Raw genomic sequence first — 144,179 nt, 5'->3', positions numbered from 1 at the left:
CAAATAAACATGTGGCTGAGATAGCCGACCTCATACTTAACCATGAAATTGATGTAACCATTCTAACTGAAACATGGCTTTCTGATTCTTCGTCGCCCTGCCTAGACCTATTAGTCCCCCGAAACTACCAGATTTTGAGGCAGGATAGAAATATCAGAAAGGGTGGAGGCATTGCTTGTATTCATAGGTCTGACATTTCCACCACAAAAATACAGCTGATCCTTTAGACTCTTGTGAATATCTAGGCATTTCCTTAAGATCATCAGATGACCAGAACTGTAAACTCCATACACCATACCACCTCCCCGGGTACAAAGACCAAATTCATCGACCAGATGATAGAAATCATTACTACTAACTCTAATCTGCAGTCTAACGATATTTTCTTAGGAGACTTCAATATTCATTGGGAGGATCAAGATGACAATCAAATCACCATGTTTAAAACCTTCCTGGATGAGAAATCTTTAGTCCAAGGATGTCATCTCCCCACCCACTATAAAGGCTCCATCCTAGATTGGATCATAGCTAAAGAGAAATCAATTGAGAACATTGTAATCACACCCTGCGATTGGTTGGACCACCACATAATTACATTCGAAATTCCCCTCAGAAAGACAAAATCGTCTTCACAAGCTATTAAACCCAAAAAATGGACCAGGGACACTAGAGGAATTAATATGGAAAGCATAGCAGCGCGCTGCGAAATTGATTTGCAGCCACCCAAGAGCATGGTTGACGTCAATGACCTCACACTGCATTATAACAAATCAATATCCAGCATTATTGAGGTCATAGCCCCGCTAAAACTGAAAAGGATCTCGGTCAAAGACAAAAACCCCTGGTTCAATGGTGCCCTGAATGAAGAAAGAAGGTCACTGAGATTATCAGAACGTAAATGGCGACAACACCCTTCTTCGCCCCATCCAATCCTTCTGAGACAATCCAGGAAAGCATATAATAAAAGCATTATTAAATCAAAAAAAGAATTCTTCAGGAAAGAATTCGATAACGCAGTAAATAGACCTAGGAAATTATTTGATCTACTTATAGAACAATCAAATAAATTGGCTAAAGTGGCACCAGTCATTTCCAAATCAAGCTAAAATAGCAAAGATTTCTCAGTCTTCTTTACAGACAAAGCTAACTCATTGGAGGGGGAACTCAAAAAAGCTGCTGAAGACATTGAAATGGAGAAGGGTATGGGGGATGAAGTTCCAGATGAGCAAGAATTAGACAAACCTAAAAACAATGCCCGATGGTCAGGTTTTATACCGGTCAGTGAATTAGACATTTCAAAGATCATGTCGACCACTAAACCTAACAATCACTATAACGATCCATTACCGGCAAAGTGCTGGTCTTCCATAAACCACCTGCTAATCCCGTCTTGGACTAAGGTCATTAATGCCTCATTGTCACAAGGCCAAATACCGGCCTGCTTAAAAACAGGGCAAGTCATTCCTCTCCTTAAAAAACCAACAGAGAACCCCTCAGATCTGAACAATTTCCGACCGGTAACTAATATTCCCATGTTGGCCAAAATTCTAGAAAAATGTTTCCAACAACAACTGAGTCTACACATCTCTGATTTCAAGCTGTTAAATTATTGCCAATCCGGTTTCTGTCCAAACTACAGTACTGAAACTGCAATTCTGCACATAGTAGATTACGCTTTACTGGCTCTCGACCAGAACAAAAAATGCCTCTTAATCTTGTTGGACCTGTCGTCAGCTTTCGACACAGTGAACCATGCCAAAATACTTGATCGATTGAAAAACAGAATGGGAATTGAGGGTACAGTGCTAACCTGGTTTAGCTCCTTTCTTGAGAATAGTTCGCAAAAAGTCATTGTCAACCAAACCCTTTCAAGCGCAACCAACAATACTATAGAAGTTCCGCAAGGGTCAACGCTATCTCCGGCACTTTTCAATCTATACGTAGAACCTCTTACGGAAATACTATAAAAAGCTAACATTGCTTTCCACATGTATGCTGATGACACTCAGCTGTACATCAAGGTTGCTTCGACCGATGATATAAAGACAATGAACCTAGAGCTAACGAGAACACTTCTATGGCTAACCAAGAACTACCTAAAGCTAAATCCTCAGAAAACTGAATTCCTACTGATTACACCCCAGAAAAGCAAAATAATTATAGCAGAATAGTCCAACCTCATCACTGCTCTAAAGTGCACTCCGAAGATTGTTGATGCAACTAAATCACTTGGTATCATTCTGGACAAAAACCTGAACATGTCAGCACATATCAACACAATGGCAAAAAATGCCAAGTTCCTCTTAAGCTACTTGCGAAAACTAAAAACTTTTATAAATAAAGCTGACCTCAAAACAGCAGTTCAGGCACGGGTCATTTCAAGGATCGAATATGGTTGCACTACCTTAGCAGGGCTCCCTAAGATCTCAACAGCCGCATTGAAAGCATGTCTTAATGCAGCCACAAGACTTATAGCGGGATCCCAAAAATTCAACCATATCTCCCCTCACTTGAAAGCTTTCAACTGGCTACTCTACGAAGCACAAATTCATTTCAAGCTGGCATGCATCACTCATAAAGCAATTCACAACAAAACTCCAGTCTACCTTGCTCAGAAACTCACGCTTTCGGGAGGGACCCGATCCTCCAGGAGCAAAGCTGAACTACTACTGAAACCGGCTTGTTTCTGTAAGAAAAGAATTTATGACCGAGTGTTCTCAGGGGCAGCACCGGGAATTTGAAATGCCCTCCCCCCTTACATTAGAAGAATTCCCTCCATCGCAGCATTCAAAAAGGAAGCAAAGATTGGGGGCCGAGGCAAGATGGCGGCGGCGTCTTAGACCGCTGCGAGAGGCTCCACTGACCAGTACCTCGCGGTACTAAAATGCGCTGGATTATGCTCATATCTGGAGAAATAGGCGGCAGTGCAATTTATTAATCAATGCGGAGCTAAGGAGATCGGAAAGAAATAATGGTTTCTCTTTCACCGGCTACACTGTGAAAATGTTAAACACCGGCAACAAAGTAGCAACAAAGTAGCAACAAAGTAGCGCTTCAGGGCTTTCTCTATCGGCTGCTCTCGGCTACAGTTTAGAAGGCTGGACGGAGGAGCTCTGTTCTGCTCTGGCAACAAAGTAGCGATTCAGGACTTACTTTTTTATATCGCCTGCCTTTGGCTGCGGTGTTGAAGGCTGAATGGAAGGGTTTTGTGCTGGGAATCAGCGGAGTGCGGCGGACTCGGCTACAACCTTGGAGCTCCGTTCCCGCCTTACCCTCTTCTCCTCGCTGATTGGATTTGCTGTGATACGATTTCTAGGGCACACCCAAGGAACCGGAGGTACTGGAGACGCTGCAGCTCAGCACAGCGTGGGCTGCTTTCCTGACAGTCCTGTTGCACTGGCTGAACCTCGTTCCCACTTAGAGAGCAGCCCTTTCGCCCTGGTGGACACAAGAGAGATGGCTCCAAAGAACGCGGCTGCGGCGGCCGCTGCAGCCTCTAAAACTCGGGCAGCAAAACAGGCTCTCTGTGACAGGGAACTGGCAATGAAACGTACTGGCACACAAGGATTAGGCGGTACTCCGGGCTCTGGCCCTAGCCCTAGCCCTGAAAATATACAAAATTTGGCACCGTCAAAGCAAGCTAAATCTTTAAAGCAGCATCAAACTACACCCCGACCTGGCCCTTCAGTGGTTGACCTGTTAAGAAAAATACCAGCCCCGTCTACCCCGTCTACCCCTCACCTATCTACGACTACAGCGATGGATGATCCCTCCTTTCCAGGATTGGAAACTACAGGTGAGACGGGGAGCGGGACAGCAGATGGTGCTTGTGAACCTAGTCGGGAGGGGGAGAAGTCAAAACAAACGATTTCTGAACCTGTTAATAAACAACTGAAGCTTACAGAAGACAATAACCAACATACATCTCCCTGTGCCACCATTGCTCCCACAAACACTGAAGATACTGATGGGTCTTTGTCTCTAATAGACACTATGACTTTGACTGTGAGTAATGAGCAAGAGCCAGAGCTTGAGCACGATCGTGAGATAGAAACTGAAACTGACACTGCAAAATCGGCTATACATCAGGGGCAGGATGCAGGGGGGAAAAATAAACCTAAAGGAAGTGCAACAAAATCTTTAAAACCACATAAGGAGTGCAAGGACTATACTGTGTCCGATTCACTGGACACAGATAGAGATCCCTCTGATTTCTATTCCATATCTGAAGGGGCCGATGACCTGAGATGGTCACATGATTCAGAGGTGGAATCGGAGATCAATACAGGCACTGACACTGGCACTGACTCTGGTACTAGTGCGATAGAGAGTGACCACGACCCAGCTCGAAATGGCTCCAGAGAGGGCAAGAGGACAGTACGGAGGAAAAAAAAGGACCCACCATGGTGCTGCAGATCTACAGTGGGATTATTCTCCATCAACAGCGCCGGTTCTGAACTCACAAGAGCATGCTTCTACATCTCTAACTGAGCCAAGTATACCTAATGAACAACAAAATGCCACACTGAATACAGTAATGGATAAAGTTTTACAGGCAATTGCTTCCCATCGTGAGCAAACCTCGAGGGATGGTCGAAGAGCGCAATTAGCGCTACATAAGGTACAAGGTGTGGTTCGTAAACTATCAAAATCTGTTGCAGCATCGAACGCAAGGATGACGGAGATGGAGGATCGTATAGTAGCCAACGAAGCTAATGCCACAGCCACTCAAGAGCAAGTTGAATCCCATGAGGAAGAATTGAAAGACGTTAGATGGAAGCTGGAGGACATGGAGAATCGTCTTCGACGCAATAATCTCCGCGTCCTTGGGATTCCGGAAAAAAGTGAGGGAGAGGACATACGCTCCTTTATTATTCAACTATTCAAAGACACTTTACCGGAACTAGCCTCTTGGAACTGGGACTTGGAAGTGCAGCGAGTACACAGAGTTCCATCTAGGATGATGGCGTCTTCATTACAAGGAAAGTATCCCCGTGCAGTGTTGGTATACTTTGGTAACTTTCTCCTCCGTCAGGCCATTGCTGACAAAGCAAAACCCGAAGCCCGGCGAACTAGAAATGATATCTCTTATTTTGTCAGGCCTGATTTTTGCCACACTACCGTGGAGCGAAGATGGCGGCTTCGTCAAATGATTAAACCATTTATGGACAAAAACGCCCAAGTATATCTTAATAACCCTGCTAAATTGAAAGTTGTCTACAAAGGTCAGGCTAAATTCTTCACGTCTGAGATTAAAGCCAAAGAATATCTAGACAGTCTAACATAAGCCTAGAAAAACCTATATATTGTAGTCTCTTTTTATTTAGACATCGCGCTTAGCTTAGCTATATATTCTAATAATTTCTTGTTAGCTATGTAACAGGGCAGTAGATTCTAAAATAATCCTATTTCTCTAATTTTTATTTTATTTTTATTTTTTTTTTATACACTATTTGAGCACTCTTATTTTCTTGTGTACATGCTTTTCTAAGCTAATGGGTTTAACTATGCATGTATTGTTTACGGTTGCTTTTGGTACTGGTCAGAGACCATCTCACCATCACTATAGACTCTATCAGAGTCTAAATGCCTCATGGATTGCTGAGTGGGGGGAGGGGAGTTGAGGGTGGGGGTAGGGGGGGAGAAATAAAAAAAAATAGCAACTTCAGACAAATAAATCAATTTCAAACATACTTTTTGCCTAGAATACGAGATCATGTGATGGCTAAAGGAAGGAAAGTGACAAATCAGAATAGGAACATGTGGATTGAAACATGTGTCTATATATACCTTACCATGCGGTTAAGTCTAAGTTCAGAATTGCCATATTAAATGGGGAGATTAAAACTTTGTAAGTGGAATATTGCAGGCTTGAATGACAGGAAAAAAAGGGCACAGCTATATCAACTATTGAAGCAAGATCCAGTGGACATACTGTGCCTGCAAGAAACTCATATAGCAGATTCAGACAAAGATCTCTTGAAGATCCCAGGGTATAATGTGATCGTAGCCACTTCCCAAACAGCTAAAACCAGGGGGGTTGCAATTCTGGCCAAACCACTGCTTGGTAATCCTAGACGCAAATTAGCTGATAAACACGGAAGGTGGGCTATAGTACAATTAGAACAGGGTCTCACGATCTGTGCAATTTATGGGTCAAACTTAGATGACCCTACAACATTCAGGGATATGGATCTAGAACTAGCCTCCTGGCCTTCTCCTCTTATCCTCCGTGGAGATTTTAATATTTCAGTGGGGGGTTATGTTCCTAATCAATTGCCCCTGAACTACAATGGCCGTAAGCCTAAGGTATATAGGGCCATACGCCAATTAATGGATAACCATAATTTGCGAGATGTCTGGGACTTGAAAAAACACCATGACTCTGGTTTCACTTTCTTTTCATACCCTCACAACAAATATGTCCGAATCGATTACATCATGACCTCCTTGATGGATCCAGAAATATTAGATATAATCAAATCCCCAAGAACAATATCGGACCATAATGCACTTACCTTTATCATCAATCTGCCTAGTCATAATATACCCAAATCACAATGGACCTTTGACAGAAAGTTACTTGTCAATGCGGAATATATAACCCATATAACATCCTGGGCTCAGGGTTTTTTTGACTGTAATAGATTTAGTGCATCTAGATTAATTGTATGGGATTGCTTTAAAGCAGCACTAAGGGGTGAAACTATTTCTTTTGTTGCCAAAAGGAAAAAGAGGGAAGACATCAACAACTATGAGCTCAATCTGGAGTTGTCCAATCTCGAAGTTCAACATGCAACCCAGGTCCATCAAGGAAACCTAGCCTATGATATTCTTCATAAAAACTGAAAACTGAAATTAACAGCTCATTAATTAGGAAAGCCGCAGAAACATATGAATCAAACAAAAGAAGTCTATATGAGTCCGGGGAAAATGTTGGCAGGCAGTTAGCCTTACGTACACGCCAAAAACAATCATACAATAACATAAAAATGATTGAGTACGAGGGTCACCAATATACCTCCGCACAGGATATAATAGGAGTATTCCAGAGGTACTACCAAAAATTATATCAAAATGAAGATCAATACTCTAGCAAAGAATTAAAAACTTTTCTTAACAACTTGCTATTAGAGATAGGCCACAATCCACTGATTGATGAATCAATTAAAGAAGAATTGGATAGGAACATCTCGATTGTAGAACTGGAATGGGCGCTAGCAGAGCTCGCAAATGGCAAAGCTGCAGGTCCTGATAAAATTCCCTTGGACCTCTACAAAATATTAAATAAACAAATACTACCCTACATATTAGATCTTTTTCTAGGGGTCCAATGTAATTCAATACCACCAGAATCTTGGAAACATACCAATATAGCAATATTTGCTAAAAAAGGCAAACCCCCACATCTCCCATCATCATACAGACCCATTTCTCTTATAAACTCCGACTCCAAATTATATGCCAAGGTCTTGGCTAATCGGTTGAGTCGGGTCATCGAACGTCTTGTCTCCCCGTGGCAACATGGCTTTATCCCAGGGAAGGGTACCACAGATCATACCCGCAGAGCCATTGCCCTTTTTGACATCATGGGCGCCACGGGGGGTAGGATGTCGATGATCCTACTCGATGCCGAAAAGGCATTTGACCGTGTTTCCTGGCAATTTCTGTGGAACACACTGGCGTTGAACAACATCGGGTACAAATTCATCAATGCTATAAAAGCCCTATATGTTGGACCACTAGCTAAACTTAACATATGTGGGTCGCAGTCGGAGTTTATCGAGATACAAAGAGGTACAAGACAGGGCTGTCCCTGTTCCCCGTTATTATTTGCCCTTTATATAAACCCCCTTATTTTAAAACTTCTTTCCTCACCTCTTATTAAACCTGTTATGGTGGATCGATTCTCAACAAAAATTTTGGCCTACGCCGATGACGTGGCTGTTCTAACAACAAACCCAACTGAGGCAATTAGCGAAATTGAACTAATTACTTATACTTTTGGTATTTACTCAGGCTATTCCCTTAACAGGGATAAAACAATGGTCCTATGTACGAATAATACGATATTTGAAAGCCCTTATAAAGTTAAACAAGCCACATATTTAGGGGTCATTATATCCTCCAACGTGAGCGAAATTAATCACCTTAACTATACCCCCCTGAATAAGAAGATTAAAGAAGATCTTAGAAGAGTGGACAACTTACATCTGTCTATTATCGGAAGGGCCAACTACTTAAAAATGAACATCTTCCCAAAAATACTCTATCTATTTCGAACAATACCACTCTTGGCCGGAGGTAACTATATAAAGACTCTTGACTCCTCCATGTCTAAATTTATTTGGAGTTACGGTAAAATTAGAAGGGCTCTACCATACCTAACTCTACCTTTAGAAAGGGGGGGATTGGCTATCCCTAACTTAACATTATATTTATGGGCAACACTGATCCAACACATGGGCCCTCTGTTAAATTCACGTACTATACGTGATAATGAACATTACAGTATCCCTTCTATTTATGAGCTTAGCCTGGGGACTAAATGTCAGGGGTTATTTCTGAGGCAGATTGAACCATCTTATTTTAAAAAAATTAAGTTCAAAGTGGTTGTTGATGCCTGGAAGGTCTGGAAATTTACATCAAAACAACTGAAGATCCCTAAGTTTACTAAATATACTCCCTTGTGGGATAGTTCAATTATTCCGGCTTGCCTTAACGATAGTACCTCCCGGAGATGGGCGAATATAGGTATTCAGACAGTGGCAGATTTCTTAAATCCAGTTGGTATTACTACCTTTGAATGGCTTCAACAGAAATACACCATTCCAGCCACTGACTTTCTTAAATATTTTCAAATTTCTACATATATTCGTAACTGCACTCCCAAAATTGAACTAAACCACTTTCATTTTTTTTCTATTGTTGGGAAACAATCTAGCAGTATAGGCATCCCATATCAAATGCTTATGGAAAATGTTAAAGATGATTTGGAGCGAGTAGAGCAAGCCTGGGCTCTAAGGTTGACTAATCCAAATATAGACATTGATCTTTCATTAGCGTTATCATCAAAATTGTTTATCGCCTCCAACCTTAAAGCTCAATATTATAGAGTTATATATGACCTGTATTATACACCAGCCAAATTATTCTCATGGGGCCTACGAGCCGATGATCATTGCCCAAGATGTAAACAACCTCAAGCAAATTTAATCCATATGTTTGCCGAATGCCCCAAATTAGATCTATTAAAAACGATGATAATGAAATTTTGGGCCCAGGTTTTTGGTCGGAATTTAAAAGACTCAGTAACCCTCTATGTGATGGGCCATGATGATTCTCTGGGCCATAGCATCGAGGAGCAAAGATCCATGTTCTTAGCAACTGCAATCTTACGAATCATTCTTGCTGCCCGGTGGAAAGATCTGGAGCAACCCACATTTCAGATGTGGCTTGGTCGTTTCCTCGCCACATATAAACAAGAGATTTCAATTTATAATACTAGGGGTAAAAAAACTAGACTTGTCGGGAACCAGATTTGGGCCCCAATTTCTAACTGGTATTCTAATGTGAAGTCTCCTACTCTGATTACGATATCTTGATTTGTTAAGATAATATTGTAGAAAATACGGTATTGAGTATATAATCTTGGATATGTTGATTTTTCTGTTTTGTTTTTTTCTATTTTCTCCTAACAGCTGAAGTAGATATTGATTAATAGGCATTATTACCTTGTTCTGATTCTTAATATTTCTGAAATATGTTAAATATGTCGGTTAATTTTGTGTTACTATATTGTTTGACTGAATGTTGCTACAAAAATAAAAAAAACAAAAAAAACAAAAAACAAAAAGGAAGCAAAATCGTTTTATATGAGGAAATTTCTCCGCTAAATCCTTTGAGCTGAACATCTGTATATTAACCTGGCAGGTTGTTCTAAATTTCACGCAAGCAGCTCACTGTCCAATTTTGGACTTGTATATACGTTTTTCTGTGGTTATATAGTTCTAGAGGCTTTATGGTAATCTATCTGTTGACTACTATATATGTTTATATACTTTCCGGAAGTGTAAATGTCGTAAACCGGTAATGTCTTGTAATATGTAAGTTTCGGATTATTGAAATGCTCCTGTAAAGCGCTCTGACACCCTATGCAGGGTCATGTTCGCGCTATAGAAAACACAAAATAAAAAAAATAAAAATAAATATATATATATATAAATAAATAAATATCAGGTCAGAAGTACCGAAGACAGGCATGGTTTTGACTTTGATCAGTTCTGCTACATAAGAAATATGCATGCACTGTAAAAATGTTAGATATGTTGGTCTATCCCAGTACCTACACAGATAACAATCTTAATTACCTCTATTATTATTATTTTTTTAGAGCACTACTCATCCCAATGCAGCGTGTCAGAGCACTTTACATCACACATACACATTATACATTCACAATACCATAATTGTTGAAACCAAGCATGTGTTACATAAGAGAACGAGGGTTACAAGGTGTAGGAGCTACATGTCATTCATGGCTCACTGTGCTATATTAGAAGGGCTATGATTTATGAACTGTAATTACCAAAAGGATATCTAGGTTGAAAACAGGAACCCACTTACCTAGACACAACATAAAAATCGGTCATCTACATGTTACATCTTGTGCTTTGCAGGAGACACATTACCTCTCTATTCGACTTTGGTTCAGAACAGGTACAAGAAAACACTGATTTCTCCAGCAAATGCATTAACATCCAGAATTATTTTACCATTACTATTATTAACTGATATTTACGGGACATACAAAGATCTCTGCAGCAGATGATTTAACCCCATACAATTTTTTAAATGCAAACTTTGCAATCAATGGAGCAGAACAGATGTATTGAGTTTCTCCTTCTTGCCAATTTCTTTGTGGCAGAGTTTTTCAAGAATAAATGTATACGCTGAATGTACTCATGATAGGCATGATAAACATATGCATGAGTTATTGAGATCTGATGTCACTTCTTATGGTGACACTCCATGTGAGGTCATGAGTTGTGAAGTCACTTCCTTTGTTGGATGCGAAGTGCAATGCCGCAAACTTTGATGTCACTAGCCATGATGTCACTTGCATACTGCCTGACTTGGTAGGTTCCCCTACTTCTTTTTTTACGACTTGCACTCTGCACAGATATCAAATCACTCTTTCACACCCATGCATTCATGAATGCACCCACACACACCCATTCACAAGACTCACTCACAACAAATTCAAACATACATGTTTGCATGCCCCAAATATTATAAAACATAAACATTACCTTGTCACAGAGTGGTATGGGGACATTGAGACCGCTGACCAAACCCACTTTGTGATGAGGTCACACTCATTGACACTTGGCTCAGGTCACTTTAGAGCTTAAATCTGAAGTGCTCAGGTCCAGATTGGGAGGGTCTTGAGGCACTTTTGCCAGGCTAAGAAGGTCATGCCCATAGGGCTGTGCAATCCTCAGCCTGGCAAAGTTCAGTTCAGACAGCCAAGAGCCTGCCCACTTACATCATGTCTAGTTACTGGCTGCCTGACCTGAACAAGAGAATGATTGTCAGGCTAACCATTGCTCAGCCTGACAGAGACTCTTCATCTCCGGAAAAAGGTGAAGGGGGCTTGGTATTTGCCTCTAGATGGTTTTTCTTCTCTTTTAAATCCCTCTGCATTTTCAATGCTTTTTAAATGCTCTTCCTTTTTTTTATCGACTTACTGTTTTAACTATGATAGTAATATGCATTGCTTTTGTAAATGATTTTAGGTATTCATACATAAAAGTATTCATTCATTCATGAACTCATGAGCTTGGCCCCTTTGACCATATGGACGGACCGCGGCTGTCCCACACTAACCCTAATACTAAACTCATACCAAATCAAATCAGCTGCTCGTATAGGGCCAACATCTGAAGGGGTCTACACCCTTAAATGAACCCGAGAGAAAGTCTGAAAGTTATTCAAACGAATAGGTTTTCAATATTTTTCTGAATGGTAAAGGATGTTGATTTTGGACATGACCATCTGTAAGTGCGATCCATGCTGTATGTGCCACAGATGAAAATGACTTTGTTTGTGACACTCTTTGGGTAGATCAGATGATGTTTCCCAGAAGATCTGGGCAACATTATAGGACAGTAAAAAATACATTTTTGTTTTATATAGACAAGTTCTTTTCAAAATATGGACCTATGAACCCATAAAATGACTTTAAACTTAATCCTAATGGCAATACAACTTTCACCTTACCCCTAACTCATCTCTGAGCCTAACCTTTATCTTACTTTATCCACAAGTGTCATCCATTGTCCCTTTCATATAAAACATTGCTATTTTTTAACATACAAAATTCCACTAGTTTTCTCTCTTAATTATTTTTCTTCATTATTCCCACCCACAAACAAAATCACAATTTTGAATTGTGTTCATGCGTGTGTGTCATATCTATTTTTGTGTAAAACCTAGAACGGAATTGGAGCTCTTCTTGGCCATTCTTCTGTTGGAAGAGAATTAGGCAGCAGCTGTTTGCAGTTAGATCAGATTTTTGGCTGAGGTGCAGTCTTACCAGCCCTTGTGATACAGCTTCTTGTTTTTACAACTGAATAACTTTTTCCTGTGTAACATGCAGCATGTTACCTGTTTCCTGGTGAAAGTCTGATCTTTAGTTGCACCCATTCCAACTGGGTGCAACGAAGAGTAATATGAACGGGGAAAACATGTGATCAATGAGAAATATGTGCATAAATGTGGCGTGGTAAAACTGATTTCACACATTATTCCCCAGCTCTACTTGTAAACTCATAATCATGGGCATGATTCAATAATGATTTGCTAATGGTTTGCAACGCTGTTTTGGGATATATTAAATGTCCCAAAATAAGGAATCAGTAATTTTGCACAGCAGATCGAATGGCAGCCAAAATTGAGAATTTGTGGTAGCGACTCCCTATTTGCAATTCGCAGTTCTATGTCAGGATTATGCTTAACTCTCTTTGCTTTATTAACCTGCAGCTTATTTTAAAACAACACGTCTTCCAGCTTCCATATCAAGCAAAGAAAAACTAACTGTCCCAGAAGTCTCTGGGAATGACATCATAAAACCACCAATGAGAGTCCAACAGCAGTTCCCTTCATAGCCAATGAGGGTCCACATGAGGGTGTAACAGTCCTCTCTTTGCTCTGATCCTCCTCTTTCTTCGCTGCTCGCTTCCCCAGTTAAGTGCTTTTTCTATTTAATGTCCTTATGGGGCTTTGCAAGTGTTATTTATGTGCAGCTTGCTATTTTTGATTGATTCGTAGTTGATCTGTGTGAGTGTTGCTCGCCCTTTTGCAATGGTTTTTCTTGGTGCTGCGCCATGGTGCGGTCCTCCGCCGACTAGGTGGTGCCCGACTTCGGTGGGTTCTCGGCTCCTGTGATGCACAATTCCTGTCAGTTTCAACTGACAGGACCGAGCGCGCATGCGGAGCCTAGCACACCGCAAGCCTTTTGCCTGGGAGACTGATGCCCCTTCAAAGGGGTCTGTATGTTTAAAATTGAATGCCCTGGGATTAGGGTCAGTACTTTGGGTTTTTTGGCCAAAGGGGTCGGTTTTTGGCATAATGTATCTGTGACAGCAAGGGTCAATAGGGGAACACAGGTATCCAGGCTGAGATTATCCCCAACTAGAAGATTAGCACCAGGGGAGCAGTGTTCCTGGGGTAATACCCCGATTGTGCGGCTCAGCCCACCTAACATATTGAACTGAGACTCAATTGTGCAATATCAGCCTGTGGCTGTATCAAAAGCTTTTCCCTTCTGATAGAAAGGGCTCTTTTAGAGGCATTGATAGGGCAATAATAACTACCTGATCACCTTCCCTGCGAAAAGCAGCAAACAAATATGGAAGCCTCAGAAGAGGGTTATGGGGGCCCCTTGGATGGTTTCCCATGGGATGATGACTTCTAAGGTGCAGTAGAGCCAGTTGCCACTGACACTACACCAGCAAAATGCCCTAGAGAGGAAGGAGTGGACATGGACGCTTTTGAGCGCCTAAGGCATGCCTTTATGGCAAAGACCCTGCCTACTGTTACGCCCACAGAGCCAAAACCCCAGACAATTGACCCCCCACCATCCCCAGACTTTCAGGACAATGACCCCTTGGATGAGGAGGAGGTAGGCTCATCCAGGCCTTGGTGACCGTCCCTCACCCCTACTGAGGTATCAGTTGAGGCTACTCAATCTGATATGCTGGACTCTGACAAAGTTCGTCAAGGATCCGAAAAAAGGAATTGATCGATACTGGTGGGCTTGCCAGGATAAGCTTCTGGGTACGGTGGGACCCCTGACTAAAATCCTCGACATGGCAGAGGACACCAAGTCTTTGGCTGATTTGATTTCCCTAGAAGCTCTCTCGGGGTGGGCACAGAGGGCAATTATCCTTTTGGGTAGTGCCAACTGCGCACTATCCATGGAGCACAGATGGTCTCTGCTCCTTAGGGTGGACCTGACACTTGGAGACCTGGCCACCTCGAAGGCAGGGGCAGTGGCCCAGGAAGGACTGTTTGGGGAACCTTTTATCAAAGAGCTTAGCAAATTTGTCAATACTTTAACCTCCCTTGATAACACCCAGACCTCTATAAAAAAAATTTCTCCCGTCGGGTTTTCCAAGGGGCCGGCGTGACAGGGGCCGATTGGCCAGCCTGGGTATCTCCCAACCCTTCTCCAGAGGGCAAGGCTCCAGGCACGGTTGCGGCTACCAAGACCAAACACGCTTTACAATCTTCTATCCTACCAGAGGACAGCACTTCAGAGGAAGAGGCCAGAAGGGGCAATTAGCCAACAATAATGCCAGTGAGTGTACAACCTTCTTCTGGGGTTCAAGTGGGAGGACGGCTAGCTGGCTTCACCAGAGAATGGTGCAAATTAACCTCAGATGCCTGGGTCTTGCAGACCACACAAGGGTTCCAGATAGAATTTTAATGGAACTCCACACCAGAGGACCACGCCACGACCATCCCAATTCTATGCAGAGGAGACAAGTCTAATAGATGTGGAAATACAGAACTTACTATCCAAACGCGCAATTCAGCGCACTACCATTCATCTCCGTGGGTTTGTCAGCAATATCTTCCTAGTGGACAAGGCTGACAGGGGGTCGACGTTCAGTGATAAATCTAAAGGAATTCAACATCGCCATTTCAAAACGGAGGGAATCGACCTCCTTAGAGATGTCATACGCCCCCTCCGATTGGATGGCCCGTCTCGATCTCAAAGTCTAGTAATACCGATTTTTCCACCACATTGGTGCTTCCTGCAGTTCCTATGGTGCCACCATGCGTTCAAGTTTTTGAGTCTTTCCTTTGGATTATCCTAGGCTCCCTGGTGCTTCACCAAGGTTCTCAAACCCGCGGTGGGGAACCTTCCAGCGTGAGGCATCCGCCTTATTGTTTATCTGGACGACATGCTGATCATGGCTCTGTCCCCCACTCAACTGGTGGGCCTCTTAGAGAGCTTCGGCTTTGTAATAAATGAAAGGAAATCCCTTTCGGTTCCATCCCAATCAGCAACCTGCTTGGGGTTCACGATCAACTCGATAACTTCCACCCTTAGTCTACCGTCTTGGAAAATCAAAAAAATATTACACAAGCTACGCAGCACGTTGGCCATGCCTCGCACTTCACTGCGGCATATCGCTCGCCTCGTAGGCCTGCTATCTTTTTCTATCCAGGCCATATTTCCGGGGCCCTTACACTATCGAGCCCTGCAATGACTCAAGACGATTCATCTCCGGAGCGGCCTCACGTATTCCCAAGTGGTAGAGCTCACGGACGAGGTGAGAGATGAGATTTCATGGTGGCTCTCCCACATGGAAGCATGGAATGGAAGAGCAATCTTGGCTCTGCACCTGATCTTGTCATAGAATCGGATGCCAGCAGGTCCGGTAGGGGAGTTCGATGCGGTGATTTTTCCACAGGAGGATTGTGGTCTCCTCAGGAACAATTTTTACACATCACCTGTTTAGAGATCCTAGTGGGCTCTTTTGCTGTTTGATGTTTGACGAGAGACAGAGCACATTCTTGAGTGTGGCTCAAGATGGACAATGTATCGGCCGTCACATACATCAATCATCTCGGAGGTACACTCTCCAAAGTCCTCTCAGACCTTGCGACTGGTTTCTGTCAATACTGCCTAGAGCATCAAAATTACGTGACACCAGTAAAACTATGTGGCAGACTGGCACTCCCACCACCTGAGGGACTCCAGCTTGTGGAAACTGGACACTGAAGTGTTTGCGAGCATACATGCAAAATGGGGTCGGTTTTCTGTGGATCTCCTTGCACCTCTCCTGGGCCATCAGTGGCCCTGGTTCTTCAGCTGGAGACCAGATCTGCTGGTGGCCGCTACGGATGCCTTTTTGCAGGATTGGGCTCAGGAACAGGGAGACGCCTTCCCTCCATTTGCCATGATTACCAGGGCAGCGGCTCAAATCAGGCACCAGCAGGCGGAGGTGGTTTTGATCACCCTGAATGGGAAATCCAAATTGTGGTTTCCAGTTCTACTGGAACTTTCGTGGGATTATCCAATCCAACTCCCCCAGTTTCCTTATCTCCATCTAAATCTGGAAAAGGTTCCCCACCAGTTAGTCCTCAATGGCGCCCTAACGCTGATGGTGTGGCGGATTACAGGGGATGATGGTCAGTCCCGAGACTTTCAAGCTCGGCTCAGTCCTGGGCAGACAGCACGGTCAAGCGGTACAAGTCAGCGTGGACTTGATGGACACATTGGTGTCTGCGATGGGGTTCTGATCCCTTGGGCATCAAGGTAGTCCAGATAGCCAATTGTTTTGCGGAGCTAGCAATGGATGGACTGGCCTATTGATCCATTAATACTTTCCGCTCCACAATATCTGTTGGACAAAATCCGGTCGACGGGGTGACAGTGCGGAAACATGTTCTTGTGTGTAGGCTGCTTCGAGGAATCAGACTCTCTCTGCCACCGTCACCAAAGTATTCCACGCTGTGGGATGTGAACAGAGTTCTAAACCTATTCCTTTCTTGGCAACCAAATACGATGAGAGACAACTTCTAATTGCACTGAAGAAACCGCACTTGGTGGTCTCCTCGCCCACAATTGCAAGATGGGTTAGATGGCTCATGCAAGAGGCAGGCATTCAATTGACCATGTTCGGAGCCCATTCTACCAGGCAAGCAATGGCTTCTAAAGCCTCCTCCTTAGAGGCAAGATTAGAAGACAGATTGGTCGACAGACTCAACTTTTATACGGGCTCTACTTTAAGCCGGTTCTGGATATGGCTCATTTGGTGGTGAGCAACGTTTGAACCAGCATAATCCTCGCCTCCGGTCCTGACATACAATGAAAATTGTTCCTAATTGTTCCTAACTCTTGTGTAGGAAAGTTTCAATTCTATTAAGGATGCTGAGGTAAGGATTATCCCACCCAGCGAGAAGTAATTCTTCTCCAATGAAGCCCACCCTCAGAAGTAAGTAAGGCATTGTAGAAAGAGTTTTATGGGCCAAAATTAGATAAATGTAAGTGAGGACATTTTATACCTTGTTGTTTGAGACATGTTTTCCATTCTCAGAGTAGGCCTGATCTGTCTCTTGTATTCTCAGGTTCGGATGGATCAAAATCGGACCAGTAAGAACATCACTGTGGCATGACTCATGCAAAGAAAGAGGGATATCAGAGCAAAGAGAGGATTGTTACACCCTCATGTGGTCCCTGATTGGCTATGAAGGAAATTACTGTTGGACTCTCATTGGTGGTGTTATGATGTCATTCCCAGAGGCTTCTCGGACTGTTAGTTTTTCTTCGCTTCATGCGGAGTCTTGAAGAAGTGTTGTTTTAAAATAAGCTGCTGTTTAATAAAGCAAAGAGAGTTAAGCATAATCCTCACCTCCGCGTCCTTAATGGAATTGAAACTTTCCTACAAATCAAGCAGTCACAAATGGCATTTAGTCGCGGAATAACCTTTTTTCTGATGCAAATTACCACGAAGTGGAAACAGGAGGTAATCTGGTACGGCTAAAAAAAGAGGGCAGAATTCCACACAGTTTTTCAAAATAGCGTCCATGTTCATGAGAGTGAGGGGAATGAGCATTTTGTCAGACCAACGGACAAGAGGAGGAGAAATGACTGCATCTTCAGACAGCGACTTACATTGTTTAAAGAGGGAGAAGAAGATGGATCTGCTGAGGAACAGAGTTAGCTGGCAGGCCATATTAGACTTTATAGATGAATTGGACTCAGCTGTAAGTAAAACCACTGAACACAGCCATTCCATTCACACTCATAGAAAGGTGCTGCGCTGCCTAACTTATTAGGATTAGGCAGTCACCAGGGCATTGTAGCTGTTGCGAAAGAAATGTCATAAAGAGCACTTAGTAGAATTATTAGGTCTTTTCCAAAATTAGTTCACACAGCATGTCTACACATACAGGCAGAGTTGCTACAAACATTGTTGTTGTTTCATCACATAGTTAAGGGGCCGATTAGGATTGCGGATGGATCGCCACCGCCATGCAGGCGGTGGCAATCCGTCCGCCATCCGTGCCCGTCCGCCACCTATTTTCCCCGCCATATTACAATGGCGGGGGGACAGTGGCGGACGGGAAGATTGTCTGCTGCTTTTCCGGCGCGGTCGCCTTGGTGGCGGTGTCTATCAGACACCGCCAGCCATATCAGGATGTGCTGTGGGCAGTGCCTTTCCGTGGCGGCAATGCCGCCACAAAAAGGCATACAGTCTTTGCTTTGGGGGCCCGTTGCGGGTCCCCAGGGTGAAGGGGGGTGGGGGGTGCACATGGGGGGTACCTATGGTACCCCCCTGCATTTCAAAATACAACATGGCAGGCACGGCCCGGTGCCTATCATGTTGTGCATTGAAACGCACAACATGCATTTTTAGCATGTTAATATTGCGGGATGCACCCGCCACTGTGGCAGGTGCATCCTAATTCGAGGCACGGGACCTCCGCCCCTGTGGCGGATGGTCCCGTCCTCCTCCGACAAAGTCCGTCCGCCATCCTAATTGACCCCTTAGTTTCCACAGGTCATTGCCTATGTGGATGGAACCCATATCTTAATTTGATTACCTTCAGGCACCCATATGGGTACAATAATATGAAATCACAGCATGTTATGACATACCTAGTGGCACGCTATCCTAGCAAATCTATGACTCATATATTTTTAAACACCTTGAAACCTCTTCTTATCTATCAAGAGGAGATCTTGGTGATTGTTGGTTGATAGGCAAATATTTAAAAAAAGCTAACATTTTCCAAATCTAATTACAAATGTAACAATTTACATTTTAAATTCCTTTATTTTCTTTAGCTGATAGAATAAAGATTTTAACACGTTATGTGCAGCCACACAGATCAAGGGAGAAAAAATATAATACAGTCCACAGAATGAAATTCTCAGTTGTGGAGCACACATTTGGATTACTGAAAGTGAGATTTTGGATATTGCATAAAAGTGGAAGAGACCTTCAGTACTCTCCAGAAACATATATTAAGATAGTAGCATAGTGTGCTATATTCCACAATTTAGCAACAAGGAGGAGGCTACCAATGGACACAGATTAAGAAGACTTTGAAGATGAAGATGTACCACCTTGTCACCTCAATAAAGGTCCTGATGCTGCTAGAGCAGCTGAAGGAACACCATATCAAACAGATGTCTGAAACATTATTTTTAAGGTAAATTACTTATGAAAAAAACCACTGAATTTTGATTCAAACATTATTTATATTTTCTTACACAGGACATATTGAACATCAAAATATAACAAGGGAGAACATGTCTAAATTAATAAACTATAAAATAATGCCAAACATAATTTATGTTTCATCCCATGTGTTGCAGATAAAAATATTTTTAAAACATGCATTTTCTTTTGCCTATAGCTAATAAAGTGTGGCATCTATCCTCATCAACCAACTAACTTTGCTCTCGGTGCTTCTGCTCTTCATATGCTGAGACACAACTGAAGGTAGAAGCCTTATCACTTTCAGGAGCAGTTGTTTGTTCTGGAGTAGCTACACAATAGTCTTTGTATCTTCTATGCAGAGGCAACATGGGAAAGACCCTTTGCTACATCACCCATATAGTGGCCCTTCTCAATCTGGATATTTGCAGTGTACACAGATAATAAGTCGTTCAAATTGGCAAGCCTGCCTATCGATCTACTCGTTGAACCATTCTGTTAAATAAATACCTCTGTCATTTGTTGCTCAAAGATTCATCATGTAAGCATGCACAAATGTATGTGAAGGCCTCTGCCACTTTCTTTGACCTGCCAAATGACTTTTTTAATTTTAGATTAATTACTTAATTATTTTTTGCGATTAACTCTTTGTGGTCCACAATGATAAGATAAAGTGGGATTTGTGAAGATACTTCAAAACCAATCTTAAAGTTCTTTCAATGGGAAATATAATGGAAATAAAGAAACCTAATGCTGAAAAATTTCTGATGGAAGACATTCATTCCTAATTATGTTTTGGGTCAATCTCCATTTTTACTGTAAGTGAATTATCCAAAAGGTATATTGACTCTGGAGGTTACACTTATTCTGGTTATGCCTTAACTTAGAGACAATGTGTAAAGTATTTATGCAGCACACAAACAGTAATAAAGTGAAAACACAACACAAACAAATCCCCAACCAATATGGACAAATAGAGTACATTTTAAGAATTTATTTGACACCAAAGCAACAACAATAAAATTAGTAGAACCGGAGTTATGAATTTTTAAATTTAAGGTAAATCCTAATGCCTAAAAGATCAAAACGCCCACTTTAGTCAAGCGAGAATGGGTCAAAGTAAAAAAATATGGCCAACTTCAATGAAGCTCGAGTCGTATACTCGATATTACTTTGGACTTAGAAGTAATATCAAAGAAAAATTGTCTCCGAAGGTAAATTCAGTGGGGCAAGACCGTAGGTGGTGTCTGAGAAGGAAGTGTTGCCGGCGTAGGGAGAGGGCCACTGGACAAAGTTGTGGTGAAGATTTCTACATTTGGACTTAGGGCCAAATTTAGCAAAGAGTTGCGTTGCCCTTGCACCACGCAACGGGGTGCAAAAGGGATGCAACTCTTAAGTTAGATTTATCAAGCCATGCAAGGACACCTTGCGGGACCATGAGAGGCTTGATAAATCTAGAGTAAAGCAAGATAGCGAAAATCACTGTGTTGCATTACTCTTCCTCAAGGAGGTGTTCCCTGGGTGGAGCATGGGTGTTCCCACGCATCCACCCATGGATTGTGGCTCATTCCCAAATTTACCATTACTGGCAGACCTGAGAATGCATCAAAATGCTGTTCATCCCCAGGCGAGGCGTAACAGGGAGAATTATCTTCATTTCTCCTTGTGTTTTCTTCCTTCTATGTGTGCTGAATTCTGAAGTTCACTTAGAAGGAGGAAAATGACTCAGGGGATTGTTTTTGTGCATGAAGGTGTCCCTTCTTGCACAAAAACAATCCTGCTTACAATGCAGGCACCCTTGCACCATGGTGCAAGGGTGCCTGCATTGGTGCTAGGCAGCACATTGTGTGCCGTTATAGAAGGATAGAATGATAAACACTGCACATTCCTGCCCTTTCGCTATAGCGCAGAAAGGTGGCTTGCTGCGCTGTGTGATTTATTAATAACTATGCCCCTTAGTCTCTTCTTTGGAAGTCAAAAATCTGCAACAGGAAAAAGCTGGCGACAGTAGCTGACGAGAATTCCAGGAGGCTGGATAACACCATCCTGAAAGACTGCTGAACAGGACTTGCTGGTGTGGAGAAGAACAGAGCAGGAGCTGCCCTGAAGTCAGACCGGCTGGCGATGCATCTTGTGCGAATAGATAAGCAGGTAGGTCTCGATCTTCTCTTGGTTCTCAGAGCCGTTTTTTAGCCAAATGTTTTTTAAGGCTCAAGTTTTGAATTTTGGCTAACTGGGCACATTTACCCACAACCAAGGGTCTAGGACTGGAGGGACACCTCTTGAAGGTTTAGGATAACTCAGGATGGATCTAGGTGGAGGTTCAAGATGTTTGGAACCTCTATGCCCCTGAGGCACTGATCAGGAGGCCAGAAAACTAGCTCCTTGAGTCACCCTGGAAGGCCTGGGTTCAAGAAGTGAAGCAAGACTCAAGCAGCAGGGCAGGCCTCTGGGGGCTCAATGTAAACTTCAGGCACCAAAGCAGTCCTTCCAGGTGCAGCAAAGCAGTCTTGTGTAGTACACATAGAGCCACAGCAGCAGGTAATACTCTGAAAGTCCTTCCACAGGTCCAGAAATTAAATGGAAGAATCGGTCTGAGTGTCCCCTTTTTATACATGGTGCCTTCCTTGAAGTAGTGGAGGTTTCTAGAGAATTCCCTTTGAAGTGCTTGAAGTTTACTGACTTTCCTGCCCTGGCTCCAAGCTGACTGCATGAACAATGAAGGGTTGAGAAGTTCTTTGTGCGGAGGCATAGCACAGCCTATTCGCCTATTCAGTTGCAAGTGAGGCTGTGCCCAGCTCTGCCCCCGCATCCTGCCAATTGATGGCCCATCCTGGCATATCTAGTCCCTCTATTGTGTGGCTTTCTGGGAGTAAGTCCAACTGCCAGCTATACCCATGTCATGTGACCCAGGAGAGGTTGCACGCACCAAACAGTTTACCACAGGAAAAATCCCAACCTTTTAATAGTAGGATACAAAAAAGTGATGGATGAAATGCTCAAATTAATCTCATTCACTAATAATTATTCAGGGCTGCTTCTCAGTCCATCATTATTTTGCACACAATGCTACCTCAGTTTTGACCCAGCTATATGCAAATCTGTCTTGACCCTCCTCCAATTGGAAGAGTTTAGCCTGAACTGCCAAACCAAGTCCTCCCTGAACCGGAATGCAAGAAACCCAGGACCTGTTTCACCCTAGTTATGGACTCATCAGCCAGGTACTACTTGGTTCCAGTGACACAGTGTACATGGGACCCACATCTGTGCATATCTGTCCAGCTTAGGGTGACAAACAGTGGTATGCAAAAAAGTAATTGACACTGAGGTGGCTGAGTGTGAATCCACATCCGTAAAGGAGCAGGTCCGACCCTGACACATCCACGTGCACGAACAACCCCTGACGTCAACAACACATCTGCGGACAAACCATGCCCCAGACCCCCAACTCCGAGCAAGTGCCCAATGTACCCAAGTCTGCAACATCTCAGCACTGTATAAGCACAGAAGTCAAAGGGACACCAATGAAAGGGATAAGGGGCAGCAAAACAGAGCTGTAGGGGCGACTCTCCCACAAGACAGCACACACACAGAACATGCAGAGCACATCAACATTGATAACAATGTAGTGCAAACCGCAACATATTCACAACAGAACAGAGGACACAACTGGTTCAACTCTGTGAGTTGATAATGTACAAGCACAGAAACACATCCGTGATGTTGTCCAAATGTCCACTGTCCCGCATCAAATAGGCAGCTCCTCCCAAACAGTCACAATGTACCATGTCATGCAGTCTGTATGTAACCATATACAATGCATCAACATACATGTGAAGACAATTTTAAACTGCATATCCCCTTCACATTGCAGAGGGAAAACCAACATCTCCTGCAGAGCAGACCAAACCTCTCTTTGCTGATAACGAAGAGGACCTACACACCTTCGACACCGACGCGTTCCAAGAGTTCATTGGCAGCTACATCAACCGACCGCCAGGAGTAGGGCAGCCCAACTGCATTGATGAAACTCCACCCCCTGCACAGACCTCAAAGCAGGCAGCACCCACCACCACGGCTGCCTCCCAGGACCCCACGAACAAAACATGGCCTTCCAACGCCGTGTGTTGGGGTGCCAGGAGAATTTGGCTGAACAGGTGCAGGTGGGGTTTGACTGCATGGCAGCCATATGCGGGTGTCTAAGTTCCATCAGGGACCACTCAAGTCCCTAACGGACACCCACAGTCCACTCAATGCCCTCCAATGATCCATGGCTGACATCGCTGGAGTCCTGACTCTGAGACAGGAACAACTGTCTAGTCAGAGTGGCTCCAGCGATGTCACCCGGGAGTTGGGACACATACGGAGGTTCATGGAGAACATGGAGCGGGTGCAGGTGGAAAGAGCGGCTACCACAGCTGCACACCAGAGAGAGGTAGTTGGGTTCCTCAATGTCCTGCAGACCCTCCTCATGGCATTGCTGCCACAAGGCCTGGCGTGGATAAATGCCACTCCATCCACATCTCCGCCCCCTGAAGTGTCAGTGCCACACAGTCCGGCAGACATTCCACCTCTGGCCCCTGATGTGTCACTGCCACACAGTGCTGGAGACACAACACCACCACCCACATGTGAGACACATGAAAAGCTGAGGGCGAATATACGGATGATTCTGCCTTAGTGGTAAGAAGGACGTAGTAGCATTCGTGTCCCCCATATGGCCTGTATCTGCTTGGTTCTGCCCTCTGCATCATCACCTTCCACTGCCCCCCGATACACTCAGCAACACTCACCTTGGACCTTGACATGGACTGCCATATTCTGTTTGGTTGCCAATGACACAGCAATCAGACTGTGGACTGAACTCTTCCTCTTCCGATGAACTTGTCATTCCCTGAAGGACTCTGGCTGGCCCTCCACGGGCATGGACCTGTACTGCTCCAGCTACAACACACCACTGAATGTGCATTAAACATTCATTTTTACACAGATGTGTCATGTCTGTGATCATTAAAGTGTGGAGGTATGGATGAATGTAGGCTCAGTGATTCCCCCTTACAACCATGATGCTCATGTTGTGGGACTGGAGTCACAGGGTGCAACATTACCGATTGCGGTCCGGGAAGCGCCAACACTACAACAGAGACACACGCATTGGTTACTTCTTGTCCAGCCAAGGACGGAACCTCGCCCAGAGCCCCATGGTCATTGTTCACACCCCTATGCTGGACAGGCACACGCCAGGCCAGCCCACTCCACTTACGCTTACCGGGGACGTCGACAACGCTACATGTCCAGGTCTTTCTTGTAGTGATCTGCCGTTCACAGGCCTAGTTGTCGGCATGCCACAGCCACTCCCTCATGGCTGGTTTACACCCACACCACACCCATCCATCAAACGTGTCACAGGACATGTGACCCTGCCAATAAAAATGGTCGGGTGCATGTGCTCGAAGCCATCAGCACTCTCTACCTGGGTGTATATGTGTGGTTAATATTTATGCATGAGGGCCTATGGCCCTACCACAACACAATCCTCACTGCCGGAGGTGACATGATGGTGTTCGCATCACGGGGCTCAATCATAAAGGGTCTATGACTTGCGTTGCACAGAAGTGGTGGCACCGGATACACTGCGGCCGGCACGGTCCTACCGCCACAAAACAGTGACTTTCGGTGCACTGAGGTAGGGACACCTGAAGTGCTGAGAGGGTGTGCAGCCTGTGATGATGCACGGTCCTGGCCGTCTGGACTGGTATGGATTTGTGTGAGCCCTGCTGAACTGCAGTGTAGGCCTAAACCAACGGGCAGCGCGGGCCTACCACCACGTGGCGTTGCCTCGCAGTTCACAGAGTTAGTGGCACCTAAAGAGCTGAATGGGTGTGCAGCCTGCGATGATGCCATGTGCACTGATATGATCTCTGCCATAGTGAAATCAAGACCCAGAATCAAGTGTGTGACCTGGTGGCCCCTGGTGAGGGGCTGCGTGATGTGGAGGCTGGCATGGTCGAGGGCCCCGGGCTTGGAGCTTGCACCGGCACGTGGTTGGCCCTCTTGGAGACACGCTGGTGGCGGAAGGTGATATTGTAAGGTAATGTCCCAGTGGAGAGCAATTAAAACAGAAAAACAAGTGCAAGAGTTAATCTATTGTATCTAATCAAATTCAGGAACCACCATAGAGATCTTCCACCAATGGATGTGAATTAATTGCATCACAACATTGAAATGAATCAAATTATAAAGTACAAAACAATTCCTAAATTGATATTTTTAGAACAACAGGTGCACAAAAGGGTGAGGTGATACGTGCATGGGAGGGATTGTGAGAAAGGACAGTAGTGCGAATATATATACATCAGTAAATTAATAATGAACTATTCAGACAGTTTCCTGCCAAATGCATTAAATGTCAAATCATAACATAATTACAGATATACATTCTCTGTCATATATGTCTGACAATATAGTAAAGAAGTATCGACCTTTCGACCCCTAAACAGAACAGTAGATTTTGCGCATTGTGGGCAGGGTCTTCATCAGGACCAAGGTGAAGGTAGGGGAGTGGGCACAAGTAATAACAGCTATATTGCTTCTGACTGTTGATAAGAAAACTGGGCTGTGTAGGCTCTCAGATTTTTTTCATAGATGTTTGTGGTAATTGAAATAAAAGGCTCCGGTTGATCTGTAACCTGTGGTTGTGGGCTGTAGCAAGACCAGTGAACAGCTACCGTGGTGAGCAGTGAGACCTGGGTGCGCAGGGGCGGGCATTCACCGCTGGGCGGCGGGAGGGGGCTGGGGTGCAGCAGCCTGTGTGCGCAGGGGTTGGCAAGCACCAATGGAACCTGGTGGACTGCAGTGTATACCGGCACGTGGTTGGAGACACACCAGTGGCAGCACGTGAGCAGTGAGGCCTGGCTCCGCAGTGTCAGCACTCTCTCTCTTTCTCTTTCTCTCCCTCTCTTTCTCTCTCCTTCTCTCTCTCTTGTGTTCTCTCCCTCTCTCTCTATTCCCTCTCTCTCCCTCTCTTTCTCTCTCGCTTTCCCTCTCTCTCTCCCTCTCTTTCTCTCTCCTTCTCTCTGTCTCCCACTCTCTCCCTCTCTTTCTCTCTCTCTTTTTTTTTCTCCCTCTCTCTCTCTCCCTCTCTCTCTCTCTATCGCTCTCTCCTTCTCTATCTCTCTTTCTCTCTCTCTCTTTCTCTCTCTCTCTCTCTGTCCTTCGATGAGCGCATGCCACATCTTCTTATCTTGAATTTTGTCTTGCAGGCTGTGACTTACAGATTGTCCAGGGAATGACTCTTCATAATGGTGGTTTTGAATTTGATTTGAATAAAATGATTTGTTTGAAAATTCAAAGATGATTGAATGATTCTCCTTTCTCTGACCACACATGAATGTTGATTGTTGTAATTGTATGCGAAATCAGGCAGATTGTTTCGTTAATGATTTTGTAGAGTTGATGTAACATGTCTTTGTCCGGGGAGGGTACCCGGGGGGGAGGAGCGAGCCTGGGTGTTCTGGCCGTGGGTGTTGTGGCCCTCTTGGGTGTCCGACCTGTGTGATCAATAGCTCCATTGCATCTGTTGTTCTCCAGGTGTGGCTCTGGGCTGGAATCCCTTTTATGGTGCTGGTTGTCGTCCGACTCTACACCAGGTAAGAGCAGGTGTTAAATCCCTGCTGCTAAAGCGCCTTATTGCCTGTTTTGGGATCTTATAGCCGATCTGGCTGGCCATTGAGATTGTTGCGAAGTAGTGTTTTTGCTGCTTTTTGCATGGAAACGCCTACTCTGCATATCATTAGTGTTAGTTGCCAGGGTCATCTGTGGCAATATTTTTTGTGGCTATTACCGCAGGTAAATTGGTGATATTGGCTGCTAGTGATACATTTTTCGCCACTTTGGGTGAGATAAAGTGCTGCTAACTCAGCCATAAGTCTTTGAGAATATGCCCCCTAGTCTCTTGTTTCTATTGCTCACTAAACCTTTTACCTGCTGGCTGACATTGCAGTGCGAGAGGAGCAGGGGTGCACTTTAAATTCCCAATATTGCTGTGGTGGCTTCACTTCAGCAGGAACCACGGTGGCAACCTCATGCATGAACAGTGACGGCCTTAGGAAGCTGGTGAGGCAGGCCTCCAGACTCATCTTAGCAGGAGAGGCCTCTATGGCTGGGTGCACACTGGTGCTCCGGGACACCCATTACACCTTCTGGGTCAATTCATTTGCAAATATGTGTCTTTGGCAGTTGAATCTCCAGGTTGACTTTATGATTCAGCAGCTAAACACGTCTCTGCCCAATTTCAGCAGAAACAACACCAGTCCCTCTGGTTCATGGCAGATTGCCAATCAACACAGTGATGCTTGTTCGTGTCAAGTTTTGCTGTAGTTTTCACAGGACCCTTTCAGATAGACTGAGGAGCCCCTCACAGCATAGGTCGCTTCTGGCTTACCTCCTATAAATGTAAATTGATACTTGTATGTTTCAGGTCAATGTATGCTACAAGGGACTTAATTTAATGAGAAATGGATCTCAGTTAGGAGTTGTACAAATGTATCGCACTCCAGTGTATCAACAAGATATCACACTTGGAGATAATTGCTAGAACACATCAAGCAAAAGGAAGGATAGAAAACACGGAGGAAGTAAATCGTATTCAAAAAGGTTATTTTATATTGAATGACAAAGCATTAAATAATTAAACTGGGGAGGCAGATACACAGAAATCAAAATAAGCAAAACAGTTATGAACAGAGGTATAAATAACATCAACTCATCAGTTTATAACTAAACATCAACTCCTAGTAAATATCACAGACAACCAAATTCATAAATAAACTATGGTCGTGTGTTGGTGCCAATGCAACGCTTCTGGAGATGATGTAAGTGTCGACGTTTCGGTCTATTATGCAGTCGTCTAGAAGACCATCATCAGGACAAAATAGTTCGTTGCTGGGACAACCCCCTGAAATTTCCACATGAGCTTGCTTCTCGTATCAATACACGGCAAGAGATGTGGGACTGAGGATCCACTAAAATAGTTGGGATCTGTGGTATGGCATATGTAGGTTTGGTATTAGGACCACTAATCGTAAGGTACTGGGCGTAGTTGTAAGAGTATTCACAGCGTCTTAGTTGACTGGTAAAGTGTGACCTGCAAAACGGCGTATATCCGCTTGGATCTGGAGGCACTAGTCGTTAGGCACTTGGCGTAGTAAAACGTTTTGAAAAGGTCGCAGTCAGCAATGCAGCGTGCACCATCAGCATGCCCGGTCATCTAGCAATTATCTCCAAGTGTGATATCTTATTGATACACTGGAGTGCGATACATTTGTACAACTCCTAACTGAGATCCATTTTTCATTAAATTAAGTCCCTTGTAGCATACATTGACCTCAAACGTCCAGTGCCCAAGCCTACAAGGGTGTATTGAGTTTCCTGCAAGGGTCTCAAGGCGCTTGTACGAATTTGGCTGTGGAACCCGTCCTGGCTTTCCCTGTGAGGCGTCCACTCCTGGGCACCCCCAGGGTGAAGCCAGGCATCCTTAGCGTTGTGGGGGCCGTTGTGGAGATTAAGCAAGCTATTGCCCAGAGTTGCAGAGTGGGACTCTATGATTAGAATAGGCACCGTGGCGAAAATTATCAGGTCCGTGGAATTTTTGAGCCCAAGACCCGCCGAGGGGGGGAATTGAACCCTGGTCCCGGGCTGGACCTCTGCATCAGGTTCTGCCGCTCTAACTATTGAGCCACACTTCTTCTTCATAGTAGTCAGCTTTCTGTGGGTGCTCCCTTCTCTTGAAACACTCTAGGCTTCTTCTCCTGGACAGTTTGTCCTCTTGCAGGGCCAGGCACACTCCTTCACTTTCTCAGCAGGCTGTAAGACCTCTAAGCAGGTTAGGCAGTCCATCCAGCACGAGGTTTAGGCATTAGGTGATATTTCTTCACTTCTGGGAGACTAGCAGTAAGGCAGACACTCACCCTGGTCACACATCAGCTCTATGAGTGCTCTGTAAAGTTCTCCCTTACTTGGTAAAAAAAGAGCTGGGAACGGAAGCATAGTGATTTTCTTTAAGACACAATTAAACACATTTTTCAGAACGGGGCTGTGCATCAAACGTCCAAGGCTTCAGAATGGTTTGAGTTAGTTCTCTTCCAAATGTCATTTAATGGCTGTTCCTCAGACACAGCCTTTGTGCAAAGTGATGTCTCTCATGGCAGGTAGCAATAGAGCTGACTCCAAACAGGAGTATCCAAAACATGGGCAAGTGTGAGTTCTCTACACATGGCTGTTATAGCTTTCCTGGAGGAGATAATCAGAGGTAGACAAAAGGGCAGGAACATCCTCATCTTGATCAACAGAAAATACTATCTCACCTTTCACCCTACCATCTCTGATATAGCAGTGCTCATAAAAAATTAATCACCAGCCTTTTGCTAACAAGGCCCTCATTGAATGTTTGAGAGAAGCTATGTTTCCATCCTCCTTCACTACAGAATCTGAGCCCCACCCCTGCCCAAAGGAATGCAGGCATTATATTTCCACTATCTGAAGAAGCTGTTCTCATCTTCCTTCTTGTACCATGGATCCTACTGCCCCAGTACTCAAACTCATACCACAAACAAATTCCTGCTACTAAATGTGCTCCACATATGCTGCACACACACACAGACACACACATACACACACACACACACACACACACACTAAGGGGCAGATTGATGACGGACTTGCGCCACGTGTACGCCGCCGTTGCGTGACGCAACGGCGCGGAAACGTGGCGCATCCCTGCGACCTATTTACAACGTGACGCATCTAGACAGATGCATCACGTTGTAAAGCCCTGCGCCACATGAAACCTGCGTCAGGTTTCATGTGGGCGCTCTGTCGCAGGGTGGGCGTTCCCTCATAGGAAAGCCCCGTAAAACTGACGCAGTGAAATCTACAAGATTTCACTGAGTCAGTTTTACGAGGCTGCTGCGTCAATTCCTTACGCCTGCTTGAAGCAGGCGTGAGGAGTGACGCACCACGTTATGTATGGGTGGCCTCTGTACATTGCAGCAGTTGCGTCGCACTTGCGACGCTACTCCAGCAATGCGCCACCTGTACACCACAAGATGCGTCACGCATCTGCCCTTCCTTGCACCATGGTGCGCCGCATTGTAAATGCGGCGCATCTGTGGTGCCGCAAGGAGGGAATTGCGTGACGCATCAGTTCTGGCGCATCCCTGCTGATTTGCAAAGATGCGCCAGAACTCATAAATCTGCCCCTAAGTTTTATTTGGAATTCTAAGGGTAGAGACATTTAGAGAAATATACTCAAGTGACTATTCCTGAATTGAACTGCCTCTATATTATAATTGCTGGTATAATACATAGCTCAAAGAGCTTAGGTCTGACTACTCTAAACTGCAAGAGAGCGATTTGTTTTGTAGTGTAGTTCCTAGTTTCCCACTAGGCCCTGCGCATTGGAATAACATAAACAGTAGTATCGACGTGGAACTGCTTATATTCCAGGCCTCCACTGACTATGCTAAACTTAATTGGGTTGTGTTACCAACTAGCTCAGAGGTCACTGGAAACTTTCTTCTCTGCATAGGAAGTGATCAGCTTCCTTGGCACAGACAAGAAGGGATTCAGTTTTCCAACAACCGTGCAACATGACAACTTTGCTCCTCAGATCAAGAGTCAATCTCTAGGGTCGTGTGAAACAATAGACATAGATTTCACTCAGTCAGTCTAGTGCAGTTTACTTTCACAGTATGTAGAGAATAGAGAGACGGGCGTTTGTCAATAAAGGGTTAACATTTATTGAACAGTCTTTCTTCTCGTACAAGAGAAATGTATTTGCCACAATTGCAATAATTGTTATTATAAAAAGTACGTACAGTAAGATAAGTATTGCGAAATAGAACTGTAAAAGCATTGATATGGTTTCTTAGCCATACAATGGTTTAAAAGTAATAAAACATATATACAGTCATATATACATTAGGCTAACATACTCAACTGGTGCTTCTAACTAAGCCTACCCCAGTGTGCCTGACCTAAGCCTAACACGTGAGAAGGGGAGTAAGTAAGTAGCTTAAGTTAAGTTGGTTTTGCCAAGGTTTGTTTCAAGAATTCTCGTCTAAGGGTTTAGTCAACACCATACCTCTGAATAGAATGATGGAGGATTGGTATCTCCTTCAGGGGTCTCTCTCGATATCCCAGTCACCCGCGAGGGTAAACCGGAAGCGCCGGGACTGGATTTCTCTGCACGAGAAATGCAGCGGCTCTCTTCAGCGCGTCGAGGAAGGAGGGGTGACAGCGTCCGCGGGCAGCTGGAATCTGCTGGATGTCTTCGCAGAGGACGGCTGTTTCAGCTCCTTAAGCGTACTGCACCATAGTTCGCGCTGTAGCGGCGATAATGGTAATCAGCAGCTTCACCACCACAGGATAGCAGGCTGCAGCGACAGAGTGCTAGATTTACCAACACAGGGTCATGCAGGCATCTGGCATCAGCAACAGGCAACAAACTCACATTGCTTAAGGCAACGTTGGTAATATTTATACCTGACAGGTGCCGGGTTTGACGCAAGTTTGCTGGACATAAGACGTCAATTAAAGATGTCACTAGGAAGTGACAGTTATCAGTTGCTCATTAGAGTTCCATTACTAATCAAAACATAGCAAGCGGGGGTTTCCAGGTTTGCTAAGTTTTTATCTTGTTGAAGAACTCGGAGTGTTATCTAGGAATATCAGATAGTGACTACTGCTCTGTCATTGCACTAATTGGTCGCAAAGGAAGTAGCAGAGAGTCATGCTGGAATGTGGCTCTGTTCGTGTGAGGCCAGAGATGACTTTTCAGAAAATCGCACTTGAACGGTTATGCCAATATAGGGAATAAATGGATTTATAGCCGAATAGGGGCATAAGGTCACAGTATCGATCAGGAACCTAGATAAGCACGCAACAGTTTCACAGTGTTGTATAGTTTAAAAGAGCAGAACAACATAGTCACATCTGCTTGGAAAACTATACCTGTAAGTGCTACATAAAAATATGTTAATATTAATAATGCATAGCTTGCAGTTTTCATAACGTCGGCTGCTAGAAAATAGTGAATATTTGAATAATATTACAATTTGTAAATACTTTTATACACATGCAAACAAATTACACATGTTTTATTCACTAAATTGAATACCTTTCAGTATTACAATGTAAAAAAAGAAACAAAATATGTGCTCTAACTTCATAATAGGCATGAGCGCTCAAAAAAAAACACTTTGATGTTTGGATCATCCACACCGTGCTTTTCTAATACTACTTAAATAGCGTGTAGCCTTTTTAGAAGAATTAATTTACTTGCCAGCATAAACCATGTTTATATTTCTAGCTCCTAGACAGCTATATTATTGGTCAATTCGCTTTGTGTTGGTTAAGTGATCTGACCAATTCTATGGGTTGTGCCGAATTGTTGTCTCGATCCGGCGCAGAGCAAAGTGTCATGAGGCAGGTTTCCTTCTGTGACTGCATGGGATCAGGTGCAAATTCAGAGATGGAGGCTTGCGGGGACAATCTCTGCCTCCACCTCACAAATTGTCAACATTGAAACCCCTTTCACTTAAAGGGACATGGGTTGCCATGGGAACACTAGATGGACATTGTGAAAGGCATAGCATAGTTGTGGGGAACACATAGCATTCGATAGTATGCCCACTACTGTCACCTGCGCCAGCTCTCTAGCATGATAGGCCCAGGGGCAAAGAGCAATTCACCCAAGCCATTTAACTAATTATTATTTAGTGTACTTCACATCCATGATGGACAGCTGACCATGAAAATAGGTGTTTTTTCAGTTTTAAATAGGGTGAACGAGACCCAAAGGTATTGGAGTCCTTTAAATGAGCACCAGTTACATTACAGAATGACACATTCATTTTGGTAGGCACAGTGAGGCACAGTGAGATTAAGTGATTCGTCCAGAATCACAAGATGTTGAGGTGACCCCGAGACTCAAACCCAGTTTCCCAGCTCCAAAGTCGCCCTTAAACCACCTCATTTGTGGACACGAGTAGTCAGTAACTTTATAAGTCTTTCGGGTCAGACTGGCCTGTTGAGAAATCTGATAGTGTCAGGTCAGTGGGGGCTGGTTTTTGGCAGTGTGTGGGCCTGTTTTAGGGCCTGGTGGGTCAGTTTTTACTATTGATTTCCTTGCAGGCCGAAATGCAGCGGCTCTCTTCAGCGCGTCGAGGAAGGAGGGGTGACAGCGTCCGCGGGGAGCTGGAATCTGCTGGATGTCTTCGCAGAGGACGGCTGTTTCAGCTCCTTAAGCGTACTGCACCATAGTTCGCGCTGTAGCGGCGATAATGGTAATCAGCAGCTTCACCACCACAGGATAGCAGGCTGCAGCAACAGAGTGCTAGATTTACCAACACAGGGTCATGCAGGCAGCTGGCATCAGCAACAGGCAACGAACTCACATTGCTTAAGGCAACGTTGGTAATATTTATACCTGACAGGTGCCGGGTTTGACGCAAGTTTGCTGGACATAAGACGTCAATTAAAGATGTCACTAGGAAGTGACAGTTATCAGTTGCTCATTAGAGTTCCATTACTAATCAAAACATAGCAAGCGGGGATTTCCAAGTTTGCTAAGTTTTTATCTTGTTGAAGAACTCGGAGTGTTATCTAGGAATATCAGATAGTGACTACTGCTCTGTCATTGCACTAATTGGTCGCAAAGGAAGTAGCAGAGAGTCATGCTGGAATGTGGCTCTGTTCGTGTGAGGCCAGAGATGACTTTTCAGAAAATCGCACTTGAACGGTTATGCCAATATAGGGAATAAATGGATTTATAGCCGAATAGGGGCATAAGGTCACAGTATCGATCAGGAACCTAGATAAGCACGCAACACCCACTCCACGTTTTCATGTCCATCAAAATTACTAAAACTAAGCAATTAGATGCATGTGTAACATTGCCCACCCCAAAATACATAAAAGCATTCGAAATAGGCGTACTTGTAATACATGGAATTTAGGTACTGTACGTTTTTTTAAAGCATAGTAATCATTCAAAAAATTATTGCATATGAAATCAATGAACGATTATGCAAAAGGAATTACACATGAAGTATCTCTGACAGAAGAAATGCGAGATAAATCATCACATAAAAATGCATTGTAATAACATGTGTGCTAGAGGCTGGTGTTATGTTGTTATGTCTCTAGATGTGCTTAGAAATAGAAGTGTGAAGCTTCTGTTCTCTAAGAATAGTTTTTACGTTAAGCAAAGAATTGTTCGTGCCAAAAAGTGGGTCAATATTAGAAAAAATTGTCCAATTCAAAGAAAATAGATTTCCAAAGCTCTTGGCAGTTTTTGTTGATCAAAACTGAAGGCCGAATTCAGAGTTCATGGGAACGCTGTGTGTCGGAAAGCTTATTCAAAAGTTATTGTTTCTCTGTGGGTGAGAACATCGTATCAGACAGGCTCGCAAAGAATTGGTCTACAAAATCAGGTGATAGTTCAACCAAATTAGATAGCGCTGTAACTTGGCAGGTGTGAGAATGATTGCTGTCATCGAAGGCAGGACCAGCAATGCTCACAGAACGTTGTACCTGGATGATGTTGCTTTTGTCACTCGCTCCACTGTTACCACTTGGCTGTAGTACAGGAGTCTCCACGAATGCCGTCATCAGGATTGGTAGCCGCTGGGGACAACACAATGCGTGAGCCGTTATTGGACTGAGCAAAGTATCGACATCCATTGGTACTGCTGATGGAAGTGAAAGACAGATGTCCAACACGCATTCATCGCCGCAAAGCATACACCGTAGCACAGGTAAAATGCAATTTTGCCATATCGGTCTGAATGAAAGGAACCAGGTCATGTTTAGATCTCTCAGCCTGGCCAATCCGAGGACGTTAGTTATCCTGTCCCTGTAGCGCATTGCTAGGATTGTCTCTTCCATTTCCATGGGAGCTATGTCTGAGCCGAGGCTTGCCATAACGTAGCAGGAGGGTCAAAAATAGAATCCCTGCAACGAGTCCCAAAAATAGTGGTATGCCGCCAAAAATGGAGTGCACAAAATTAGGAAAGATTCCCAAAATTGCCTGGAAGGGTGTTAGCAGTCCTGTAAAGACTGTCTTAAATATGCCTGGGATGCTTGTTGCACTAGACATGTTAAGGAGTTGGCTGAACATTTCTACGAAATGCACGGGGCAATTTGTTGATAAAAGGTCATGAACTTCAGTAGCCGTCCTTGCGACTAGAAGATCATACGTCTCTTTAGATGACGTTATAGGCACGGTTGTCTGTAAAAGTACAGATTTCATTTTGCTTAATGTATCAATTCGTATAGAATAGAGATTCAGACGAGGCCAGATGGGAGTCACTATGTCTGGAGGCCCGCTCGGGAACAATGCTTGCATACAGCATTTGACCATGGACGTTACTTGTACTAGATAACTTTTCCCTGGCGCGAGGCCACAACACCTGTGATCCGTTCTAAGAATGCAACTCCCGTTCGCGAGTTGCATAAAGAAGGGCTCTATCTGAGTTGCAGGTGTGACTAGCTGGTGGCATGAAAGGTTGTTTGAATTTCCATCACATGCTCCGTGTAAATTAATACCCTGACACAAAAGTATACCGCTTAGTGAGTGTTTACAGTTGTTACCACTAAGAAATAAATTTTTGTCACTGTCACTATAGCAAGAATGAGTGTATGGTAATTTCCATTCGGATTTTACATATCCTTTACCCAATTGTTCATATTGGCCAGCAGGTATGTACTCAAGGCACTTTTTAAATCGGAAAGTTGTAATCGTAATTGTGATAATTCCGTGTATTATCCATTCAATGACAGGACTCTCTGACATTGTCAATGATAATCTCTCGAGTTTTTCGATGCTCAGGGTTGTATAGTCTGCTCCTTTCTGTGCCAAACTGATCTGTTTATCAGTAAGGTTAAAACTGGAAAATAATGACGTTGTGTTGATTAAACGCCAAGGCACATAGCCTGAACGAAGATTTTGCAGCGTCCAGCCTAATTCTATAATAGAGCGTAATTGAGACTGGCCCTGTTGTAACATAAGCAAATCTCTGTCTATCACATCAAAGGCAGAGGATACAATATTGTCCAACGAATATATTCTGGAAGACAGAGTCATTAACCCATTGTCTACCACAGAAAGTGATTTCTCCAAATTAATACGATCAATTTCTCGTATTTTTTCAGCAGTTTCAATTTGCTTTACTTTCCAAGCCTCGTTGTAAGCAGCATAGATGCTGGTCGCTATGAAACGCTTTTGACGCTGTTTGCGTGGTCCAAGAATGAAATCGCGCAAATCAGCACCATCTTTTAGTAAAGACAAGTGTTGCTTAATCTCAGCCAGTGTGGATGTAGTTAGCCATTCTAGGCAGAGTTTCCCTACACTGTATGTTGTTATAATCCCTGGATGTTGTCTCTGGGAATATCTTGAGTCTAATCTGGTCATTTTTAACCCCTGTGTTTTATTCAGGAACCTATCTTGACAGCTGTTTGTGTCTGTAGGCCAGATTAACCACTTTTTCCAATCAGGATGTGTTCTGTTGAAATGTAAAATTTGTGACACGTCTAATTCAATATCTGTGGTTGTATTCTCAGGTATTGGCTTTGGTATAGACGGTGTTTTAAGGTCTTTGTTCTTAGCTAGGCCAAGACAAGATGTTTGGTGTATTGTGTCATTTAAAAATAACATTTGTTCAGGTATCATGCAGGTTCTAAACAGTGCTTCAATGCCTTGCACCTGCCAATCTTTTGTACCCCAAATTGTTTTCGTTTCAATATTATTTTTCCAATAATCAAAACCAAATGCCATCATTTTGTCATAAAATGCTTCTGAATATATCAATTTAGAATTTGTCAGCATTGTTTTCATTCCTGTTTTATCTAACAGTTTATAATAAAACGTTTCTGCATCACTGGTGTTAAACCCTGAGAAGTATTTGAATTTCTCAAAAAATGCTTTAGAACTGCTTTTAGGTGGTGTAGAACAATGTTCCCATTGATTATACATAAAAACATTTCTAGGCTGTGCAGATTTATGCAAGTAATGATCCCCATAGTGGGTGTAACAGAATAACTGCTCATAACTAGATGAACCTTGTAAATAATCATGATCTGTGAATCTAGCTGACATTACTAAATCAGACATCATGTCATTAATACTGTTAAAGTCCCAATCATCAGAGAATGTACTTGGTGTCACAAAGTCACTTAAGGAAACCTTTAGTTGATGAGGATACTTCAGGATTTCGACCGGACCATAGATCTCATAGTCTGTTTTCTCCCATACTACCCCACCAGGTATTGGAATTGCTGTGACATTTACTGTTGACAGTTCTCTTTTCTTCACATGGGATGATCTGTGTGGTTTCAGGACTAGGTTGGTGTTCTGACTTGCTGTGTCCATTGTAATATATTTTCCTTCAATGAATTTTCCCAAACACAGTACCATGAGGAGCCAAAGCAGGAGGAAAAATACACCTAGACCGAACCAGAACTCTAGCCAAGGGGAAATTAGGTAGATTTCCTTCAATTGATGAAAGAGTTCCGTTGCTTTTTCTTTAAAAGACTTTTTTGTTTCTGGCATCACTTCGGGCTCGTTTTGATCTTCAGAGAAGTTGTCGAAGTTGATGAAATAACCAGAGGCAGTTCTGTCAATTGATGGGATTGTTCTTTCAATCTGTCTCTCGGTAGCACTTTCTGATGCCACATCATTGTAGACTGGTGTTGTTTCTTGATGAACTGTTTCAATCTGTGTTTCAAGAGGCACGAGTTCCATGGCATTATTGCATAGTCCTTCATTGTGCACTGCAGGCTGATCGAATGTGATTAGTCTTTCAGTTTGAACCTCTTGGATTGTTGCAAGTTTGGGTATTCTGTTGTTTCTTGGGAGTCCACTGGGCCTACTGTTGATTATAGGCCACATGTTTGTGGTTTTACCAGATCGATAGACACGACTCTGTTCTCCTTTTTACCAGCAAGGGGCGGTAGCACAACTGATCTTGTTCCGGTGACTGCCAAGACAGGTACTGCTTTTCTGTAAGAAGGCCCAAATTCCTTCTTCACCGCGATCTTTTCTCTGACTAGATCCCCAATCTTTGGAATCCAGACAGGCCTTGCTGCGGCTGTTGCGGGTGGTGCCTCGTCAGTGGTACTTGGCTGTTGCTTTAACTTTATGTTGCTTAATGATTTTCTTGTTTCATTCAGTTCCTGTAAAACAGCCAAACGATCTTTTACATCAAAGTGCGTTGTTTCTTCTTGTACCGCTGACATCTGACTATCGAGGTCCTGAACACTCATTCTAAATCCGAACAATAGTTCGTATGGGCTGAAACCTTTTAGAGAATTTCTTGGCATGTTGTTAAGACTAGTCTGGACACTTATTAAATGTTTGACCCACCCAGCGCCTGAACCTAATACCTTCGCTGTTATAGATTGCTTTATGTCACGGTTTTTTCTTTCTACCACACTATTCCCTTCCGGGTGCAACGGACAAGAATACCGCAACCCAATTCCCATGCTGGCCATGGCCTCCTTATAAGCTCGAGAGCTGAAAGCAGGACCCTGGTCAGAATGGAACGTGGTAATTGCGTGTATGCCGATATGGACTCGCAAATCTTTTATAACCGTTCTAGCGTCAGCCGAGCGCTGGTGGCCTCATTTTTAAGTGCTTTTCGTCTTAACTATTAACAGGACGCAGGATGGGGTGTAGGCAGCGTTACGCTCTTTCTGATTGGTAGCCGGTAGCAAGGTTCGCTACTGGGATCCCTATTACAGTTTTCACAGTTGTTTGCATATATTTGGTGTTCTACACTCATTCCCGGCCACCAGAATACTGATTGTAATTCAGTCAGTGATTCCTTGATCTCTCTGTGCCTTAGACCCAAACCCATATGTGCGTCTGCTATTAAAAATATTCTCCTGTTCATGTTTGGAATTACTCTGTCCCCCACTCCAGGGATTCGAGCAAAAGGAACGGAGTTTGCATCGATTATGTATGCATAATTGAGTGGATAGTTTACGGGTAGTGCTGCACAGTCGCCTTTTACGGTCGTTTTTACTGCCAGCATGGTTTCCCCGTCTATATACTTATCTGTACGCTTTTTTGTGGCTACGGAAGCCGGTTTAGTTACTTCCGCTATGGCTGTATTAGCCAATGAATTCCCTGCAACGTGAACGCCATCACGTTGAAGACTCTGTGCGTGAATCACGTGAGTCTTTTGTAGTTCTTTACTTAAAAGAGCTACCTCGTTCCAGAGCAATTTATGCTTTATTGTGGCACCTGTGTCATCTTTGTAGTCGTTTTCGATCCAACTCTGCAGTTTATTGTTGTAAGAGTTGACGCAAAAATGAGAATCGCACACGATAAGTGTGGGGAATTCGCGTTCTGCATTTTCGAGCGCCATCTTTAAACATCTGATTTCAGTTCTTTGAGCCGAACAGCACTTTACTGATTCAGTTTTTGTTATTTTCGGTTTGATTTTACCGCACAGCCAACGACATTTAATGATCGCACATGCTGCATCGTAGGATTTTCTCTCTACGTTGAAATGCTGTACAAAGCTATCTGTATAGATTATACAGGCATATTGTGGGAGAGGCAGAATTTCGATTGGCAGAGGATATTCTTCTTCATATTCTAAATCATTCAGTTCTTTGTATTGCGGGGCGAAATAGTATTTCACGTCTTCCGCTCCTAGAGAATCTATGCACTGTATCCATTTCGGATCCAGTGACACTGTAGGCAGGTTTACTGGGCTGAATAGCGCCTCGAAGGCGGATTCCGCTGTAAGGATATTAATCCGTTTGCCGTGTGCTAGTTCTCGTTCATTTGCTAATGCGATTTGCACTGCGTTCACAGTTCTTTCTGTGTGACTGAATGTTTTTTCTGCTTGTGTGTACAAGTGAGATTTAATTGAAATTGGTACCTTTTCTCCCTCATTAGAGGTTAGGTATGTGAATCCGCATCTTCCTGCGATGACTCGGATTACAAGATCGCGTGTGTTGTCACGTGTATCTAATTTTGTTTTTGCTAACATGTCTGTTTGCAGTGATCTCAAAATTTCTGTGTGTTTTTGAGTCCAATTGATTTGTTTAAAATGAGGTTTAATTAGTTCGTAGAGAGGTTTAACCCTCTCTGCGTAATTTAGAATGTAAGTTCTTCCGAAATTCAGAAAACCTAGAATGGATTGTAAATTCTTCAGCGTTTTTGGAGCTTGGAGTACAGCGCACTTCTCTAAGAAGTTGTCCGCTAGGCTTTTCCCTTCACTTGATAATTCGTACCCTAAAAATAGTACTGTCAGATGGGCAATTCGGGACTTTTTAAAGTTGAATTTGTAACCCTCTGCTGCGAACCCAAGTATAATGGTGTTCACTCTTTTCAAGTGAGTATCCAAGTCGTCGTCTGTGAGATAAATATCATCTTCGTAAGATAATGCTTCATCATCATAGATTTGTAGTAACTCTGTTACCCTAGCTGAGAATAGTCCTGGGCTGTTCTTGAACCCCTGTGGGAGTCGACAGAATTTTTTCTGTGACCCAAATGCAGAGAAAGCGGTCAAATATCTGCTTTCTGGTGCAATGTTTTGACAAAAGAAACCATTAGAAATGTCTAATGTCGTTTTATATTTTTTCCTAACTATGTTATTCATTAGGGCTGCACTATGCGAGTTTTGTACTGCAAAAGTTTTGCAACATGTATTAAGGTGTCTGTAGTCCAAAACTAGACGATATGAATTGTCTGGCTTGGAGACAGGAAACAAAGGATTGTTCATTTGAGAGGTGCATGTTTCAATCACCCCCTGGTACTCAAGTTGATCTAAGATCTCCCTGACCTGTTTTTTAGCTTCTTGCTTTATGGGATACTGCCGTTGGGCAGTTGGTTCACTTTTTAGTTGGATTTTGTGAGGCGGTGAATCCTCATCCCATCCTACATGATTTTTATATAATGCAGGTGCCTGGGCTACTGCCCATTTCCTTGCATATATATATTTTTTGTGAATCGGAATGTGATTCGAGAAGGCAGGCATAATCACGTCTTCGCCACGAGGGCACTCCCTGACAAACTCCGGGGGCCAATCTTTTTCAGCTAACAGAATATCATAGCCTTTTGAGAGCTTATCCCAAAATAGACCCTTAATTTTCCTAGTCTTATCACCCTCTATACGCAATGTTATTTCGTATATTTTATGGGGCTCGCTAAGTCTGGCGTTGGCAGTTTCAACCTGAATGAATTCATTCGTGTCCACTGTCTCCAGATGACTCATCAAGATCTTGCGCGCTATACTGATTTCTGCTGCACTGTCCAACATTGTCAATGCCCACTCCCCGCTTTTCAACTGTGTCCTCAGTATTCTCGGCATGGTTGATTACTCTAATACTGGCTACCTTCTTTTTCTGAAATTGAGATTTTTTATTTTGAGCAGGTTCCTTGTCTTTGGACTTGGTGTGCTCTCCTGGGTCTGACCGTCCTCTTCTTTCCGAATTCTGTGGAAAAGATCGAGAGGGACGTGTATCAATACTTTGATATCTATCAGGTTTTTTTAGATTATCCCTATTTCTAAGGTTATATCTTTTCTCAGAGGGCTCCCTCTGGGGAGACTGGCGTTCTCGAGTCGGAGTTCTTTCCCTCCGTCGAGGAGACCTTCCTCTGGACTGGAAAACTTTTTCCTTGGGAGTGGATTGTTTATTTCCATCCCAGCTCTTTTCAGGAGTGTTTAAATTATTTTTAATAAATAATTTTTCAGGATTTTCGAGCAGTTGGGGCTTAACTGGTTTTCCACCCAAGCTGTCTCTACCTAATTCTTCATAGCATTTTTCTATGATTTTTGCAAGCTCAACAGGATCTTTTATATCTGTTTCCCTCAACTTCTGGCGAATCGCCACAGATGTTGCTTCTCCCTTTACGTTGGCTAATAATATAGCCATGACCTGCTTGAAATCTTTCAGTAATTTCATACCTAGATTTAAAGCGGGTTCTGGACCGAATTCATTTTGAATCTGTTTTAGCACTTCTGGTATTACCGCCATAGACGGAACACCGTGTGTTTTTGTGTAAATGGAAGCAAAGACTGTACCCCAAGTGTCGCAGTCCTCCACGTGTGGTGCGATTCCCATAGGAAGGCAGATGGTCAAGATTCTGTGTTTCTCAATAGGGGTAGTATCAGGAAATACTGCCTCTATTTGAGTGATTTTCTGGGCTAACCAGAAAGGAATTTGTTCCCGTTTTACGGGTGTTTTACCAAGACATGACTGTATGTTCTGTGGTGTAATTTTATTTGTGTTCCCCTGATGAGGGGTCAGCTGTGGTGTATTAACAGCTGGCTGGACTGTTGCAGTCCGCATTACATATTGGACTAATTGCCTATGTATTTTTATTAATGTGTTGAGCTGTGCTAACAGCTCTTCTCTAGACATTTTTGCAATGTCAGGATGTGGTGTGTAGCTGGCTAGAACCGGCCACGTGGCTCCTGGTCTACCTAGTGGACCGAGCCTGGTAATGTGATCATTGTGTTTTAGGGCGCCATTAAACCAGAGCAGGTGCTCTTGAAATTTAAGTGGAATTTCAATCTCCTCGAAAGGAGCGTACTCTTCCGGAGGTTTCTCTATTTTGTAATAGTGAAACTCTTGTGTTATAGCGTTTACCGCTGGAAAGTTTATCCATGAATAGAATACCTCTGTCTGCCGATACTCGTGAGCCTCTATCACGAAAATTACTGTACCACCTTGAGGTGGCAGTCCGTTATCTATAAGTTTTAAAGTTATAGATCTTCTTAACTGGGCCGGGATGATAATAGCACCCGGGTCTGTGTATTCGGGACCTTGCTGAGTCGCATCTACTGCGGCCCCAGTGGTTCCGTTATTTTCTACTGACATTTTATAAATGCAGCTTTCGCAGAGTAGGTCTCCAAGGAGACAAAGATTAGATGCACAATATTTTGGAACACTGTATCCTTCAACGTTGAATAAACCAGAGCTTTACATAGGAATCTCTTCCTACTAAGGTCGGGCGGATTTTAACCTTTCACCCACTCCAGACGTCTATTGGAGTATTTACGGGAGAAAGGGGTGTGAAATATGCACGACTGAGTTACTCTACAAGTCTTGCGTTAGTTTATCGCCTTACCAAACGTTAGGGCGCCATGTAGTGTAGTTCCTAGTTTCCCACTAGGCCCTGCGCATTGGAATAACATAAACAGTAGTATCGACGTGGAACTGCTTATATTCCAGGCCTCCACTGACTATGCTAAACTTAATTGGGTTGTGTTACCAACTAGCTCAGAGGTCACTGGAAACTTTCTTCTCTGCATAGGAAGTGATCAGCTTCCTTGGCACAGACAAGAAGGGATTCAGTTTTCCAACAACCGTGCAACATGACAACTTTGCTCCTCAGATCAAGAGTCTCTAGGGTCGTGTGAAACAATAGACATAGATTTCACTCAGTCAGTCTAGTGCAGTTTACTTTCACAGTATGTAGAGAATAGAGAGACGGGCGTTTGTCAATAAAGGGTTAACATTTATTGAACAGTCTTTCTTCTCGTACAAGAGAAATGTATTTGCCACAATTGCAATAATTGTTATTATAAAAAGTACGTACAGTAAGATAAGTATTGCGAAATAGAACTGTAAAAGCATTGATATGGTTTCTTAGCCATACAATGGTTTAAAAGTAATAAAACATATATACAGTCATATATACATTAGGCTACCATACTCAACTGGTGCTTCTAACTAAGCCTACCCCAGTGTGCCTGACCTAAGCCTAACACGTGAGAAGGGGAGTAAGTAAGTAGCTTAAGTTAAGTTGGTTTTGCCAAGGTTTGTTTCAAGAATTCTCGTCTAAGGGTTTAGTCAACACCATACCTCTGAATAGAATGATGGAGGATTGGTATCTCCTTCAGGGGTCTCTCTCGATATCCCAGTCACCCGCGAGGGTAAACCGGAAGCGCCGGGACTGGATTTCTCTGCACGAGAAATGCAGCGGCTCTCTTCAGCGCGTCGAGGAAGGAGGGGTGACAGCGTCCGCGGGCAGCTGGAATCTGCTGGATGTCTTCGCAGAGGACGGCTGTTTCAGCTCCTTAAGCGTACTGCACCATAGTTCGCGCTGTAGCGGCGATAATGGTAATCAGCAGCTTCACCACCACAGGATAGCAGGCTGCAGCGACAGAGTGCTAGATTTACCAACACAGGGTCATGCAGGCAGCTGGCATCAGCAACAGGCAACGAACTCACATTGCTTAAGGCAACGTTGGTAATATTTATACCGGACAGGTGCCGGGTTTGACGCAAGTTTGCTGGACATAAGACGTCAATTAAAGATGTCACTAGGAAGTGACAGTTATCAGTTGCTCATTAGAGTTCCATTACTAATCAAAACATAGCAAGCGGGGATTTCCAGGTTTGCTAAGTTTTTATCTTGTTGAAGAACTCGGAGTGTTATCTAGGATTATCAGATAGTGACTACTGCTCTGTCATTGCACTAATTGGTCGCAAAGGAAGTAGCAGAGAGTCATGCTGGAATGTGGCTCTGTTCGTGTGAGGCCAGAGATGACTTTTCAGAAAATCGCACTTGAACGGTTATGCCAATATAGGGAATAAATGGATTTATAGCCGAATAGGGGCATAAGGTCACAGTATCGATCAGGAACCTAGATAAGCACGCAACAGTTTCACAGTGTTGTATAGTTTAAAAGAGCAGAACAACATAGTCACATCTGCTTGGAAAACTATACCTGTAAGTGCTACATAAAATAAGGTTAATATTAATAATGCATAGCTTGCAGTTTTCATAACGTCGGCTGCTAGAAAATAGTGAATATTTGAATAATATTACAATTTGTAAATACTTTTATACACATGCAAACAAATTACACATGTTTTATTCACTAAATTGAATACCTTTCAGTATTACAATGTAAAAAAAGAAACAAAATATGTGCTCTAACTTCATAATAGGCATGAGCGCATAAAAAAAAACACTTTGATGTTTGGATCATCCACACCGTGCTTTTCTAATACTACTTAAATAGCGTGTAGCCTTTTTAGAAGAATTAATTTACTTGCCAGCATAAACCATGTTTATATTTCTAGCTCCTAGACAGCTATATTATTGGTCAATTCGCTTTGTGTTGGTTAAGTGATCTGACCAATTCTATGGGTTGTGCCGAATTGTTGTCTCGATCCGGCGCAGAGCAAAGTTTCATGAGGCAGGTTTCCTTCTGTGACTGCATGGGATCAGGTGCAAATTCAGAGATGGAGGCTTGCGGGGACAATCTCTGCCTCCACCTCACAAATTGTCAACATTGAAACCCCTTTCACTTAAAGGGACATGGGTTGCCATGGGAACACTAGATGGACATTGTGAAAGGCATAGCATAGTTGTGGGGAACACATAGCATTCGATAGTATGCCCACTACTGTCACCTGCGCCAGCTCTCTAGCATGATAGGCCCAGGGGCAAAGAGCAATTCACCCAAGCCATTTAACTAATTATTATTTAGTGTACTTCACATCCATGATGGACAGCTGACCATGAAAATAGGTGTTTTTTCAGTTTTAAATAGGGTGAACGAGACCCAAAGGTATTGGAGTCCTTTAAATGAGCACCAGTTACATTACAGAATGACACATTCATTTTGGTAGGCACAGTGAGGCACAGTGAGATTAAGTGATTCGTCCAGAATCACAAGATGTTGAGGTGACCCCGAGACTCAAACCCAGTTTCCCAGCTCCAAAGTCGCCCTTAAACCACCTCATTTGTGGACACGAGTAGTCAGTAACTTTATAAGTCTTTCGGGTCAGACTGGCCTGTTGAGAAATCTGAAAGTGTCAGGTCAGTGGGGGCTGGTTTTTGGCAGTGTGTGGGCCTGTTTTAGGGCCTGGTGGGTCAGTTTTTACTATTGATTTCCTTGCAGGGCCGAACTGGCCATAGCGGGCACAGGCAATCCCCCTGTGGGCAGCAAGGGTAAGGGTCGGTTTTTGGCCCCAGGGGGACGTTTTTGTTACAGGGCCATTTTTGCAGCATGGCTGAAAAATCGGCTCTGTAACAAAACCGGCCAAAAACCGGCCCTGGAAAGAGCTCGGTCGCACCCCCAAACCCCCAGGGAGCGGACCGAGCACTGTGCCAGGGCCGGTTTTGGTTCCCAGTCTGGCCCTGTGATATTTCCACAAACATTGTCCGCAGCACGCAAAAATTCAAGCAGTTTTTGTACCTTTTAAAACCCCTATACGGTGTGTCTTTACACAAGTTTGAAACTCTCCAGATTTAGGAATTTGGGACACTTTTTTAGCTATTGTATTCACTAATGGGGCCACTTTTTTTGGTCCCTGGGCCTATTTTCTGCCTCTGTCGGACACTGAAGACTTAACAGGTGTGTCAGTTGTCAGACACAGAGGTTACTGGCCAAATCACTAATATGGGATGCGCAGTAATTTCATATATGAGATTAGTACACCTGGGGCCTGATTCACAAAGGACTGTCCTATCTTTTAAAGTGCAAAGACTCCGTAGTCATAAAGATACTACTAGTAAAATACCTTTGTGGATAGCAAACAATTGTAAACTTACACAAGAGTTGGCCTTTGTAAGTCAGGCCCCAAGTAAGTACACACATATTTATCAGGTATAATTTGGAAAATGTCCCTGAAAGTGGGATTTACATGAAGAATTGCTTAATTCTACATTCCATTTAAAAATTACTAATGGTGCAGTAATACTATACCAAGAAATAAACACACTCTACTGTACGGGAACTTCCGTCTGCAGTATTAATGCTTAGGGTATCTTTCAAAACTTGAATGAATGCCATTATGATTTGTCTTTTCACCCTCAAAAGGTCTGCCATTGTGTGCAATGCAAGGTGAATAGAGCCTGTGATTTATTACGCATACCCTAAATGGGTTAATATTTTATAATTAACTACTGGCAGTATGATATGTCTCTGGCATTTTCTAAAATGTACCTATATTCTGTTTACAACAGCTTTATGTTATCATTGCAACTTTCAACCAGAAGTTCATGCACAGAGATACAACTAACATAAATTACAGTACATAATTAATAGGGTAAATCACTTGGGTGAATTAATCTTTGCCCTTGGGCCTATCACGCTTTAGAGCTGGCTGCCAACTGAGACTGATCAATCTTTGTCATTGCCTGCTTCCAAAAGTCAAACACTGATCCTTATCCAATATATTCCTGAGCATATAAATAACACCTTGTCACTTGCAATTTTATGTCGCAACCTGTCACAACACTGACCTTGCTGACTGTGTCTGACATTGGTTTCTTTCTTGGCGATCCATACACAGAGCAATACTCACAAGTCACAGAATTTCAAAAAATCCCATCTGCTAATTTAGGTGTCAACATATTATAATGTCTAATTCTGGCAACAGTATTTTTTTTTAACTGTAGCATTGCAGATGCATATATTGAAGTGTGCACTTATGTATTATGAACTCCGGGAATGGAATTTGCTTGCTTTAGTATCCACCACCTCAGTAGGCATACTCTGTTGCTAACCATCACATAAATTTCCACTGTGACATAAATGAAGGATTTATGTACTTGTTTATTTTGCATTTTATGCAGGACATATTGTGCCGGGAGCCGTCAGGGCCCTTTATAGAACATAGCAGAAATATTAAGTACGAGCAAGGGGCATATGTAAATAGGGAGAGGACTAGATTTAGCGACTAAATCAAACAGAGGGATTAAAACAATGGAGAACAGTCACAGGGATGCATGGTTTCTGATAATCACAGCTAATGTAAAATCACGCTAGTATGCATCCCACCACAATTGGAGCTCCTGTACGCACCGAAAAAAGGAGCACGACTGGCAAATCTGTGGTTATAAACAGAAAGTATAATGTAAAAGAGCTGTGTGCCCTAAATATCAATGGAACAATATTATTTGTGCATATTATTGTGGTCAAAATATTTTGACTACAAAAATGCAATGGACAAAATTTTGAAAGCATGTGTCTCACTGTTACTGATATATAATAATTGTGAGGTTTGAAATATAGTTTACTGCAATATCATATTTACTAAGTTGTTTTATTGTATATTAATATATTTCATTATTTATGTTTATCAACATAATTTGTAGTTATTTTTAAATTACATTATAGTGATGCATAATTTTTTCAGTTTGTTGGGTTTATTGGTGGGACTGGATGGATGTATTAATTATGCTATTTTCTACATTCCTCTGTAGTGGCCATCCAAATTCTGCAACAATAAAACTTCACACAAGAACTCTCTTTTTTCTAAATGCTACACCACCTCCATCACCCCCCCATTCCCTCCCCTTGGAGGACGGAATTTCCCATTATTATGGGGGCAGGGTGGTTGAAAGATACTGTTTGTTTGAATTATTTATTTTATGAAAAGAATTAATAACTTTTGAGCAGTAGTAGTTCATATTGCTTTTGTTTTTTAAGATGTATTTTTAATTTAATTTAACTTATTTACTTTTTAATATATTTTTGCGCCATTTAGTTAAATTAATGACACTTTTTTAATGTTTCTGCTGAACCACTCCACCCCCAATAAAAATACTTACCTCAATGTCTGTTAGACTGGCGTTGGAATATTAAATTGGTCACCTACTTTACTCCTTGGTATTATGCACTTCGCCAATATTTGTTAAACTGGAGTCCGCATAGTAGCTATGACTCCCAAGGTATGCATTTTCTCCAATTAGAATATTAAATCTGACCCTCAATGTTTCCACTATGTTAGTTAGACTGGAGTTTGAATTTTAACCCTATACTCTACCCTATATGTGCACTTTTTCCATTCTTTTTTTAGACTGGAATTAAAATATTACATCTGATTTCCCAACCTCTTGCCCCAGTGCATGCACTTTCCTCAATTTTGTTGGTCTAGAGTTAGAATACTAATAGGACGATTATGAGTTTGGTGGTCTCACCGCCTACGGCCGCTGCAGCAGTCCCAAGAAGACCGTGGAGTAGGCGGTCTTCCACAAGGCCTATTACGCCTGCGACCCGGCGGACTGCAGTGTTGGTGATGCGCTCTCTATAGCCGTCACACCGGCAGGATCCCACTGAGTCTATCTATTATGAAAACACAATTGTACTGACGGTCCCATTGCGGCACTTTCCCACCAGCGGTAGTCCGTCGAGGTACGCTCTGAGAAAAGCACATAACCGTGGCCATTGGATGGGTACTAATACAACACACCTGATGTCCATTGGCCAAGTGGATACACCTGTACATCACACTATAAAACACACCCCATTTCAGACCATCATCCTTTGCCACTCCACTGCAGCAGAGCCCAAATTTTGGTGAGATAAGACAGCATTTTTTCCCCCCTTCCTTTTACCACTCTCCACACACTTTTATTGCACATTTTTCTCACATCCCTTGGTGTATTCTTTTTTTTAGTCACTTACTTTAATTTGTCGATATGTTACGCTAAAATAATCCATGTTTTTAGAGGCGGAATTGTCAGTCATGATAGAAGAAATCATAAAAGTAGAGCCACAGTTGTTTGGAGCCCAAGTCCAACATACTGCTCTCAGTAAGAAAAGGAAAATGTGGTCCAGAATAGTAGGCAGAGTGAATGCTGTAGGTACCACCCTGCGCACACATGAGGAAATTAGGAAGAGGTGGAATGACCTGAGGGGGAATGTGCATTCCCTGGCCTCCAAGCAGCAACTGGAGGCCAAGAGGACTGTTGTGTCCTCCCAGCACCCCAATACATCTGTTTCCCTGGGAGGATAGGGTCTTGGCCATCCTACATTATGACCGCTTGACAGAAACACCTGGAGGAGAGAAATCTGCAAGTTACACCTCACTAACTGTCACAATACCTAATTGTCCTGTTTGCTCTCAACATAGCTTTTGCCATTGTGTTGTGTACCTAGCTTCCTAGCAGGATGAAAGAAACACAGGGGCAGCCCGGAAAGCGGTTAATTGTTTATGATTGTGATGAATTATACATCAATGGGCGGCGTGGTACGCAATCTCTCCCGTGGCTGCTCAACATCTCAGTTGTCAAACAGCGACGGGAGAGCTTGCATACTGTGCCGCCCTTTGATGTGATTCATCACAATCATAGACAAACCTGTCTTGGTTTCTAATCACCAACACCAGAACCTCGCATGACTCATTACCTCCATGAATTTGACTAACAGTGGATCATACTTTGAAGACAGTCAAAATTACAATCAACCTCTTTCCGGGCTGTCCCTGTGTTCTTTTTGTCCTGAGGAAGACTCTCTGTGACTACTAGCATTCTGCACATTTTTTTGGGGTCGAAACTTCGATGGGCTAGTCACAATCCTGACCCTATTCTCTCTGCTCCATGTCAAAAGGAAATTCAACTCCCCAGCAGATCAGAGATTTATGCATCTAGGGCAGCGCTGGACTGGCCATAGCGGGCACCGGGCGTTTCCCCGATAGGCCGCTAGGGTGGGGGCCGGTTTTGGGCCCCTGGGGGGCCGTTTTTGTTACCGGGGGTTGGCAATGTCGTCTCTCGGTAACAAAATCGGCCGAAACCGGCCGTCGCAAACTGCTCACCTGCACTCCCCCTGACCCCAGGGGGGGCCAGCTGAGCAGTTTGCCAGGGCCGGTTTCTGTTCTCAGTCCGGCCCTGATCTAGGGATGGATGACATGTGAATTACCTTTTTAACCACCAATGCTGGTGTTTGCCAGTGGCCCGGTGGCAGTGGGCAGACCGGTTAACGCTTGGAGAGCCTTTCCATTATTTTATGCATCTCGCCCCGCTGATTACGAGCGGAGGCGCTACCATGCTGCTTATTGTATTTTTAAATTGTCACTAACCTCTTTTAAAATTATGCAGGTGTGGACTTGATTTTGTTCTTAGGGGTGAGCTGCCGGCTGGGGCTGATCGTGTTTGCGGGCTCCCAGCGGCAGCGGGCGCCATCTTAGGTTGGGTTGACTTCACTATCCCAGCCCTGCCACTCCCCCGCCGCTCCGCCCCTATTTAGGAGCGCGACTCCCTCTCCCTTCGTGTTTGCCAGTGGCCCGGTGGCAGTGGGCAGACCGGTTAACCCTTGGAGAGCCTTTCCATTATTTTATGCATCTCGCCCCGCTGATTACGAGCGGAGGCGCTACCACGCTGCTTATTGTATTTTTAAATTGTCACTAACCTCTTTTAAAATTATGCAGGTGTGGACTTGATTTTGTTCTTAGGGGTGAGCTGCCGGCTGGGGCTGATCGTGTTTGCGGGCTCCCAGCGGCAGCGGGCGCCATCTTAGGTTGGGTTGACTTCACTATCCCAGCCCTGCCACTCCCCCGCCGCTCCGCCCCTATTTAAACGGGCAGTATGAGGCAGCGCAGCGGACGAGCGCAGCGGGCGCGACGAAGGCGCGCCGGAGTTGCGCCTGAGTTAAGCCCGTCTGCGCCCGTCCGCGGCCGGCCGGGGCCAGGGGCATGAGATGCTGCCCGCCTAACCATGTACTCACCTTCTTTGCTTTGCTCGTATTGGGCCCCAGTCACCATTGACCCCTCAACAGCTACTCACTTGATGCATCTTGGTTTGTTTATCTCCCCTCCCCAACTACCCCCTGGGATTGTATCTCATCTAGCCTCGTTGCTCAATACACCCCTCCTTGCCCCCCTATTACCTTCAGTCCCCCTTGTTCCGGTATTTAGCACTTCGGCCACACTCCTAAACACTAGGTCTGCGGTCACCCATCAGTACGAACTTTTCGATTACATCGACTCCCATGAACCAGATCTCTTATTCCTGACAGAGACCTGGTTCAAGGCCGACTCCCTGCCCAATGTGCTAGCCGCTTTACCATCTACTTACTCCGCCATTCGGGCGGATCGTTTAGAAGGCAGGCGGGGCGGAGGAGTGGCCCTAATAGCTCGCACTGACTTCAGTTTTCAGATTCTTCCTTCCCCTCCTATCCCTGACGTAGACTACCTTCTAGCCCGTTCGACTTCTCACCAGGCACCCCTTACTTTTGTTCTAATTTACCGTCCTCCTCAACCTACTCCCTCTTTTCTCTCAAGCATCCAGACCCTCTTGGCTACCCTGGTGATTAACAACTCGTCAGTATTAGTCCTGGGGGACCTCAACTTTTGGCCCAATGACCCTGCCGAGAGCCCCCAATCCAAAGAGTTCACCAACCTCATGATCAGCTTAAACTTTTCATCGCTTGTTCACAGTTCTACTCATACACATGGCCACACGTTAGACCAAATCTGGGCATTAAATGTCCCGTCCACATCCCCCATAATAGCCCCTTGTTCTTGGTCAGATCATTCCATCATCACCTTTTCCCTTGCCTTAGCCCCTATGGCTAAATCTCAGCTCCCCAAGAACACTTGGGTCAGGAAATGGGGCAAAACCGACATGCCCTCTCTCTGCTCGATCTTGGCCAAAACCAGCCCGGACCTTTCTGGCCTTGCAGTCACTTCCCAGCTGGCCGCTATTAACAACTGGCTGACCCTGGCAGGTGACGAATTTGCTCCCCTAAGGCGGCTTACAGTCAAGCGGGCCCATGCAGCCAATCGCTGGTTTACTCCAGATTTAAAAGAAAAGAAACTAGCTGCACGGAGGGCCGAGCGAGCCTGGAGGAGAACTTATAGCCCCGAGCAAAAGACAACCTATCTGTCCGTTTTACAAATCTACAAAAAGGGCATTCTCGAGGCCAAAACTGAGTTTTATACGAGCAGGATAATGGCAGCAGAGTCCCATTCGAAGGAAATCTTCTCCACTGTCCACGAACTGGCATCATCCAGCAGAGCTACGGCCACCATCCCCCCTTCCCAGTCCCTCTGCAACTCGCTCATCGAGTTCTTTATTGATAAAGTTGCCAAAATTAAACTTAACATTCCCCTGCCCTCCCCTACATTTGTCAATCCCTCCCCACCCCCCACGGCCCTTAAATTGACCACCTTTCCGCTGTTAACCAATGATACACTTCTCCCGCTGCTTTGTCGGGTTAAATCAGGTTCCCCCCTGGATTTTGCCCCAGCCCATATCCTTAGGGAAATCTATTTGGCCTGCCCCACCCCGCCCTTGACCCTCCTTAATGACTCACTTACACACGGCACTGTCCCCAGCTCACATAAATCAGCGGTTGTCATTCCAATCATAAAAAAAACTGACGCCGACTCATCCTCCCCCTCCAATTACCGCCCCATGTCCCTCCTGCCCTATCTAGCAAAGGTCCTCGAGACTCATGTCACGACCACTTTGAGTACTCATGTAGAGGCAAATCATTGCCTCTCTCCCTGCCAAGCTGGCTTCCGTCCCCTGCACTCTACGGAGAAGGTGGTGATTTCAGTAATGGACAAGCTGCGTGAAGGTATTGACATCAACCTTCCGCAAGCCCTGATACTCCTGGATCTGTCCGCCGCTTTTGACACGGTGGACCACTCCATCCTCCGCAGCCGTGTGAGGGCGGCGGGCATAGAGGGCTTGGCCTTCTCGTGGCTTGAGTCCTTCCTAGCCGGGAGAGCTCAAGCGGTCCATTTGGCTGGCTTCACCGCGGCCTCCCGCAAGGTAGAGGGCGGGGTCCCCCAGGGTTCGTCACTTTCCCCTCTTTTGTTTAATTTATATATTTACCCCCTTATTTTTATGTTACAGCAGCTGGAGGTCACGGTATTTAATTACGCCAATGACCTCCAGCTAATCTTTAACCTTTCCCATTCACCTTCATCCGCCCAGAATGTCCAGTCAGTCATGACGTTCATTCAGGACTGGATGAACTGCAACCACCTCAAACTCAACCCGGACAAGACCGAGTTGGTCTTGACCGGAGGTGGTTGCAGTCCGTGGTCCCCCTCCTTCTGGCCCCCGTCACTTGGTGTCCCTCCACTCCCTGTACCTAAAGTTAAAACTCTAGGGATTCTCTTAAACTCACAACTTTCTGTTCATTCACAAGTTGGCTCAGTGGTCTCCTCTTGTTTTTTTTCCCTCAGAATAATTAGGAAAGTTTCTCGTTTCTTTTCCCCCTCTGCTTTAAAAATTATTGTGCTGGCCATGGTACTATCTCGCATAGATTATGGCAACATAATCTATAATGGGGCCCCTGCCTATGCGATCCACCGCTTGCAGCTGGTACAGAACCAGGCTGCCCGCCTGATTCACGGCCTACCTAAATACCATCGGGCCAGCCCACTGCTCAAAGCACTACACTGGCTGCCGGTGAGAGAGCGTGCCCTTTTCAAACTTGGCTGCTTCACTTTCCAGGCTAGGTCGGGTACTGCCCCTGAGTTCATATGCTCTGCCATCATGCCTTACCTTCCAGGCAGAGAGCTTCGCTCCTCTCATATGGCCCTTCTAGCTACTCCTCGTTTTAAAAAACAGAGGGCGGGTGGAGCGAAGTTTGCTGTCCTTGCTCCAGTTTTCTGGAACTCTCTTCCTGCTGCCCTCCGCACATCGCCTTCCTACCTACAGTTCCGGAAGGATCTTAAAACCCTCCTATTTGCGCAAGATTATACTGCCTAAACCTCTCCCAATTGCTGTCACCCACTGCATCACACATAGCGCCATGAAACCGCTGGGTAAAAGTGCGCTGAATAAATGTTTTTAAATTCAAATTCAAAATACTACACTGTATATATCTTGTTCACAACCAGCACTCGTTGGCACTTTTTCACTTCAGCACCTGCGCTGTTTTTTAGCTTATTACTTGTGACAGCCCCTTAGTGTTATTTGTACATTGTAATAAAGAAAAAAGGGATTATTTTCTTCAATACAATTCTTTGATTTATTCCTGATTGGTGTGTCTCTGTGTTGTTTTCTTCCCTATTTTCCGCATTAACTGCTGTGACACAAATATTTGAATAACTGTATCTTTCACTAATGTTTCTTATTTAATAAGAGAAAAAGCAATTCTATACCAAACAGAACCAACATTTCTCTTCATCACATACAACTACTATGCTGCTCAGTTAGGGACAGGGAGCCTGTGTCTCTTCTACCACCCGGCTGTGAAAGACAGCTGTGTTGGAGAAATGTAAGTGCACCGAGTAAGTAAAAAAAAAAAGATAATAAAATAGTTTTATTATCATTTTATTTTTCATAACGGAGGAGCAGCCCCTGGAAGAGAGGACTATTGTTCTTGCCTTCGGGCAAAAGTCCTTATCAACACGTGATCCCATTAATCTGAAAAATTGTGTGTGTGGGGGGGGGGGGGGGGGGGGGGGAGGAACTGAGGGCTTATGAGAAGTGTTGCATCGCTGCGACAAAGCAGCGCTACAACACTTCTCAGTGTGCCCTCCTTGTGACACCATAGATGCGTCATATTTACTGTGCTAGGAATGACAGATACATCAGTGTTGCTGACGTATCTGTCAGTGCAAAACTGGCGCATTGCTGGAGTTGTGTCGGAAGCGTGACGGAACTCCAGCAATGTGTCCATTCACATGATGCAAGCCTAATGTGAAAGGGCCTGCATCAGTCTTACGCCTGCCACAAGGCAGGCATAAGATATTTACGCAGTAGCGTCCTAGAAGTTGTGCACTGAAATCTTATAGATTTCCATGCACCGCTTCTACGAGGCTTTTTGCTGGGTAACGCCCACCATGCATACATTATACCTGGCGCAGGTATAATGTGGCGCAGAGGTTTACAAACTGACCCATCTGGCTAGATGCATCACTTTGTAAATAGGGCACTACGTGGCGCATTATTTACGCCGCAGGTGCGTCACAGAAAGTGCATAAGTGTTGCAAGGACTCATAAATAAGCCTCTAATTTTATATCTTCTAATAGTACCACACCTCAATTGCTAGTGTGAGTATACCGATATACAGGTTTACATTCACACAGTTGAATCGCTAGGGTGAATTTTCAGGCATATATTATGATACCTGTGCACCTAAGTGTTACCCAGAAGTGCAAATTTCTTCACAAATGGGGCCGAACAACAGGGTCCTATGACCTAAGGATAAATGTATAGATCAAAACAGTTCAGGGCCTTTAGTGACTTGCTGCTGCCAGCTAACTAGATTATACTTTTGATGGGTCTCTAGATACATGTGCCACTCTCTGAAAGCACAGTAGGTGATGTCCTGGGGATCTATGTTTATGTGTGATTAATAAAGGAATAGTACGTTATTGCTCCACCTTGTATTATATATAATTCGGCTTTGACGACCCTGCTCCCAACCATATTGGGGGATAACATCCCAGCCAGTATGTACTAAATTGTGAGTGACTTGCTCCAAACTTATTGTATTTCACTTTGGCTCCTGTGTTGTAAAGCCCTAATAAACGTTTATATTGTAATAAACAAAGCCATTTTTCTATCTCACTAATAACTAGTTTTATTTATGGAAAGTCGTGAAATACATTCATTTGTGTTACAGGCACTTTGGACAAATATCCAGAGGTTATTACTTATGATTTTTTTTACCGATTTGAATTTCATTATTTTAATCAGTTGCAAAACACAATCACATAATTTACACTAAACATGTAAATTATGTAACGTGTTCAGCTAAAAATGAGACCATTCTGGGATTTCTTGTTCGGTATTAGAAACAATAGAGTGAGGTTTCAAACCAAACTTCTCCCTGGTTAAATGTTTAGTAATGTATGTGTAATAAAATTATGCATAGCCGTACTGTCATTAAATTCACGTGGGTGTCTGTGTCATTCAAAAGTCTACAGTGTGATTTATAGGCTGTTTATATACCATAGCTGTATCTTTCCATATTAGTATCCCACATCTTATAAAGGAGAAGCTGAGTGCCTTCAGATTGGATTACACACCATAAAAACCTATAAACGGAAACTCCTTTGGGGTTTTGTTACTTCAGCTATAACGTATAATAAATTACATTTCAGTGCCAGGGGATGGTGCTGTTAAAAGAATGCACTTGGACAAATGCCGACTCTTTTAGTGGAACCTTGTGACACTTTCTTTTCACACAATGTTCGAATAAAACAACTCTGCAAAATATGGTTTGCGACTCGCTATTAGGAAAGGGCATGCCAAGAGCATCCCTTCCTAATAGTGAGTCTCACACCTATGTATGATTCTTTTGTGACCGCATTTGCGGTCGCAAAACACTCGCAGTTTACCACCCTTTTTAAAAGGGTAGTTAGTCATTCGCAAACACGAAGGGGTCCCCAGGGGACCCCTTCCCCTTTGTGAATGGGTGCGAAAATATTTTTTACGAGCAGGCAGTGGTGCCCTTAAGAAATGAAACTGAAAAGATTCATGTTTCTTTTTTAAATGCATCCCATTTTCCTTTAACCCGTTCCGAGCTGCGCACATTTTTGCGCTGTGCGGGCGTTTTATTGAGTGGGCGGAGTTCGGACGGCCCCCTGCCGTCCTCCGCACACACCCATCGTGATTTTGGACGGCCGCTGGCCATCCGAAGCACACCAGAGGTTAAGGAAAACGGGCTGCATTAAAAAAATGGTTTATTGAAAAAGCAATCACAGACATGGTGGTCTGCTGACCCCAGCAGGCCACGATCCCTGTGAGTGCTGGTCATTCCCAATGGGGTCGCAAATTGTGCTTCCCTCATGAATAATGATGAGGAATGCAATTTGCAGCCCTATTGGGAATCACAAACAGTGTCTGAGACACTTTTGTGCATTGCATTTAGCGAGTCGCAAATTGCGAGTCGCAATTTGACGCAATTTGCGACACTCTAAATGCAAGCGTGGTACATCTAGCCTTTTGTGTGTTCAAAACTTCTAGAGTCCCACCAATATGTGTATGTTTGCCACAGTTACAGCAGTAAATTTATTTTTGCAAAGATGAAAAGACAATATTTAGTTAGGGAAATAGCTACTTTCTCATAAAAATAGCCAGTGCACTGACAAAATACCAGATGGCAACAGTACTCATGGCGCTGATTATAAATGGGCTAGTAAATTCCAACTCTTCCACATATCTCTGTTTGTTCAGGAATCAAAATTATAAATTGGGATGAGTTTACCGCACAAATTAATTAGTGTGTGTGATAAACCCATCCCCCCTCCAATTTTCACTCCTTACATATTGGCTGCCCTTTCCTGCTGATACATCCCAAAGTAAAACGCTCACTGAACATCAGTGACATTACCTAATGCATGAATCAAAAATTATTTAAATCTCTGCTGGTTGTTCGAGATGATGCATATTTACAAAAGTATTTAGCTTTCCACCTAGATCATGGCACTAGGCAGATTATATTGTTACTTAGATTAGGGATACTACCACTAAATGCCTGTAAGAGCCGTTGTTATAATTCACCAGGATTGTGTAATTTGCATTGGGGAAGGATTCAAGATTTAAATCATGTACTTGGTATTTTCCCCGCAATCTCAGTAGCGCGTCATCAAAATATAACTCCTTTATATTTTAATTTTTATAATAGCAAGTACAGATGAAATGTTACATTTTATAAGGTTTCCACTAAATATATTTACATGTTATAATGTATTCAGTTAAAATAAATATCTTATTTGAAATTGTTTTAAACATTTTTTGTATCTGTACAAAATTGGATCCTTAGCATGATTGCAGTAACTATATTTTACATTGTTGGTTAATCCATGTTGGGGATCTTAATCAATAAAAACTTTTTGACTTTGACCTTTGCCCACTGAACATTAGTTCATTCAGATTTATCTGTCAAACCACTAAAATCTGCACGTTATGGCACACTTTGAAGGGCTAAACTCATAATAGTTGAAAAGATGTGCTCCAAAATAATACTGAACCTGCTGTATTGAATTGTATCAAGTGCAGTAATTATCTACAATCCCTCAAGGGCACTCACAATCCTGGCTATAATAGGAGAAACAGGAAAATTAGCATGAATGCATTCTGATTAGATAAAGGATACCTATGCTTATGCATCATATTCCCCATCCGAACCGTTCTTAAATAAGATGTCTTTTGGGTACCGTGTAATTTGTGCCAGCAGTGGGAATTGAGGTCTAATATAGCCTTATAGTCCACAGTAGCAGGCTATAACAGCCATTAAAGGCCCACCACCAATACCACCCCCAATACCAATACCATCACCACCAAGGCCGCCAATACCAATACCACCACCACCACCAATACCACCACCAATACCACCACCATTACCACCACTAATACCACCAATACCACCACCACCACCAATACCACCACCAATATCACCATAACCAATACCATCACCATCACTAATACCACCACAACCAACACCCCCACCACCAATATAACCACCACCACCAATACCATCACCACCCATACAACCACCACCAATGCCATCACCAACACCACCAATACCACTACCTCCAATACCACTACCACCAATACCACCACCACCACCAATACCACAACCACCACCACCAATACCACCACCACCAATACCACCATCACCACCACCACCGATACCACTGCCACCAATACCACCACAAATGCCACAACCAATACCACCATCACCATCAATACCACCACCTACCTCCACCACCACCAATATCACCACCAATACCACCACCACCTATACCACCAAAACCACCACCACCAATATCACCACCACCAATCTAATACCACCACCAAGACCAATACCACCACCAATACCACTGCAAACAATACCACCACCACCAATGCCACCACCACCACCAGCCACCACCATCAATGCCCCCACCTACCTCCACCAACACCAATACCACCGCCACCTATATCACCACCACCAATACCACCACCACCCCAATCCAATACCACCACCAACAAGACCGATACCACCACCAATACTGTCCACCAATACAACCACCAATACTACTAATACCACCGCCACCACAAATACCACCACCACTAATTCCACCGCAACCAATACCACCACCACCAATACCATTAATACCACAACCACCAATATCACTACCACTGATACAAATACCACCACCACCAATACCACCCTACCACCAGTACCACCACCAATACCACCACCACCACCAATATCACCACCACAAACACCACCAACATCAATACCACCACCTATATGACCACCACTAATACCACCACCACCAGTACCACCACACATACCACCACCAATACCACCACCACCAATACCACCACCACCAATACCACCAATACCACCACCACCAATACCACCACCCCCACCAATATCAATACAACCACCACCAGTACCAAAATCAATACCACCACCACCCCACCACCACCAAATCCATCCCCAATATCACAGCCAATACCACCACTACCACCAATACCACCACCACCAATACCACCACCAATACTGCCATCAATACCATCCCCACCAATACTACCACCACCAATACCAGAACCAGTGCCACCACCAATACCACCACCAATAGCAAAACCACCAATACCAATACCACCAATATCAATACAGCCACCACCAATAGCAGTAGCACCACCACCAATAGCAATACCACCAATACCAATACTACCACCACCACCAATACCATCACCACCAATACTGCCACCACCAATACTGCCACCACCAATACCACCACCACCACCAATACCACCACCCCCACCCCCACCAACATGACCACCACAAATATCACCATAACCAATACCACCACCAATACCAACATTACTAATACCACCAATAGCACCACCACCACCAATACCGCCACCACTAATACCACCACCAACACCAATACCACCAACACCAATACCACCATCACAACCAATACTACCAATACCACTACCACCACCAATGCCACCATCACCAATACCAATACAACTACCACCAGTACCAATACCAATACCACCACCAATGCCACCACCACCAATACCACCACCATCACGAATACCCTGCCAACAATACCACCACCAATACCTCCACCACCAATACTGCCACCACCAATACCACCACCAATACCCACAATACCACCACCACCACCAATACCACCAACTCAGTGCCACTCGCTCACTAGTAATAGCATGGGCACTGTACGAGGCCGGAGCTGCCGCCAAGACCATCCCTCCCTTCCTCCATGCCTGCCATAAAGCACAGCCCGCCCTGCACCAGGAGGTGAAGCCAGGGCTCTACTACACCTGGAGTGATTTTTATTAGGCCAAAGATAGCAATGACATTACGCAGTGCCACACTGCACACTCAAATCACGGAGAGGGCAGGAAATACTCCCCTCCTGCTCTTCCTCCTGACCTGCGACAGTGTAATCACAGAGCAAAAGGTGTTGAGCGCTTTGTTAGTGTTTATAGCTCTGATCATATGTAACTCTCACTTCACACTTTGTGTCTGTGTAATTTACAACACTTACACATCTTCTTTACTGCACTATTCATCACTACTTTGAAGACATCGCAGGCCAGTCTCTTCCTCTGATATTTATAATCTAACAAGCGGTTGAAGGACTGGGCTCTTGTGGACCCAGCGGTGCCAGGGCACAACACCTGAAACCTTCGTGGGTAACCTGCTCCGGCGTACAAGTCACAGAGACACGGGACACTTCCTTCGGCGTCAAAGAGTCAAGGTTTATTTACTGCAGGGAACACAGAAGTCACAGGAAGTACATCGAGTGTAGTTCGGGGAGACTGCTTCAAATTGGTTTTGTGGATCGCTCCTTTTATACAGTTTTTACCCATAAGATAACATGAGACACAATAGTTTACAACCCGGTTCCCACATGTCGCTCTCAGAGGGGTCGCTTTGGTCATTTTGAAACACATAAGGTCCGGAACATAAGTGCGGAAACATTTGGCAGTTCCCAACTGTAAAAACCCATCTTCCCACCATTAGCAAATTCCAATCAGCAGTAAAGTAGATCGAAATAGGAACGAAGACAGGTGCAGAGGAAGACGGAGACAGTGGGGAGATCGGAAAGGGTGTAAAAGGGGAGGTATCGAGAAGCACGAGATACAGGCATCAAAGGGACGTGCCTAATGAGATGCACGGCTGAGACAATAAGTCCGTGCGGCAAGATGAGCCTCGAGCGGCGCCACCTGCCTTACAGCAGCAACCCCCTCGTCATAAAGACACTTACAAAGGACATGTGTTCTTCCGCAAATATCTTGGGAGTCCCAGGGTCGCGAAGCGGACAGCGTCCGTTCGCTGACTACTTGAGGGCAAGAGACAAAATGGATGCCGTATCTAAGATGGAACCCGTGGGTACAGATGAAAAACCCACGTAACAAACGAACGGTTTAAGTCAGCACAGCGAAACTGCGCACACTTACTAAACTCGTCATTTGCGGTTCATAGATACTAGACTCGACCATATTCGTGCGAGTCGAAAACACCACTTATAATTGTCACGGAACCTCAGACGCTCCTTTTGCCCTCATGTAGGCAAGCACTAGTCGGAATCATACTCGATATTCATCAGACCATCAAGATGTCGTTGTAGCATAGCTCTGTCCAACCGAGTCCCCTTGGTAACAGATGGTTGTCTCATACACGTTGTAGCACAGAGGCCACATAAGGCAGGACCACACTGCACACAAAGGCAACACGTGAACAGGAACACTACCACAACCCCGATGATCGTCAGAATCTTCCAACCCCAAGTCGATACCAGGCCCCAAAACCATCCAAGTAGTGTCCAATCCCCTACATCCACGTGTATGGATTCGGAGATCTTATGCAACTTCGAAATGGCTTGATAGACAGTAGGAGCATTATCTGGAATGAAAATGCAGCAGCTCGAATGGATCACCTTACATACCCCACCGCGATCTGCTAAGACAACATCTAAAACCATACGGTTTTGTAATGTCATAAGTCTCTCCGCCTGAAGTTCTGTGGTGATATTACCAAGGGCACTGGCAGTAATGTTAGCTGTCGATTCTACCACTCGAGTCAAATGTCTCAGGTTCCTACTATTAACCATAGGTCCCCAAAACGGGAGGAAACCCTTGAAAAAGTCTCCTGCCTCTTGACCGGCAGTATCCTCTTCGCTAATTACGCCTCGTACTACTCTAGTCTTATGATAATCGGCATCTACAGTGAACGTCGGAGGCAACAGATTTGCAACGAAACATGAGCCCATGAAGTCTGCGGGCAACCATGTGTATGCACGATCATGACAGATAAAGTATGTACCCTTGGCAGCCAGAAACACAGGGGTCGGGGACATTGGCAGAACGTAACTTTCAGTGCAAGCACTTGCTCCAAGTGAGGCTTGCGAACCACGACCCACAAGACAAAGATTACCAGTGTGGGGTACGACCCATATTGGAGGCGAGCTTTTAAGCTGCTTTTCATTAGTGAACATACTATATTCCCCTCTACTTAGGACCCTATAGGCTTGTACCTCTTCTTTAGGGATGAGAAAAGCATCATGGATCTCATCTTCCATCTCCTCTATTGCCATCGATAGCACCCACTGATACGAGGTAGGACCAGAGTTGGGGGAACGTTGTTCTGGAGTGGGGTGGAAACCCAGTGCGCTTCGAAGCATTGTTTGGAATGCTCGAGCTGACCCTTGGGAACTATACGGTAACACCAGATATGGAATTCCCTTACCCGTAGTATGTGGCATCAACCCACACACCCAACAATTAGTAGTGTTAACCACTAACTGATGCTGATGGAGGAGCTGAATAAAGGAATTGTTGCGGAATTCTACACGTCTAGCCTGTTCGTGTTCCGGTAACATGTGAAAGGAATGAGGAGAAGCAGTAGAAGTAAAAGAAGTAAGGTTAGGGTAGGGAGTAGGAGTAGGGGTAGGAAGGAAAAAGTAAGACATAGTGTAATACACCCCACCCGCCAAAAATGCAGAAGCAGTCAGGAACAATACAAACAATTGGAATACAAAACATTTAGTACGACTAAGTTTCTGCAGCTGGACTCTGTACGCCTGAGTTCCCTCCAAATCATTCAGCTTCGAAAATGCCATTTCCCTACGACCGTCCGCAACGTTTCTTGACGCACTTCGTTCTGTGCAGCAATAGTCAATCCCCAGGAGTTCCTAGGAACCGACGGCCTTTAACCTAGCGTCAAGACCTACTGTCCAGAAGGAAGTACGCGCGCGGCCCTACGGCCCTCAATACACAATATGTATATATGTAGCACAATATTTCTCAGCTGTGGAAGGAAAAAGATACAAGAAAGAAGCTTGATATATGTACAAAACAATTTTCAATGATACGAGTGTTCAAAATTGATCATGGGAAACGAGGATATTGCAGTTATCAATTTCAGCAAAGCAAGAAAAAAATTTTATTTGTCCTTAGTGTGAGAACGCAAAGAATATCGATGTTTCCCGGGACGTGTCTGCTCGTCGAACAAAGGATCCGTTGAAGAGACAACGTCCTGCTGATCAGTTTGTTGGTCTGGTCTTGAGTCTTTTGCTGACAAATGTTCAACAGTGGCTTTCTGCTGCGCTGAGGGTTCTCCAACAAGCTGTGCGTCGCTAAAAGGTACAAACGCCGGCAATGTTTCTGTTTCTGTTGACGCAATGCCTTTCCTCACCCACGGGTCTGCCGACAAAGGAATAGGGACTCTCTTACAATGGGTAGCATGTACCCAATTCTTCCGCCCCTCAAGACGAACGGCAGTCCTCGTGGCCAGGAGCACCTGGTAAGGTCCGGTAAAGCGGGGGTCCAGATTGTTTTTGCGTGAAAAATTTCGGGTAACCACCCAATCCCCGGGCTGGAGCTGGTGGCCTGGACCCTCCGTCTGCGTCGGCAAGGCGTCGTAAACCTGTTGATGAATTAACCTCAGTTTAGCAGTCAAGTCATGTAAGTAATCAATCAACAGCGGATACTCAAGATCAACGAATACACCTGGCCTAGGAACCCCCCACACATTCGCAGGACGGCCGAACACTATTTCATAGGGACTAAGCCCTATTCGGGAGTGTACAGTCGCCCTAGTTGACAGTAATGCTAGAGGCAAAGCGTCAGGCCACGAAAGTCCAGTCGTAGCTTGAATCTTCGCTAGCTTTAGTTTAAGGGTGCCATTGTACCCTTCAACCAATCCAGCTGACTGGGGATGATTGGCGCTATGGAATTTCTGATTAATTCCAAGGCCCTTACACACACTCTTCATCACACTTCCAACAAACTCACTTCCGTTATCAGACCACACGACTCTAGGCATTCCATACCGAGGAAAGTATTCCTTCAGTAGGATTTTCGCAGTAGACAAAGCAGTATTGTCTTTGAGGGGATAGGCCTCGATCCATCGGGAGAATGCGCAAACCACAACCAAAACGTATTTCAGGTTATTGCATCGCTCCATATGGATGAAGTCCAATTGGATCACCTCAAAGGGATACGAAGGAGGAGCAAAACTGCCAGGGGGAGTTGGGGTCCCTTTGCCAGGATTGTACATTATACACACCATACAATTCTTCACCAAACGTTCGGCACATTTCGTAATGCCATCATTCTTCCACACAGCAGCCAACAACTTGCAAATACCTTTCGCGCTAATATGTGCTAACCCGTGTGCCATTGTCACAACGGCCAGTACATACGCATCAGGCAACATCCATCTTTTCTGATCTGACAAATCAATCCAGCAACCATTCACATCCAACCTTCCCGTACTTTCTTTCCACTTCATCTTTTCAGTATCGGTGGCCTCATTCTGAATCGCTTTCACACTCTCTATAGTATCTTCACACATACTCGATTCTGTAGGCCACCTAACCGAACTCGTCACATACATTCGAGTGCTAAGGTTCCGGGCAGTCTCCTTAGCAATCTCATCTGCAAACGCATTACCACGACCAACATCATCCGTCACTTTACGATGCGCACTACACTTAACAATTGCAACTTGTGCAGGCAAAGTCAATGCATCCAAAAGATCGTTCACAAGCTGGCCATGCTGTATTTTCGTGCCATGTGACGTGAAGAAACCACGCTCTCGCCACAATCGTCCAAAGCTATGCGCTACACCGAAAGCGTACTGGCTATCGGTGTACACATTCACACGTTTCCCTTTTGCTAATACACATGCTCTAGTGAGAGCAATCAGCTCTGCAGCTTGGGCAGAATTCTGATTCAATCTTGCAGTCTCAACAACAGTATTCAACGTCACAACAGCATAAGCAGTAGTCACATCACCATTCGGCAATTTAAAACATGACCCATCCACATACAGAGTGCCCTCCGGGTCTTCCAATGGGGTGTTTTTAAGGTCCACTCGACCTTTTGTTTCCTCCTCTGTCCGCAAGTAACAGTCATGTTCTGTTACTGCATCTGACTCTGCACTAATTGGTAACAAAGTTGCCGGATTTAGGACATTACAACGTTTTATCTGAATATGGCTTGCCAAAAGCGTCAATTCGTACCCAGATAACCTCGCACTCGTCAAGTGCTGAGTTTTCGTACGATTCAAAAGAGTATCGACTGCATGCGGAACCATCACCGTAAGCATATTATCCATGACCAATCCTGCTGATTGTCGGATAGAGACCGCAGCTGCCGCAGTTGCTCTCAAACAACTCGGCAATGCTCTAGCTACTGGGTCTAAGGTCGAGGAAAAATATGCACATGGACGTTGCTTACCACCAAAAGGTTGCGTTAAGACACTCAAAGCACAACCTTCCCTCTCGTGAACATATAACGTGAACGGCTTACTGTAATCAGGAGTACCTAACACAGGAGCCGAACACAATGAATCACGCAGTTCAGAAAAACTTTTCTGACATTCTTCCGTCCATGGTAAAGGAGTTGAAACATCCTTACACGTAAGAGCCACCAATGGTTTCGCTAGCAATGAAAAATTAGGAATCCACTGCCTGCAGTACGACGTGATACCTAGAAAGGCACGCACATCTCTTTGGGTTTGTGGCACAGCCATGCGCGCAATCGCTGCAATTCTCTCTGGGGTCAATCTCCTTCCCTCCTTTGACAATAAGTGACCTAGATAGGTTACTTCTTGACAACAATATTGGAGTTTAGAAGGTGACACCTTGTGATTCAACTCACAGAGATGTTGCAGCAACGACACCGTAGCAATTTTGCAAATGTCCTGAGTATCAGCAGCCACCAATAAGTCGTCGACGTATTGGATTAAAGCCGCACCAACCGGCAACCTAAACGCATCTAGTTGACCCTTCAAAGCTTGACTGTAAATCGATGGACTTTCACAGTAGCCCTGAGGAGCGCGTTTGAACCGGAAGCTACGTCCACCAAGAGAGAAACCGAAAAGGTCCCTGCTCTCTTCGGCAATCGGGATGCTGAAAAATGCGTTTTTCAAATCAATCACCGAGAACCACGAAGCAGTAGCTGGAATCAGAGTCAGTAGCGCCGTGATGTCAGGCACAACAGGGAATTGAGGAACCACAATTTTATTTACCTCCCGTAAATCGATAACAAAACGATAAACAGGCGGTTTGGTAGGATCAGTACGTTTAAGAATGGGCAGTACAGGGCTATTGCACACGTTTCCCCGAGTCTCCTCAATAACATCTTTCTCGATCAAATCATAGATGATCGCTAACAAAGCTCGTTCACCATCAAGGGAGATACGATATTGGGGAATACGTGGCAATCGCACATTCGATTTCAACTGAACAACATAAGGGGAGATATCAAGTAGGCCCACATCATTTGGACCCGTCGCCCACAAAGACGCAGGAAGAGAATCCAATTCCGGTGGAAGCTTATCGAGAGACAAATACATGGGAGAGACTACTCTCTCTCCGAACGTAAGCTTTACACCCGCAGGAGAACAATACAAAGTTGCATACAAACGTTTAAGCAAATCCAAACCCAAAAGATTTTCACCACAACCAGTGGTCAAAATCAATGGAGCTTCGAGCTCACGAGGCCCAATTTTAAGGGGCAAAGGGCACGAAACTGGATTGCTAACGGGGGCGCCAGAGAATCCAACGGAAACATTTGTTAAGCCAGACAAAGGTGCGCCAGGGAGTTTCGAATGCATGATAGAACTTTTCGCTGCACCAGTGTCCAACAGAAAAGGCTCAACGACGCCCGATGTAGCAACTGCGACGTAAGGCCCTCTCTGATCAACCGGAACTGATACCACTCCCTCTCCTTGTCTTTGGCTGTCCTAGTAATTACTATCGTCAGTTCCCTGATCGACGTAATAATCGTCTACATTATACTGCGCAGATCGTCCTTGCGATGATCCACGTTGATCGAAACAGTTATTAGAATTTGATGAATTGTCAGAACGGTCGTTCTGAGCACCACGACCTCTACCACGTGATGCATTCTGTGCACCACCACGGCCTCCTCTAGACGAATTACCACTATTACGGTCATTTAAAGCAGGACAATCAAATTTAATGTGTCCCTCCTGTCTACAATAAGCACATTGATTGTACCCTAACGAAGATCGTTGAAAAGAGGAATCATTACGCGACTGCGATCTACTCGATTGCGACTGTGATCTATTCTGCTGAGGCGCATTCTGATTAGAACGCGGCGGATATGCTTGTTGCAACAACACTTTAGTTTTTAGTTCTTTCGTCTTTTTATCGGCACGGTCAGTTTCCTCTTTTTCTCTATTTTCGTAATATTGTGCCGTAGCCAATATCTGAGCTGAGGTAGAAACAGCCCACGCACTTTCTGAATTTTTCAATTTATTGCTCAAGTCGGGCAATAAGTTCGACACGAATTTATCCACAAACAACCGTTGTCCACCCTCAGTACCCATATCCTGTCCACTATGATCAACGAATGTTTCCTCGAACCTTGTGAAGAAGTCTGAAACACTCTCATCTTTCTTCTGCTTACAGGCTGACAACTTGTCCCAATTTACCCTCATAGCTGGCATAAGCGTTTTCATTAATGTAATGATTCGCTGGGGGAGAAGTTCAATCAACTGATCGGGTTTAGTAGCAGCCACTTGTCCAGCGTCTGCCGCTGTAATGGCAGCCCAATCACCACCTAATTCATTCGCGTGATCTTGGTGACGAATCTTGGCCCATACCGGTTGCGGTACGACATTGCCAAACAACATGTCGATATCGGCCAGATTCATTATCGTAGCGTCTACGAGCTGCGACAATTCCTTATAATACCCAGCAGGATTTTTGCGAGGATCGGGCAAAGTTTGTTTCACCTGAAGCACTTCCGATCGTTTCCAAGGGAGGTGTATCCACACTCTCTGGAAATGTGCCGGAACTGGCTGGGCAGCATTAGTATTATCAGCTGGTACCCAAACTGGCGGAACTTCACGCATAGGATATTGGCCAGACCCATCTTGTTTCTCAATGTCCTCAACGAACAATGCATGAGGAATAGGAGCGGGACGAAGAGATAGCAACCGCTCGATAGCACGTCGGACATTAGTGTCGACTATCAGTCCAGTTGCGAACTGAAGCCGAAGTTCAGACAGGGCGGACAGCACCTCGTCAGGCGCAAAGGCCACTATCTGATCATGTAAGAACTTGCACATTTCATCAAACACATACCTCTGAGTTGGTATGTTGAATTGATCAAACGTTTCGAGGACAACACGAGGTGGATTTCTAACAGGGTTTATCATCCAACCCATCGCCATATTATATAGCGCAACACGTTCTCTGTTACCGGGAAGCTGACTACGTCTCTGAGGACCATCAGAACCAGCAGACCCAAAAACAGGTCCGAGCGACTGAAAGAAGTTAGACACACTGGGAGAATTACGGTTACGAGCAGAGGGACAAGAGTAAGATACAGGACTAACAAGAGAAGGAGTAGAAACATTAGCAACAACAGGGGTTAACAACACAGGAGCAGTAGCGGGAACAGGAGTATGTGGAAGCGGAGGAGCAGTAGGAATAGAAACAGGCAAAGGAGCAGGGACAGTCGGAAGAGCGGGTGCAGGTTGAGGAACTGGTGGAGGAATAACAGGTGGAAGAACAGGTACGGCAGGGACCACAGGAGCTGCGATACCCTGGACGTACGGAGGTGGCGACTTCATAAGATAGGACATTAAAGAATCCTCAACTGCCTCTTCCTTCTTATCCGACTCCGTAGGCAAAGCAGGATAGCATTTATCTATGGACATACGCTGTAGCCTCTCAAACACTTCCTTATCCTTATCCTCCTTATCACGCTGAAACTGCTCAGCTTTCTTCACTATAGTAGCAACATTATCTCGCTCACTACGTTTATTCTGTCTGATCTCTTTCTGTCGGGCTTCTTTACGCCACAACCGAAAGGCATCAAACATGGCCGGCCTAGATTTGCGTTCGAACAACTTTATTTCCAAATTATCTAAGATCGACGCTTCGAAGCTACCGTGAGGTGGCCAACGAAGATCGCCGTCTTTCTTTGTATATTTTATCCAATAATCGTTAAAAGCAATCGGGCCTAGCCCATGTTTGCTATATAAGTCATAAGTAGGAGTTCCAACCGGAGGTATCGGACACGAGTCCTCCAGCAGGGAATCCGCACCACAAGGTCTAAAGCAACTGAACAAAGTACTGCGACCAGGCATCTTGCACACTAGCCGAGTTTCACAAACTTCAAGGGTTACGGGATTTACCAAGTCCCAGCAAGAACAAAACCCTCGGTCTTTGGCGGCTGCAGTCGTCAAACAAATACAACAACAAAGTACGCTAGCAAAGTGTCACCGACAAAAACACTCACACAGCGTGTACAACAAAAACACTCGCTAAAGTGTTTACAACAAAGACACCCGCTAAAGTGTCTACAACCAAGGACTCTGGGAGCGACCCACAAATACTTAACTCAAAGATCAATGGCGTCCTCAGGAAGGCCCGTCAATCGTCTCGCTATACCAAGGTCTACGCCAGGCGCCAAAAACAGGTCTACAGTCAGGGCAGCAGTCCGTCGCAGCCGTCAGGAGGCGGGAATCTTCGCGGGAAAAGTCTTCGGGCCACTTATTTCGACAACAGGATCGATGAAGCGGGGTGCACCTTCCCTCGGAGATTTCACACGAAGTTCCTCACGATCGTCGGGCTTGGACCGGTACCACTGATGCAGCCCCACGTTGGGCGCCAACTGAAGGACTGGGCTCTTGTGGACCCAGCGGTGCCAGGGCACAACACCTGAAACCTTCGTGGGTAACCTGCTCCGGCGTACAAGTCACAGAGACACGGGACACTTCCTTCGGCGTCAAAGAGTCAAGGTTTATTTACTGCAGGGAACACAGAAGTCACAGGAAGTACATCGAGTGTAGTTCGGGGAGACTGCTTCAAATTGGTTTTGTGGATCGCTCCTTTTATACAGTTTTTACCCATAAGATAACATGAGACACAATAGTTTACAACCCGGTTCCCACATGTCGCTCTCAGAGGGGTCGCTTTGGTCATTTTGAAACACATAAGGTCCGGAACATAAGTGCGGAAACATTTGGCAGTTCCCAACTGTAAAAACCCATCTTCCCACCATTAGCAAATTCCAATCAGCAGTAAAGTAGATCGAAATAGGAACGAAGACAGGTGCAGAGGAAGACGGAGACAGTGGGGAGATCGGAAAGGGTGTAAAAGGGGAGGTATCGAGAAGCACGAGATACAGGCATCAAAGGGACGTGCCTAATGAGATGCACGGCTGAGACAATAAGTCCGTGCGGCAAGATGAGCCTCGAGCGGCGCCACCTGCCTTACAGCAGCAACCCCCTCGTCATAAAGACACTTACAAAGGACATGTGTTCTTCCGCAAATATCTTGGGAGTCCCAGGGTCGCGAAGCGGACAGCGTCCGTTCGCTGACTACTTGAGGGCAAGAGACAAAATGGATGCCGTATCTAAGATGGAACCCGTGGGTACAGATGAAAAACCCACGTAACAAACGAACGGTTTAAGTCAGCACAGCGAAACTGCGCACACTTACTAAACTCGTCATTTGCGGTTCATAGATACTAGACTCGACCATATTCGTGCGAGTCGAAAACACCACTTATAATTGTCACGGAACCTCACGGTCGAGATGGCCCTTTATTGCAATACAATAGGTCTCGCATTTGCGAGAGTTTAAGCTTTTAGTATTGTAAATGGCAATGAGTTTTATTTATGTTTTAAAACCCAAAACATAAATAAAAGGCATTGTCATTCACAATGCCAATAGCTCAAACCCTCATGAATGCGAGACCTATTGCATTGCAAATGCTTATTTAAGCAGCGATGAAGTTAATGTATCTTAGAAGGCCTGGCTGGTGTTAGAGGCATATACACAACGTAATGATCATTTCATCCCTCCACCACTGTACAGGTCCCTTCCTCATCCAGCTGGACAGAGCCAATGACAAATGGGACCCCGTGGGTGATTCGTACCAAGGTTCCCCTGGCAAATAGCGAGTAATTCATCCCAAATATGTGTCCCCTCCATATTTTCCTGATTTTCCCAAGTTCTGACTCAGTGAGGTATGTTTGTTGGAGAAATGCGAAATACACCTTCCCACGCTTCAATACAGAGTTTAAATCTTTTTGTTGGGCTGCCCAGTCCCCTTACGTAAGCGATACAATTCTAAACTTTAACATAGCCAGGACATGTTGGTGAAAGTAACAATAACTGGCAGTCAGGACTGCCAGAATCTAGGCAACTTGACTGAGTAATCATTCCTGTACCTTTATGTGATGGTGCTTGAGCAGATCTAAATTCATTTCACATTGGGCCTGCGTGCCTTCCATTTAATTACCATGCATGTGCAAAGAACAAACAGCACCAGAAGTTCCCATTTGGGTTTTGTATAACTGCCCAACCAAATCCACAATTTAGCAACATAAAAATCACATGTGTCCCTGGCCGGACAATGTGAGGATTCTGCACCATGCTGTGAAATCACAGATTGACAGAGCAAGCTAGAGGGCCCCCAGACCCGCCTCAGTTCCATAGGGGCTTGCTAGTGGTGAACAACTTGCCTCTGTCCACATATGCTCTGTGAAGGTAACATCTAATGAGCGATGTCAGACGTGGGATTGCTTTCAGGCAAGGAATTTTGCAGTCATCAGTGTGACATCTGAGTCCTGGTCCTGACCATCAGTTGGGTTGCCAACATCCAATTAACCTTATTTGTTTTTGTGGAGCCTTGTCTGGCTACAGATGTGACTAGCTTTTCTCTTTCTAGTACTGCCTGTGTTGAAAATTGTAGAAGGCTTGAAAGGAGATGGAGATCCAACTACAACTCCTCTGGCAAAGAAATATATAAACTCTCTCTTTCCAAGTACAAGGCAGTCATCATAAATGAAAAATCTAACTTCTTCACACAAAAAGTTGAAGCCTTCAAGCATTCTAGTAGAGATCTCCTCCAGGTCATAAATAAACTTACTAAAGCCCCAGAGACCAAATGATTCAACAATAGTCAAAATTTCTGTGAAAAAATAGCCTCTCACTTTTGTGACAAAGTTGCACAAATATATAATCAATTCACTTCTTTCAGAACTGTTGATTCTGAGTAAGCCCTCCCATAGCTCAATCTTCTACTAATCAGTCCAATCTTCGTGTTAGCAGCTCCCTACCTACATTCAGTCAATCCCCGCTTACCACGCTATCAGAAGTCCTCAACTTGATTAATTCCACCAAATCAGGGTCACCCTAAGACCCCTGCCCTCCCTCCATACTTATATAGATCCCTGTTCCTATTGCCTCATATCTAAGCAACATCTTCAACAGGATGTTTTGTACTGGGACCTTTCCTGATATGTGGAAAAAGGCCTCTATTCTCTACTCCTTAAGAAGCCTAATCTAGAACCAAATAATCCAGCAAATTATCGTCCCATTTCCAGGTTACCATTTCCAGCCAAAATAGTAGAAGAAATAATAAATACACAACTGACACGGTTCATTCAGGTAAATCAATTGCTGAACCCCACACAATTTGGCTTTAGGGACAAGCATTGCACAGAGACGGCATTAATAAGGACCACAGATGAGTTAAGAACTATCCTGGAAAGCAGAGGCTCTGCAGCTCTCATTTATCTTGACCTGTCAGTAGCCTTCGACACAGTTGATCATGCCACTCTCATTGATCATCTTAAAATACTTGGCATTACCAACAAAGCACTTGCCTTGCTTCAGTCTTTTTTAATGGGCAGAGATCACTCAGTCATGCTAGAGAAATTCTCATCCTGGTCCTTTTATCTTCCTTGTTGGGTCCCTCAGAAATCTTCACGGAGCCCATTTCTCTTCAATATTTGTGTCACTAAACTGGCCTCCCTGATCAGATCCTTTGGGTTCTCCCCCACCTCTTATGCTGACGACACGCAGATTGATGTGTCGGCCTCTAGAAATGTAGATGTCATTATTTCCCAGTTTCATGACTGTATGAGAGCTGTTAGCAATTGGATGAGCAAACATTGCCTTCGGTAATAGACCACATTTTTGGAGGTCCCCTGGTGGCCATTCGAACAAGGAACATTTCAATTCAAAAAGTGAAAACTTTAGGAATACTTATAGATGATAAGTTGAATTTTAATACACATATCAGCTCAGTTATCTCTTTTAGTTTTAATACCTTGAGAATTATCAGGAAGATCCTTCTGTTTATTCCACTTAACTCACGATAAACAGTCATTTCATTACTAATTCTCACCAAACTGGATTATTGTACTGGACTTTATGTCAAGCTTCAAAAACAATACATGAAAAAGTTACAGAGCGTGCAGAATGCAGCGGCCAGACTTATTCTTGATCTCCCCAAGTTTCAACCTGTTTCTGCCTCCATTAGGGGGCTCCACTGGCTTTCAGTGAGTAAGCAAATTACATTTAAGGCGTTGTGCCTTGTAATGCTGTTAGCGCTCTAGACTATGCACGCACACGCACCCCTACATCCGCAGGCCAGGCGTGGCCTGCGGGGCTAAATAAAAGGGGGACGTGCGCTCGTGCACGTCACTTCCGACAGTCACGGTGTGTGAGCCTTAGTCGCTAATGCTGCGCGATCCACCCCTGCGCAAACGACTGGGAGAGAGCAAGGCCTGCTTACGGCCCCACACACACCAACATTACATTGGCGACGAGTGGAGGGGGCCCAACCCTCGCCCGTACACCAGAGGCTCTACGGAGCTGTCTGCTCCTGTCCGCGGTGCCCAACGCGTATGCCCTGGCTGCTGCATCTGCATCGTTGGAGCCGGCGCGCTCCCTCTTCCCTGCCTCCCCCTGCTGTGACCTGGTTCTCCCTCCTTTGCTGCCTGCGGGAGGAGCGCAAGACGCCACTGGCCGCCACCGCAATACTAGCTCCACTTACGGCGACTGGTTGCTGTTCACCACGCATCTCGCGTGGTCCGCGGTTCGGCCGCAACCCGCTATACCTCACGCATCTCGCGGGTGCGGCGGGAAAACGCCCAGCCGTTTCACACGCATCTCGCGTGCAACGCGTTTCTCGGCCTGCTGAGGCCTGGAGAACCCTGCTTCCTGCTGGAGGGGCAGCTGCTGGACTACCGGAGGCCTGGCAGGAGATCCCGGAGGGGCCGCAACTCGCCCACCCCTGGCTGACCGCGAGACACGTGATACTGGTGAAGGACGCCGCCCTCAACGGCCATTTTGATCCCCAGTTGAACGTGGACTTTGAGGTATTCAAGTTGGGGCAAGCACGCCAATGGGACGGAGAGACAATGGATCGGTTCCACACCCGCGTCAGGGAGCTAGCCAGCTCCACCGATGAGGATCAACCGAGGGCCATAAGAAGACAACTTATTCAAGGATGTCGGGACAAGACGCTGAGAAGTCAAATCCTACGCAAACCAGGGATCTCTCTAGAAGACATCCTTATCCTGGCCAGATCCCACGAGCTCTCAGACGTTAGAGCGACGGCCATGGAACAGGCCCTACACAAAGCCCCCGTCAAGACAGAAGCCATCAAAGTGGAACGCGCAGACGCCGTGCGACCCCGACCACGTGGGCAGACACAGAAAGGATACCGGAGAAACTCACCTCAAGCTCGTTGTGGATACTGCGGCCATGAACCTCACGCAGCCAAAGACTGCCCGGCCCAAGGACAAACATGTGCGAACTGTGGGATCCCAAACCACTTCGCGTCAGTCTGCCGAAGGAAAACTCAATCTAAGAATCCCAAGAAGTCATGGACACCCACAAAAGCTGTCCGCCAACTGTCGCTAACCGACCCGCCCCCGTAGAAGACAGAGAGACACTTACCCAAAATCTATGATGACTCGGACTCGGAAGATGAGGAGGCATACGTCATCTCCTTCGCCCGGGAACTTAAGCACAGACGACGGCCACAACCGACATGCGTGGTGCAAATGGGACAAAACGAGGTGAAGGCCATCATTGACACGGGTGCCACCGTCAATGTCATGGGACTGCAACAGTTCAACAAACTACGCCCACGGCCCGAGGTCCTACGATCCAAAACAAGAATCTTTGCCTATGGAGCAGACACGCCGCTACCTCTCAAGGGAAAAATCATAATACCCATCCGGGCGGAGGAGTCAGAAATAATGGCTACAGTCCACATAATTGACCGGGAAGCCTACACCCTGCTAAGTAGCCACACTGCAGAAGACTTAAAACTGATAGCATTTGCTAACCGTATCCGAGCACACCAGGTGGATGAACTGCTGGAACGCTTTCCTGAATTATTCAAAGGCCTGAGTTGTATAAAGTGCGACCCCATCAAACTCCACATTGATAAATCTGTTTCTCCCACAGCGCTGCGCCACCGCCGGATACCTTTCAACCTCCGCCCACTGGTGGAGAAGGAACTGGAAAAACTTGAGAACCTTGGTGTCATCGAAAAGGTAACGGGACCCACCCCGTGGGTCTTGCCCATGGTCATTGTTGAGAAGCCCAAGCAGCCAGGCGAAATTTGCCTGTGTATCGACATGCGCCTGCCAAACACTGCCATCCGGAGGGAGAGGCACCTAACGCCCACGATGGACGACATAGTGGCTGATGTAAATGGATCGAGATGGTTCTCGAAAATCGATCTCAATGCTGGATATCATCAATTACCCCTTGCAGAGGAGAGCCGTTTTATCACCACATTCAGTACTCATCTCGGCCTCCGGCGCTACAAACGCCTTAACTTCGGTATATCCTCGGCGGCTGAGGTGTTCCAAAATACAATCAGAGAACTCCTGTCTGGATTGCCGGGGGTAATTAATGTCAGTGACGACATTTTAATCCACTCTGCCACCGTGTCCGAACACTACAAGCACCTTCGAGATGTCCTGAAGAGGCTGAGCACATATGGAGCGACACTCCACAAAGATAAATGCCAGTTCTTTCAATCCTTGATTGAGTTCTTCGGCTACGTTTTTAACCAGGAAGGAATTCAGATTGACCCGAGGAAGTCCAAGTCCATCAAGGATGCCCCAACGCCAAAATCACCAACGGAGGTGAGAAGCTTACTCGGGATGGCCACATATTGTGGCCGATTCATACCAGGCCTAGCCACCCGAAGTGAACCCCTACGAGCGCTCATCAAAACGGACGCCACGTGGCAGTGGGGCCCGAAAGAAAACGAAGCCTTTCAGGGAATTAAGGATGCACTCCTGGAGAATGCGACATTATCCTACTTCGATCCTGCCAAACGGACCGAAGTGAACGTTGACGCCAGCCCGGTGGGTCTGGGAGCGGTCCTGACCCAGGAACATGAGCCCGGCAAATGGACAGCACTAGCCTTTGCCAGTAAGGCGTTGACCCCAACCGAGACCAGGTACGCCCAAATCGAGCGAGAGGCTCTTGCAATCAAGTGGGCCTGCAGTCATTTCCACCTATACCTACAAGGCCACTCTTCGTCATGGTCACAGACCACCAGCCCTTAGTACCTCTCTTCAAAGGAACCGCCCCACACCCACCACCATGTATTGAAAGATGGGTGATTCAGCTTCAATCGTATGGAATGCAGGTAGTCTATCGACCAGGGGCCAAAAATCCTGCTGATTACCTGTTGCGCCACCCGTTACCACAAGAGCCGGTGTACGCAGATGACGACTGCGAGGAGTACGCCCAATGGGTAGCCTTCACTTCGTGTCCCCAATGCATGACGATTGCCGAAATCAAAGAAGCAGCCACTGAGGACAACATCTATATGAGAGCACTGCAAGCCGTTCAGGAAGGGTCCTGGGCCAACTACTTACACCCTCCCTACACCTGGACCGCAGCAGACAAAGAGGCCCTCACGAAGATCTGGCATGTCCGCCATGAACTTAGCGCCACGGAAGAAGGCGTGCTGTTAAGGGGATCACGCCTGGTGATACCGCAGGCGCAGAGTCTCAGGTACCGAGCCACGCAACTTGCTCATGGTGGCCACCAGGGTGCTACGAAAATGAAGGCGCGCATGCGGGAGAAGGTGTGGTTCCCTGAACTGGAAGCCATGGTGGAGGACTATGTGAAAAGCTGCATGTCCTGCCAGTTGACGAGTGACCCCGAGAGACCGGCTCCAATAATCACGGAAGAAGCATGTACGACCCCCTGGGCCAAGGTTAGCCTGGACTTTGGGAGCTTCCCGGGAGAAGGACCCACTTTGGTGGTGATCTATTCGTACTCAAAGTACCGGCTAGTCGAAAGAGTCGAAAGAGTCAACTCCACGGCCTTCACGCACTTGGGGCCGGCACTAGAAAAGATGCTCTCCATGTTCGGGTACCCTGAAGAAATACGGAGCGACAACGGACCACCATTCCAGGGAGCGGAGTTCGCCACATTCCTGAAGACCCGGGGCACGCACCGACGCATCACACCTCAGTGGCCACAAGCCAACGGGGAAGCAGAAAGATTTATGCGGACCCTCAATAAGATGTTCCGGATAGCGGTTGTAGAGCAAGCAGACCCTGAACAGAGACTACATGACTTCCTACGGGAGTATCGAGGAACCCCTCACTGCACCACACAGAGGAGCCCTTGGACCCTCATGTTCCAAGGCCAACGCAGAGATCTCCTTCCCGTCGCACCGGGGCCAGTGCCGGGCCTGAACCACATGGAAGATACCCAAGAACGGAGACGGCAAAACAATCAGAGAGCGAGCCGGCACCGGAGAGCCACACCAAGGCGGCTGTGCCAGGGAGCTCAAGTAGTCATACGAAATAGACGCCCTGTGGGTAAATTCCAGACCCCTTACGAACCGGGCCCATGGACTGTAACAGCCACGAAAGGTACCATGGTGACTGCCAGAGAGGAGGGAGAGGAAGTATTGAGGAACACCTCCTGCTTCAAGGTGATATCCCCGGGGCCGAGATCAAATCCAGAAACCACGGATGGAAACAGCGGGTCCCCGAGAGCCATGACACACGAGGGGGAAGACAATCCATCAGCAGGAACCCGCTAATGCTGCGCGATCCACCCCTGCGCAAGCGACTGGGAGAGAGCAAGGCCTGCTTACGGCCCCACACACACCAGCATTACATGCCTTACCTATAATGCTTTGCATATCTCAGGTCCTTGTCATCTCAAACAGTCTCTAACCTGGTAAGTACCCAGCAGAGATTTACAATCTAAGAACACCATGATGATCTCCCGCCCCAGTTTTTAGAAACTACTCAAATAGGGGCAGCCGCTTCTCTTCAGAAGCTCACACACTTTGGAACAGTCTGCCTAAAAGCATCAGAGCAGCTCCCACCTTATTGACTTTTAGGAGGCTGCTCAAAAAGCTCTTTAACACCTAGTCCTCTCTCTTCCATACGAAACTGCTAAACCTATCAGCGCCAAGACACTCACAGGTATTTGTGCGCTTTGGAAATTTATGAACATAACATAACATATAAGATCTTATTTTAATAAAGAAGATGTTTGACCCCATCGAAGGAGCATCATTGTCTCTGTTGCGCTGGTGTAGTCTGGAAACATGTTTCTTGGATTAACCAGGCCCCCTGTTTTCAGTCATTCCTTAGAGTCTACTTCCTCACCATCTTCTGTTTGTCACAAAAGTTCCTGTTTTACATTATCCCTTATTTCCTTATTTTCTGTGTCATATTGACACATGGAAATGTCATGATTAACAGCTCAATTTACAAAACTAGTTATTTGTTGCAAACTGGGTACCCAACTCAAAACTGGATATTGTGATGTATGAAAACATGAACGCCATGCTTTTTGCAAACATTGCATGAGTTGCAGGACCCAATAATCATGTAGCACAATGTGTCTCATCAGCCAAACAGCATTTGTACTGCAAAATAAAAATACAACTTTCACTGAACATATAGGTGGTGTGCAATCAATACAGGCTGATGACAGACCTCATTGCATGATATCCTGGTAGTACCCATGATTCTTTTATGTTCTATCATTTTATCCTGTATACACATTTGGCAAGAGGAAAGTTTGGAATGGGGACCTCCTACTTAACTATTAACATAGTACCCACTGGACAAAAGAAATGCCCACATATGCTAATGGCATGCCAACTCTTGTAGGTGACAGTGTGCGTACCTTCAGACCATGGCTCATGACACCATGGCTCATGACACCATGGCTCATGATACCATGCCTGCATCCTCAAACTCCACAGTAAAGTAGGTGCAGTGTCACCCACAGATAACATGCTTAGTGGTGGTTTATACATTTGGGCTCTAGAAGGGCAGACTAAGGTGCCTACACAAAAGTGGGGGAGTCTGGCCGTATGCAACTGACATATGCTGGAAAATGATTGCATATGATGCGATGTGCAACACAGAGATTTGGAATGGCCTCCCCATTGACTCAGATAACGATGACTCCATTGATAAAGATCCCCAGGCCCTCAACAAACAACTTCAGGTCTGGATGCTCCAAGAACTGCTCTACGAAGGACTGACCTACTAGGCAACCACCTTTACGGTAATTGCCATACACATCATGCACACACAAACAGGCCTGCTAACTTAAAAAGATATTTCACCATGTGAGAAGGGGCGTGGTCTAGGAGGAAGCGGGGCCTTGTGCGGAGAGCTGCTCTCTTCTTGCATTAATCTTCCCTCCCCCAAAATAAAAAGAAAGACGACAGCTTGCTGAGTGTGCCGCCAAGGTCATGGGGGGTTTTCAAACCCCATAATGGATATTGGCAGCCCAGAGCCTCCAAGAAAGAGCTGGAAAACCACTCTTTGTAGAGGTTTTTAGTTTGCCTTTACTGCCATCCTGTGATTTCGGCTTCTCACTGGGTGATCACGTGAAGGGAGTCGAAATTGTGTGACACAAGGTGGCACAGTGGGAGTTGGCAGGTCTGCTTAAGAATGACATGTAGACAGTATTGAGTACTAATACAAATATCTTTTTATTCGCACGTTGAAGTAAAAAAAAACTGCTAAGCTTGCCTTATATGTGGAATTTTCTAAGAATACATCTTATAAATGTAATACCAAGATAGGTTTTAGTGATACTACCTTGGTCTCCTCCTTGCTCTGCCTTGATTGGCCATTTCAGGTGTACTGATTCCACCACCCCCTTCTCACTCCATTCTAATGTGGTGTGGGCTGCCTGCATCTCCTGGTCATATACTCCTTATTCCTGCAATTCTGAAGCCAAGCCTTTCTGGCTTTCATTTAGTGACGTGAATCCCCCCTTGTTGACCTACGTTGCCTCGTCTTTCCTATGCTCTGCAGATGTGACATCACAGCTGCTGCTGGTCTTTTTTCAGCTGGAGACTGACTAGCGCCAGCCTTTTACAGGGCGTGTATGGCGTTTTTTTGGGGGGGTTGGTAGGTGCCTCTCTAGTGTTATGGGCATAGTTAGGGAAGTGCGTGTCTGCCCCACCTAAGCTACCTCACCCTCGTGCCTCATGAGTCCCTCCCCTTCCTCCTGATATGCCTCTTCATCAGTGGCAAAAAACATTACTCAGTGTGAGTAACATGACTTAGCACTTTCTTTCTGCTTTGAACATACAGGTACAATGGAAGGACTGGGATGCACATGTAAATATTCTTGGAGTGTGTGCTGCCTACACATTGACTAGGTACTGAATGCACTTCATTTTTCATATGTGAAGTCCTACTGCTACTCCCATATGGATTTTACCTGTGTCATTTGATGCTGGGCCAGATTATATGTAGTGTGTGGGCAAGATGGCTGTGTCAGACCTTTACACTGTACATGGTCCTGCTTTGAGAATGGAGGCCTATTTCGAAAAAGAATAACACAGGAATTGGGGGACGTGGCAGAGGTTTCAATTCAATACATTGCCAATTGTTAGAAATTGAGTTGTTGGTTGCCAAGGGTATGAGCCCCAGCCAAGCAGCAACCACAATTCTAGTCAGGGATTGAAGCAGGCAAACCCTAAATTAACCTGTGCTTACACTCGGGGAGCTTGGCACAGAGTAGTCAGGCTTAACTTTACAGGCAATGTGTAAAGTATTTGTGCAATGCTTCACATCAGGTTAGAAAATAGAGCTTAATTCAATGAATAAAACAAGACTAAAACAACAAACATCGAATAAATAGAACTTAGGATATTGAATATTAAAGTGTATGTGGAAAAATAGCACCTGGAAAAAAAGCACTATTTGGGAGATCTGGGTCGCGTGGTCAGGTACAAAGTCAAAGATTCACGGCAACCACGACAGAGCGTGAGCCGGTTACAGGGACCTAGGTAGGTAGGTCCACTGAATCAAAACACCTTAATCCTGGTTGTAGAGCGCTTGCTTAGATCTGCGTAGAAGATGCTTCGCACTGTCAAGGCGATGCATTGGATCAATAGTGGGGTGAGGCTGCTGTGCGAGGTCTTGATGAATCAATGTTGAGAATCCTGCTGACTGGGTTTACAATGCAAAATCCGGTGTTGAGGACGCTAGGAACAGCAGGGGCAATGCTTCGGCTCCGATGAGCGGTGAATCTGGCATAGTCATATAGGCTGATGTTGAAGTGGGATGTGGGGAGCTTGCGAGTCTTTGTGACGGGTCCAATCTACGCAACAGTGGTGATGTGTTGGTTCTGCTCTAAGATGCATTGGTCAGCAGAGAATGCGTTGGTTTTGCTCGGAGATGCGTCTGTCAGGAGAGGATGCGTTGGTTGAGCTGGCGATACACCTTAGGCCCACTTCCAAGGTTCCAGGACTGGGGTGACACAAGGGGCAGGGCAGAGTCACAGATGGCAGAGTCTATGTGCAAAAGCAGGTTGGTTGAAAGCCTTTTACGACCCTGTGACTTCAGTTCAGGAAGCATGCCAGCTTGCCCTTGGAGTCACTTTGAGTTCAAGTGATGCAGTTCCAGTCCTTCTCACCCAGGCGGGAGGCCAGCAGGCCAGCACAGCAAAGCAGGAGTCCAGCAAAGCAGCAGTCCAGCAGGGTGGAAGTCTTTTCAGCAGCACAGCAGCCATTCCTGGCAGAGTCTTCACAAGTCCAGAATTGTACTGAAGTGATGGTGCCTGAGGTCCAGCACTTATACCCAAGTGTGCCTTTGAGGAGATTTCAAAGACAGGCCTTTTAGGTGCACAGAGGTCCTCCCTTCCTGTTCTGGCTCCAGACATACTACAGGGGAGTATGCAGCCCTTTTTGTGGGGACAGGGCACATCCTATTTAAATGTAAGAGAGGCAGGGTCCAGCTCCTCCCTCCCATCCTGCCAGGATAGACCATCAACTCACACTTAAGCTCCCACTGTGTGTGGCAGTCTAGGGAAAATACACTGAGCCCAACTGTCACCGACCCCAAATATGTGATCAGAGACAGACATCTAGTAACAAATGGCTAAAGTAAGAAAATGCAAAATCTCTAAAAGTGGCATTTTCAGTATTGCAATTTAAACTCTGACTTTATCATAAGTTTGATTTATAATTGTGATTCCGGAGACACCAAAGTCAAAAGTCTATCTGTTCACAATTTTGAATTACCCTTATATGTAATAAGGTAATCCTAATATTATCCTATGGGAGAGATAGGCCTCGCAGTAGGGACAGTAGTGTGTTTCACTACTAGGACACTCAAATGTACATGTCTTGCCTTTTAAATACATTGCACAATGCCCCCTTAGTTGTCCAGGGCCTACCTTATGGGTGACTTATATGCATGAAAAAGGGAAGGTTTGGCCTGGCAAAAGATTTATTTTTCCAGGTTGAAATGGCAGTGTAAACTGCACATAAGGGCTCTGCAAACGCAGACCTTGCCATGGTTAAAGGGCTACTTAAGCAGGAGGCATAATAAGGGCTGCAGGCCCACTACTATAATTTAATTGATAGGTCCTGGGCACATGTAGTGCACTTTAGCACTGATTAGCAGTGGTAAAGTGCACAGAGTCCTAATACCAGCAAAAACAAGGTCAGAAACAGCGGAGGAGGAAGGCAAAAAGTTGGGGGAAGACCACCCTAAGGTGGTCAGGTCTAACACCAATATTGACAACCAAGTAATAATATTGAGCAACTTGTTCTACTTTTCTTTTGAAAGAAATCTATTAAATATCTCATAGGCCTTCCAGAATGTGACAACTTTAGATGTTGTGAAATTGATAACTGCAGAGTATGCTCGCTAATAGTTTTTCAAAATGGAGTGGTGGGACTGCAAGCCAATTAGGATAGAGACATGTAAAACTATCTCTTTACATATACTAACACAGTAATTAACAGCTGTTACTTCCATGTAGTTGAGGTTAATAGGGCTATTGCATTTTTTCCTGTGTGCCAGAGCAGTTTAGTGAAGAGAAAACTAATGTGTGTTTCCGTCCAGGTGCTGCTGTGGAAAGAAAAGCCAAACTCCCTTTACTACATTGATTTTCCAGTTCCACATGTTGCACTGATGAAATCAGGGCTGATGAAAAAACAGTACAGAAAACATGTATTTAAATTTCTCCACTTATGTGCTTGTTCTGGCTTGTTTTCAGCAAGGCAACTGGTTGAACCTTCATACTATTGCAAGGAAAGTAGTGTAGCTTATCTTTCTTCAGCAGCATGTGAAAAGAACTCGAGCTAAAGAGACAAGACTTACTCCAGCAGCACACTCCTATCAGGACAAGTCTTGAGTATCACACCAGAGGGACCTTGGATGGCTGGTAGGCATTGGACACTGCCTGAGCTCACATATAATAGCAGCTATTGCCCACAAAGACAGCATTCTAAAGGAGCGGCCAGCTCTCAACGGTCCACTTCAAGTGGCAATGAGAGTTGTAGTTGACAGATTGAATTGAAGGATAGGTTGAAGTCAGTGGTGAAACTTAGCAGCTTGAGCTCTGTCTACAGTTCCAGTCACTTAATAGGGTTGAGGAGGATTTTACTTGTAATGGGTTCAAGTCAGAGTTAGTTGGTGAGCATCCAACCACAGAGGTTGCACAATGGTTTTTGAATTGTTGAGATCTTGTGCCATAGATGTTTGTGTTGTAAGTCGAGTTGCACTTTCATTCAACTACAGAGTGATGAGCAGAGGGATTCTGGTTCCTGCACTGCCTGAATAATTTAGAAGAGAGGATGCAGACCTGGTACAGAACTGCTGTGGAACTGTTGTTGGTACAGTGCCAAATAAGACTACTGCACACATCCCATTTGAATTTGAATGGTGAATAAGCACTGTCATCATAAACTAATTCTTCATTTTGACACTGAACTCTGTTTAAAGTACCACCATTTCCTTCAGGCTATCTTATATTTTTGTGGAATCTGTTCAGCTAAGTGAGAATGTTCCTGTTGGCCATGAAGAACAGAGTGAGAGTGGCATGTTCTGTGAAACTGCACATTCCAAAGTGCAATAACTCTAAGATTTAGAACTACTATACTCAAATTATTATTTGAATATGAATCTGGAATATGGTGAGCCCAACACTTTCAAGGAGTAGCATTTTATTATCATGTCAAGCTCAAAAGGTACCTGATGACATTTCTATTGATGGCAGATCAGATGCGCATAGGCATCACTCTGGAGTGCAGTGACCTTGTTAAGTGCTTGTCACATACAAAATTGCATTCTCATATGTACAAAAAGGTACTGGAAGTCATAATGGCTGCTGCTGTCAGTCGTAAAGCATTGAATGAATTGTAACCTCTGCACTGACACCTATTTGTGCCAAGCCTACAATCACAAGTAACAGTTTCTTTAGTGCACGAGTTAATTTGGGGCACACGTCTGATCCATGCTCTATAGTGAAGAACTCTGCTCAGCAGACATCATGGAATAAGGTAAACGACTACTCCCCGGAGAACGTAGGGGCTAGACAACAAAAATCCTATGGCTTTGTCACTCAAAGCATTACCTGAAGCTCCAACATCTTAGTGAGATCGAATAATCCATAGCTCAATGCTAAACCACACAGTTCGTAGGGTCAAGCATCCACTATCACCAAGATGGTTCGACAGATAATCAATTCTCCAGAAAGATGCTTGTAGGAATATAGACCTAACTCCTTCAAGATAAAATACCCACCAAATTTCTCCAAGAATGCAGCAAAATAGTTCAAACACAGACTCTTAAATGCCCACCTCATCTCCGACTCCTACCTTCGCTTAAAGAAAGGAATAATAAAATCAGACCTCATCTTCTTCACGCCGTGTACAGCAAAATGGAGAAAATCGATCCACACAGTCCTACAGGTATCAAAGTTCCACATGGTCTCAAATTGTCCATATCTCCCTCCCACCTATTTGAGCAGAAGTGGCAATATCAATCTACAAGAATGGCATCATACTGGTAAAAGCATGTGACCCTAATCTCGAAACCTTTGATCAACTGTTCCCAAAACTAAGGCCTTCATGGGAGAATACATCCCAAGATATACAGTCTAATCAACAACCTCACAGAAAAGAATACACACAAGAAAAAGACCCAGATGCAACCAAAATGGACAGCTCCATACCACAAGACTCACTGAATACAATGCAAATAAACCTGATCTACAATACAAATGACAAAGTCCTTAATCTAGTTGTCATCAACCGTCCTGACTATCCCTTCCCTTAAAAACTTGACCTTTCTTCAGCAGCAGCAAAAATGCATCAGGATTCTAGAAAAAACTACAGTCCCTTATAATCCAGACTTCTCTGACGATTCCCCATAAGATTACCTCGACCAAAGGATAGGAACGGCAAGCCAAAGGGATCTAACAGATGAGTCAGATATAACCAAAAAGAGCCTCAAACAACAGCACTCCAAAACTCCAAATGGGTTAGGCCATTAAAGCACAAAAGCCACAAATGATTGCCTTCTGTAAGCCCACCAGTTGCACACCTAGCTCAAGGTATCAGAAAATTATAAGAAATGAGCACACCACAAATTAATCTTCAGGAAAGACCCCCTACAGTGACCTCAACCATCCACTGAATGGGCACGAAAGGTTGCCTGCAAAAAGACTAACTCCAAATTCAGACAGCTTGATATTCAAAGATCACACACCCAGATACATCAGTAGAGTTGACCAACAGACTGAGTCACACTTTACAAAATCCCTTAAATGTGACATGTCCGGCAGACACAATCTGACCTCTTTCTGGAATACCCATCTGGGAAAGATGGTACACAAAATTGAACACTTAATTAAGTGATTAAATATAGAAAATAAGTACATCAGGGAAACCTCACTAGCTTTCCAAGAGATCAAGACATTCGTACAAGCTGCATTAACCCCAAAGGTTAACAACCTCTCTCACTCAACCATAAGCTATGTCACCCACAGTTGGCCATCCATTTTTCAGCCCAAGCAAGCACATAACCATCAACCCACGACAGACATCGAAGCATTGCCTCTCTTCAACAAGGTTTCCTCACCGCAAGCCCAACTGCTGACCTACAACATACCAACTGTCGACTTCAAGAAAAGAACAAAGGCCACAGGAAAAAAGACAGAACACAAACCACAAGAGCCTAATTGAGATCCCCCTAACACCAAATTTGCATCCCTTGTGCCTCTCAAAACCAACCACAAAATGCATGCTACTCAAATTCAGATCAGTGAGCAAACATGCTACAGACATCGCAAAAACTATCGTCCACCACGATTCGGACATTCTTTTCCTGAGTGAAACCTGGCTAAATCAGTGATCCACACCCATGCTTGACATACTCGTTCCTCCAAACTGCATTATTCAACACCTTGACCAACAGCAACGACAAGGAGGAGGGATCGCAATCATTCATGACAATTCCCTACTAGTCAAAAGTTTCTTGGTAGATAGTCTCACATCCTATGAATACATGGGTGCAGAAATCTCCACAGCAAAGAAATCACTAGGCTAAGTACACCTCTTTTGCCAACCGCCATGAGACAACCAGGGGTGCATTGATCATATAATGGAAACAACTACAATACAATACAATTCACTCCAATGCCATTTTTCTCTGAGACTTCTACCTTCACACGAAAGGTTCGCACAAAAACAATTCCTCACTCATCAAAAATTGACCCAATCTTGCGCAACCCCAAAACATAACAAAGGTTCAAAGCTCGACCTCATCATATCCAGAGAAGGAGTGCTGACAATTGACTTTATCAAGACAAATGACTAGTCAGATCATCACTCAATCATATTCCACCTAAATACACACACACAGAAAACTAAAGGGCAAGAAAGCATTCGGAAATGCTGGGTCAGAGATACCAAAAACATGGACAGGGTGCAATCACTTTGTAAGAAAAACCTCACCCCTCCAGCAATAACCCAGAATGTTCTTGAATTAACTGAGCACTACTACCAAACAACATCTAACATAATGGAGTCATTAGCCCCACTGAGATGCAAAATAGAAAGAATAAAACCGTCCCAACCTTGGTACAATTAAAGCCTAAATGAGGAAAGGAGTAATCTTGGACATGCTGAGTGAAAGTGGAGACAGAAACCCTCAACATGGCTTCTAATCACACTACGTAAATGATGGAACACCTACAAAATACACATTTGAAAAGCAAAAGCATTGTACTTCAGATCCCAACTCGACAATGCAAGAAATCGTCCAAGATGACTGTTTAGAATTGTCAACCAAAAAACCAAGGCAAAACATGTAACCAAAATCATCAATAACTCAGTGGAAAAAGTGAAGCTTTCTCTTCATCTTTTAATGACATTTTTTTAGAAATTGAAAAGAAATTCTAACCGACAAAGAAAGATTGCGAGCCACTATACTATACAAGTTTCAATCAGGATTTAAACCAGGGTACAGCACTGAACCAGCCATTGTTCACATAATGGATGACACCCTTAAGATGCTAGACAACAACGGTTCCTACCTTCTCATCTTTCTAAACCTCCCATCGACATTTGACACAGTCAATCAAAACAACCTACCAAAATTTCTAGAACAAAGAATGGGACTATCCGGGAAAGTACTCTCCTGATTCGTATCCTTCCTGCAGAACCGCTCACAAAGAATCATACTAGGCACTCATTCTCAGGTTCCTCACCAGTGAGATGCAGAGTCCCACAAGGGTCGACCATTAACCCCACATTCTTTAACCTATATATGGAGCCACTTATAGAAATACCCAAACAATTGAACAGTGCATACCAGTGTATGCAGGAGATACACGATCATACTTAAAGATATCCTCCCTGAAAGGTGTCATACAACTAAGTAACACTCTACTCAAAACACAGTCCTGCTATCTCAAAACAACCTCAAGCTGAACTCTCTGAAAACAGAATTCCTACTTTTCTTCCCTCATAACAGCTCCACACACATCCACGATTGGTTCAATCACCTAAGCACTCTCAACTGCAAACCTACCATTATTGATTCCACGAAATCCCTCGGAATAACACTAGACAAGAATCTGAACATGCTAGCACATATCAGTACAGCCACGCGCAGTGCATCATTCCAACTCAAACTACTGAAGAAAGTTAAATCATTCCTGACACCTCCAGACTTTAAACAAGCAGTACAATTATTAGTAGTCTTCAGACTAGAATACGGATCTGCAAAACTTTCAGGTATTCCCAAGGCAAGAACATCTCTGCTCAAAGCAGCCCTCTTAGCAGCAGCGAGACTGGCAACAGGCACCAGACGCTTTGACCACATTACCCCATCACTTAGGCAGTTAGACTGGCTCCCTCTCAAGGCCAAAGCTCAACTGAATACTACTTGCCTCACACAGAAAGCCTTACATTTTAACGAACCAGGGGGTATATTACTAAGCAGGGCGATAGGCAATTATCGCCGCTTTAGCGGCTGTTTTTGGCTGCTAAGTAGCGATAATTCTATCGCTCTATTAGCAAGCTGTCGCTAACAGCAGTTAGCGACAGCTTTAGGCGATCGCGAGCAGTTTGGGTCCCGCTTTGCATGTCAGCGAAATTTATTGCTAATGACATGCAAAGTGGGCGTACCCAACCTGTTAGCGACTGAAAGCAGTCGCTAACGTTGCTATCGCCTATTAGCAAGGCAGGCGTAGCGATGGAAATATTCCCGCTGACATGCAAAGCGGGACCCAAACCGCTCGCTATCGCCTAAAGCTGTCGCTAACTGCTGTTAGCGACAGGTTGCTAATAGAGCGATAGAATTATCGCCACTTAGCGGCCAAAAACAGCAGCTAAAGCGGCGATAATTGCCTATTGCCCTGCTTGGTAATATTGCCCTCAGTTTGCCTATCCCCGGGCTTAGTGGGCGGTACAATAACATTATTATCTAAACAGGACAGAAGTACATTCTTCCCAGGAGAGCCCTACTCAAATTATTGCTCCGCTAGGTACATGGAACTGAATGAGTTTAGAGCAGACTCAGAAGACTACACTGAAGATTCTATCCCAGTGCCTAATAAGTGAATGATGGATGTTTAATATTAGCTCTGTTACAACATACCATATCTTTCTTGAGTTTGTTACTTTTGATGTATTTTGTTTATGTTTATGTACAGCGTTCTGATACCCTTGGGCATTGCTCATGCTTTCTAAAACACTCTAAATTAAAAATGGTTATCAGCCTACCAGACCATTGGAAACCGCTGCTAAAGAGGAAGCTGTCCATGAGAGACAGCTTTCACTTTGCCAGAGACAGCTGGGGGAAGTGGGAAGAACAGATCACAGTCTTATGGTCCTATGTGCATGCAACCTCAAAGCGCCCTTCACAATGTGTCTTTTTGTCAACCCTGTCTCATCAAGAAGTGACAGTGGTGAACTCTAACATACTGGGAAAGTACATGTGCATATTGATGTTTGCTGTCGCTCGCAAGAATTTAAGAAGCTATCCTGTCTCATGGCCATTAATGACTTTGGACTTCATTGATTCCTTGCGAACTACACCTCTGTGTTGTGCTGCTAAAGTACATCTGACACTACACAGAGATTTTTTCAAGTCACACCACAGAAACTGCGCAAGTTCGGCACTGTTTCAAGAATAGGGTTCCCCTGTAGTGTTGCAGGACACGGGGTTTAGAACATAATATTGTCCTGGAGAGGAACGACTTTTAATAAACTAAATAGAAGTGATAAACGGATTAATCATGGAGTATTACTCAAAATCATTTGGGGGCATATTACCTACAAACAGTGATATTTATTGCTAAGTAGGGATAGCGGCCAAACTATTATCGCCGCGCTTCACCGATTTTTATCACTGAGATTACTTGCTATTAGCAAGTTTTATCTCAAAAACGATAAAAATCAGGCGAAATGCGAGAATATTGCTGACAATACAGCGATATTCACACATTAGCGTGAAACAGCTCTTAGCCATGTTATCCACCTCCCATTGGATAACATTGCTAAGAACTGGTATTAGCAGGCGTTAGCTTTTGGAGATATTCGCGCTTAGCGCGAATATTTCCATCGCTTCGCCTTTGTAGGTAATAGGCGATAGCGATGTTTGCGACTGTTTTCAGTCGCTAACATTTTGGCACGCCCACTTTGCATGTCATTAGTGATAATTTTCACTGAAATGCAAAGCGGGCACCAAAATGCTCGCTATCGCCTACAAGCTGTCGCTAACTGGTGTTAGCGACAGCTTGGTAATTGGGCGATAAAATTATCGCTGCTGTAGCGGCAAAAAGTCCAGCTAAAGCGGCGATAAGGCCCTTGGTAATATGCCCCTTGGTTTTTTGTTTTATGTACATCATTCTTCACAGCTAGACACATAATCATACTCTTTTCTATAATGCTATTTATTTCGACAGTTTCTAGTGGGTTTGCCGAATTATTAGCTTTGAGTGGAACAAAGGTAATAGCTTTATAGTGAATGTAGACATCCATATGTGGCAAAAGAAAAACATCGACAGTTTTTTTTCTTTTTTCATTTAATTAACATGTGGCATGTATGGTATTATGTAAACTCCTATCTTGGAGGCCCCTCAAATTTATAACCGATTACCATTTCAAGCACTTTGAACTTCTATAGAAAGAAAGAACACTAGAACTGTTGCTGACATTTGCTCGTTTCGAATTTTTTTCCCTTGTAACCATTAGAGAACAAAATTATCATTTATCACTGACAGGTAAAATAATGAATGTATGCATGCTGGCCTTCCATTTGCTGAATAGTCATAATCCCCTAGAGCATAAGAAACAAAAGGCCTAAAGAGTCATACTTCATTTTAGGAAATAAAAATGAGTTGTCAGTGGACTAAATTTGACATTATGATCGAAAAAGGGAAAGGAAACATGTGAAACAATGAAATCTCTGAGTACATCTTTTACATGCCCTACTAGTTTAAAATCAGGGGAGTACTGCAAGCCCCTTCAACCCCCTCCCCCCCCCCAATACTTCAGGAGGCCTCTATTCAGCCCAAGGCCAATGATTATCAGTGAGTTATCGGACGACTCAATGGCCCCTCGTCACATTCTGCAGGGTCCCCCATTTTTTGCGTTATGCCACTGTTCAAAATAGAAAGGGTCTCCCAATCGAAACAGGACGACAAAACATATGCACCATGAAAAAGCACGATTAATTAAAATAAATAGGCAGAAAGCAGGAACTGGGATTTAAAACATACTGAGAAAAAAGACACGGAATAAAGTGTAGGAAGATTATTAGCCATACCACCTAACTGTTCTCATCACCCCCTTGGTTCAGTTCTGCACTTACAATATTCTCCACATACTTCTTCCATTGTAACCCCTTACCCTATCACCTCCATAATCTTAGGCAATGATACTAATAGAAGTACTGAAAGAAGATATTTCCAACAAATTACATGGTCTCCTGGAAATGAAACATTATTACTAACTATCTATTGAGAAATTTGTGGAGGTTTGCCCAGTAAAGTGCGTGAAGAAGAACCTTGGCATTTTATAGCCTGGTGTGCCATTAGGTATCTGAGCTCCGGCCAGTCACTCGTACTTACATGCACACTGTACAGGTGTGAGGAGAGGACATGTTATTCTCTCACCCTCCATTCCTGCCAGTGGCAAGGCTGTCTGCAGTGTGAAAGTGGCTATGTGGCCTCCAGCCTGTTGATGAGTTTACATGCCTCAACCAACATCTCCTTGGGGACTCCTTGGTGCGGTGACTTGCACACGGCTCACTTCTCCTCCTATCACTTTTCTCAGCGCCCATTCCTCGCAGACTGAGGGGCATACTTACAAGGAGTTAACACCATCAGAACGTCACTTTTTCCGACGTTCTGTTGGAGTTAAGTCCTTCATCTTATTTACAAGGTGGCGTTAAACCACTTATAAATAATGCCCCTATTGATGCAGCACTTAGCGTGAAAGGGGTGTGCAATGGGTGTCGCAGTGGGCGTTCCGCCACAACATCCATTGCTTTTTTACACTGCCCCACATTTACAAGGTATGGAACAGCACCCAAAATATCATCAGGGAATACCTGGTCTTAAGCAGGTGATACGAGGAGAAATGTTTAATTTCTCCTCGTATTTTGCTCTTTCCATGTGTGCTGCATTCTGCAGGATACAGACAAACAGCAAATCACTTATAAAGATTGTTTATGTGCAGGAAGACAGCGCTTCCTGCACATGGTCCATCACCCCTGAAGAGCAGGCCCCCTTGCAACATGGTGCAAGGGTGCCTGTGTTGGTGCTAGGCAGCTTCTTTAGCCCCAGCTCTTGGGGAAACGCAGGGGTGCACTGCATTCTTGTAATTATGGCGCATCCCTGCGTTTTGAAACTGACGGGGCGCGGCAATACCAATTTTGGAGTAACGCCGTGCTCCACCACTTTCTAGTAAATATGCCCATAAGTTTACTTTAAATGATTCGATGATCACAAGTCAGGCTTCTGAGCAGATGGGCTGCTGAATGGCTCTCAGTCACAGTCTGTGGTTCTGAGTGGGGAAGTGACGCTCTTGAGGACTGGTGGAGCAGAGTCTTTGGAGTGGCTCAAGAGCAATCAGAGAGTGTGTGGTGAGCCTGGGATTGAGGTCCAGAATGCCATTACACACTGATAGAGCCTCCGCAGCTTGTGGGTGCATTTGCTACTCACAGCTTTGCTTGTGTTAGTTATTGTTATATATTCTAAGCATGGGCGGAAAATCCGTTCCGCTCGCGGATTCTGCAGATTTTCTGTAAATTCGCAATCCGCGAGATTCACGAATTTCCCGCAAAATCCGCGAGCAGAACGGATTGGGTCAAAAGTTCAAGCTGACTTTTGTAACTCTTTTAGAATGGCACCGGCAAGCTGCCAGAGCCATTCAAAATAGTTACAAAAGTCAGCTTCAACAGGAAGCTCTAATAGATAAAGTAAAGCAGGTGCTCGAGCTCAAATTCAGATACACAAGCATTTATCACCCCAAACTTGGGGTGATTAATGATTGTGTAACTTAATTTGACCTTCAACCCGAGCACCTGCTTTACTTTATCTATTAGTGCTTCCTGTTGAAGCTCTTTGTAGCTATATTAGAATGGCGCTGGCAGCTTGCCGGCGCCATTCTAAGTGGGGCTGAGGGCAGAAGGGCACAAAAGTGGGACAGCAGGCAGAAGGGGACAAAAAATGAGTGGGCCAGAGGGCAGAAGGGCACAGAAACGAGTGGTACACAGGGCAGAAGGGCATAAAAAACGAGAGGGTGGCAGTGATTAACCAGGCAAAAAAAAACCCCCGCGAACACGCAAAGCGCCCTGCGAACACCCGCGAACACGCAAAGCGCCCAGCAAACACCCGCGAACACGCAAAAACAAAAATATCCGCAAATTCGCACAAATTCGTGAATTTTGCAGATTGCGAATTCGCAAATCCACAAATTCGCGGATCGCGAATTCGGAATATTCGCACATGCTTAATATATTCGTAGGTACATGTGATCTGGTAATCCCAAGTGGGAATTGAAATTAGGCATGGGCGGAAAATCCGTTCCGCTCGCGGATTTTGCGGATTTTCGGGAAATCCGCAATCCGCGAGATTTGCGAATTTCCTGCAAAATCCGCAAATCCGCGAGCAGCGGATTTTGCTCGCACTGCTCGCACTGTTCGCGTGAGTTCGCGCCCCGCGAATAAGTGCGAAATTGCAGAAATACGATCTAAGCAAAACTGAAAGTAACTACTTACCAGGTTCAAAAGTTCAGGCACATCATTAGTAGCCATTTCCTGTAGTGCTTCCTGAGGGGCCCCTCCAGAGTTCAGTTGCCAGTTGAAACTATTATGTGACCCTGCTCTGAACCTCAGAATAGTTACACATATGCCACAAAGGTCATGAATTACAGCTAAGGGAGACAAGCAGGAGCCAGGCTGGAAGTTAAAATCCATTAATCAGCCCCTAATTCATTATTGTCAGTTGGGGCAGGGCAGGTGTTGTAACTAATTTTGCAACAATGAAAGCACTTAGCAAGTGCAAAAGATCACTAATCAGGGCGCACTAAGGAAGCAGGTGCCAGCTAAAAAAATATTCTGTGACACATTAATCAGCCCCAAATTAATTCAGGTCACTTGAGGCAGGGAAGGTGTGCTTTGCTTTGCCGAAAATAATGTACACTGGACAACCAGAGGGTGTGGTGATGAAACAGAGGGTGGCATGGGTGGGCCAGAGGGTGGCATGAGTAGTCAGAGAGTGGCAGTGGTGACAGAGAGTGGCAGTGATGAAGAAGAGTGTCCCAAACAGGTTGGACACGTAGAAACAACAAGTTCGCAAAACTTGCGACCCGACAGGTAAGTTCGCAAATTGCGAAATTGTAAAAACCCTCGCGAACTGGCAGAAACACGGGCGAACACAAAAAAAAAAAAAATCCGCAAATTCGCGGGAATTCGCGGATTTTGCGGATTGCGAATCCGCAAATCCGCAAAATTCGCGAACGCGAGATCCGCAAAATTCGCTCATGCTTAATTGAAATTTGATTTAATTAAAAGTCCAGCTAAGAGGTCTGATTAGGCCATTGACTATTTACACCCATATATAATATTCCCTGTTATTGTACCCAATTACTCTCTAAAATTGGCGCCTATCGCTGACATCACTGCTACTGCTGCTACTTTTGTTACTTCAAGTTGAGGATTATAGTCTTAATTGTAGTGGCTGAAGACAGAAAGTTAATCATGGGGAAATTACCCTCTGGCTTCATAGAAATAGTGGTGTGCTTCACTGAAACAGCCATTCGGAAAAGACCTTGTGCAGCTTATTGTACACTTTAATTCAACACCTGCCATATTTTGTCATTCTATAAGGAATTATTTGAATTTTATGCAGTTTGTTTTGTTTTGTATGTCATTTGTGTGCTCTGTTACAATCTCTGCCCTCTTATTGCTGACTACTTTGCCATCTGTACTTTATGGACAGGTTGGTTATCATCTTTACTCACATGAAGAAGTTCAATAGTGGAGATCTTGTGCAGACCTACGAGTTAAGAAGTGGTTCCTGAAGCTGTGGTAGTGGCGCAGAGTCAAACTCAAATTCAAGGTGCTAATCCAACTATAAAATTGTGATATTTAGGGAATATGGGCTTAAAACTGGTGGTTTTTCTGAAATCTTCCAAATCTTCAATTGCGACTTTTTCAGCATTGTTTGCCTCTTCTTCTGTTGTTAGGGTTGCAAGTTGACATGAGTCTGTGTCCTAATGGGAGAGGTGATAAATCGTACAGTGGTGTAACGCAAAATGTTGCCCCCCCTCTACCGCAGAGTAGGCTGAGGGGGCACCTGGTCTCCCATATCTCCAGATATTCATTGGCCTTAGGCTGCATGAGGACCCCTGGAGGGTTGTGGGACACTGGAGCAGCCACGGCCTGTGGAGGGAGTTCCGGTGGGGAAGAAAGGAGGGGCGCGGGAGAAGAAGGTTTGGGGATGCTAAAAGTCGGAATATGGATAATTGGAGGTAAGTAAACAATTTAATTCATAAAACGAATTTTGTAGCGTGCGCTGCGTCGCATTTTGTGATGCAGGGCCTGCTACGAAATTTGTTTTATTTATTAAATTGTTTACTTACCTCCAATTATCCATATTCCGTTTTCTAGCACCCCTCACCTTGCCCCTCCCCCTCCCCTGCCTTTCTGCCCCACCCAAACTCCCTCCACGTGCCGCGGCCGCACTGGAGATTTGATGTCTCTTCACAATAGGGGCCCGGGGTCCACATTACTCCCCTGAAATCGTAATAGTATAGAAAAGAGAGACCCTGCGACTGAATTGAGTGGGATCTTTTATGATTAGGCTGAGTACCAGATTGTTGATAATGTCTGTCAAGTAAGACTCTGGGGTAGAAAGGGTGTGTCGTGAAGACAAATATGTCTTATTACCACACAGGTGTGCCTGGGTAGGTCAACTGCGGTCCGCAGAATATTTTCTCTGTTGAACACCTCTCAGGAGTGGGTGAAACACTTTGTTTCAATGTCAGCATTGTTGCGATTCATTTAATCATTTTCTGGAAAGCTTGCTAAGACTAAAGTAGTATATGTTGATGTCAACCCAGCCCTCCTTTTCTATTTAAACATTGAGTTAACAATGAATTCTGGAACAGTTAACGACTCACTTTTTCTGTTAAACCCTTCGCTGCGGGGGGTATTTTCCCGCTGTGCTGGGGGGGGGGGGAAGGGGCGGGCACGGCGCCCTCATGCTCATGACGAGCTGAACTCGTCATGAGGCACGGTGCTCCTGTGCTCATGACGAGCTCAGCTCGTCATGACCACACCCGTTCCCGTGGAACGCTCAGCACAGCAGGGGAATTATCCCCGCATGCGAGCGTTCCACAGATCATGACGAGCTGAGCTCATCATGAGCACCGGAGCGCCGTGGCTCATGACGAGCTCAGCTCTTCATGAGCATGGAAGGAGTTAAAGAATTACTAAGTAAATATACATTGCTTTTCATTTTTAGTACCTTTTTGCAGGGACAGAAGAGTGTTGGATGTTACTCACATGAGAGAGTCTCTCTGGAAACACAGGCAATATGTTGCAGACTACTCAGTAATGAGACCTTTAATTGTAGTCCCACCTGTTAAGGATCTTGCTAGTTTAGACAATTTTACTTACATGTGTTGGGAAGTGCCAAGATGTAAGCTTATTCCGTCTGCCTTCATTGTTTAGCACTGGCTAAACAAGAGGAAACTATATTGGCATATCATCAGCAAATGTGAATATGACTCTTTACACCACATGCTTTAGCAACGTGTGCCATTAACCCACATTTTTTGTAATCCGCAAAATCCTTTACAACGCAGGGCATTACAATGCAATCCATTACAACGCATTGTCCATTACAACGCAATTTACTATTATAACTCCACTGGTGCATTGTAATAGGGAATGCGTTGTAATGGTTTGTGGTGTAAAGCCCTGCGCTATATAATAATTGCGGAGTAAAAAATGCAGGGTAACGTAATGCGCTGTAATGCAGCCATTGTAAAGGATGTTTACACATATGGCTGAGATACCCGCCACCCCCTCTCAACACAATCCCCAAAGGAGGGAAACCGGAAACAGTTCTTGAAGTTTTTTGGAAGTGGGAGGGAGTGACCCTCCCGGCCGTATTTATTAAAACAAAAAATTATAAACATTTAAACATTAATGTACAATTTCATACCACATTGCGATGTTTGGCTAACCTTAACAGATTCTCTAATACAGAGGTTCTCCTAGCCGAACTATCATCCTACAAAACATTTACTTGAAATATTGAAATTGTACATCCTAACGTTTAAGGGCCAACGGCAAGGTCGTAACCGGTGTCAAGATCCCTAACCAGACATACCCCCCCCACTTGGAGGGGCGACAGCACTGAGGCGTACTCAAGTGCAACTACTACCAATTTCCCTTGACTTGACGGGGGCACTTATCAACTCGACGCCAGTTAAAGGTCGTTCGAAGACTCGTGTGAGGTATCTAGAAGGTATCGTAGACCTCCCCCCAACCCCACACAACTTACCGCATCTGCCGTCGCAGATGTCACTGGCCCCGGGAAATTCCCCAGGAGGGGGCTGTAACCCCTCCTACACAGGAAGGGGCCTTGACCGCCTTTCCTCTTCTTTCGGCGACCCATCCTTAGAAGGGACCGCCTCCCCGTTGAGGGGCCAAAGGCCACCTCCCCCGAGCGCTCCCATCCGTGTTGGGTGACGCCCACTCATAGGGATCTTCCAATTAGTGCTCACCGATCATGACCTTACCGCCCGACCAAAATAAATACGACAAATGCTAACTAAACGAAACTACATTGGCCACTATGACCGAAAAAACCTGTTTATAAATGGACCTTACATCCGAAGTTCTTTAATCGCAAACTTGTAAAATTAGACCAATCTTTATTACGCATTTCAACATCAACACAACACTACAATAACCTGTAAACGAAATAGAATAATTGATCAAATTTATTAAAACCACTGGCTGTCCTCAGGGGCTGGTGGGTGGGTCAAAATTGGCTCTTCGTTCCGTCTCGAGCTCACGTGCAGCGAGGAGGTGCAGCTTCAGAGCACAGGAACAAGAGGATGTCTTCTGGTCTTGCGTCCCTTTTTATCCATCTTCAGGGCGGGCGTAAACCCGCCCCTGCCTGCCCCGAGGGCGTGGCCAGCCGCGTCAGTGTCTAGGCCAGCCCACTCTAGGGCGGGAAAAAGCGCGCCCCGGCTACGCCGCTTCGGGCATACCAGCCGAGACGCGCCTCCCGCCCAAAATGGCTTCCCGGGGGGATCGAGGCACTCTGCCATACGTGCGGGGGGACCGAGTGGTCGCCCCTTTCCATATGGCTGAGATACCCGCCACCCCCTCTCAACACAATCCCCAAAGGAGGGAAACCGGAAACAGTTCTTGAAGTTTTTTGGAAGTGGGAGGGAGTGACCCTCCCGGCCGTATTTATTAAAACAAAAAATTATAAACATTTAAACATTAATGTACAATTTCATACCACATTGCGATGTTTGGCTAACCTTAACAGATTCTCTAATACAGAGGTTCTCCTAGCCGAACTATCATCCTACAAAACATTTACTTGAAATATTGAAATTGTACATCCTAACGTTTAAGGGCCAACGGCAAGGTCGTAACCGGTGTCAAGATCCCTAACCAGACATACCCCCCCCACTTGGAGGGGCGACAGCACTGAGGCGTACTCAAGTGCAACTACTACCAATTTCCCTTGACTTGACGGGGGCACTTATCAACTCGACGCCAGTTAAAGGTCGTTCGAAGACTCGTGTGAGGTATCTAGAAGGTATCGTAGACCTCCCCCCAACCCCACACAACTTACCGCATCTGCCGTCGCAGATGTCACTGGCCCCGGGAAATTCCCCAGGAGGGGGCTGTAACCCCTCCTACACAGGAAGGGGCCTTGACCGCCTTTCCTCTTCTTTCGGCGACCCATCCTTAGAAGGGACCGCCTCCCCGTTGAGGGGCCAAAGGCCACCTCCCCCGAGCGCTCCCATCCGTGTTGGGTGACGCCCACTCATAGGGATCTTCCAATTAGTGCTCACCGATCATGACCTTACCGCCACAGGCCGGATAATTGACCGGCTATCCGGACCCCCCACACAACTCCTACCTAAAGGTCATGTTTCAACGATTTTAACCATGCTAAGAAGTCTCCTAAGAGTAACTCATTCCCCACCCAAGACAAATGCACACCATCCCCCGAATACATACTGTCATCATTAATACAGCTATGAGAAATAGAATGCAATGCCCTGGAACGGAACAACCTACTCACTTTATTGTTAAGCTTTCTAACAGAATGGTTCAAAGCAGGAATAGAGATAGCCCCCCGCCACACCTTTCGTGGAATCAAATGGGACCATGCAATCGTGCACCCCGGAACTCTCCTCGCCAACCAACTTACGGTGTAAAGCATTGCCTCCAGGAGTAGTCGTCTACCGATGGTGACCAAATCATTACCCCCAACATGCACTATAACTATAGACGGCGGTGACCTTGTCCGCCCTAACAAACCCTCGAAAAATGTTTGAAACTGGTCAATACAGAGACCGCCCCTTCCGTAGAAGGACATCCTGTACCCGTATTCCCCAGCTACGTGAATCATGTCACCTGCTTTGAATACGTCTGCGGCACGCCTCACGTATGAGTGGCCCACGATCCACACCTCCTTTTTCACAGCCGGTGATGTCTGACCGCTGGCCCGGTGTAGGGTCGACTGCATAGTCCGCCCCGCCTCGTAGGCTTGCGTAACTGAAAACCAAACAAAAACAAGAAGCGTGAGTACATTATTACAGCTTCACAACATGTGCAACCGCACGTATCTTTTGTAACAATTGGAGGACCAACGCCCCACTCGTTTCACTTGCTCAACATTAAGACCCCTGGCTGTAGCTTCCGTAGCAGCCCCTATCCGAAAGGAATGGGTCCCAAATTCGCCCGGGTTCAAGCCCGCAGCGGCAATTGACATCGCAAGCACCCGCTGAAACTGAAATTTCGTCAGTGGGGTGGCGTCAGCGTGTCTTAACAAAGTCCCCCCCCATGATGCCACCCTTCGTGCTAGGTAATCCTCTAAACACTTTACCGGACACATGGAGGACCCAGGAATCCTGCGTATGATGACGCAGTCACCCATCCCATCTTGATCAGTCTTGGATTTTACAAAGGAGACAGTCATTGTTTCTCCCCTGATCTGAACGTGTTCCTGGCACAAACCCCCTGCCACATCCAGTTTGTTCCTTGCAACTAGTTCGCTTACCCGCATTGCTCCGTGAAATGCTAGCGTAAAAGCGGCTCGGAACAGCACCGCCTCAAACTGAGATGAACATGTGGCCGGGAGTGTGGCCAACAACTGGGACAATCTATCCAAACCTATCGGGCGCCTTTCATCTACTCTGCGACCCTCAAGGCGTTGCCACCCACGCAGCGCTTTCTGTACAACGAAAGACGCTGTTGGGTCCTGGATAGCGTGTGCTCTGGCAACAAAGGAAATGGCAGCACGATGCCTCTGGGCCGTAGCCACCGATTTCCCAGCCCTACGTAAGGACATCAGGAAATTCACTACCCCTTCCTCGTGACCCCAAAGTCGCTCTCTATCACTCCCCAAAAAGGCTAAATAGGCCCGAAACGCCCCTTCGTATGCCTTCCTCGTCCTTGGTGCTAGACTCTCTCCCACGAGGTGACGAAGTTCGGGGCACCGAGAGACCAGAGAGCTTCGGGAAAGGGTGCCGGCTCTGGGTCCGCTGAGGGGAGGAAACCCGAAAAAGCCTGCATTTGAAAACGAGACAGTGCGTCAGCCGCCTGATTCATCACCCCTGGAACATGTTTTGCTCTGAATAGCACGTTCAATTGCATACATAGTAAAACAATTTCCTTAAGCAGTCTTAAAATCAGTTTACAACGTGCTGCCTGACTATTGATGCACTCGACCACGGTCATATTGTCAGACCAAAATATGACAGAGTGATCTTTGAACCCATCGGGCCATGTTCTCAAGGCCACCAAGATGGGAAACAGTTCCAGGAAAGCAATATTACTAGTCAGACCATTCTCATGCCACCATGTCGGCCATCTTTGTGCCGACCATTTCGTGCCGAAGATGGCGCCAAAACCTATGCTTCCTGCTGAATCTGTCCACAGCCCCAGCTCTTCAGAAGACACGGCTGGTTCATTCCAGACGATTCTACCATTGAAGTCCGCCAGAAATGCTAACCAAATACGCATGTCCTGGCGGATCTCGGCCGATAGTCTCGTGCGATGATGGCACTCTTTAAGGCCGACCATCGCTTGGGCAATTGAACGGGAAAAGGGGCGGGCCATTGGCATTACCCTCAGGGCAAAATTCAACTGTCCCACCAACTGCTGTAACTGTTGCAGCGTAACTTTTGATGCATTTATACACACTTGCAGCGCAGCCCTGAACTTCAACACTTTCTCAGCTGGCAAACGGAAACACCCTTCAATGGAGTCCAACTCGATCCCCAGAAACTCGAGGCAAGTCGTAGGACCCACTGTTTTACCCGGCGCCAATGGCACACCAAACTGTTGCATTAACACACAAAATTCGGCCAAGGCCCGGCCACATTCAAGATCCCCGGCAGCCCCAAGAAACAGAAAATCATCAAGGTAGTGCATTACATCTTGGAAACCTGTTTTCTTTGTGAAGACCCATTGTAGAAAACTACTGAATTTCTCGAAATAAGCACAGGATATAGAGCACCCCATTGGCATACACCTATCCATGTAATAACAACCCTGAAACATGAATCCTAGGAGACGCTGGTCGTCTGGGTGTACCGGGAGCAATCGGAACGCTGACTCGATATCTGACTTCGCCATCAGCGCCCCGGGCCCCAGGCGATTTAAAATGGCTACGGCCTCATCGAAGGATGCGTACCGCACCGAACACACTTCTGGATCGATTGCATCATTCACGGAAAGACCTCGTGGAGCTGATAAATTATGAATCAGTCGGAACTCACCGGGGTCTTTCTTGGGGACTACCCCTAAGGGAGAACAAACAAAATTCCGGACCGGGGGTACACTAAACGGGCCGGCGACCCGACCTCGAGTCACCTCTTTCCGGATCTTATCCTGTACTACGGTCGTATGCTGCAAGACGGAAAGTTGATTTTTACACTTTTCCACACCCTGAAAGTCCCCAACCGGGATGCGGAAACCATACGAAAAACCGTTCCGCAGCACCCCAGCAGAAGTACGATCCGGGTATTCACTGAGCCAGGGAATCATCGCCAGGGTATCAACTGGGGTAGGTAAAGGCGCCCCTCGGACTATATTAGACCTGTTTGGCACCTCCTCTCCCCCCATTATCACCCGTTCTGGCTCTGCACGAGGACTCAGGATGGGACGACCCACAACCACTACATTCATGTTTGAATTTACACGATCCCTGGGGTCTAGTACATTTACCTCTGTTGTAATTAAAGCAGAAACCCCTTTTCCCGGTATTGCCGGCAGGTTTCGAGTAATCGTCGGCACCCGTACCTGATCGAAAGGGCGTCCCCGCATATTGCCGGGAGGATTCGCCAACATTACTTCCCACCAACGGCATTTTCAACATTCCTGACTCCTTCATTTTATCCCAAGTCAAGGAATCATAACAATCCCAGGTTAAACTTTTATTATGCTCTTTTTCCTTTCTGAACAGATTATCGTAACAGAACCAATGATTACCCTGGTGCGATGTCGAGTACCCCATGATTCGTGATTGATAGATTGGGAACTCGGAAAGCAACTCAGGTCTACGTTCCCCCAAGATTGATGTAAAGATTCCCCAAGCATTGCCCCAATTGCCTATATTCTCATTCACTTTAAAGGCGGCCATTTTTGCGCGCCAAACACTCGGATGCATGAGATCCTTCTGACTCTTTACATGCTCTACCTCATAATGATCAACAAGCAGTGAGAAAATGTTCACATACTCCCCCGCCCAAATCTTTTCCTTAATTGCCAAAGGAACATGTTGCCCCAACTTTTCTCTCCGAGAGGGTGTTGACTCATCCCTCGCGATCGGCAATGGCCGCTTACCTGCACCTGACGCTGCCTCTGTGGTCGCAATCGTCCCTGGTGTCTTGTCCCCTACTGCAGCCGGCACGGGCACCTTGGCTGCTTCCCGTTTCTCACGCAATTGCTTTATCAGCGCCTGCGCATCGACAGCCGTGGCGCCCTCGTTACCTTTTCCCAACCACGCTGCCAATTGTGCTGCCAGCTCGGGCGGCATATCATCCTCGGACACGGGGGTGACCACAACGGGAATTGGATTCCCCTCCTCCGGCACGGGAGTTGGAGCCTCGAGCGGGGCACTGGGACCCGGGATGTCTTCACCCGCTGCCCCTCTCCTGGGCCTCTTGTTTTTCCCTTCCGGGGCTGCTCCCGCCAAAGGACGTTTTGGACCCCCTTCCTCATTCTTGTCCACCCGCTTCTTTAGCTCGGACATCTCCTTCATGAGAACACGCAGCATCTGGTCAGTAGTCATGCGCTTTCCCATCTTCTTCGGCATTCTCCAACAAAGTAACTGTAAAACAAACAAGAACGATTAAAACGCTCAAAATTGGCTCTTCGTTCCGTCTCGAGCTCACGTGCAGCGAGGAGGTGCAGCTTCAGAGCACAGGAACAAGAGGATGTCTTCTGGTCTTGCGTCCCTTTTTATCCATCTTCAGGGCGGGCGTAAACCCGCCCCTGCCTGCCCCGAGGGCGTGGCCAGCCGCGTCAGTGTCTAGGCCAGCCCACTCTAGGGCGGGAAAAAGCGCGCCCCGGCTACGCCGCTTCGGGCATACCAGCCGAGACGCGCCTCCCGCCCAAAATGGCTTCCCGGGGGGATCGAGGCACTCTGCCATACGTGCGGGGGGACCGAGTGGTCGCCCCTTTCCATAAAATATTCTTGATGTAGGGAGCATCCTACAACGTTCCCTTAGATAAGAACTCAAAAAAATAAAATACAGGAATAATGATGGTCGTGACCAAATCTATGATCTGAGGTCTGTCAGCACACAGTTCTGTCTTAGGGAAAATCTTGAAGTAATGAGCAAAGTGCTTAAAAGGTAGGCCATACTGGCTAAGAAAAAGACACTTTTAAAGAGCTCCCAATACTTGGTGGTAGCTAATTATTATGAGCAAAAAGTGCAGGTCTCAGGGTCTGGAGTTAAAAGGTGTATGATTCAGTTATAAAAAAAAGGATGTTTGAATCACTACACTGGAAAGTTATGAGAGCATTTCCTAAAGTGTTAACAAGGAAGTTATAGGTTTTTCAAAGATGTTGGAGGAAAGTAATGACAAGTCTTATATTGAAGAAGCTGAGGCGTATGATCACACTTTGGAGGAACTCAAAACAATAGGAACATTCCTATCCTTTTAGGAATTCATCTTGGTTCATTGGAATTTTCATCAAACTTTCACATTCTGACAATTTGTACTTCTATGATAGCATAATTCAATTATTGTTATAGTAATAAATGAACTTTGCTATAAACACGCCAACGACTTTAGTATCTGGCATTGATGATGACATTTACAAGGGTTCTTGTTGTGTCCTAGGAATTGCTTTGTCAGTGAGTGTTTGTTGCTATGAAATGCAGTGGTGGCTCCTTCGCTATGGCGGACGAACGTTGCCCCACTGCTTTTAAGCAGTGCCTACATAATAGAAACATAAAATGATAATAACTTTGCGTTATTATCATTTTATGTTTCTTGCTGCTTTGTGCGCGTGTGGGTGGTCGGGCTATTCTGTTACCGGAGCAGTGCTGGAGAGGAGTGGTTTGCCCACTCCTAGATGCGCAATGACTGGTTGGCGCTCTCTGGTAGCCCAAACCAGTCATGCGCACGTCTTCCTTTCTCCATGCAGGCAGCAGTACAGCCTGCATGGGGAACATGCTCAGGCTACCATTCCCTGGTTGAGCATTGAACCAGAACGCTCAAAACCAATCACAATGCTGCATTGCAGCATTGTGATTACAACGCTGAATTGCAGCGTTGTGATTGGTCAGGGGAGCATGGGTGCTTACCAATCACAACGCTGCATGCAGCATTGTGATTGGTCAGTGGGTGCTGCTGTGCTTCCTGTTCCTCGAGTTCCACAAGGAGAGCAGGAACAGAGACACGGGACTCAGCGGCAAGGTATTTTTTTATATTTCCCCTGCGCGCTACCCCCCCCCCATGATCGCCCACCCACGGCCCCCCCGCATGCCCACCACACCACCAGCAAGCCATGCCAGCCACCACTGATAAAATGTGTACCATGGGTTTAGACTTAAAAAAGCTCTTCAATGCTCAAGTGGCCTTAAATTTAAACAAGGCAAATAAGTCTGATTGAAGAAGATTGATCTCTGCATGCTGGTATCTAGAAGAGTATAACTTGGGAAACTTGGATGGTGATGCATGTTATGTTTCATATGACAAGAACAGAAATCATCTAGCCAGAATAATATGGAAAAGGATGTCCAGTACTAAAACAGACAGGGGAGTTTCCCTCACAAGTTTTGTAATGTAGAAGGGTGTGAAAAATAAATAATGAGAATGATTATTTAAATTTCTGGCATGGTTATAAAGTAGATTGTTTACAAGTAACCATGATGGAGATTCACATAAGTAGCTCTAAATGTTTCAATTGCTATTCAAAACAAAAGTGCATTCAGTGATTGATCGCCAAGTGGCTGCCAGGTGGCCTAGCAATATTTGTTTCTGTAGTTTTGGCACCACATTTGTCACAGGTGGCAATAGAAATAACTTCACGTTTGCAAGTGTGGGCAGATTATAGTCTTCCTACCTTGAAAAGGCCAGATATTTGTGTGCTTTACAGCTAGATTCATGAAGCCAAATTGCGATCGCAATAGCTTTGAATTAGTAATTGCGATTGCAATTTGTTAAAAAGGAATTAATGATAGTGAAATCTCAAAAAAAGTGATTTCGCTAAAGAAAAATTGCGAATTCGCAAATTAATTTGCAGAATCCTGGCAGAAACCCATTAGCGAATCGGAAATAGCGAGAAACCATGGAATCTGCAAATTTATTTGCGAAATCGCAAACTAATCGCAATCGCTATTCAAGGAAAATCGCTAAATGCGAAAAATCCAGAAAATCGCTATTAGCGACGCGCAATTTAAGGAGAACCCAAACCAGGTGGTAAACAGTAAGGAAAAAAAAAATCAAAAAAACTTTAACTAACTACCAACAGGTGCAGGCCTGACCAAACACACTTAAGGACATGCAGCTGGAGCATGAGGACTCTCACAATGCCAGGACTCTACATGGTGGTCAGGTGGCTAAGGCTGCAGCGAGCAGCACGGAACAGACGTAGGATCCAGGAGCGAATATTCCGCCAGCGCGTCACCCTTCTGGGCCAAACTGCGGAGCAAATTTACGCTAAGTACTGCCTGAATGGGGCAATGATCATCAAGCTGATCCGGGACCTAGACCATCTCATGCAGCACCCAACAAGGAGGACCAATGCCGTGCCCCCACATGTCCAGGTATCATGTAGCCTGCACCTTCTGGCCTCCGGAAGCTTCCAGGGGATAGTCACTGTTGCAAGGGGGATATTCCCAGCCCGCTGCCTAAGGAGTTTCCTGGAGGCTATGCTGACCCGGCTACACCACTACATCTCATTCCCCACCAGCCAACCGGACTTGAATGAGACCAAGCTTCAATTTTACAGCGTTGCACAATTCCCACATGTAATAAGATGCATTGACTCTACCCACATCCACATCTGCCCACCAGCACGAACGGAATACATGTACCGCAACCGCAAGTCTTACCACTCCCTCAATATCCAGATGGTGTGCAATGCCAAGACATTCATCACGGACATAGTGGCACAGTACCCTGGGAGCACACATGACTCCTTCATATTCCGGCACAGCGGCATCCACACAAGACTGGCCAGGGGAGACTTTGGGGAAGGACACCTACTAGGTAAGTACACATGCCCCAAAATAGTACACTGTGATCATGTAGCTGCGTAGAACAGGCACTCACCCTCTGCTCCTATCATTCAGGTGACAGCACCTACGCTCTCAGTGAGTACCTCCTCACCCCATACCTCAACCCTGCAACACCACAGCAACGGCGTTACAATGCTGCACACATACGCACAAGAAATTGTATTGAGAGGACATTTGGCCTTTTGAAGAGCAGATTCTGCATACTTCACAAGACTGGTGGGGCCATCGAATACGAGCCTGAGGTCTGCTGCCGCATTGTGGCCGTGTGTGCAATACTCCACAACATTGCTACCAAGCGCCGGATACCTGTAGAGCTATCTGGCAGTGAGTCAGAAGGGGACAACCGCCCACTTGCCCATGCGCGTCATGCACGCGGGGAAAATCCTGCTGAAGGACACAGACGGCGCAACCAAATCACAATGAACTGTTTCTAGTGCACCCACTCCCCTCACCCAACACTTCACTCATGCATGACAATAGAAATAATGACATGAGTCTGATGTAGTATTATTGAATAAATATTATTGTTGGTTGCACAATAATATTGCATTATTTTATACAATAACATTTGAGGTGTATTGCGTCATACATCTCCAGATTTTGTAGTGGGCATGCTTATGTCATCAGCATGTCCCTGCCCTATGAGCATAAATGAGCATATGAGCTCCGACTCGCCTCTCGACCTCTTCCTCTGGCTGAGCAGGTGATGCCGCAGTGGGCCTGCTGCTGCGGCGTGGAACATTAACCTGTGACAAAGAAAGGCTGCTGTGGCTTAATGTTCCCTCACTAGTGTCATCCCCTCCTGCCTGGCCGTGGCCAGTTGGCTGCAGAGACTGAACTGCAGTGGTTGTCTGCTCGAGTGCCCGTGCCACGTCCTGGCAGCATTGGACCATCTGGAGTTGCATGGCCAATGATCTACGGGACAGCTGGGAAGTTGCGTTGCCAATTACATAATTGGAGCGCGTGTACGCCGAGAGGCGTGTTAGGAGCTGGCGGTGACGGCGCCGGGTGAGGTCTCGCTGGCTCAGCATGGCCGCAGTGTTTGCCTTCACAGCTATGGTCATTCGGTCCATCTGGTCGGACAGCTGGCCAACATTCCTGGCTGTATTGTGCAGCTGCAGGTGTATTGCTGCAAGGTGTTGTGCCTGGAGTTGGTGGGCGCGCAGCATGCGGCGCTCTATTGAAAGCCCCGGCACACGCACAGTCATCCCCCTCCTGCCTGCGCGTGGCGTACGTTGGCGCCGCTACCTGACCTGTCCGCTGGACTGGGTGGGCACAGTAGGTGTGCGTTGTGTTGGTGGTCTGGTGGCTGCTGGTGTTGCCGATGCCACTGGCATGAGTCTCACAGCTGACGATGGTGGTGCGCCTGTTGTCGCTGGCGTTGCAGGTGGTGGTATGGCTGCTGGTGCTGGTGCTTGCCCAGATGGGCCTGGTTGTATGGATTTATATTCCTCACCCTCAGAATCCTCATGAGTTTCATCAATTTGCAGCCCCTCACTGTCGCTGCTGATGTTTTCTGCGCCACCTGTGATGTAAAGTGGACGTTGATTAATTACATGTATCTTTCACATGGAAGGTTGCTACATGCATGCAGGCTGCCATTCCCTGACTGGCTGTTGGATTGACTCTATTAGGACATGTCTGGCTGTATGGGGCTGAATGTAAATTGTGGTCAGACTACATGTCCCACAATGCAATAGGGATATTATGGTGTGCATGAGCTGCATGACTGGGGTTTCTTATGGATAGCTCTAGGGTCATGGCCATTGTTAGGGGACAGAGTCGCAGTCGCATGGCACTTACCTTGGCTGTCTTGGGTGGGTCGGGAGGAGACCCCCATGCATGCCTCAGGTTGCAATGTGTCCTCAACAAGATCCTCCAATGGGGTGTTGGGAGGGACTGTTGGCTCTCCCCCTCCTGTTGCAAGGCGCTCACCCAACCTCTCGGCAACCCTCTCCTTGGCACGACCTCGGAGGTCGTACCACCTCTTTTTGAGATCGTCAATTGATCTCTGGGTGACTCCAACAGAGTTTACTTTTGCGCGGATGCGCAAGCACAGTCGCTGTTTCTCGTCCTCTGGCACCCTCCTGGAGGCCTTCCCGAACAGTCTATCATGATCTTTACAGACTCCCTCTATCAGATGTTCCAGCTCCTGTTCGGAGAATTACATTTTTCGCTTTCTCCCTGTGGAACTGGCCCCTGCTGCTTACTGTGACATAGCTGCAGTGTGGAGTATCCAAATTAAAAAACTGGAGGTGGTTAGAGTGGAGCTCTGAGCAGTGCTGCTTCCAAATCAGCCTCAGTATTCAGAATGAGGGAGGGAACTGCCTGCTTCCTGGTTGTGATGTCATCACTGTGCTCGAAATGCGACTCTCCGTTTTTGCAAGCGAGATCGCAATTTCAACACGGGAATTGTCTGATTTTCCGATTATTCTACGATTTTGGGAAAATCGCTATCGGCTTTTGTGGCCGAATGCGAATCACAATTTTTTCTCGCAGATTTTCATGAATCCCATTATGAGAATTCTAAATTGCGATTCGGTATTAATCGCAATTTAGAATTCGCAGAATATGGTTTTCATTAATCTGGGGGCTAATCCTTACACACATTGAGGGGATGTTATTTTGCTATTATGCTCGAGGAAAATGTATCTCAGATTACTGGACGCTCATAGAGGGGTAATATGTCCTATATGCTCTTAAGAGACATAAATGCCTAGCTGACTATAGATTTGCTCAAAGATTCTTCCACCTCAAATTCTTTACAAGTACGTCTTTTTTTAATGTATGCCTGCACCTGAAAACTCAATTGTCCTTCATGCCCTCTATCCTGCAAATGAGGGTGCCAGTCTATTAACAATAAGATTAGCTAGGATCGTGCTAACACTGTTTATTGAGTGACAGAATTGATATGAACCAGGGAAGCATGTAGGTCTGAAGTCCTTGTCACCCTCACACAGGAAGGCACCAACCCCTGATCCTGTGATTCCTCACATACTTGTAATGGCTTCCAAAAGAGCGGAGCTGCATTGTATTTGCAGAATACTATTCCCAACCTTTTGGGCCCAGTTATCTTCCTAGATCCCTGGACCCAAATAGTGAACATAATTTCCTCAAATTTAACAAACAAGTTCAAATGCTGTGCATCGTCAACACTCAAGATAGTGAGGTTTATTATTTTTGGGAATGTGTCCATTCAATTCATTAGTATTGGAGCACACTAGTTCTGCCATTAGGCATTATGTTGCCTAAAATGTAATTCATCACCCTATTCTATGAGCAAATGACATAGTACTCATTTCGAAGGCTTGTACATTTGTATAAGCCATGACGAAAGACTACGGCCTGCTCTCAGAAGTATGATTCTGGCCCTATTGTTTGATGCTGTACATTTGATTTTACTGTAAGGTGCATAACAACAAATTGATTTTTGCTTACAAATTCTTCTAAATACCTTTTAATCTTTCATTCTCTTTTAGTTTTAAACCCATAAGAGATCCCTTACCAATTTCCTTCTTACGATGTTCAAGATGCCACCATTCAAAAAACATAAGACCCTTCCAATGTACAACTCACCCCCATATAAATCCCTGCATGTTACTGCCATTGCAACTCACCAAACCTGTATATCAGGGAACAATATATGACCGCTCTCAGGTCAAATTAGGCCACAGAGCGAGCCTATAAACTTGATAAATCAACAGTCACTGTCCAAGTATGATCTTCAAAGACGGAAGCCTAAAATTGACACCTGCAGAGCAGCAGTCTGCGACAGCCAATATGTGTCTGGCATTATTAAGGGCAATGTCCCAACTATAGCCATTGAGTCTGAGGTAGTGGGTCTTCTGACAAAAGAAATTAAAGAGTCCTTGATAAAATTATATAAAAACTCAGCATGAAGTTCCCCATGCTGAACAAAGGAACTGCAAAATAATAGCTTGGAGCATAATCCTATGAGATGGACAAGTAGTGAAGTCACCAACAAAAATGTTAGCTGTAAATGCCCAAAAAAACAGGGCCAGACTCAATCAAGACAAGCCCATGCAGCTGTTTGTCCTATACCATAGAAATCATTGAATGGTGGCCCCTAGAAGTAGAGGAATCGGATCTGGTCATCTAGAAGTGAAACTGTTACTTTATGCAGATGACATAATTCTGTCTTTGGCAAACCAGGAGACCTCATTAAAACCATTAACAGATTTGTTTGGAGAATAATCATTGGAGAAAGTCAATTAGACCTATTACAATGTTCACTCTTTTTCAGAAACACATTAAAAACTGAATGTATGCATTTCAAATAAGTGTGAGAGTCAGATGTTAAAAAAGGTGGCTCATAAAATACTGCTTGACCTCCAAAATATATATTCAATGAACCTGAACTTGATAATATCTCAAGCTTTGACTGACTTTTAGAGATGACCGTAACTGAATTTGCCAATCCCTGGGAAATTTTGGGTCATTAAGATGACGGTCCTTCTGAAATACCTCTCTTATTTAGCCAATGTTCCATTGTAACACCTGATAAGATTTCTAAAGCTGAACAAACTATTTGACTGACTTGATCCTTGACATGATAAAGTTAAATTTTCCTTATCTGAACATAACTTTATCACTCAAAAAGGTGGTTTTAGGTTTTCCCACATTGATGTATATTATCATAATGCTTCAACAATTTACAAGTTTATTGAATCTACCAGAGAGGGTGAAGCCAAATTGAGTTCATTTGGGAGATTTGGGCTCACATGCAACAAAGCAAAAACCGGTCGCAAAATGTGCGACCAGTATTTTTCCATTTGGGATGCATCATCCCAAATGCAAATATTGCAATTTCAGTAATCTCTAAATTGCGATTACTTAAATTGCGATTGAATTTAAGGAATCTCAAATTGAGATTCCTTAAATGCAATGCAATAAAGTAAACAAATTAGCGATTTTGCTAATAGGGCGAGCAAATTACCATGAAGTTGAACTTCATGGTAATTTGCAAAAACTTTGAAAAATGCACTAAAGTGCACTAAAGTGCATTTTTCAAAGTTCCATTTTACACACACACACATGCCCTTGGGGCATGTGTGTGTACAAGATGCACTCATATGCAGATTTTAGGGGTGCAACAGGGTGTCCTTTTGACACCCTGACACCCTTGAAATTGCATGCTCAGATTGCGATTCTCTAATTGAGAATCGCAAATTGAGAATGTCTTCTCGTTCATTCCTATGGGCCTCTAGGCCCATAGGAATGAAAGGGGAGGTATTCCTTAATTGCGACTCGCAATTTGCAAGTTGCAATTAAGGAATGTTTAGAAATCCCTATTTTTAAGCGATTTCTACATGCATAGCCTTTTACTATTCCTTATTAGCGAATCCTTATTTTTCACTAATAAGGAATCGCAAATGGCATTGTTGATGCATGTGCCAGTTGGACATTAAAAGTGCATAATATGGACCTCATTCACAAATTTAAACTTACACTTTTGTGTAAATGTATACTTTTTTCAGAATTTACAAACTATGATGTATAGTAACTTTATGACTGCCGAGACTTTGCAGTCGAGGCGGAGACTCCACACAAAAAGATAGGCCTCCACATTTGTAAAGTTATTAATAAATCACAGTTTGTGAATACCGAAAAAATAGTAAACAAACACAAATAGAGTAAGTTTACCTTTGTGAATCAGGCCCTCAGTGTGTACAATTTACTCAACATATATGGGCAACTGTGGTAAATATTTAAACCTGTTAAACTACTTATTATTAAATTGTCAAGAAATAGACATCTTGTGTCATACTTAAAAGAGTATGCTCCTTTTGTAGCAACAGCAGTTTGAAAATAGCCAATAAAATTTTTCAAATTCAAGAATGACTAAGTTCACAAATATGCTCTAAAAAACAAACCTCGGAAGGACACGAACGTATGTGAGGATCTCACTAAGGAATTTATCCTGGATGCTACTGAATTTGAAAGGTATAATGTATAGAAAAAAGTGTATGAACCTGCAATTCCCTAACTGGCTGCTTTGTAAAGTGTGGATCCTATGTTAGACTTTCTTTTCTCAGGTGATGATAGAAATCGCGTTCTTAGGAGCCTTCTCCTAAATCAGTAATTTACCCAGTGTTTGTCTTCTGTTAACACCAGTGACTTCTGCAGTAACAAAAATAGAGGAAAACTGGGAGAGAGAGAGAGAGAGAGAGAGAGAGAGAGAGAGAGAGGCACATAATTACACTTATTAAACATTCAGCAAACATTAACGGTCTCTATAGCTGCCTTTTTCTTGTGTGTGTAAACATTTATGGAGTAAAGCACAGCGCCATTAGCAGCCAATGTACGATAGATGGAGGTGTAATGATTGGAAGGTGTCAAGCACCTAGGTCAGCTGAATGATTACTTCTACAACATTCAATAGTTTTGTTTTTTGAGGAGGCGTGAACTTTGAGCCAAAGATTACTAAAGCACATTATAATCCAAGCTCATTGGAGCATGGATTATAGACTAAGAACAAGTGTTAAAGTATACCTAGGCAAGGCTGTGTTTTGAATAAAGGGTTGGCAGGGCATATCTAGGGGCATCAGGCACATGGATTCTCACAGGCCATAGCTGGCATGGTGTTGGGTGTGTGCCACCAGAGAGCACAGAGGTGTATGCTGTTAAATCCTCATTTGGATGGGAATGCATGTAGGGGTATGACAATGAATTTAAGGGCAGTTTACAATAAAAACCACCGTAAGTAATTTCCCAAATAAGAGCATTTATACAGACTGGACCTCTCTGGTGTTACATTAAAGAGGCCCTGGTGCAAATGATGTCACAATAAGTATCCAAGAAGACGTAATCAAAGAAAGCAACATTCTGGTAAAGATATTATTGCTGGAGTGAGAAAGGGAACCATTTTATTCCTTTCCTTTATGGCCCCTTTATTCTGACTTTGTTGATCCGAATGGTCTATTGGGACATATTTAGCTGTTTGGCGACCATGACATGCTTAGGCAAATAAACCCTTTTTTGTAACAGATCAGTACAGTAGACGGACGTATGCCTAACGGATTCTAAATATGACAAACTCCGAGTTGTTTGTTTGACCAGTGTACAAATATTTACCATAAATATATAATTTACTACAAAGTAAATTGCATCTTGGCACTAATATCATACATATTTTTACTATTTCCAAGCTCAGTTGTGCACACTTTATCATTCTGATGAGATTTAAGCTCTAATGTGTGGCCTACATATATCCTTGAAGTGGGAGCTCAACCGGCTGAACAATGTGACTGTTTTTTAATGAATTGTTTGGGATTTTGAAATTTTGTTCACACTTATTTTTCAAATATAATTCTAGCTCGCACAGTGCATAGATACACTCATTTAGCACCATTAGCACACATTCGAAAGCAGGCAAATACAATTGTGTGCTAAATATTACATTTTTTACTGGAGAGAGTGAAGTGATTTACTGATTTAAGAATTATGTAAGCTTTCAGTTCATAAGGCACCCATGTTTATGTAATAAACATCACAAGCAATTAAAATATAGAAAAAACACATCAAGCACTCTTCTACCTTAACACGCTCGGGTAACAGATATGAGGTTTCGTTATAGAGCACATGATATTAGTTAATCATCAAATTCTTCATTCTACTTCAGCGTCTCAAATATATGACTATAGATGGCAACATGGAAAAATGGAAATCTCTCCAAATAGGGGACTTTGTTTCCCACATCAAACTTTTATTATGGGGGGTGATGCAAGGATAAAGAGGTTCAATACTCTCTTCATTACTTCTTAAATGCTTCCTTCCACCTTGATCACCTGTTTTAATTTTTTTTATTACAATCTAATATTATGTAGATAACACCCTATTTATAGTTACAATACCTACTGGCCCTTGTGACCAAGGGTTATGAAATCAAAGGAGGACCCCGCACAGACTAATAGGGGACTGGGGGGATAACAGATTTGAAAAAAGGACAGGGGCGTCCCCACACAAACAACAATGTAGAAGTGTGTCACACTTCTATTAAGTGCACACTAAAGTAAGCATTATATTTCCAAAAGCAGCATGCCGACAATATGGCGGGAAAGGTAAAGTTACAATAATTGAATCTCAACTTCTAAAAGCGTATTGTGACTAGAGAGGGGAATTCTGTGTGCTGACCTTCCTGTGTTTCTACAGATGCCAAATCTTTGGAAGAAGGCCTATTTCATAACTATATAAACAACTTGAACATTAGCGTTAAAATCTGCGATATTTAATGAGTAACACAACATCAAAGTAATTAAAAAGAGATGTTTTCCACACCATGAGTTTCGTAAATCTCTGTTTTACATTTATTACACTTCAAAAAAATTTGATCATTACACAATATACAATTTTTAAAAAAAACATGTTATACATTTGCATAAAAAACATTTAAAAACACAAAGAATCACAAGTCGACGCGGCGTTTCGGTATCCTGTTTGTCTACCTTCTTCAGGACTGATTCTATATAGATTTAAAAAGATTTAAAAAACAGAGTTACTCTTCTTACATTGGTGCAGGTTGTTCATAGTTCACAACTATAGATAGTCACAACTATCGCGGCTCTAACAACGTTTTTTTAGACATCTCTTGTACAAAGGGCATCATTTTCTAACACAAATTCTTGGTTTTACATTGTTGTATATTCTTTACACCCATATCGATTGAAACACTCCACATATTCTGGTAAAATATTGACCCTTATTTCTATGTATCCCTATGCTTGAACAAATCTAATGGTGTTTACCTTTCCCTTGGACTGTATAGTCCAATGCTTATGGTACTCAAATATGAACCTCTATTTGCGGATATAATAAAGGAATTTTCCGCATACCTTAAATCAGGTGGAGTAAGTCTCCCCACCGGACATTGTTTGCTTCGGTTCAGAATCCTGTTGCCTTCTAATTCATGGGCCTGTTTCCGGATTCTGTTTGTACGATGTGATATTACGGGAGAAGATAAGTACAGAAATACTATATTTTCAATTTGTCTCAACACTATGGTTTTTTCGCGAAAACATTCTTCCCATCTATAATAGAGGTAGATTATGTTTCACACCTCAGGAAAAAATGTGAGATGTTTTCTCTATATATACCTGATTTTCAAGATAAATATGCTTGATCTTGGACTACCAGGAGGAGTCACCGTATTTTCAGTTGTGGGTATCTTCCATGACCCTAGGGAATTATAATTATTCCATATTAACACAATTCGGCCTTATTTGTTATAAAACCCACTTATTAGCAGTGCATATTGGTCATAGGATGTCACTCACCATTAAAATTTAGTTGCCTGGTGCAATTTCAAGGATGTTTTGCTCCCAAGTCACTCCGTTATGGATAGAGAGTCCGTGCTACATTGGACAATACAAAATATAAAATATATATATCAGGGGCACTGTGTGGCAGATTAAACTCTTTTTCTTATTTCTACATTCTTTTCTTCCTAACTCATCTCCTATTGCACGACATAAGAGGAAGTAGGTATAGGTCAGGTTTGCTATACTGGGTTTAACAGCGATTTTTTGAATATTCACGCTCCAGTTACAGAAGTCACTGATCAAGACTTCGCGGAGCCCTAGTTTTTCGTTGTCTTTACCTTTAAATATATAATCGGCCTCCCTGCTCCTGTATCCTGGCAGTCTTCCAATACGTCCCTCAGCCGGTCTTGTCCGAGCCGCCAAGAACACTGAATGTTTGCTCTTGTAGCGGTCTTTTATGCTACCCGCGCTGCGATTGGGCGTTCCTCCCCCAAGACCTTATTGGATCATCTTGGGCCAATCAACGTCCCGTTGCTCTAGTAACCGAACGCTTTTCACTCCGTTGTGAACCCGCTCTGTGATTCGCACATCCATTCTATTTCTCTCTTCCTGGTTGGAGGATCGGTTGCCTGGTAACCTAACGCGTTGAGCTTTGCTTGTTAAGCGCGTTTATCTTTTATTCACATTATGTTTTTACAATGACCACCTTATATCACACAGGCTAAGTTTTATTATTAGTTGCACCAGGGCTCATGTCATGTCTTACCCTCTTTATACTTGGTGGGTCAGTTTCACGATCATATTTGGTATTTGATGTTCGTACCATTAGCCTATTTTTTCTATGCTAACGCGACCGTATCACTTCTAGTGTTTCATTTTTCTCTTGTTTAGATTCAAATAGCCCAACAATGATCATCTTTACTTTAAACGGGGCTCTATTTTCCGGTTATTTAAGAGCATACATGTAAGGGAATGTGTTTTTTCTCTTTCACAATTTTCGCTATTTTACATTATGTGACCCTTTACCAGCACCATTTAGTCTCAGTTCGTTGGGTGCTTAGTTATTTAAATATTAACCCCGCCTACTACTGCCTCCCTGGCATATAAGAAAAATTCGTACTTATCCCCTGGTTGCTGATGGTAAATCCTAGGGCCCCCAAGTTTTATTCAGTTCTTGGGTGTATTAACTTTGCTCTGTTTCACATATTATCTTATACGTAGAGGAAGGACCACCAACCTCTGTATGGCAATTCTTATGTTTTTTATTGGACAATTTTCTCCCAATCCTCCCTTGAGTTTAAGCCGCACCTCACACTATTGAGGGTCGACATGTAGAATTGCTCCCTTCTTTTCCTCTTGTTATTTTGATTACCGCCTCTGATGTTCTCAGTTATCTTTTCTAAACCGCACCATTTTAAACCTTCAACCTTGTGGCCAGCCTCCCTCCAGTGCTCAGTAAGGGGTGCTCCTATTTTGTTCATTCTGAGCGCTGATCGATGCTCGTTTAAGCGCAACCTGAGTTCCCTAGATGTCTCCCCTATATAGGGTTTATTGCAGGGGCATTGGATAAGATAGATTGCGTTTTTAGTTCTACAATTGATGAAACTTTTGATGTATATTGTTTTATCATTCACTACGATCTTGCCACCTTTAATGATATTGGTGCAGTTTACGCAACCCACACAAGGGTGGGTCCCCGTCGGTAGGGGCTTGCCATCAATCGTGGTTTGAGGGTTTTTTGGGTTCTCTTTGTATGTATGTACTAGGGAGTTCCTGATAGTTCTGTTTCTCCGGTACGAGAACATAGGCTTGGGGATGGGCACCTGTGCTTTGTCTGAAATAAGATGCCAGTTTCTGTTTATTATGTTTTTAACCTTATAGCTTACTTGTGAGAAGTTGGTCACAAACATGATTGGCTGTTCTCTTTTCTGGCTCTCATTTTTTGGATTAAAAAGGTTTTCCCTGTTAAAGTATTTAGCTCTTTTGAAAGCATGTCTAATCATTCTCTTCGGGTAACCCCTCTCTAAGAACTTTTCTTTTAGGTTCATGGCGTGAATTTCATAGTCTGCCATTGAGGTACAATTCCTTCTCAGACGAAGAAACTGGCCGAAGGGGATATTATTTTTCTGCGATGGTGGGTGGTTGCTTTCGTAGTGCAGCATACTATTTCTGTCCGATGGTTTCGTGTACAGCTCCACTACTAGTTGCCCATCTCGGTGTCTGATAATAATATCTAGGAATTCTACCTGGCTCCTGCTGATGTGTGATGTAAATCTCAAATTCACATCACCCATGTTTAACCAGATCAAGAACTCATTAAGAGCATCCATTTCTCCTGTCCATATAAAGAAAATATCATCAATATAGCGACCCCATTCCGAGATATTTTCAAAAAATGGGGCAGCTATATTGTAAACATGTTTCTCCTCGAATTTTGATACATAAAGACATGCCAGACTGGGGGCACAGGTGTCCCCCATGCTGGTCCCCTTGATCTGCCTAAAGAGGTTGTCTTTATATAGAAAAATGTTGTTTTTAAGGATTATGGTGATACAATCAATTATAAATGTCTGATGGTCTGTTAAGTCCTGTTCACTGTCTCTAAGGATCTCTTCCATCATTTCAATGGTGTTGTCCTGAGGGATATTAGTATATAAAGCTTCAATATCCAGAGTCACCAACACCTGTGACTCTGGATTGAAGCTTAGGTTTTCAATTTTCTTGATCATAGAGGTGGTGTCCTTCACATAGGCTTTTTGTTGTTGCACGAGGGGTTGTAGGAATACCTCCACGTACTTACTCAGGGGTTCAGTCAATGACCCTATGCATGATACTATGGGTCTCATAGGGGGGTCACAGATATCTTTGTGCACCTTAGGAAGGCCATACAGTGCCGGAATCAGTGGGTCCTTATTCAACATGAATGCAAATTCTTCTTCGCATATAATATCCTCCTCTTTCGCCAGTCTCAACATTCTCTCGATTTGGCCCTTCAAGGTTTGCCATTCCTCCCTATTGGATTTTTTGTAATGATCACTATTATTTAGTAGTTTAAGCATTCTGTTGTCGTAATCATGGCTATTCATAAGTACAACACTTCCACCCTTGTCTGCCGGCTTTACTATTAGGGTATTATCTTTTTCAAAAAATTCTAGTGCTTTCTTCTCTTCCCTAGTAAGATTGTATGATGTCCAGTTTTTTTGTTTCAAGAGGTTATCTATGCTTTTGTCGACCGATCTTTCAAAAGCCTCTACATCCTTGTGTACGGCATTAAGTGGGGGAACCCATGTGGACTTATTTTTTAATCCAGATTTATTATGTCTCACGATTTTCTCTCTCCCTTCAAAGAAAATTTGGAGTCTTATTTTTCTGAAAAAGTTTTGCAAGTCTCTTTCCAGGGCATATCTATCTACAGGAGAGCATATCGCATATCCTAGTCCCTTCTCAAATAGTTTGGTCTGTAATGGGGTTAATTGATGGTCAGACAAATTAATGACAGCTGCTTTCTTCATTTCTATTAATCCCACTGTTTCTGGCTCCTGGTACGAGGACGTTGAGGGTTCTGGGCTTGAGTATATAGTGTCTGGTTGTAGTTGTTTCTGCCCCTCCCTCTCCCTCTCTGTTGCCCAAACATTTGGTTGCGTCTGTCTAAAAAAGCTAGACCCTCTTTTATAGTTGTTTGCTGTTGTTTATTTGTTTCCCCATCTTGTTGTTGTTGTTTTTCGTTTCCTAATTCACTCTCTGAATCCGTGCTACTACATGAAGAGTCAAAGAATCTCACACGTTTTTTAGATTGGTTTCTAGATTGGTTCTGCCACTGTCTACGGGGTTGGAAATTCTCCTTCGGACGGTCATAAAAGTCTTTCTGGAGATATGGGTACATCATTTCTGGGTTATAGTTTTCTATGTCCTTTTTTAATTTATTACTCTTCTTTTTAATCAAAAATTCACTATAACTGTCAACATCGTTTTGAATTTCTTTTAGTTTGGCTTTGGCGTCATCTAATGCTGTGTTTTCCCTTAATTGGCTCTCCAGTTCTTCTATCTCCTTCTTTTCAATAATTATAAATTCCTCCGCTGTTTCTACGATAAGCAAGATCCAATCTCTACTACACCTGTTTGCCACAAGTGTCCATTATTCTATAAATTTTTTGTCTGTAATGAAGATCCCTGGTTCATTAGTCACTTGTAGGCCTTTTGGAATAATCCCATTTTTACAGTATTCCACTAGGAACTCTGCATGTAATTCCGCTCTTATTACTTTCTTTTTTAGGTTCCAAAGTTTTTCCCACTGTTCCTCATCAGTTTTATCCAATCTTATTGTAGTGGTGTTACGCAATCTCTTATTTATTAGTCTATCGAATTGATCTTCCGAAAAACTATATGTTTTTATACCTTCCATGTTAAGGATTTTTGAATATACTTGTTGTATTAAGTATAGAGGTATTTTTTCAAAATTTTACCCCTTTGCTGATTTGCAATAGGACTGAAAAAGACCTCCTCAGCTTACAAGCCGAGTGAATAGTTACGAAATCAAAAGAGGACCCCGCACAGACTAATAGGGGACTGGGGGGATAACAGATTTGAAAAAAGGACAGGGGCGTCCCCACACAAACAACAATGTAGGAGTGTGTCACACTTCTATTAAGTGCACACTAAAGTAAGCATTATATTTCCAAAAGCAGCATGCCGACAATATGGCGGGAAAGGTAAAGTTACAATAATTGAATCTCAACTTCTAAAAGCGTATTGCGACTAGAGAGGGGAATTCTGTGTGCTGACCTTCCTGTGTTTCTACAAATGCCAAATCTTTGGAAGAAGGCCTATTTCATAACTATATAAACAACTTGAACATTAGCGTTAAAATCTGCGATATTTAATGAGTAACACAACATCAAAGTAATTAAAAAGAGATGTTTTCCACACCATGAGTTTCGTAAATCTCTGTTTTACATTTATTACACTTCAAAAAAATTTGATCATTACACAATATACAATTTTAAAAAAAAACATGTTATACATTTGCATAAAAAACATTTAAAAACACAAAGAATCACAAGTCGACGCGGCGTTTCGGTATCCTGTTTGTCTACCTTCTTCAGGACTGATTCTATATAGATTTAAAAAGATTTAAAAAACAGAGTTACTCTTCTTACATTGGTGCAGGTTGTTCATAGTTCACAACTATAGATAGTCACAACTATCGCGGCTCTAACAACGTTTTTTTAGACATCTCTTGTACAAAGGGCATCATTTTCTAACACAAATTCTTGGTTTTACATTGTTGTATATTCTTTACACCCATATCGATTGAAACACTCCACACATTCTGGTAAAATATTGACCCTTATTTCTATGTATCCCTACGCTTGAACAAATCTAATGGTGTTTACCTTTCCCTTGGACTGTATAGTCCAATGCTTATGGTACTCAAATATGAACCTCTATTTGCGGATATAATAAAGGAATTTTCCGCATACCTTAAATCAGGTGGAGTAAGTCTCCCCACCGGACATTGTTTGCTTCGGTTCAGAATCCTGTTGCCTTCTAATTCATGGGCCTGTTTCCTGATTCTGTTTGTACGATGTGATATTACTGGAGAAGATAAGTACAGAAATACTATATTTTCAATTTGTCTCAACACTATGGTTTTTTCGCGAAAACATTCTTCCCATCTATAATAGAGGTAGATTATGTTTCACACCTCAGGAAAAAATGTGAGATGTTTTCTCTATATATACCTGATTTTCAAGATAAATATGCTTGATCTTGGACTACCAGGAGGAGCCACCGTATTTTCAGTCGTGGGTATCTTCAATGACCCTAGAGAATTATAATTATTCCATATTAACACAATTCGGCCTTATTTGTTATAAAACCCACTTATTAGCAGTGCATATGGAAAGGGGCGACCACTCGGTCCCCCCGAACGTATGGCAGAGTACCACGATCCCCCCGGGAAGCCATCTTGGGCGGGAGGCGGGGCTCGGCTGGTATGCCCGAAGCGGCGTAGCCGGGGCGCGCCTTTTCCCGTCCTAGAGTGGGTTGGCCTAGACACTGACGTGGCTGGCCACGCCCTAGGGGCAGACAGGGGCGGGTTTACGCCCGCCCTGAAGACGGATAAAAGGAGAAGCAAGATCCGAAGGCATCCTCTTGTTCCTGTGCTCTGAAGCTGCACCTCCTCGCTGCACGTGAGCTCGAGACGGAACGAAGAGCCAATTTTGAGCGTTGTAATCGTTCTTGTTTATTTTGCAGATACTCTGTTGGAGAATGCCGAAGAAGGCGGGAAAACGCATGACTACTGAACAGATGCTGCGCGTTCTCATGAAGGAGATGACCGAACTAAAGAGGCGAATGGATAAGAACGAGGAAGGGGGGCCGAAACGTCCCTTGGCGGGAGCAGCCCCGGGAGGGAAAAACAAGAGGCCCAGGAGGGGAGCAGCGGGAGAAGACATCCCGGTTCCCAGTACCCCGCTCGAGGCACCAACTCCCGTGCCAAAGGAAGGGAATCCGATTCCCGTTTTGGTCACCCCCGTGTCCGAGGGAGATATGCCGCCCGAGCTGGCAGCACAATTGGCAGCGTGGTTGGGAAAAGGTAGCGAGGGCGCCACGGCTGTCGACGCGCAGGAGCTAATGAAGCAACTGCGTGAGTCACGGGAAGCAGCGAAGGTGTCCACGCCGGCTGCAGCAGTAGAGAAGCCGCAGGGGACGGGTTCAGTAGCAGAGACAACGTCCGGTGCAGGTAAGCGGCCATTGCCGATTGCGAGGGATGAGTCGGCACCCTCTCGTAGGGAAAAATTGGGTCAGCATGTTCCCTTGGCTATTAAGGAAAAGATATGGGCAGGGGAATACGTAAACATATTCTCGTTGCTTACTGATCACTATGAGATGGAGCATGTCAAGGGCCAGAAGGAGCTCATGCATCCGAGTGTTTGGCGCGCAAAAATGGGCGCCTTTAAAGTAAATGAAAACATTGGCAATTGGGGCCAAGCGTGGGGGGTTTTTACATCGATCTTGGGGGAGCGAAGGCCCGATCTGTTACCCGAATTGCCGATTTATCAGTCACAAATTATGGGGTACTCGGTATCACATGAGGGTAATCATTGGTTCTGCTATGATAACCTGTTTAGAAAGGCTAAAGAACATGATAAAAACTTAACATGGGATTGTTATGATTCTGTGTCATGGTCCAAAATGAAGTAGACTGGTATGTTAAAATTGCCATTGGTGGGGAGTGTTGTTGGCGAATCTTCCCGCCAGTATGCGGGGACGCCCTTTCGGTCAGGTGCGGGTACAGACAATTACTCGAAGCCTGCCGGTAACACAGGAAAAAGGGGGGTTTGTTGGAACTTCAACAGGGGTAAATGTACTAGGCCCCAGGGATCGTGCAAATTTAGACATGAATGTAGTGGGTGTGGGCAATCATCCCATCCTGAGTCCACGTGCAGAGCCAAAACGGGTGATAACGGGGGTAGAGGAGGCGCCAAACAGGTCTAACATAGTCCGAGGGGCGCCTTTACCTACCCCGATTGATACCTTGGCAATGATTCCTTGGCTCAGTGAATACCCGGATCGTGCTTCTGCTGGGGTGTTGCGGAATGGGTTTTCTTATGGTTTCCGCATCCCAGTGGGGGACTTTCAAGGTGCAACGAAATGTAAAAATCAGCTATCGGTCTTTCAGCATACGACTGTGGTACAGGATAAGATCAGGAAGGAGGTTACTCGAGGTCGAGTCGCCGGTCCGTTTAGTGTACCACCGGTTCCTAATTTTGTTTGTTCCCCTTTAGGCGTGGTCCCAAAGAAGGACCCGGGTGAGTTTCGGCTGATACATAATTTATCAGCCCCACGTGGTCTTTCCGTAAACGAAGCGATAGACCCGGAAGTGTGTTCGGTGCGGTACGCATCCTTCGATGAGGCCGTAGCCATTTTGAATCGCCTGGGGCCCGGGGCGCTGATGGCAAAATCTGATATCGAGTCGGCGTTCCGGTTGCTCCCGGTACATCCAGACGATCAGCGTCTCCTAGGTTTCATGTTTCAGGGTCATTTTTACATGGATAGGTGTATGCCGATGGGGTGCTCTATATCTTGTGCCTATTTCGAAAAATTCAGTAGTTTTCTACAATGGGTCTTCACAAGGAAGACGGGTTTCCAAAATGTGATGCATTACCTTGATGATTTTTTGTTCCTGGGGGCAGCCGGGGACCCGGAATGTGGGCAGGCTTTGGCACAGTTTTGTGTCTTGATGAATCAGTTTGGCGTGCCATTGGCACCAGGTAAGACTGTGGGGCCTTCCACTTGCCTCGAGTTTCTGGGGATCGAGTTAGACTCCGCAGAAGGTTGTTTTCGTTTACCAGCTGACAAAGTGTCAAAGTTCAGGACATCCCTGCAGATGTGTATAAGGGGACCTAAGGTTAAGCTGCATCAATTACAGCAGTTAGTTGGCCAGTTGAATTTTGCCCTGAGGGTTATACCAATGGCCCGCCCCTTTTCCCGTTCGATCGCTCAAGCCATGGTCGGCCTGAAGGAGTGCCATCATCGCACAAGGCTCTCGGCAGAGGTCCGCCAGGACATGCGCATATGGTTGGCATTTCTGGCGGATTTCAATGGTCGAGTCGTCTGGAACAAACCAGCCGTGTCCTCTGAGGAGCTGGGGCTGTGGACAGATTCGGCAGGGAGCGTAGGTTTTGGTGCCATATTCGGCACAAGATGGTCTGCACAAAAATGGCCGACATGGTGGCATGATAGTGGTTTAACAAGTAACATTGCTTTCTTGGAACTTTTCCCCATTTTAGTGGCCCTGAGAACTTGGCCAGAAGGGTTCAAAGATCACTCTGTGGTATTTTGGTCTGACAATATGACCGTGGTCGAGTGTATCAATAGTCAGGCAGCACGATGCAAATGGATTTTGAGACTGCTCAAGGAAATTGTTTTACTTTGTATGCAATTAAATGTGCTATTCAGAGCAAGACATGTCCCAGGGGTAATGAACCAGGCGGCTGATGCACTGTCTCGTTTTCGTATGCAGGCTTTCTGGGGTTTCCTTCCCACAGCGGACCCGGAGCCGGCACCCTTTCCCGAAGCTCTCTGGTCTCTCGGTGCCCCGAACTTCGTAACCTCGTGGGAGAGAGTTTAGCACCCAGGACGAGGAAGGCATATGAAGGGGCGTTCCGGTCCTATTTGGACTTTTTGGGGACTGATAGGGAGGAGCTTTGGGGCCAGGAAGAGTGGGTGGTGGATTTCCTGATGTCCTTACATCGGGTCGGGAAATCGGTGGCCACAGCTCAGAGGCATCGGGCTGCCATTTCCTTTGTTGCTAGGGCTCACGGGATCCATGACCCAACAGCGTCTTTCGTTGTACAGAAAGCGCTACGAGGGTGGCAACGCCTTGAGGGTCGCAGAGTAGATGAGAGGCGCCCGATAGGTTTGGATAGGCTGGCCCAGTTATTATCCAGACTCCCTGCTACGTGTTCATCTCAGTTTGAGACAGTGTTATTCCGAGCCGCTTTTACGCTGGCATTCCATGGGGCTATGCGGGTAAGCGAATTAGTGGCGAGGAACAAGCAGGATGTGACAGGAGGATTGTGCCAGGAGCACGTCCAGATCAGAGGGGAGACGATGACGGTCTCATTTGTCAGGTCCAAGACCGATCGAAGTGGGATGGGTGACTGCGTAATCATACGCAGGATTCCCGGGTCCTCCATGTGCCCGGTAAGGTGTCTAGAAGATTATTTAGCACAAAGGGTGGCATCATGGGGGGGGACCTTGTTGAGACACGCTGACGCCACCCCACTGACAAAGTTTCAGTTTCAGCGGGTGCTTGCGATGTCGATTGCCGCTGCAGGCTTGAACCCGGGCGAGTTTGGGACCCATTCCTTTCAGATAGGGGCTGCTACAGAAGCTACAGCCAGGGGTCTGGATGTTGAACAAGTTAAACGGGTGGGGCGTTGGTCCTCCAATTGTTATAAAAGGTATGTGCGGTTGCACATGTTGTGAAGCTGTAGCAATGTACTCACGCTTCTTGTTTTTGTTTGGTTTTCAGTTGCGCAAGCCTACGAGGCGGGGCGGACTTTGCAGGCGACCTTACACCAGGCCAGCGGTCAGACATCACCGGCTGTGAAAAAGGAGGTGTGGGTCGTGGGCCACTCATACGTGAGACGTGCCGCAGACGTATTCAAGGCAGGTGATATGATTCACGTAGCTGGGGAATACGGGTACAGTGTGTCCTTCTACGGAAGAGGCGGTCTCTGTATTGACCAGTTTCAATCATTTTTTGAGGGTTTGCTAGGGCGGACGAGGTCACCGCCGTCTGTAGTGATAGTACACCTTGGGGGTAATGATTTGGTCACCACTGGTAGACGACTTCTTCTTGAGGAGATGCTTTCCACTGTAAGTTGGTTAGCGAGGAGAGTTCCAGGGTGCACAATTGCGTGGTCCCATATGATCCCACGAAGAGTATGGCGGGGGGCTATTTCGGTTCCTGCTTTAAACCATTCTGTTAAGAAGCTTAATAACAAAGTGAGTAGGTTGTTCCGTTCCAAGACACTGCATGCTATTTCACATGGGTGTATTAATGATGACAATATGTATTTGAGGGATGGAGTGCATTTGTCTCGAATGGGGAATGAGTTACTCATAGGAGACTTCGTAGCATGGCTGAAAACGTTACACCATGACCTTTAGGTAGGAGTATTGTGGGGGGTCCGGATAGCCGGTCAACTATCCGGCCTGTGGCGGTAAGGTCATGATCGGTGAGCACTAATTGGAAGATCCCTATGAGTGGGCGTCACCCAGCACGGATGGGAGCGCTCGGGGGAGGTGGCCATTGGCCCCTCAACGGGGAGGCGGTCCCTTCTAAGGATGGGTCGCCGAAAGAAGAGGAAAGGCGGTCAAGGCCCCTTCCTGGGTAGGAGGGGTTACAGCCCCCTCCTGGGGAATTTCCCGGGGCCAGGACGTCTGCGACGGCAGATATGGTAAGTTGTGTGGGGTTTGGGGGGGGGTCTACGCGACCTTCTAGATACCTCACACGAGTCCTCGTACGACCTCTAAGTGGCGTCGAGTTTTATTGGGGCCCCCGTCAAGTCAAGGGAAATTGGTAATTGCACTTGAGGTACGCCTCTGGGCCGCCCCTCACAAGTGAGGGCGATATTTCTGGGTTAGGGATCTTGACACCGGTTACGACCTTGCCGTTGGCCCTTAAACGTTAGGATGTACAATTTCAAAATTTCAAGTAAATGTTTTGCAGGATGTTAGTTCGGCTAGGGGAACCTTTGTATTAGAGAATCTGTTAAGGTTAGCCAAAACATCGCAATGTGGTAATGAAATTGTACATAATATGAAACTGTTTATTTAATGTTTTAATTTTGTTTCATATTTTAATAAATACGGCCGGGGGGGTTACTCCCTCCCGTCTTCCAAAGACTTCAGAACTGTTTCCGGTTTCCCATCCTTGGGGATTGTGTTGAGAGGGGGTGGCGGGTATCTCAGCCATATGGAAAGGGGCGACCACTCGGTCCCCCCGAACGTATGGCAGAGTACCACGATCCCCCCGGGAAGCCATCTTGGGCGGGAGGCGGGGCTCGGCTGGTATGCCCGAAGCGGCGTAGCCGGGGCGCGCCTTTTCCCGCCCTAGAGTGGGTTGGCCTAGACACTGACGCGGCTGGCCACGCCCTAGGGGCAGGCAGGGGCGGGTTTACGCCCGCCCTGAAGACGGATAAAAGGAGAAGCAAGATCCGAAGGCATCCTCTTGTTCCTGTGCTCTGAAGCTGCACCTCCTCGCTGCACGTGAGCTCGAGACGGAACGAAGAGCCAATTTTGACCCACCCACCAGCCCCTGATGACAGCAAGTGGTTTTGAATAAAGTTGATGGATAACTCTGATTTTCGTTTACAGGTTGTGGTATTATCGTGATGATTTTGAGTATGTAATAAAGAATGTCGACTTGTGTTACGTTTTGCAAATAAAGAAATTCTGCTTTAGTGTTCATTGGTAAGCATGCTTTTAATAAAAGTATAGTTGCTACTGTATTTTTAGTTTAGTCATTTAGTTAGCATTGTCGTATTTATTTTGGTCGGGCGGTAAGGTCATGATCGGTGAGCACTAATTGGAAGATCCCTATGAGTGGGCGTCACCCAGCACGGATGGGAGCGCTCGGGGGAGGTGGCCATTGGCCCCTCAACGGGGAGGCGGTCCCTTCTAAGGATGGGTCGCCGAAAGAAGAGGAAAGGCGGTCAAGGCCCCTTCCTGGGTAGGAGGGGTTACAGCCCCCTCCTGGGGAATTTCCCGGGGCCAGGACGTCTGCGACGGCAGATATGGTAAGTTGTGTGGGGTTTGGGGGGGGGTCTACGCGACCTTCTAGATACCTCACACGAGTCCTCGTACGACCTCTAAGTGGCGTCGAGTTTTATTGGGGCCCCCGTCAAGTCAAGGGAAATTGGTAATTGCACTTGAGGTACGCCTCTGGGCCGCCCCTCACAAGTGAGGGCGATATTTCTGGGTTAGGGATCTTGACACCGGTTACGACCTTGCCGTTGGCCCTTAAACGTTAGGATGTACAATTTCAAAATTTCAAGTAAATGTTTTGCAGGATGTTAGTTCGGCTAGGAGAACCTTTGTATTAGAGAATCTGTTAAGGTTAGCCAAAACATCGCAATGTGGTAATGAAATTGTACATAATATGAAACTGTTTATTTAATGTTTTAATTTTGTTTCATATTTTAATAAATACGGCCGGGGGGGTTACTCCCTCCCGTCTTCCAAAGACTTCAGAACTGTTTCCGGTTTCCCATCCTTGGGGATTGTGTTGAGAGGGGGTGGCGGGTATCTCAGCCATATTGGTCATAGGATGTCACTCACCATTAAAATTCAGTTGCCTGGTGCAATTTCAAGGATGTTTTGCTCTCAAGTCACTCCGTTATGGATAGAGAGTCCGTGCTACATTGGACAATACAAAATATAAAATATATATATCAGGGGCACTGTGTGGCAGATTAAACTCTTTTTCTTATTTCTACATTCTTTTCTTCCTAACTCATCTCCTATTGCATGACATAAGAGGAAGTAGGTATAGGTCAGGTTTACTATACTGGGTTTAACAGCGATTTTTTGAATATTCACGCTCCAGTTACAGAAGTCACTGATCAAGACTTCGCGGAGCCCTAGTTTTTCGTTGTCTTTACCTTTAAATATGTAATCGGCCTCCCTGCTCCTGTATCCTGGCAGTCTTCCAATACGTCCCTCAGCCGGTCTTGTCCGAGCCGCCAAGAACACTGAATGTTTGCTCTTGTAGCTGTGTTTTATGCTACCCGCGCTGCGATTGGGCGTTCCTCCCCCAAGACCTTATTGGATCATCTTGGGCCAATCAACGTCCCGTTGCTCTAGTAACCGAACGCTTTTCACTCCGTTGTGAACACGCTCTGTGATTCGCGCATCCATTCTATTTCTCTCTTCCTGGTTGGAGGATCGGTTGCCTGGTAACCTAACGCGTTGAGCTTTGCTTGTTAAGCGCGTTTATCTTTTATTCACATTATGTTTTTACAATGACCACCTTATATCACACAGGCTAAGTTTTATTATTAGTTGCACCAGGGCTCATGTCATGTCTTACCCTCTTTATACTTGGTGGGTCAGTTTCACGATCATATTTGGTATTTGATGTTCGTACCATTAGCCTATTTTTTCTATGCTAACGCGACCGTATCACTTCTAGTGTTTCATTTTTCTCTTGTTTAGATTCAAATAGCCCAACAATGATCATCTTTACTTTAAACGGGGCTCTATTTTCCGGTTATTTAAGAGCATACATGTAAGGGAATGTGTTTTTTCTCTTTCACAATTTTCGCTATTTTACATTATGTGACCCTTTACCAGCACCATTTAGTCTCAGTTCGTTGGGTGCTTAGTTATTTAAATATTAACCCCGCCTACTACTGCCTCCCTTGCATATAAGAAAAATTCTTACTTATCCCCTGGTTGCAGATGGTAAATCCCAGGGCCCCCAAGTTTTATTCAGTTCTTGGGTGTATTAACTTTGCTCTGTTTCTCATATTATCTTATACGTAGAGGAAGGACCACCGACCTCTGTATGGCAATTCTTATGTTTTTTATTGGACAATTTTCTCCCAATCCTCCCTTGAGTTTAAGCCGCACCTCACACTATTGAGGGTCGACATGTAGAATTGCTCCCTTCTTTTCCTCTTGTTATTTTGATTACCGCCTCTGATGTTCTCAGTTATCTTTTCTAAACCGCACCATTTTAAATCTTCAACCTTGTGGCCAGCCTCCCTCCAGTGCTCAGTAAGGGGTGCTCCTATTTTGTTCGTTCTGAGCGCTGATCGATGCTCGTTTAAGCGCAACCTGAGTGAATACCAAAAGTAGTAAGTTTAGGATTTTGTCTTAAGTTTGTTCTGTCAATCAGCCCCATAGTTCTTATTACACTGAGTTTACAATATCGGAATTTTAGCACTCTTTGACAAATCTAACAACCTGTTATCTCAGAACTTTAAAGCATGTTATTATAACAATGCAGAAAATTCAATTTGACCACTGTGAAATGGTTCCTACTGGATCCAGCAATGGCATCTGGAGCTTGGCACAATGGGCTCTATGTCTAGTGGATTAAAAACAATAGAGAAACTAATTGTTATTTTTCCTAATATTACTCACCAATTCCCCGTACAAAGTAAAATTTTCCATAGAAAGATGGCATCAATGTGGTCCCAAAATGTGGCATTCTGCCATGTATAGAAAGCGCGGATCAGTGAATATGTTTTATTTCATTATGGAGGGGGTATTGTGCCATATGGAGCCCCTAAATGGTGGGCCTGGAGAGAAGTATAACCTGAGCCTCTCAGATTTATACACATATCAGCATTCTTTTACCATTGATGCAAGTGGATTTATAGGTATGGGTTAGGGTGATTATAGACCTCTGAGGAGGTGTGGAGTTCATCCACATATATGTTGCAGCTGGGAATCTTTGCAAGGGATGTCAACTAAAATGATCTCTCTGTCACATTCTTTACTATATATCATGAAATGTTCTTTTTCTAATGATTATAAAGCCACACCAAACTAGCATTGGCAAAGACAATAGGTCTGGGATAATGTTAAGGGAAGCATTTGGTAGTAGCTGAAAGACATAGTGTGTATCACTCCCAGCTGTTCTAGAAAGAAAAGCACATGATGAAATAACATATTTGCTGCAATAATATAAGAGCTGTGTTTAGGGCCCCTTGGATGAATAGACTACATTAAAAAAAAACTAGCTGTACGCTCAAAGAAGAGTGTTATGAAAAGGAATAAGATGATACCATTGCTTTGTAATTTTGAAATTAAAAGCCATAGAACATACTTTTGTCAAAGTGCAGAATGTTTAGCACATCATTAAGAAAATGTCTTACTTCGTGAAAAAAGCACGAATGCAACATGTTACCATTACAGCAAAGGAAATGTAATGAATGAGCAGCAAGGGTGATTAATAAATAGCACTGTAACATTGTCTGGCTAAGGCATTCAAACAGCAAGCATTTCCTAAGCATAAATGAAATCAATCACTAATTAAAATGTCATCAAGACAGCAATGTAAATACATAAAGCAACACACAATTGCTCTCAATTAGAAGATATAAATATAGGACTATTTAATTCCACTCACTAAAACCTATAACAAATGCTAATTTCTGCCAATTTAGCATTCTTCTACATGCCATGGGCGTGATAGACAACCCAACCAAAGAATGGCAAAGCATGAAAAACACATGAAAGCTTGATTGAATGGTTGAATGGGACTGACATAAAGCTCACTCTCTCTGTAAAACGTACTGATTTTTTTTAAAGAAACGTGAACCTTTTTTTTTACAGTAAAAAAGCTGGTGAAAGTCAGACCTAGAAAGGCTGCTGAAAAGAAGCAGCTATAAAATACACATTTTCCTTGGTTTTACACTTTCCACATTTTCTCCTCTAGATCATTAGATAAATACTCCAAGGATCTAACAGAATTGGGCTAATGAACAGATCTCAGGGGAGAGTGCAGACTCAATTACCTCGGCAGAAGTAATACTTTAATGACATTAAGTAAACATATGCTGTTTCTCAGTGACTTTGCTCTGCTCTCGCATATATCTAATTGTTGCGTAGCAACTTGATTTTCACTGTCATGACAACAAAAATACTAGAGGCTCATTTATATTCTTTGTCTCCAAGAGAGCTAATCAATGGTTCAATTCCTTATTTCATATATCTGGAAGGAGATATAAAAAAAGAAAATGCAGAAGTAGAAATGTGATACCTCTCTATGCGCTTCTACTGCTGCTACTATCATTTTTGTATTTGGTAAGTTTCACCACACTATACTGTATGTAGCAAGGGGATGAGGAAAATATTAGTCAATAGATATCTATCACCGATATTTGGACTTGACACAAAGGACACAGTAAAGGGATTAACACTTACGGGACATGTCCTACTTGCCCTGTGCAAAATCTCCAAGAAATGCAATAGGGGAGTAGGGGAGAAAGTCACCTATCCTCCCCCCTCACACCCTTGCCTATTACATGAATATCATGCCAAACACAAAATAACTTAAAAGGGGGAGGGAAACCATCTCCCAACAATCTGGAAGAGATACATAAGCCCAAGAAGATTTTGAGCAGTATTGCTATCACTCCAAATTTAAGGTCACCAATGCCATGGATGCATTCAGGTTCAAGGGTGGATTCCACCAGCTCCTCTATGTCGGTGAGTCGTGGTGCTCGGATTCTGCCTCCTCCTGTTGCTGAAGCTTCTTTTCGGTGGGCAGCTAGTTTCTTTTTTGTAATTATGCGAAGGTCATACCACCTTTTTTTTAAGTCGTCAATTTCACGGTGGGTGACACTAATGGCATTTACCTTTGCCTGTATTTCAATCCAGGTGGTGCGCTTGATTGACTCTGCAACATGCAGTGATTGTTTCCCAAACATTTTGCTTTAATGTTTCACAACCTCTGCAACAAGCACCTGCAGTTCTTCAGGGCTGAATCTCTTTTCTTCTGCGCTCTGCTGCATCCCTCTGTCCTTCCTGACTCTCCATGGTGCTGTTCAGATAAGCTCAGGGAAGCCTGCTCCTCAGTCTGTCCTCCTGATCTCCTGACTGTTGGTTTCTGCACCTGCATGGGTGTGGCCACTCCCAGGTACTGGGGAGGGGTGCTTGATTCTGATTGGTTGATTCCCCTGTACCTTTGTTTTTGGATGTGGTTGGTGTTTCTGATTGGTTCACAGGCTCACATGTTTGGCAGTTTCAAATTTCCGATTCTGTATTTACCGAATTGGTATTTTCCGATTCGGTAAATTCTGGTTCGGTAAAACTCATTCATTCCTATGGGCCATGTGGCCCATTGGAATGAATGTGTTTTACCAAATCGGTTTTTACCGATTCGGAAATTAAAGATTCGGTAAATAGCGATTTCAGATTCCGAGTGATTCCGAATCGGTAATTTTTACTGATTTTTTATCTACATCTCATTTTCCGATTCTGAAATACCGATTCGGTATGAGTCGGTATTTTAGAATCGGTAAAATGAAATTACCTTCATCTGGCCCTTAATGTTTTAATTAAATAAAAAAATGTGTGTATATATATATATATATATATATATATATTGCGTTGAGTTCGAAACAGCACAGCACAGCGCAGCAGTAACACGCCGTGCAGCAAGAACGAAAGTTGAGTAAAGCCACAGACTCCGTGCTCTTGTTACCAGTGAATTTTATTCGTGATAGAATAACAGCCCACCAGTCGTCATGACGCGTTTCACCTCAGCCGAGGCTTGATCACATGTCCAATATATATATATATATATATATATATATATATATATATATATATCTATATATATATATATATATATATATATATATATATATATATATATATATAAATACACATATATACAAACATATATTTGATGTTTTAATAATTTACTTTTACAATGTTTTAATAATTTACTTTTACAATGTATATGACTTTGCATTTGCATTATAATGGCATGTGTATTAAAGTCATATGCGTTGTAAAAGTTTTAAAAATTATGTCTTTGCGGAATAATAGTCCTGTGTTATAAAAATTGCGGAGTGATGGTATGCGGGATGTTGGTTTGCGGAATATCAACATATATTCCCGGGGGGAGGGATAGTCCCTTTCTTGCTATTTCCGTGGAGGTGGGCCTTGTGTCCGGATGTGCGTGGCGCGAAGCCTGTGACCAACAGAAGTGGAAAATCTCCAGTGTGCACTTCAGGCGACAACCGGAAGTTAAGACAAGATTACATTTCTTGCACAATGGCCCCTGTTTGCGCTCCTTCCGGCCCTTGGGAATAGAGCCATGCCTGATCTCAATACAGTAAAGCAGGTGCACGTCACTGGGAGTGCGGGGCAAGCACACCCGGAGCTGTAATGTACAGAACCTGGGAAGAAAAACCAATGAAATATTGGGCACAACGCTCGCTTTTTTTCCGTAATCCGGGGCCCCGCACATGCCCACGCCCCCAGCACACGCCCACAGCACACGATATGAGACATGGCATGAAGGGCGGAAGGTACCACACACCCCCAGCGTTTATCACGCCCCCAGCACACACCCACAGCACAACGCAGACACGCCCACAAGGGACTACTTTGCTGGCACGGTTCTTTTACCTTTTAAATGTATATGGTGGGCGTCTGCATAGCCTATGTCCTTCTGCTGCAACTGCCCTTTCCAACTCTGTATTGGGTGTTGTGATTGGTGCTGTGGTTCCTGAGATTACCCGCCTCAAAGGTTTGGGCTCTCTCTTTATTATATTAGTATAGATAGATAGATATGTGACAATACATTTAGACTCAAAGTTAAGTATAAAAGCCCATTTACAGCGAAGCTTGGTATTTCCCCACTTAATGTCCAAATGCATTAGACAACCATTTCTTAACTCCCCACTTAACAACTCTATTTAAACCAATCATCCTTACTCCATCTTATACTTCATCTGGAAATGTCCAAGTGCTAACTCTACTGTCCTTCAATCTCACACCTATCTTCTCTTCCGTAAATATTTTATGCAATAGCGTATTTGGCTATTCTTGGTATCAAATCTATCTTACCTTTTACATGCTTACCCTCTTCTCCCTAAGTCCTCCTACTCTCCAACTCATAACCTTTCAATTACATAAAAGCACATCACTAGCATCTCCTCATCCACTGATCCCCACTTATCTTGTTCCTACATATCCATTTGCCTATATCCATTTTATGCAACAACAAGGCAGCAGATCCTTACACCCACTGGGTACAGAACCTCATAAAATATACCTAAAGTCATTTCAGAAACCTTTTATTCTCTAATTAACACTATCACCCCATTCAATTCCACCAAACATTACTTAACAAACACCTCTGCCAATATAGGTCTATCTTGTGCGACCATCTTATTGCAAAATAAAAACTACTCAAAGCCTATAAAGAACTTGACTATCTACAGACAATGGAACACAGTCAACCTTTCAGCATCAGGATTACTCATAGTAATTAAAGAGAGTTTTTTTTCTTTGTACTTTTGTTCAGCCAACACTAAATCTGCGTTTAGTATTCCTGAATTCAAGTCACAGTCATCCCTCAGGTTGGCATGCATTGTTGGGCATTTCCCTTTCAATATTTCCTTGAATGCGTCCCAAAGTGTATTTATAGGGATTGCACCCATGTTGTTTAATTTGAAATATTTTTCTATTTGGTCTGGTGAGGGTGGGAGGTCACTACGCTGACAATGTGCGTTACCTCCTTTTTGTGTGCGTCGACATGTTTCGGTGCCAGAAGCACCTTCTTCAGGACGGGGTGCACAAATCCCCACCTTACTCACGTTTCTCTAACTAATACCAGAATTTTCTAATAAAAGTGAGGAAAAATTACAGTGCAGGTAAAAGTAATGTACCTAGCAAAAAAAGACGTCTATTGATCAACTGTTTTGGAGTTGTAGATAAACCTCATGAGCCAAAACGTCAGGATCTGGTGTGCTAACTAGCACGATTTCTACGAGGAAATACCTCCCGATCGATCCCTACGTGGCTCCGGTGATGTAGGGATCGATCGGGAGGTAAACATGTCGACGCACACAAAAAGGAGGTAACGCACATAGTCAGCGTAGTGACCTCCCACCCTCATTTTTAACAGCACCAGCCCGGGGGCTTATTAAATAATTTTTAGGCACCCCACGAGCCAGGTTCTTTTTAACTATCACAATTTCCCAAACCCCACAATACACTCACATTTATTCAAAATACCCCCTCACGAACACCACACATAGTCTAACAAGTACTCCCACGTCTCCGTAGGTTGCAGCACGCCGTACCCCGTAGAGGGGTACAATGACCCCGATGATGAAGCATGACACCAAGGGGCCTGTTGGTGTGTGAGGGACCTAAAAACATAAAGGTGTTCCCCACTGTGGAGGAGACACCCTTATTTTATGTTTTTATATACACAACGTCGGATTCGAATACGCCTGTGGCGAATGCTCAACAACTACAATAGACGCATAGAGACAATAGTCTACATATATTAGGATGGACAGTGGGAGTCAGGATGGCAGACCGGGAAGTGGGTGGAGGGAGGGAGGAGGAGTTGGTTCACGTGGCAACATTAAGAAAAGACGCATTGAGACAATAGTCTACATATATTAGGAAGGACAGTTGGTGTCAGGATGGCAGACCAGGAAGTGGGTGGAGGGAGGGGGGAGGAGTTGGTTCACTTTGCAACATTAGAGCATGGTTATATATACAGGACCTTGGTTTAGAATACGTGCATGTCCAATACGCGCATGTTTTTAATCAAAAGGCCGAACAGACCCTATCGATTTGGTTGCTGCGCAACAAATACAAGGGACGCATATAGACAATAGTCTAAGTATATTAGGATGGACAGTTGGTGTCAAGATGGCAGACCTGGAAGTGGGTGGAAGGAGGGGGGAGGAGTTGGTTCACTTTGCAACCCGAACAGACCCTATCAATTTTGGTTGCTGCACCACAAATACAAGGGACGCATATAGACAATAGTCTACATATATTAGGATGGACAAAAACATATTGTATATCCACAAGCATTGTGTACTGAAACATATTAGAAACGTGCCCTTACACTTTTCTTTCTCTTCCATTTAACCAGACTGAGCCACATCAACGCATGGCCGGGTATAGCTGGTGAAAAATAAAAATACAATCTCTAGTGCAAAATTAAAATCATCAAAAAAGTTGTTTGAAATTTGTTGCAAAAATATAGTAGAATCAGTATTTTTTTAAAAGGGCGCAGTAGCTTGGAATGTTTAGAAGGATGCAGAAAGATTCTAACTTTTCTATAAATACCAAAGGCATGCAAAAAATAAACATGTTGTCATAAATATCTCTTTTCTGTTTGTCATTGTACAGCTAAATAAAAATAGCTAAATCATTATTTTGTTTTTTGTTTTTTAAACAGCTGCTTTAATAATGCTTCATGGCCTGACCTGCCTTTTCACTTGGTAAGCATTGTTACATAAGAAATGAATTGTAATAAGTTATTACACTTGAGTGGCTACATCATTCCATTATTATAGGTGGCTGGGTGCATCTGAAGTTGCCTATCATAAAAACATTAGAGAAAAGCTTCATAAAAAAATTGCAAAATCACATGTATTATAGTGCACTTCTTGTGACCATATAGCTTAGCAAGATGTTAACCTTTTCTTGGACTCTGAGGATATGCTATGTTATGTTATGTTATTTTGTTTTGTATTTACAAAGTGTGCATTGATGAAAGTGTCTTGGCGCTATAGAAGGCATACATCATACAGACATGCAATAGTACAAATGCCTAATAGCACTGGTTAAAAAGGAAGGTCTTTAGAGCATTGTGAAAGCTGAGTTATACGAGGCGGAATGAAAGCAGCTCGAAGTTTATTTTATTCATTTGCAGCTGGTACTGAAAAGGCTCTGTCATCAAACACTACTGTTCTAGTTTTTAGAATGTCATAAAGAATCTGTGTAGAGGAATATAGAATGCACTGCAGATGAAGAAGGTAGGATTTATAGGCCATGAAGTGAGGAGCATTTTTTGTGACCAACCTGGTGGCCGATTGCTAGTTCTTTGTAAAGGTTGTTTTCTAATGGGTAGTCAGAGGAGGTGTTCCAAAATAAGTGACATGTGAGCCTGTGATAACCCAGGATAACTCATGAGGCCACATTCTGAAACAACTGGAGCAGTGTCTTGAAACTGTTTAGGAGTCCAAGATAGCTAGAATTACCATTTTTGACACAGGACTGATTCAAGGAATTGACAACTTGTAATGATCAGTGTCAATAAAAGGTTAGGATCTGCTTAAAGAGAATTAGTTGCCAATAAACAATCACTTGCTACCTTACTGATCTAATGTTTAACCCCTTCCAGGCTGATGACGAGCTGGGCTCGTCATGGTGTAGCCTCCTCGCACGCTGATGACGAGCCCAGCGCGTCATGTAACATTGGTATTTGCATTTTTCAGCACAGGAGGGGAAAACCATTAGCATAGATGAGGTTAAGAGAAAGATTTAAATCTAACTTAATACCCAAATTGTGTGATACTTTGAAGGAAATAGGCAGAGTCCTATCACCTCTGCCCAGCTGGTGGAGTTCCATTTCGTGATGCAATTTGTTTATGAAAAGGAGCTCTGTTTGACAGGGATTCGTTTTCTGGCTTTGTGTGGTTTGTGTGGTGGAAAGCTTGAATACCAACTATGTATCATCTGCATACAGAAAAGAGCTTCCTTAAGTGAAGGAGTTGGACAAATGGTGACATATAGATGTTGAACAATGTAGGTGACAGTATTAAGCCCTGCAGGATATCAACACAGATGAGATTGGCATCAGACTTGAATGGAGGGTGCTAGACCTGACATTCTTGGCATTATTTTCCTCCAACTTTTTTGCCTTCAGACCTCCTGTTTTTGCTGGCTTTGGACGCTGCACACTTTTTCATTGCTAACCAGTGCTATAGTGCTTGTGCTCTCTCCTTAAAAAATGTTAGATTAGCTCATACCCAATTGGAATATTTAATGTACTTGTAAGTCCCTAGTAAAGTAGCACTCCTGGTGCCCAGGGCCTGTAAATTAGATGCTACTAGTGGGTGTGCAGCGCTGATTGTGCCACCCACTTAGGCAGCACTTTAAACATGTCTCTGCCTGCCATTTCAACCTGTATGTGCATGCAGTTTTAAACGTCCATGCAGACCTGGCAAAGTAAACCTTTTTGCCATGCCCAAACCTTCCTTTTTAATACATATGTCACCCCAAGGGTGGGCCTTGGACAGCCGAGAAGGCACTGTGTAGTGTGCTTAAAAAGTAGGACCTACTTCTACCATAGGATAACATTCGAGTTACCTTATTACATTTTAAAAGCGCCATTTCCAAATGGGAACATGTGAACAGTTCCTCTTTGGTGTCTCTGGAATTATAATGAAAAATCCTAACATGATGAAGCCGGATTCTAAATTAGAACTCTGAAAATGCCACTTTTAGTGAGTTGACATTTACTTGACTTAGCCATTTGGTGCCTGCAACATGTATCTGGGTTACATGACTGAGTGTAGTTGACAATTGAACTTTGTGTATTCCTCCAAGAGGTGTGACTGGATGGGACATCACTGGCAGGATGCAATAGATGTAAGAGCTGGGCATAGCCCTTCTTACACTTCAAAAGGCGTTGTCCTGTTTCCACACAAAGGGCTGCATACACCCTGTACTTAGTCTGAATCCAGGGCCAGGAAGGCAGGGCACCTTTGCACTTTAAATGCTTGCCTTTCCGAGCTTCTCCCTACTTCAAAGGCACAAATGGGTATAAATACTGGACCTCGGACACCAACTCTTCAGTACACTTTGGGACCTGTGGATACTCTGCCATGAAGAAGGACTGATGTGCCGCTGAAAGGTCTGACAGGCTGCTGGACTGCTGCCTCGAGGGACTAATGCTCTTCTGTGCTAACCTGCTGCTTGCTGCACTTCTTGCCTGGGTGCGAAGGACTGGTAATGCATCTCTTGAATGCAGTACCCAGAGTGACTACAAGGGCTAGTTGGTTGGCCTTCTGATCTGAAGTCTCAGGGACACGACAGGCTTCCAACAACCTTGCACCTGGCCTCTGCCATCTGTGAGTTTACCCTGTCAAGTGGGGCCACCCCAGTCTTAGATCCTTGGAAGTGAAATTAAGGTGCTCTGCCCACATCTGTGGATCCTACTGAACTGACACATCTTTGTTGTGCGGCACAAACCAGAGCAGAACCAATGCATGGCCACTGCTGCTTGTATTGGACCCATTGCAATGACCCACACTGCAATGCCGCTCCTCAGAACGAATGGATCGCCTCAACTATGCACCGCATCCTCAACGCCGGACTGCACATCACAAGTCCTGTCGTCCGGAACCTCGATGACAATGCAGGCAATCGTATCGCAGCCTTGCCGCATCTTGGAACAAACGCAGCTCTTCAGCTGTGTCACGCATCTTCGAAACAGATCCTTGCAACATGCACAAACCAAGATATCCACAGTTATTGCTTTGTGCTTTTTGGCCCTATTTTCACGGAAATCTTCAGAATTGCACATCTCTTGGTCTACTGATTGGATATTTGTCGTGTTGGTCTTGTTTTGGATCCTTTTTGTGTGGTATTTTCACCTTACTACTGAATGTAGTGTGGCACAAATCCTTTAACATTGTCTCTAAGTTAAACCTGACTGCTCTGTGTCAAGCTACCACAGGATTGAGCACAGCTTATTTGTGGTTGGTTTGTGCCTCATCGTGAGAAGGATTGTGGTTGCTGCTTGACCAGAGCTCACAACCCACTCAACCATCAACCCAATTTCTTACGGTGGAAAAAAAATATGTTCTGTGTCCAAGTGGTAGGAAAGGATCTACTTAGCAGACAGGTGATCACTCTCTAAGGGCCAGATGTAAGTCGCCCAATACCGGTCGGTAACGGCCGAAATTACTGCATTTCGTCCGTTACCGACCGGTATTAGGCTATTGAGATGTAGGTGGCCTAAATAGCAAATTCGGTAATTTACCGATTCGGTATTTTAAGGAATCGGTAAATTACTGATTCCTTAAAATACCGAATCGGTAAATTACTGAATTTGCAATGTAGGGAGCACTCAAATGAGTGCCTTTCCCATTTTAGGATTTGTTATTTACCACCAACTATAAGTTGGTGGTAAATAACGGATGTATGACGTTACAACGCATACTTTTACCACGCATGCTTATACAATGCGGTTTTCACAACGCATGCCTTTACATATCGCTTTGGGGTGCTGGATAGGGAAAAGTTTAATTTACTATTCCAACTCCAGTCCCCGTGGACACTAGGGAAGGTGTTGGATAGTAAATTAAACGTATTCCCTATCCTAGAGCGCCCCCCAGCGCAATGCGTTGTAATGGTTTGATTTGTAATGACTGCGTTGTAATGGTAGTGCGTTGTAAAAGTTTCGTTGTAAATGTTGTATACCGTAAATAACTAATACCTTTGAAAATGCAAATCTGTGCATTTTCAATTGGCCATGTGGCAGACATACATGCCCTTAGGGCATGTATGTGTGCCACATCTGCACACAAGCACGATTCAGGGGTGCAACAGGGTGTCAAAGTGACACCCTCGCACCCTTGAATGTGTCCCCCATTTTACTGAATCAGTATTTACCGATTCAGTAATTGCCATACATTACTATGGGCCTCCAGGCCCACAGGAATGAATGGCAATTACTGAATCGGTAAATACCGATTCGGTAAACACCGAATCTTACAGATTCAGTAATGTTTACCGATTTTTTTGCTACATAGCATTTACCGATTCTAAAA

This window comes from Lissotriton vulgaris, chromosome 9 (assembly GCF_964263255.1).
Source record: "Lissotriton vulgaris chromosome 9, aLisVul1.2, whole genome shotgun sequence".
Taxonomy (NCBI): domain Eukaryota; kingdom Metazoa; phylum Chordata; class Amphibia; order Caudata; family Salamandridae; genus Lissotriton; species Lissotriton vulgaris.
Note: the sequence above shows the minus strand (reverse complement) of the source record.